Genomic DNA, 144,179 nt, shown 5'->3' with positions numbered 1-144,179 from the left:
GCTGAGCTGCAACCCCAGCCCTCCTAATTACTGTCTTACAGTTGGAGATCAGAAGACTGACACTGGGTCTCATGAGCTAAAGTCAAGGCAAAGGCAGGGCTGCCTTCCCTTTTGGGTGCTCTGGAGTTGGATTCCACTTCTCACCTTTTCCTGCTTCTAGAGTTCCTTTGCGTTAATTGACTCAGGCTTCTTTACTCTTCAAAGATAGTGATGGCTGATGAAGTTTTTCTTAAATCACATTACTCTGATAGTGACTCTTCTCCCTCCCTCTTCTTCCCAAGTGACCTTGGGATGCCACTGGGTCTACCTGAATCATTCAGGCTGATCTCCCTATTCTAAGGTCAATGAGTGAGCCATTTTAATTCTAACTGCTTCCTTAAGTCCCCTGTGCCAAGTAGCCTGACATTCAAGACTCTGGGATAAGAAAGCAGGAGACCAATGTTCTTGGCAAGGCCATTATTCTCTTTACCACAGGAGCCCTTTAGAAATTTTGACGCCCAGGCTAAACTCCATAGTTATGAAATCAGAATGTCTTGGGGTGAACTCCAGGCTTCAATCTTTGTTAAAGATCTCCCAGGGGATTACAATGTGCAGCAAAACTTGTAAACCACTGACTTAGTAGACTGTTAAAGTTAGGGGAAATAACCAGTCCTTGTATACGAAACTCTTGTAAATGGTAAAAACAAAACTCACCAAGAAGTCTGCTCCAGGAACTCGGTCCTCCCTGTTCAATTCTTTGCATTTGGTATATAAACACTTAGCCCCTATTATGTGCCAGTACTGGGCCAAGTGCTTACATCTCATTTTATTTAACACTCTTAACATGTTGTTTCTCTTCTCATCTCAATTATTCTTAGCTATTTCCTGAACACTTATACTATGGCAGAAATGAATAAAATATAATAACAGTATAATTAGAAATGAGTCTCAAAGTTTAACTTTCTAAGTCAATAGCTTCAGGCATTCCATAAGATTAAGCAGCTTCAGAATAAAGGACAGGTTTTATTTTTTTCCTAAATCGAGTTTTCACGGGATGTGGTGGCACATGCCTATAATTCCAGTGACTCAGGAGGCCAAGGTAAGAGGATCACTATTTCAAAACCAGCCTCTGCAACTTAGTGAGACCCTGTTTCAAAATAAAAAATAAAAAGGGCTGGGGATGTGGCTCAGTGATTAAGCACCAGTGGGTTCATTTACCAGTACCAATAAAATCAAAACAAAGTAGAATCTTCTGTTTTATACTCCTGATTAAGCACTTTAAAAATTATGTTAATGAATTATAAGATAATACAAAAGTTATTATTAGGAATACAAAAAGAAAGACTCATGAAATTCTGAATCTATTTCTTGAACTCTAGAAATTCTGCTTTCTTTCAACAGAGCAAAGCTATAAGCCTCGTTCAATTGGTGCACTGAAGAATCTAGGTGTGATTTACATCAGTTGTGGTGATGAGCATACTGCAGTGCTTACTCAGGTAATTTGCAATTTTTACAAATCCCAGATAAAGGTTAACAAAGTCCATGTTCTCAGTAATGCTGTAAGCAAGATGATGTAGTCCAGGCTACTATAACAGTATACCATTGACTGGGTGACTTAAAAACTACAGAAATTTATTTCCCATGGTTTGGAAGCTGGGAAGTCCAAGATCAAGATGCCAGTAGATTTATGTCTATTGAAGGCAAACTTTCTGGCTCATAAATGACCAAACTTTGGCTGTGTCCTCACATAGTGGAAGGGATGAGGGATCTCTCTTGGGTCCTCTTTTATAAGGGCACTAATCTCATTCATGATAGTTCTGCCCTCATAACTATAGACCTCCACACCATGTTGGGGGTAGGATTTTAGCATATAAATTTTGAGGCATAAATGTTCAAATTGTAGCATGAGGTGTACTTCAATATCTAGATGTATCTATTCAACATATAGATATCTCAAGAGGAGAAATGAAGCAAATATAAATCATGATATTTTGAAGATCCTATGAAAAATCTAACTTAAGCATTAGAAAATATGTTCAGATACCTATTAAGTTAGATTAACGTAGGAGCTAATCTTTTTTGCAATTATTTATTGACAGTGTAGTTCATTTTTTTTTTTTTTTTTTTTTAATTTTAGCAGGGAACGGTGGCACACACCTGTAAATCCCCCAGCAGCTTGGGAGGCTGATGCAAGAGGACCAAAAGTTCAAAGAGGCCCTAAGCAACTCAGGAAGACCCTGTCTGTAAATAAAATATAAAAAAGAGCTGGGGATATTGCTCAGTGGTTAAGGTCCCCTGAGTTCAATCCCTGGTACAAAAATACCAAGTGTGGCTTTGAACTTGAGGTCCTCCTGCCTCAGCCTCCAAAGCTACTAGGATAACAATAGTGCTTCACTGCACCCAGCAACAGTGTAGTGCTAGATTTTAAAATTATTAAGGAAGCTACCAAGTAATTTTTATAATTCTGAAGAGCTCACTTTACAAACTTTGTTCAGGTTCTTGCTTGGCACAATTATGACCCAGTTTCAGGAATTTTTTCCTTTACTTCTTGCCTAGCCATATAATGTATTCCAACAAGTGTATTCTTCTCATAACCTCATAACCATAGGAATAGACTTGAAAACCATTTATATACTTGAAATGCTTGTTTAAAAACTGTGTACTCCACAGGCTGAGGCAGGAGGATCACCTGTACACAGTCAACCTCATAGCTTATCAAGGCCTGAAGTAACTCAGTGAGAGAGACCCTGTTTCACGATAAAAGAGTAAAAAGGGATCAGGATATGGCTCAGTGGTAAATCACCCCTGGGTTCAATCCCCAGTACCAAACCAAACCAAACTAAACTGTATACTCCAAATGTTTTTTCATTTTATTTCTTGCAGTGCTGGGAATCAAACCAAAAACTTCTCACATACTAGGCAAGCACTCTACTACTGAGCTACATTCCCAGCCCCCTAAGCAATTTGTATTTTCTGTTTTAAAAGTATGTATTAGATTAGGAATCTGTTAATTGTTTGAATTATTCTTTTTTATTTGTTCTTTTTAGTTATATGTGACAGTAGAATTTACTTTGATATATTTATACAAGCAGGAACTGTATCTTATTCTAATTAGGATCCCAGTGAATTATATTATTCTTAGTTGACAGAGAAAGCTGGAGTTGCTTTCAATCATAGAATCATCTTTTGAAAGGAACTTAAAAAAAAAAAAGTCCAGATAAATAAACAACTCTGTACTTAAATGTTGGAGTTACTTTTGAGCCCGTTAATTTATTCATCCATTCATTTAACAGATATTTATTAATTGCCTTCCATTGTTGTGACAAACTACCTGAGAAAATCAACTTTAAATACAGAATGATCTAAGGCTGGTGATGTATAACTCACTGGTAGAATATTTGCCTGGCATGCTTAAAGCCCTGGGTTTGATCCCACTACTGGAAAAAAAAAAAAAAAAAAGAAGGAAGAGGAAGAGAAGGAGAAGGGAGGAGGAGGAGGGAGGGGGGGGAGAACAAGAAGGGAGGAAGAGGAGGGAGAAGGAAGGATGGGGGAGGGAGAAGGGAGAAAGGGAGAGAAGGAAGAGAAGGAGAAGAAGGAGGAAAAGAGGAAGGGTCAGAGACAAGATATAGCCTTCAACAGCACATCCCAATTAGATCCTATCTCCTAAGTTTCCACCATCTCCCAAAAGCCCATTAAATTATGAATACATCAGTGGATTTATCCACTGATGAGATTAGAGCCCTCATGACCAAATCACCTTCCAGAGGCCTCACCTTTGAACACTGCTGCACTGGGGACCAGGACTTCAGCATGTGAGATTTGGGGCAATATTTCAGAGCCAAATCATAATAAATGCCGAGTTCTTTTTTCTTTCCTAGATTTATTGGGATAGAATTGACAAAAGTTGTATAAATGTATGGTGTACAAAATGATTTTTTGATATATGTGTACCCTGCTAAATGATTTTCACAATCGAGATAATTCATATGTCACCTTAGATAATTATCCTTTTTGTGGTGAGAATATTTACAATCTACTCTCTTAACAGTTTTCAAGTATGTAACTCATTAGTGTTAACCACAGTCACCATGTTGTACAATACATCTCCACAGTGCCTTGTTTTTAAGGGCATGTCAATGATTTTGTATGTTTAATGTGGTAATTCTACACTCACTATAAGAAAGAATAAAGGACCTCTTCCATTTATGTAGAGATTATATTTCACATATTGTTCTCATGTAAATTCTTATTTTTTCATTTTTTTATTAGAGCATTATAATTATATTTACTATTTGTGTTCATTTTGACAAAGTAATACATGCCAGGAATTTTATTTCAATGGCCATTATCCCCCATTCCCTTTCCCCTCCCCACAAATTCTCTTATGAAAATTAATCTAGAGACTTTTAGTTACTTATTTTAAAACATGAAATTAAGCTGGTTCCTCCTTTTACAACAGGATGGGCGAGTGTTTACATTTGGAGACAACAGCTCTGGACAGCTAGGACACAGCACCACTGCCAAGGCAAGAGGCCCACAACTTGTGGAAAGAATTGATGGCTTGGTTTCACAGATAGATTGTGGAAGGTAATAGACTGGTTTTATTTTAAGCGTGGGTGGGGAATGTTATGTTTTATTAAAAACTACATAGAATCTTTTTTGCAGGGGAAGGGATTCTATGGATTGAAATATAGGGCCTTTAACTACTGAACCACATCCCCAGATCTTTTTAATTTTTTTCTTTATGTTGAGACAGGGTCTTGCTAAGTTGCTTAGGGCTCACTAACTTGCTGAAGCTGGCTTTGAACTTGTCATCCTCCTGTCTCAGCCTCCTGAGTTGCTGGGATTATAGGTGTGCACCACCACACCCAGTTCATATAGAATTTTATCAACTTTTAAACTCCAAAATATGGGGCTGCTTTCCCCAGACACTCCTCGCTTCCTGGTACTGGAGATTGATCTCAGGGGTGCTCTACCACTGAGCTACATCTCCAAATCTTTTTATCTCCAGAAAGTGTCTCGCTAACTTGAGACACTGGTTTGAGCTGGGCTAGAATTTATGATCCTTCTGCCTCGACTTCTCCAGTTGCTGGGGTTATAGGCATGTACCACTGGGTCCGGCTTGACTTTCTTTTTCTTTTAAATATTTTTTTTAGTTGTCAGTGGACCTTTATTTTATTTATTTATATGTGATGCTGAGGATTGAACCCAGTGCCTCTCACTGCTAGGCAAGCACTCTACCACTGAGTCACAACCCCAGCCCTGCTTTTTTTATAGAGCATTTTTTCCTAAAAATTTACCTTCTTCAAATAGTTTAATTTTTCCATTTTTTCATCTTTTTTCCTAGATATTTAATTTGTTTAATAAGACATTATTAGAAGTCTCTGCTTCCAATAGACCACCTTACTAGAAACTGGGGGGAGGTCAGGGGCACTGCTTGATAACAAAAGTGTGTTGCTGGTATGCTTGAGTTGATAAGACAAAATTAGTCTCATGCTTGTGGAATATGATGAATATTTGCATATATATTCAGAATTTTGCATAAACTAATTATGAGGGCATTTTTGAGTATTTAACTATCTAACCCAATGTATTAAGAAAATAAAAATATTTGTATTTGAAGCACAAATGATAGAAGCCATAGAAAAGAGCTGTCAGTAATAATTTATCTTTAATGTTAGTATAAATTAATACTCACCACCTGTTTAGCTACACCATCTGGTGCCCTCTACACTGATATTGTGAAAAAGAAGCTGGGTACTTAGTAAAAGTCGTTCTGTGGTTTTGTATTGAAAAGTGCCATCCTTCTCAAAAAACATGAGAACCTTGGTTTTCACTGTCTTGTGTTCTCTCCTGCAGTTATCACACCCTTGTGTATGTCTACACCACTGGTCAGGTGGTATCTTTTGGTCGTGGACCAGGTTGCACAAGCAACGTGACCCATCAAGAAGCCACCACAGAGAACTTTGACATGAGCTGCCTGATTTCTGCAGATGGTATGAATTGTCCCACTGATTCATGATTCTGTTAGTGCCACACAAGAGGAAATAGTTTTCAACCTCCTTCAAAGGAGCCCATAGAACTAAGGTTCCTCTAGTACCTTTATTTCAAATTTATGCATTTGTTCCTCAGCAGTGATTCCTGGAGTAGTTAGTGATCATTCCTGAAAATGAAGATAATACAAAAGAAGATCCCAAATAGATTACTTATCAGAACAGTATACTTTTATATATTTAATCACACCTTTTCTAAAACACATGAACCTAGATTTACTATGCAAATACCTAGAAAGGTATGTTTTTAATTAAAGTATATTTGATATTTAATGTTATGAAAATTAATCTTTTATGCTGTTTGTAGTTAAAATTTAGGACATTTTATTGCCCGTAAATGAATCAATTTGGCTTGGTTATATATCAGATTTATCTTTGCTAACAACTCAAGGCATGGGTTTCTCACTTTCTTTTAGACCTTGTGGATATTCATGTCAAACACATTTTTGCTGGAACATATGCCAACTTTGTGACAATTCATCAGGTACCTAGTGTACTTTCTGTTTCTTTTAAAATTGTTTCTCCTCTAGATTTCAGAGCAATCTTTGAAGCATTGTATTATTCATATGTATTCAGATTTCTTACTAAAATAATGTCTTCTGTTAGGATGCTTCTGAAAAAGTATTATGTCATTCTCACTTCCTCATTTACCAAACTTTCTGACAGATTTGACCCGCAAACTCATATTTATTGCCTTTGTACTTTTTTTTTTTTAATATTGGGAATCAAACACAGGGGTGCTTTACCATTGAGCTACATCCCCCGCCTTTTTTTACTTTTTATTTATTTTTTTGAGACAGGGTCTCACTATGTTGCCTAGGCTGACCTCAAACTTGCGAACCTCCTGCCTCAGCCTCCCATGTCACTGGGATGCAAGCATGCACACCATGCCCAGTCCTTTGTACTTTTTATTAGTAAAAATATTAATGACGATAATAACAGTAGATGAATATTAATAGTCGTTATGTGTCAGGCATCAACTAAGGTCCTCTAAATGGATCAACATGTTTAATGCTCAAATAATATCAACTGTCAGCAAATAATATCAACTGTTAGCTCCAGTTGATATTATTTGCTCCATTTTATAGATGAAAAAACTGAGTCAAAGAAAGAGCATTGAAGGCAGAGGGAACTACACATAGAAAGGTCCGCAGGCAAGAATAACTTTGGTATGACAGAGAGAAGACCAGTGAGGCTGAAGATAATAAGAAAGAATGAAGAGTTGTATAAGATGAAGCCAGTTATATGAGAAAGTACCATTTTGAAATGTTGTAGAGGAGATCCAAAGACTTAGTTAGATGTCCAAAGCTGGAGCTCAGGGAGGATGCTGGCAGCAAAACATAGACACGGAAGCTATTGAACTGTAGGTGGTGGGGCTACGGCTATAGCTCAGTGGTAGAGCACTTGCTGGGACACGTGAGGCACTGGCTTCGCTCCTCAGCACCACATAAAAGCAAACAAATAAAATAAGGGTATTGTGTCCATCTACAATTAAAAAAATAAAAAGTATATAAAGCCAGGGGCCCAGATGAAAGATCACAAGGACTACATCATCAGTAACAACTGCCAGAAAATATGCCTCTTCTCTGTCCAGAAGAGAAGAGGAAACTGCAAGAAGCACCTGTGCAGAGCCCCAGTTCCTATTCATGGATGTGAAATGCCCAGGATGTTATAAAACCACACCAGAGTCTTCAGCCATGCACAAATGGCAGTTTTGTGTGTTAGCTGCTCCACTGTCCACTGCCAACACCTGGGAGGAAAAGCAAGGCATACCGGATGCTCCTTCAGGAGACGGTAGCACCTTGGTTCAAGATGAGTTGGAAATCATCCCAATAAACACATCCCAATAAACACAATTCAAAAGAAAAGGAAAGACTGGACATAGTGGTAGGTGCATCACCACAGCTACTCAGAAGGCTGACAGGCAAGGATCACCTGGACCTGGGAGATGGAGACCAGGAGTGTAGTAAGACCCTGTCTCAAAAAAAAAAAAAAAAAAAAAAAAAAAAAAAAAAGCAGAAAAGGAAGAAGAAAGGAAGCAAAGGAAAAAGAAACACCACCCAGTTAGAGAGAGAGCAGGTGCAAAATCAAAGTGGTCAATACTGTAAACATGACTGAGAGGTCAAGAATGAGTGGCACAGAGTTAAAACTGTGTTCCAGAGACAGAAGGAAACCTGACTGGGGTGCAATGGTCACAGAAGAGGAGAGGGGGGGAAACGAAAACAGACTTTGACGATTCTTTGTTGTTGTTGTTGTTGTTCTTTTTAGTTAAATGTGACAGTAGAATCCATTTTGACACCGTTATAAAAGCATGGAATATATCTTGTTCTAATTCAGTTCCCAGCACCTCTCCTTCCCCTTCCCATCCCCTACAAGACTGTGACAAGTCTGAGAAGCTTTGATAGGAAGGGGAGTAAAGAACTATGTCCTAGGAGCAGAATTCAGAGCAGAAGTGAAGAATTTGAGCAGAAATAGTTACTTCTGTAATAAGGAAGGGTGCAGCTGAGGGCAGGGCGATGGTGGGCAGGGGATAGTTCTTGCCTGATCACTTCATTTTTCTCAGTGATGAACAAGGCAGTGTCTTCATCTGAATGTGAGAGAAGCAAAGTGTGTGGCAGGCTTAGGAGGAAAAGGAAGGAGTGCAATACTTGTCTCAGAGAGTGAGAAAATACAGATTCTCAGAAATGATTAGATAGTATCAAATGCCCTTTTGAAACTGGTGATTGCAGACTTCAAGTGCAATCACTCAGCACAGGCTGCCTGGACTTGATTTTGGAGTAATCCAGATTGAGGTTAACTACAAATGGAATTTTCCTAGTTAAGTGTGATAGGAAAGAAACGAAAGAGAGAAGTGACTGGAGTAAGGAAGAGAGGAAGGAAGACAGTGAACAAATCACAGGGTCGAAGGGTGGGAGACCCCAGAGTGTCAAGGAACCTGGGACCAGGTTTCCCTCAAAAAGAAATCAATCAGAAAGATGGTATTGGATGGTCACAGAAGAGAATGTTTTCAATAGAAATTTCAAAGAGGATGATTATGAAGTCCAGCTTATCACTTATATATAGGGCTTTCAACCTGGGGTGAGTTTGTATCCCAGGAATTATTTGGCAGTGTCGGAAGACATTTTAGGTTGTCATGACTCAGAGACAGGGTTGTGTTGATGTGAAGATCACTGAGGCTGGCATCTAGTGAGTATGGGCTATGAATGCTACTAAATATCCCACAGTGTATAGGACAGCCCTTCAGAACAAAATTATCTGAAACAGAGTATCAGTTGTGTCAGCTTAGAAACCCGATCCAGGACATGGGTGGCTGAGGCAGAGCAGAGGAAGAATGGAGCTGAGATTAAGAATTAAGATGCCTAAAATTCCAGCCACTCAGGAGCCTGAGGCAGGAGGATCATAAATTCAAAGCCAGTCTCAGCAACTTAGTGAGGACTTGAGCAACTCAGCAAGATCCTGTCTCTAAATAAAAAGAAAAAAGGGCTGGGGATGTTGTTCACTGTTTAAGCACCCCTGGCTTCAATCCCCAGTACGAGGAGGAGGAGGAGGAGGAGGAGAAGGAGAAGGAAGGAGACAACGATGACTTGGGTGGAAGATAGATTGTGCTCATCAGTTTCGATGTTGCCAAGCATGAGGATAAGAAGAGTGGGCACAGGAAGGTGGTGGTGAGGAAACAGCTAGCAAGGTGCTCAAGTTTTTGTAAAAGAAGGGAATCTGATGCTACATACTTCACAGGAGCTGGAGATTTCAAAGCAGAAAATAAAGTGGCATTAAATGCCTATAGGGAGCAACTCATTATCCTAAGATTCCTGGGATATGGGAGAAAATATCTTCGTCTTGATCAAATTGTAGGGGTGAACCAAGACTCAGATCGAGATGCTGAAGAGAGGGGCTGAGGATGCAGCTCAGTGGTAGGACAGGTGCTTGGCCTGCAGGAGGTGTGGGATTCTATCTTAAGAAAAGCCCAGAGATGTAGGTATTGCTATTGCATTTCTTTATTGTGGTAAAGAACATGTAATGTAAAAGTTATCATTTGAAACTTTTGTTCTTCTTGGTATTGGGGATTGATCCCAGGGGCACTTTAGCACTGAGCTACATCCCCAGCACCCCCCCCCCACTTTTTTTTTTTTTCTTTTGAGACAGGGTCTCCTTAAGTTGCTGAGGGCCTTGCTAAGTTACCAAGGCTGGCCTTGAACTTGCAATCCTCCTGCTTTGGTCTATGGAGTGGCTGGGATTACAGGCATGTGTCACCATGCCTGGCAACCATTTTTAAATTTGCAATTCATTGGCATTAATTATATTCACAATGAACAACTATCCCCACTATCCATTTTTTTCATCACCACAAACAAAACCTCCGTATTAGATAATTTCTCATTCCCCGTCTCCTCAGCCCTAGCAATTTCCACTTTCTCTCTTTATAAATTTGCCTAGACACTTCATATAAGCAGAATCATATAATATATTCAATCTCTGTTATTTAACTCAGCATGTTTTCAGTTTTTCTATGTTGTAGAATGTCATTCCTTTTTAAGGCTGAATAATAATATTCCGTTGCATATATATATATATATATATATATATATATATATATATCTCATTTTTTGTTGTTTTTTTAAATGTTAATCTGTTGGTAAACACTGAATTATTTCCATTTTTTGACTATCATGAACAGTGCTGTAGTGAATATTGATTTACAAGTGTCTGTTTTCATTTGTTTTCAATTCTTTTGTATATATATATAAAGTATATACATATATATACAAAATATACAATATGTATATATATGTATATACAATAAAAATAAAGTATATACATGTGTGTGTGTGTGTGTGTGTGTGTGTGTGTGTGTGTGTATTTTTTTTTGCAATGCTGGAGGTTGCAATGGCCCCAGGCTAGGAAGTAGAATGTTAGGAAGTAGAACAGTCAGGCCTGTCTTGCCAAAGCTCCACCCACCCTGCCTGAGAGGGTGGGGCCTGTGAACCTCATGTGCAGATGCTCTACTGTATTGTTTATGCCTCAGCATGTGTGTGTGCATTCCTGATCATCCTTGTTTTTTCCTCCTGGAAGGATGCTAGTTCCACAAGCATTTCCAAGAAAATTCTGCCAGAAATAAGCCAAATGAATGGGTCCCTGGCAGAGGAATGGCTAGCAGTGAAGAGAGGAAGTAATGAATATGAAGTGGCTAAAAGGTGACTATGTCTGATTAATTATAAACCAGCTTCATCTGTTTCTAAAGTGCTCATCATTTTGTGCTAGATACAAGAAAGAGCATTTGACTCATGAGGGAATTTAAATTTGACCATGATTCTCCTCCACCACCTCTTAGTTTGAATAGTCATTGATGTACCCTGTCACTCATCTGTTATTCAATATAAATAAAGAGATGTATGGAGAACATGCACTCTTGCAGGCACCTATGTACGTGAAGGAGATATAGGAATGAATCAAGAGAGCTCACCAAGCCTCCAGAAAGTTGAACTGTTTTTGTATCCTATGTATTCTCTGGAGAGCTGGAGTTTGGGTCTTCAGAATGGATTTTATTCAAATATAGATGACTGGAAAAAATCAGCAAAAAAGGGTTTTGTAATATTTAGCAATAATATGTACAAAATACTATACCTAGAATTTGGGAGTCTTAAGAGAATATTTTCATTAATGATTCCATTAATTATTTTTTCATTAATTATTATTCATTATTATTTTCATTAATGATTAATGGCATTTGTTATTTATTCAGTCTTGGGAAGAGAGAAGGCTTGCTTCTAAGAGTGTTTTGACTTAACCCCTGTTATTAATTTTCCAGTGAAATTGGAATAATATTTTCATCTCCTGCTTGTCTGACTGCAAGCTTTTTAAAGCAAAGGTAATACTTCTATGAGACTTACCTTCACTTAAAATACTGTGAAATATTTTAAATGAAATGTTTAGAGCAGGTTTAATGTATGACTATTACTATCAATGCAGAGTTCAATGTAGAAAACTCCAGAGATGGTTGGTTATAGAATTCTTTCATTTTAGCAAGGAACCCTCTACTACACTGTAAGTTGTAATTCTTAATTAATGTCGTTCACTTCCTCCACACTGCTTTCCTTTATTATCCAATCGGAGGGAATGGTGTTCTCTTAGAATTTGTGTCAGCCACTGATCAGCTAAATCTAATGTTGCCTTAGTACTTAGAAACCAAGAATATACTTCACAGTTCACACTGTGTGGGATCAATAAGGAAAATGGATCGTATTTATTTTGTTTTTAACTCATTGCTGTGGAGAAAAATCTGATTTCTGTCCTATTTGGTTTAACACTTGGTCTGATTCCAGTCATTTAAGCAGTTCCATTAATACTTACTATTTGAATGGAGCTCTGCTGTGTGTCACCTGCATGCATGAGGGAGGATCTGGAGGGATAGCAGTGTGAGGGGGGATCTTAGGCTGCCCTCTGCTGGCTTTGGAGGCTTATTGCCCTGCTGATTTGTAACTGGTGTAACTCATTCTGGTTTTCCTTCACCTGGTCAGGGCCTGTTCCTCCCTTAACTTTGTCTCAAGTTTGCTCGCTGATTCAGAAGATGGCTGTACACATGTTTGATCCCCTCCTGGATGCTAGGCAGTACTGTCTTAACTCCTGTTCCTTTCCCCTGCACAACCCCTGGCAGTTCCATTGGTTTTTAACCCAGCTGCATTCTAAGTAATCTTGGGGGACTAGGAAGTGTTGGTCCCAGTGAAGTCATCCGGGAACTAGAGAAGTCCAGGAAAACTAAATGTTTCGGCTTTGTCCTGGCAGTTCTGTTTCTACACTAAGAGTATTGAAGAAGTCAGATAGAGTTCCTAACTGTTTTTAGTATTGACGATTGAACCCACGGGCACCTTATCACTGAGCCACATACCCAACCCTCTTTATGTTTTTTTTTTTTTTTTTAATTGTAAACAAATGGGATACATGTTGTTTCTGTTTGTACATGGAGTAATGGCATACCATTTGCATAATCATACATTTACATATGGTAATGATGTTTGATTCATTCTGTTATTTTTTCCTCCCCCCCCCACCTCTCCCACCCCTCTTTTCCCTCTATACAGTTCCTCCTTCCTCCATTCTGGCCCCTCCACCCCCCATTATGTGTCATCATCCCCTTAATCAGTGAGATTATTCGTCCTTTGGTTTTTTGAGATTGGCTTATCTCACTTAGCATGATATTCTCCAATTTCATCCATTTGCCTGCAAATGCCATAATTTTATTATTTTTTATGGCTGAGTTATATTCCATTGTATATATATACCACAGTTTCTTTATCCATTCATAAATTGAAGGACATCTAGGTTGGTTCCACAATCTGGCAATTGTGAATTGAGCAGCTATGAACATTGATGTGGCTGTATCTCTGTAGTATGCTGATTTTAAGTCCTTTGGGTATAGGCCAAGGAGTGGGATAGCTGGGTCAAATGGTGGTTCCATTCCAAGTTTTCTAAGGAATCTCCACATTGCTTTCCAGAGTGGCTGCACTACTTTGCAGCCCCACCAGCAATGTATGAGTGTACCTTCTTTATATTTTGAGTCAGGGTCTCACTAAGTTGCTTAGGTCTTGCTAAATTGCCGAGACTGGCCTCAAACTTGTGATCCTTCTTCCTCCAGCCTCCCAAGTTGCTGGGGTTACAGGATTATAGCCAAGCAGGGTGCTTTTGTTTTGTTAATCAGTCTGATGTTCATTTAGTTCCTAGATCAGCCAAAGAGCCCACATAAGAATTGGGGTGGAGTGAGATAGAGAAGCTCTCTTCCTCCCCTGCAGTATTATCTTTCTAAAGCAGAAAAATAACTGTGCCCACCTTCTGGGGTGGTCACATACTTTTAAAATGCCAAAGGCCACAAAGGAGAAAGTATTTCAAGAGGGGGAAAGATTCACAATTCGAACTTGCATGTCTATTTTAGCCCTAATATATACGTATGTATACATATTTTTTTCAAGTACTAGAGATTGAAGCCAGGTTGCTGTACTATTGAGCTATATATCCCCAGCCCTTTTTAATAAATTATTTTGAGACAGAGTCTTACTAAGTTGCCCAGGCAGGCCTCAAACTTGTGATCCTCCTTCTTCAGCTTCCCAAGTAGCTGGGTTGTAGGAATTCACCACCATGTACCTAATATTACTATTGATCAGTTAATCCAGAAAGTATGTTTCTTGAGAATGCATTATTTTTAAAAATGTTAGACTGGTTGGATTCTGGCTCCTCAAATGTTACCAAAACAACCTGTTGATAAGACATCACACCTGGACAGTCTTTCAACGTGAGAGCAAAGGACTGTGGGCTTGACGAGAATTGGGCAGATATCCAAGGGTCCTGGATAGGTGGAAACAGCAAGGCAAGGATTTTGAGATAAAGGAGTCAAAGAATCTTACAGCCAAACTACTTGTTGATGCTTTCCTTTCAATCATTAGTGGGTCTTTCCGGATATTTCTATTAATTATTAATGAATATTTCAGGAAGTTTTCTATGATGAACAATGGAGTCATTTCCCCGGGGGAATTGTCTCCTGGAATTGTAAAGTCACTATTATTTCATTAGTCCACTGCTAAGGAAAACAGTGCAATTGCAAAGTTATATAAATAGAACTGGTACTGTCTATGGATTATAGGTAGCTCTAGTTACCAGTATGCAAACTAAGTGTGGGAGTGTAGACGTTTTCAGATCTCATACTCAACATAAAATCTTACTAGAGTTGGGGATATAATTTAGTGCTTGAGTGCTTGCCTGGCTTAAGTACCTGTGTTCAATCCCCAGCACTGGGGGAAAAATTTGATAATAGTGTAGCTCAAACTTGATGATACAACTAATATAGAGGTAATAGCCTGTTACTGTCTTTTAACAAGAAGAATATAAAGTTTGTAAAATTTATTGTGTCATGTAAGTTGATTATTTTGAAAGGAGGCAAGATAAAAGTTTATATTTTATTTGTCATAGGTTTGTCATAGATATATTTCTTGTCAGTATAACAAATAACATACGAAGTTCAGAAATATCCTTTTCTATCTGTTTACATGTTGTTTTTTTCTTTAACATTCTATTCAAAGAGGAACCGAAGAAAGGATTTCCATTGATGTGGACTTACAAATGGCAAGAGATATCTTCAAGAAGATAACAAAAAAGGAATGGATTTCTTTCATGGTAGTAGCCAATACTTACTCAAGAAATAAAATAGGATTTCTTTATAGGAATAAATATTACTACAGTTTAGTTTTGTGGGGAGCTGAGTCAGAGACTTGGGACTGGAAGAGGGGATACTGTTCATTATGAAGATCCTATATTTGGGGGCTGGGGAGATAGCTCAGTCGGTAGAGTTCTTGCCTTGTAAACACAAGGCCCTGGGTTCGATCCCCAGCACCCAAAAAAAAAAGATCCTATATTCTGGACACTGTATCAGGTGCTACCATTCATTTTCTTATTCAACCCTAAAGTGTACAATGGACACAGTATTTTTATTTTCTGTATGAGAAAAGCAAATATTTGGGAGTCTCTAGAATGATGCATGAGAAGAGCGTCAGTTTGGGAAGCAGGGTAGTTTTGCCCTGAAGTGGTGTGTTCTCTACTTTGAGACAAATCTTAATATATTTGAGATAAATCTATGCTACTGATCCATCCCTGCTTCTCTTTGATTCACATTTTCTTTACCTATAAATTCATTGCATCTTTAAAGTAAACTACTTTATGATTGTGGATTGAGTAGGGAGGACAACATTTTCTCTGCCAATTTGGATTCAGGAGTGGGTGGGACAAGGGGCTGCAAATTAACAATAGGCAGATAATGAGGATGTCCTAGTACTTTGGGACAACTGTAACAGAAGACCATAGTACCATAGTCTAGGGCTGGGGGTATGTAGCTCAGGGGCAGAGTGCTTGCCTAGCATGTGTGAGGTCCTGTGGTTCTATCCCCAACAGTGGAAAAGAAAAAAAAATTAAAACTAAAAAGAATACCATAGTCTTTTAGTCTATAAGTTTATAAACAATGAAAACTTATTCTCAAATTTTTGAAGGCTGGGAAGTTCAAGATCAAGGTGCCAGCAAATTTTGTGTTTGATGGGGGCCAACTTTCTGATTCATGGAGATTGTATTTTTGCTTTATCCTCATGTGGTAAAAAGGATTTGGGACTCAGTCTTAGATCTGATCCCATTAGTGAGGGCTCTGCCCTTAAGACCTAATCACCTACAGGAGCTTCTACTTTTTGTTTTTTGATACTCAGGATTGAACCCAGAGGCACTTTACCACTGGGCTATAATCCCAGTCCTTTTTATTTTTCATTTTGAGGCAGGGTCTCACTAATTTGCTCAGGGCCTTTCTAAATTGCTGAGGCTGCTCTCAAACCTGGGATTCTTCTGCCTCAGCTTCCTGAGTCTCTAGGATTACAGGTATGAGCTACCACTGCTTCTTAACACCGTAATATTGGGTGATAGCACTTGAACTTATGAATTTTGGGGAGACACATTCAGTCTCTATAGCACAGGAGGAAGGAGGACAAGTGGCATTCACACACATTTGAGGACATTTGGAGAAGAGGCTCCCTGAAAGCTGAGGGGTAGGGTTTATGTACTAACTCAATAATGGAAAGGAAGGGGAGAGCAAAGGCTTGTGTGGAAAGAACAAAGGGGCTTCTGTGGTCCAGATGGAAGGCATGATAGTTTGTGGTCATGCTCATTGATGCAGTTTCTCATACAGGTGCCAGTCCTGAATGGCTTACCTCCCTCCTGGCACTATAGCTCCTGGAGAAGGGACTTGTGAAAGCTTCATTCCCAAAAAATCTCCATTTCAGTCAAAAGGGAAACTCCACAAAGGACATCTTTCTATATCATTTAGAAGGGAACATATGCATTTAGAAGGGAAAGGAGGAGAGTGTTCTTTACTATAAGATACTGGTTTTTTTTTTCTGAGATGAAGAAGAGTAGATGTTATAAAGTACATTTAAAAGTAAATTTATTTAGGTGATATGGGAGATAACTTGGGGTAGTATTCCCAGTGTGAATTCTGATGAATATTGGTTTCCTGGGCTCCATGGAAAGGGGTTCTTAATAAAATCACTTTGGGAATGTTGCATACTGTTCCAGAGTCATGATGCACATTAGTAAATCCAACATTCTACAGTGTCATACACTGAAAGAAATCTTTTTTCACCCCGTTTTTCTCAGAGTTGTTGACTTCGTGATGTTATTTTTCTATGTTTACTAGTATTCCACAGAAATCGTGTTCTTATTAGACATGTGCAAAAATGAGTCATAGGGATATTAGTGTGATGAAAATAATTTGTAACATTTCATGGTTTATTTTCACACATATTATCATATTTAGTCCTTATGACATGTATAGGCAGATACTAGAGTTAAAAGAATATTGATCTGTTAGATAGAACAAATAATACTACCTGTTGTGTAACAAAAAAACTTCCACATCTTGGGGGTTTAAAACAATGAAGATTTCTTTCTCATCATTATTCAGTGAAGGGTGGGGACAGGAATCACCTCTCACAGATTCTTCCTTAACACAAGCTCCTTCAGAAGAGTCTCTAGAGCCAGGCATTGTGGCACACACCTGTAATCTCTGATTTGGGAAGCTGAGGCAGGAGGATCACAAGTTCAAGTCCAACCTGGGCAATTTAGCAAGGTCCTTGGCAACTTGGTGAGACCCTATCTCAAAAATAAAAAATAAAAAAGGATGGGGATGTATCTCAGTGGCAAAGTACCCCTGGGTCCTGGGTTCCATTCCCAGTACTAAAAGAAAGAATAAAAGGGGAAAAAATCAGGTGTAAAATCCTCCCCCACTGAATCTCTAGTATTTGGCCTATGTACACTCACAGAAGTTTTAGGGGCCATTTGTCAGCTAGGACTAAATCACATGGTCCCACCTAAATGCAGGGGAATCTGGGAGAGTTCATCCTTTTGTGATCCCAGTAGGAAAATGAGTCAGATCAGTGAAGCGAACATATATGGTCTTCTCACTGGGGTAGATTTTAGGTCAGAGAGGTCTGGGTATGCAACCTTGATTTGTCACTAATTGAATGACTTCCTTCCTCTACTTTTAACTGAGTATCTACCTCATCTGTGAAAACAAGGTTAAAAAAAATAAAGCAAAAACTACTTTACACAGTTATTAATAAGATTAAATAAAGTGATTTATATGAGATCACCTGACACATGGTGAGACCTTAATAAATGCTTGACAAATATAAATATCATACACGGGCTGGGGGAGGCTCAGGGTTTGTTTGCCTGGCATGAATGAGACTCTGAGTTTGATCCCCAGCACCGCACACAGAAAAAATTATTCCCACTAATATACGTTATTATATATGTTCTACCTTTACTGTTGTTTGTTTGGTACTAGGAATGGATCCCAGGGGTGCTACACCATTAAGCCGCATTCCCTGCCTTTTTTATATGTTGAAACAGGGTCTCCCTAAGTTGTCCAGGTGGGCCGCAAACTTGTGATCCTTCTGCCTCAGCCTCCTGAGTAACGAGGATTAGATGCATGTGCCACACCACACCTGGCTATGCTCTACCTGAAAAGTTCACCTCTGGGTTAAATAAATAATATACAAAATCAGAGCTATTTTTGCTCTGAAAATTTTCTACTGATATATGGGGAGGAAGAAGGAAGAAATGGATTGTGTGTGTGTGTGTTGTGTAACAGTTTCACATTCCAGTAATGGAAATATTAATGTGACCTATATAAATGATGTTGCTCTTTTTTTTGTTGTTTGTTTGCTGAGAGGGTCTCACTGAGTTACCTAGGTTGGTCTTGAAATGGTGGGCTCAAATGATCCTCCCACATCAGCCTCCCAGTAGCTGCAACTACAGGCATACCTCTGCACCCAGCTACAATATTGCTTTTGGGGGGCTTTGTATTAGTTTTGGAGTCACAATTCACTCAGTATGACCATGGACCTGTAATTTCACTTTATTTCCTTCATGTTCCCTGATATAAAATGGGGAGATGGCTCTCACAAGTACTACCTCAGGAGCATCTGGAATATAAGAATAATGGAGTTTCACCAACAGATTTGAAAAAGAGTAAACAGCTCTTTCAATTGAACTTGGTAGAATGAAACCCCTGGTCCCAGAGCTTATGTGTCACATCACTCTCTATCTAATATAACCGGGGCCTTTTCCCTGATCCTATGTTGACCACAGATGACTGCAAGTCTCCAGGATAATCTGCTGAGAGCTCTCCCATGCCATTCTCCACACCAGGAAGCTCTGTCAGTTTTTCTCCTTCTCCCAGAATGCCCTGTGATGCAAGATTCTCAGAACCAGAGCCTGGTGGTTTCATTTGCAAAGGCCATTTGTAAAATGAGTAACCAATCTTTACAAGTCCTGAGTAAGTTTTATGTCTGTATATACTCAATCGAGAGTCACTGTCTGAAATAGAAGTGGTAACAAATTTTGGATATAAGATTTCAAAATACACATATATATGAGTACATGGTATGGGAATTATTACAAAGACTAATCTAAAGCTATTATAACCATTACTCTTATCATTAAAAGTAAATGTAGTCCTTAGACTTGGACATGGCTTTGACAGCTATAGAGTGTCCAGTCAAGATAAATCCATGCTTTAAAACTTTTTATTCACATTGTTTTGAAACTTTAGACATTTTGACCAGAGGTGATGAAAAAATGAATGCTAATAAACTTTGATATTATTGTTTATGTTATTCAGTATCATAGAATGTATTTTTACAATTTTAAGTTAATGTTGAAGGCCTAAAGCTAAAAATATACAAAGGATATGTACAGTAAAATATAAGCCACCCAGTGCCCCTCCTAGAAGGTGATTATAGTTTCTTATGTAAACTTCAAAATATATTCTATGCATATAAACATAAAGAATCCTTTGTTCATTCTTTTATTTTTATTTTTTAAAGGAGGACTTAGACCCCTTTATAGTTTAGTTACCTTAACAACTTAACTACCTTAACACCTTACAAAGGTAGCTCCCACTCTGAACTCTCACTAGTCCCCATCTCTTAAAAATCCAACCACCTCTACACTGCCACAGTGAAACCCAAGATTCTACCACAAAGGCCATTGGGGGCAAGTCACATCCAAACAGTAAGACTAATTGAAGAGTATTCTACTGGGAGATGTACTATGTATGGTTTTTTTCTACTCTTTTGCAATTATAATAGTACTAACATGTACTTTTTTTTACACATATAAACTTACACATTTGGGAAAATCTTCTGAAGTCAACTACAGGATCAAATTGTATGTACATTTTTATTTTGAGAAATTTTCAAATGAACTTTCACAGAGGTCAGCGCTATGATGTCACTCACCTTTCAGTGGCTACAGTTCATGCAGTTGTTTATGTAAATTGTAGCCCTGGGATTGGTTAACAAGGCAGGCTTGACAAGACAATGTAACAGTGTAAACTTCATCAACAAATAACAACCACATATTTTTCAATGGTATCATCAAAGTTTGATCTTCACCATCCTGAAAGAAAAATCTCTTAATTTAAGTTTGAATTTTTATTATGAATGAGGCTGTGCTGGTTTTCTTATAGCTCAGATCCATTTGTGTCATATTTTGTGAACTAATGGTTATTCCCTCTTAGCCTTTTTTAAAAATTGTATATTAATGTTTTTTGTTTTACTGTAGAAGCTTTTTAACTATTAAGGCAATTAATCCTTTATTAACAAAATTAATTGAAAGTATTTTCCCCATTTAGGATTTTTTTGTTTGTTTGTTTTACTGTGTTGTATTTTTGCCATGTAAATTATTTTTTCTAATTTTTTATGCAGACTGCTATAATAATATTTTCTTCTATTGTTTTTGGGCTTGAGGGTTTTCTAGGTTTGTAAAAATCCTACCTCCATCTGAAATTGTTAAAAATGTTCATGCTTCTACTATAATTTTTATTATTTTTATTTTTTGGTACTGGAGATTGAACTGAGGGGCCCTTAACCACCGAGCCACATTCCCAGCCCAGTTTTTTGGGTTTTTTTGAGACAGGGTCTCCCTCCTTGACTGAGGGCCTCACTTAGTTGCTGAAGCTAAACTTGAATTTGTAATCCTCCTGCCTCAGCCTCACAAGGCATGTACCACCATGCCTGGCTTATTTCTTTAAATATATTTTTATCTTACACATCACAAAATAATTGTAGAAATTTATAGGATACAGTATGATACTTCCTTTTATTTTTATTTTTGGCAGTGGGGATTGAACCCAGAGGTGCTTTACCACTGAGCTACATCCGGCAGTCGTTTTTATTTTTTATTTTGAGACAGGGTCTCATTAAGTTGCTGAGGCTGGCCTCAAACTTGTGATCTTCCTGCCTCGGACTGTGGGGTTGCTGGGATTATAGGCCTGTGCCACTGTGCCCAACACAGTCTCTGCCTTGTCAGTGCAGTTATACGATGTGTAATGTATGATCGGATGAGAGTAACTGACATTTGATCACCTCAGACAGTTATCCTTTCTTTGCATTGGAATCATTCAATTCCTCTCTACTAGCTATTCTGAAATATTTAAAATTAATTGTTGTCAACCATTGTTGTTATCCTATTGTGCTTTACAACATTAGAAGTTGTTCCTCCTATCCAGCTGCACCCCTGCACCAGCTGTCTTCTCTCCATAGCCCCTCCCCTCACACCTCCTGGGCTCTGGTAGCCACTGTTCTATTCTTTACTTCTATGAGATCAACTTTTTAGCTTCCACATGTAAGTGGTAATGGCATTTTTGTCTTTCTGTGCCTAATTTATTACTTCACTTCACTAATGTCCTCCAACTCTATCTATGTTGCTACAAATGGCAGAATTTCATTCTTTCCCAACTATAATTTTTATTATTTAATTTTTAGGGAGTGGGTACCACGGATTGAACTCAAGGGCACTCAACCACTGAAGTACATCCCCAGTCCTATTTTGTATTTTATTTAGAGACAGGGTCTCTCTGAGTTGCCTAGTACCTCGAGGTTGCTGGCTTTGAACTTGTGATTCTCCCGCCTCAGCCTCCTAAGACTCTTGGATTTCAGGAGTGTGAGACCGTGCCTAGCTTTTATTATTTAATTTCTTATGTTTAAATGTTTGGTCCATATAGAGTTTATTTTGGCTAAATTTTTTTTTCTAGATCAGTTTTCAGTTGTCCCTACACATTTATTAAATGATCTGTTTCATTCTCATGGATCATAAAGTCTCCTGTGTATTTCAGTCCTTTTATGGAATTTCTATTCTCCTGTGTTGATCTGCTTTACATGTATCAGTGTAATATTGTTTTAATTACATTAGTTTGATCATGTAGTTTACCAAAGGTAATTTATTTTACCATTTGATGGAGTTGTTTTATAAGATTTGTCCTTTAAAGGTACCAAAATCCAGGTTTTAATCTCAGTAATATTTGGATGTAGTTATTGACTGTTTTTAAAATATCTGTATATAACAGTAGCTCATAAAATCTAAAAACAGATATAATACTCTTTCATTTTTTTACAGATTAAGAATGAGCATGAGGCTGGGGATATGGTTTGGTGGTAGAGTGTGTGCTTATTACATGCCAAGTCCTGGGTTCAATCCCCAGCACCACCACCAAAATTTAAAAAAAAAAAAAAAATTGATATAAAAGTGACCTTCAATAAACAATGTGTTTACTCACCTATGCATTTTTTTTAGATTTTAGAAACTTCACTTTGAAAATCATGAAGTCAATGTAAATATGAACCACCAACAAATTTCTCCAAATCCTGAGTTTGAACTTTTAATTTTTTTTTTTTTTTTTTTTTTTTTTTTTGTGGTGCTGGGGATTGAACCCAGGGCCTTGTGCATGCAAGGCAAGCACTCTACCAACTGAGCTATCTCCCCAGCCCTGAACTTTTAATTCTAATGATACTTAATCAGAAGATCTTTTCCCCTCACATTTGTAGATAATATCCTTAGAAAAGATATTTTATGGGTTATGCCCTCAGAAGTGGAAAATATTATCTATTTCTTACATTATAGAGCCCAGTAGAAACTGAGGGATTTGGGAGTTGAGAGGACCACATTTAGCATGGTTGATTTTTACACCCCTCAGAAAAGTGTTGGGCATCAGCAGAAGCATCTTCTCTGAACACGCTGGTCCAGATGCTTAAAACAGCTATCGTCTCTCAACTGCTTTTACCCACTACAATGGAGCAGAGTCATTTAAATTTTAAAGCACTTCTAGAAACGATGAAAGAAGTACATAAGGTAAGGTCATCTAAAGGAATGTATATACTAATTTATTAAATAACCCTAAGTTATTAAATAACTGATATACCTCTTTGGTATATCAGTAGCTTTTGGAAGTGGTTTGCAAGAAGAATTTGGAAAAGTTCGGAGATGTAGATTAGCAAAACCCTAGAATATGGTAAGGTAAGTGGAGCATAATGAGCGATTCTACTATTAGTCCAAAAGACCAGAATGCCAATAGGAATGTAGATATTAAAGACTGTGCTCATGAAACTCATAATGCAGAATGCATTTAGTCTATTTCCAAGAGTCTCCATAATCTTTACAGTTCCAATATTGCTCAAAAGTCTAAATCCAAAGACTCTTCTGAGACTCAAGGCAAATTCGTAGCTATGAGATCTTGTATAAATTAAAAAAAAAATTTACATAATCTATGCCATTCCATGTTGGTACATATTTCCTGTGTTAGATAGCTTTGGGTAACTGTGACAGAATACCTGAGGGGGAAAAAAGACTTAAAGGAGTGTAGATTTTTTGTGGCTCACAGTTTCGGAGGTTTTGGGCCATGTTTGACTGGCTTCATTGCTCTGGGCCTGTGGCAAGGCAGAGTAACAAGGTGGAAGGGCAAGGGTTTTAGCTCAGTGGTAGAGCACTTGCCCAGCATGTGTGAGGCACTGGGTTCAATTCTCAGCACCATGTATTAATAAATGAATAAAATAAGGTCTATCAACATCTAAATATTATATATATATATATATATATATATATATATATGTGCATATGTATATATTTTTTTTCTTTAAGATGGAAGGGAATGGTAGAACAAAACTGCTCACCTCATGGCTGCCAGAAAGTAGAGAGGTGAGGGAGGAAGGGCCAGGGACAAGATAAACCCTTCAATGGCATGCCTACAGTGATGCACTTCTTCCAACTAGGCCCCATGTCCTCCAGTTTCTGCCACCTCCCAATAGTTCATTCAATTATGAACCCATTGATAGGACTAATCCATTGATGAGATCACTTCCTGAAAGCCCTACCTCTAGACATTGCTGCATTGGGGACATTTCATATCCAAACTATAATGGTGTAGAAAATTAATATTCATTAGTTAGTCAATAAAATGTCAGATTTGCCAAATTAATTGTACTTTTGTTTTAGAAAGACTTTCTAGTAAACCTGAACCCTTGGGATTTTTATCAGTCTCTCTACCAACCCATTGTGTGTACTTTTTCATTTCTATTTTTTATTGGTGCATTATACATGTATATAATGGTGGGATCATTGTACATATCTGTACATGCTCACAATATAATATAATTTGACCAATATCATTCCCCAGTATTTCCCCTTTCTCTTTTTTCTTCTCTCCCCCCGTCCCTTTCTGCTGCTTTCCCTTCATTTTTCATAAGTTCCCCCACACACATTTCTTTTCCTTTTTCCTCTTTGAATTTCTACATATGAGAGAAAACATAGAACCCTTGACTTTCTGAGTTTGGCTTACTTTGCTTAACACAATGCTCTCAAGTTCCATCCATTTTCCAGCAAATGACATAATTTCATTCTTCTTTATGGCTCAATAAAACTCCAATGTGCATATACACGGTATTTTCTTTATCCACTCATCCACTGATGGGCACCTAGGCTTGTTCTATACTTTGGCTATTGTGAATTGTGCTGCCATAAACGTGGGTATGCATGTATCACTGTAGTAAGATGGCTTTAATTCTTCAGTTATAGATACAGAGGAGGGGTATACCTGGGTCCTATGGTGGTTCCACTTCTAGTCTTTTGAGGAATCTCCATACTGATCTCCATAGTGGCGGTACTCATTTACAATCCCATCAATAGAGTAAAAGTGTTCCTTTTTCTCCACCATCCCTTTATCATTTATTATTGTATTCTTGATGGCTGTCATTCTGGCTGGAGTGAGATGAACTCTCAGTGTAGTTTTGACTTTCGTTTCCCTAATTGCTAACAATACAACGTGTTATATTTTTGACAATACTTCTTCATGAAAATTGGAGAAACGATAGGTCAGAAAATGGAATTTTATAGAATTCTACTTCATTGTCAAGAAATGTATTCAGTATGTACACACTTATCTGTATATCATAGAATAAGTCATTTATTAATAGAAAATGAAATTCCAGGTCACGTTCTGTAAGAAAAATAAATCTAACTGTCAACTACCAGAAGATACTTTCCACATAAATGAGCTCTCTGACCTGCTGGACTTCCATGCAGAGAGACAAAGACTGTTTCTTCAGAATAACAACCTGGTAAGCATAACATGTTCACTTGTGAATATGTTCATACTTTAAAAGAGGACATCTTAGTAGCTATGTACATATTCTTTGGATGAGTCAAGATTTTAAAATTTCCTCAGCACAGTGCTGAATTTACTAAATTAGATGATCATTAAAATCTTAAACATCTTTCACTCATAAATGTATTTTCTTAGAAATGTGTTCTAGGGTAATTTGATTTTTTGTTGTTGTTGTTGTTTTTGTACCAGTGATTGAACTCAGGGACACTCAACCACTGAGCCACATCCCCAGACCTACTTTGTATTTTATTTAGAGACAGTGTCTCACTGCATTGCTAAGTACCTTACTAAGTTGTTGAGACTGACTTTGAACTCAAGATGCTCCCGCCTCAGCAGTCCCCCCAACAGCCACTGGGATTACAGGTGTGCACCACTATGCCCAGTGGTAATCTGGACTCTTAATAGATTCCAAAAGCATAGTGGGAAATAAGGAAATGAGGTGAAGGAATGGATTTTTTCTTTTAATTATTAAAACTATTATCTCTTTGTTTTTAGGTACCTGCAGAAACCCCCAGTCCTGTTGTTTTCAGTGATTTTCCATTTATCTTTAATTTGCCATGCAAAATTAAATTATTGAAAGCTGATTCAGAAATTAAAATGTTGGTATGTATGTTATATTAGTCTGGTTTTTGGTGCTCTAACAAAATACCAGAGACTATTTTGTAAAAACAAAAAGGTTTATTTAACTCAGAGTTAAAATCAACACAGAACACCAAGCTTTTCATGAATCTTTGGGGGACACACAAATCAGATCCAAAGTATAGCATATGGCCTACTTTTTTGTTTTGTGAAATTTCACACACATATTAAACAGAGATAATGAGGTAAGGAACCCCAACACCAAGATGCAGTTATCTACATTTTGCCAGTTTTTGTTCTTCAATCACTTTTCTTGTTTTTATAGCTGTTACTATTTTTTGCTGGAATATTTTGCAGCAAATCCCAATTTCTTCTCACCTTGCCATACTTTACTCCACTATTTCCGGTTGACTCTCTTGCTTATGCTGAGGTTCATCAGTGGATCACTTGGTTACCACATGATTCTTTCATTTTAATGTTTCCCACCAATCTTTTGAACTTTTATACAGATAGAAAATGATTAACAATTTCATCCTTTATTTTTTAATATGTCATATTTCTAATATTATTAATTCTACCAAAGTCATTAACTGGAATTCGGTAAAGAATTTTTCCTCTTCAGGAAGGACTATTCGGTTACCCTAAAATTAAAAAACAAACAAACAAACAAAAAATTCACCTGGGAAAGTACTGTTTACTGTTTAGTACTGTTAAGTGTTGGATTCTGTAGAGTCATACCAATTGATGTTCCTGCAGCAGCGTACAAAATGCATCTTTCATGTATTATCATCAGTGCTTTGTGATCTGTGATAAGTTAAATCACATTTCAGTTTTAGTGTGTATTTCTCATTTAATTTCCTAGTCCTCACTTTTTTAGATAAGATCTGTTGTTTTTCTATTGTGAGAAATACTAAAATATCTAGTAAGCTCATCTTTTCCTCTCCAGTCTCTTCTTCCTCTATCCAGTTTTAGTTAGTAATGTGTCAGTCTTTGAATTTTTATACCCCCTTTAGCTTCTTGGACTTGGATTTATAAACCCTGTCTGATATGCTTTTAAGTTTTTTGTTTGTTTGTTTTTGGGGTTTTTTTTGTGGTTCTGAGGATTGAACCCAGGGCCTTGTGCTTGCAAGGTAAGCACTTTACCAACTGAGCTATCTCCCCAGCCCTGATATGCTTTTATTCCCACATAATGAGTTTATTCTGTTTTCCACTTATTCTCACCCTCTGCTCCTTTCTTGTAGTTATATCAGTCTCGTGTAATGTTTACTTAGTATTTTGTTTCTTTATCGCCACCAGCCTTAGTTCTGTTAGGAATACATAATGCTCACCCCTCTAGACATTATGCAAAATATTTTCCTAACACTTTTTGATTGGTGAGGTTCATTTTCTAAGTCATCCCTTAAGAGAGGTTCGTATCCATTTATCTATGATGTTTAAACTTTAAGACTCACAGGAATCCCAAACCCTGCTTATTACTGACTTCTATTAATAATTCAAAGGAGCTGTGTGCAGTGGCACATGCCTTTAATCCCAGCATATCAGGAGGCTGAGACTGGAAGATCACGAGATCAGTGCCAGCTTCAACAACCTAGCAGGTCCCTAAGCAACTTAGCGAGACCCTGACTCAAAATAAAATATACAGGGGTTGGGGAGATAGCTCAGTTGGTAGAGTGATTGCCTTGCAAGCACAAGGGCTGTGGGTTCAATCCCCAGCACCGCAAAAAAATAAAATAAAAATAAAAAAATTAAATTAAATTTAAAAAAATAAAATAAAATATACAAAGGTTGGGGCATAGCTCAGTGGTTTAAGCACCTCTGGGATCAATCCCCAGGACTAAATAATAGTAATAATAATAATAACAACAACAATTCAAAGGATACTAGCCCTCTGGGTGAAACAGAAGTTTGGGATGCCACATCACAAAAGGAGTCATTTTAGTTATAAATCATATCCTATTTATAATCTATCAATTACACACTAAATTACATGACGTTTCCAATATACCACGGCATGCCCCCTTAGTCACTAAATTCCAGATTTATTTACAATAAGCAACTTAGATAAATCCTGCTAATCTTTCTGTAAATAAGGATACTCCCTCTAGTTACTGTTACTAGTGTCTGTCATCAGTATGTTTATATGTAAGTTTGACCACATCATTTCTGTTTTTATTTCCCTAACATCCATGGTAAAGGGAAAAAAATAAATTAAGTCTTTCCTTCCCAAACCCAACTTCTGTGCAAGTCCTTCCATCTGTAGTATTTTCTCTTCAGTGTTCCTCTCTGTCTAATTTGTCTACTGTGTTAGCAAGTAGTTGAGGGCACATTGCATATGATGAAGGATCTGCAAAGAAAACTGCCTGTCATAGTTCTCATGGGTGAAGTTGGAAAGCAGTCTTCACAATCCAGTTCTCCAAAGAAGAAATTATGTACAGAGTCAAATCTGTAAGCTTCAACCTGGATTGCCAATTTAAATGTGTAAACATAGAAAGGGAAAATCAATATCTAGGAAACAGAAATAGAGAAGCTGGAAAATAAGATACAAGTTCCAATCTAGTTCTTCACTAGGTAGGAGAAGGTACGGGCACCTCTCCCTGCTATAGTCAGTGGAAGATGTCACTGGCCACTGTCACTCAGAGCTGTGGAACATGCTGCTCAGCAGTCAGTATTGCTGAAGCACTCAGAGCTGCAGATGCTTGGACACAGGAGGCAACTGACCACTAGAAAGGACCAGAGATGGGCTGGGGAGAGAACTCAGCTGGTAGAGTGCTTGCCTCGCAAACACAAGGCCCTGAGTTCGATCCCCAGTACCACCAAAAAAAAAAAAAGAAAGGACCAGAGATAGGACTATTTACCATCAAACCTGGAGCTTCTTTCCATAAAACGTCTCAAGGGGAAAAAGAAAAAAACAAAAGAATTTAGTGGAGTCATGTAGGTTTCTCAGTATAAAGTGGTGACAGAGATCAAGGACAGGGATTTCTGGAGTGAGATGCCAAACTGTTGATCCACAAGTCCTTCAAGGGACAGGGGTTTCTCAAGTCCAGAGCCACATGTCCCCTTGACTGAGCTGCTTTAGAGAGGTGAGTGGGCAAACACACCCATCCTAGAGACCTGGAGTAGGATAGCTATTACCGAGTGGGTTTACTGGCATTACTGTAGGGCAGGCCCAGAGAGCTCTGTTGGTTTGAGTACTGAATATTCCTTTTTTGTCCTTGTGATATCCCAGAAGCCCTAGAAGTTTGTTGGAGGTAAAAACAAGGATAGCAAACCCATCACTAAATTTATTTTGGGCTGGGAAAGGGGTAGTATCAGGGATTGAACCCAGAGGCACATTGAGCTTCATCTCTAGACAGTTCTATATTTTATTTTGAGACAGGGTCGCGCTGAGTTGCTTAAGGCCTTTCTAAATTTCTGAGGCTGACTTTGGACTTTTGATCCTCCCACCTCAGCTTCCTCAACTGCTGGTATTGCAAGCATGTACCACCACACCAGATAGATTACTGTTATTTGCAGGAGAAGAGTGAATATTCTGTTAGCAAGTCTTTTCACTCATCTTTTTCCCCACAGCTAACATTATCCCTGAGCTCCTAAACTATCCTATGTTCCTGAGATTTATGATGCTAACACTGTTTCTTAAGACTGATGACAGATGAATGTCTTAGAATGTTGAATACCAGTATTGCCTTTAAGGGTTCTGTTTACTGCAATAAGTGATCTGAGATGCTTTTAATTACTTAGGGGTTCATCTGTGGTGACAACTTTCCTGTAAATGATTCTTAGATGCCATCATTTTTTCTGATCCTATGATCACTTTATCTTCCATAATGTAGACACATTGTCCTTTTTCTGAAGTAATTACAATGTGAGATCCTTCAGCAATGGCAGGCAAGACTAAGTGCCTACTGCACAAAGTACATTTCATGAAAAGTATTAAACAAATGCTGGGATTCCTAGAGGTCAAAAGGAAAAGCCAACTAAAATGCTTTTCCCCCACTAGGAATATTCGAGGCAAACGATTCTACCAGAAGGGAATACGCTGTCTACATTTACACTTAGAGTAAGACGGAGACACCTGGTTGAAGATGCCCTGCGTCAGTTAAGCCAAGTTGAAGTCCCTGACCTTCGGAAATTATTAGTGGTATAATAAAAAATCTCATTGAATATTTTTACTGCTGTGGGAGGGAATATTCCTATGCTGTAACAAGGGTTCTTTTAAAAGTCTGCATTTATCGTTATGGTTATCAAGTCTTACAGTTTCAGATTTCTCCTCTTACTCTTTGGAGAATAGCAGTGGAACATTTAATTGTACACTGGGTGTGAGTTAACTCTGAGTTACTAAGGTAGCTATGCAACGATCCATCCCAATGCTTAATGGCTTCAAATAACAATAATTTATTTTTACCAATGGCTGATCTAGGCTGAACTCATCTGGGTGGCTTTACAGATTTTTGTTGTTAGTGGCTTGTATGTGTGTGTTTCTATAATGGCCTCATATATGCTAGGCAAGTATGCTACACTGAGCTACATCCACAGCCCTGCAGGTTTTGTCTTTTACGTGTCTAAAATTGGCCTCACATTAGCTGGTCTATGCTAGGCCTGTTTGGGGCAGTCTGGCTCTGCTTAGAATATCCTTCATCCATATATAAAAGCTCCCAGGCAAAGAGTAAAGCCAGAATCAAAAAATCTGAAGAATGGAGCTTAAAGGTGCTTACATTAAAAAAAATAAGGGCTGGTGGCACACGCCTGTAATCTCTGACCCAGGCAGCTGAGACAGGAGGACAACAAGTTAGAGGCCAGTCTCAGTAATTTAGTGAGACCCTAAACAACTTAGCAAGACCCTGTCTCAAAATAAAAAAATAGAAGGGGCTGGGATGTGGCTCAATGGTAAAGCACCCCTGGGTTCAATCTCCAGTACCAAAAAAAAAAAAAAAAAAGAATATGAATAACAATAATTGCTGGTGAGGATATCGGGAGAAAAGTATACTTAATACATTGTAAGTGGGACTGAAAATTAGTACCAGCACTTTGGAAAGCAGGAAAGAAATTACTCAAAAGACTGTGAGGGGCTGGGGAGATAACTTAGTCGGTAGAGTGCTTGCCTTGTAAGCATAAGGCCCTGAGTTCGATCCCCAGCACCCCCCCCCCAAAAAAAAAAGACTGTGAATGGAATCACCATATGACCCAGCTGTCCCACTCTTTGGTATTTATCCAGAAAATCTAAAAGCAACATATCATAGTGATACATGCATACTAATATTTACAGTAGCATAATCCACAATAGCCAAGTTATGGTACCAGCCCAGGTATTCATCAACACACAAATGGATAAAGAAAATGTGGTATATATACTCAGTGAAGTTTTACTCAGTCATAAAGAAGAATAAAATTGGGCTGGGGATATAGCTCAGTCGGTAGAGTGCTTGCCTTGCAAGCACAAAGCCCTGGGTTCGATCCCCAGCACCGCAAAAAAAAAAAAAAAAAAAAAAAGGAAGAAGAATAAAATTCTGTCATTTGGAGGTACATAGATGAAATTGGAGAACATCATGCTAGGAAAGTCAGGAGTCCTATGTTTTCCCTCATAAATAGAAGATAGAGAAAAACAAATAATAAAAGGAGGAGAGCTCACAAAGAAAAACCAACAGTAAAGGAAGGGGATCAAGAGAGGGAGGAGGGAAGCTTTTAAGGACGTACTGGGGAATAAAAACTACCAAATTATACCATATCCATGTACGAATATACCACAATGAATCCCATCTAGATAGAGATAATTAGAACACAATAATTAAAATAGCAATAGTAATATAAGGGAGATTGGTAGAACAGATCAGGCAGATTGAGGGAAGGAGGGAAAAGGAAGGTACTGGGAATGAGGTTGGTTGAACTATGTGCATGTATGATATGATATAATTAAATCTATTATACATAATTATAATGTACCAATACAAAACATTTGGGCTGGGGGTGCAGCTCAGTGGTGGAATGCTTGCCTTGCATGTATAAACCCTCTGTTCAATCCCCAGCCACACACACGCATGCAGATAAAAGGAAATCAACCAGAAAAGTAGAAAAGGAATAGTAAGAAATGTAGGGGGGAAAACCAAGTGAGTAATCAACCACAAAACCCAAGTCCAAAAGCAAAAAAGTGCTTAAAAAAAAGGACTATTACTATTGATTTCTCACATGAGGTTCTGTGAGCCACAAGGTCTCATGGTCCCTGCAAAGATCTCGTGCCCAGACTGACTGGAAGGGCTGTTTAGTGGAAGCCCTAATGATGCTAGAGGAGAAATGGAATAGCTGCTAACCTCAACTAAGAGATTAGATGAAGACAGATAAGAAGAAGGAATAATTGGGGGTGTGAATGGCCCAAGAGTTTGAAGCACATCAAAATTTTGGTTCGAGATACTGGTCAACCTAGTTGGCAAACACTGTATCTTGCTGGAGTTGCCCTTCTCCTGGTACATGTGGCAGTCTAAAGGATCCTTGCACTCACTAGAGCAACCTGAGCATAAGTGGGCTCCTGGCAGCAAACTGAGGGAAGGTAGACTGCAAGGAAGTAAGGACTTGTGTGACTCTGGTAACTCTAATGACTGTAGCAATGGCCATGAGCATTGGACACTTTTCCATAAAGATCACAGCATCGGATTTTACATCAGAGCTGGGGAGTATGTTCTTTTTCCTTAGGTTGAGTTTATTAAAGAAATTCGTCCTGAGTCTGGAGGGGTCAGTTCAGAGTTCTTCCACTGTATATTTGAAGAGATGACCAAGCCAACCTATGGAATGTTCATGTATCCTGAAAAAGATTCCTGCATGTGGTTTCCAGTCAATGTAAGTCATTTCTTTTCTCAATAGTTTTCAGAACAGAAAAAGTATGCCATATCCTGCAACATGAAAGCATAGACAATAATGTAAAATGAGGTCATGCAGAGGTGCAACTCCTATATTAAGTAGTAATCATATGGTGCACAGAGCAGCATCCATAGCTCACCTGGGAGTGTGTAGAAAAGCAGCATCTCTGGCTCACTCCAGACCTACAGAATTGCAACATTGATTAAGACCCCCCAGGGGCTGGGGATATAGCTCAGTTGGTAGAGTGCTTGCCTTGAAAGCACAAAGCTGAGGGTTCAATCCCCAGCATGGGGAAGAAAGGGAAAAAAAACGTCATGTATACATGATTTTTTTGGGGGGGAAGGCAGATACCAGGGAGTTAACCCCAGGGGGAGTGAAGGGAGTGAACTTAACCAACTGAACCACATCCCTTGCCTTTTTTTTTTTTTTTTTTTTGCGGTGCTGGGGATCGAACCCAGGACCCTGTGCTTGCAAGGCAAGCTCTACCGACTGAGCTATCTTCCCAGCCCTGGCCTTTTTTTTTTGAGACAGGGTTTTGCTAAGTTGCTTAGGACCTCACTAAATTGCTGAGGCTGACTTTGAACTTGGATCCTCCTGCCCAAGCCTCCCAAGCCTCTGGGAGTATAGGCATGCACCACTGCACCTGGCTAAATTTTTAAGCAGTATTAATAAAGTGTAATTCAGATATAATAAACTACACATATTTAAAGTGTCAAATTTGATAAGCTTTTTTAAAAATAAATTTTTAGATGTTGATGGACCTTTGCTTTATTCATTTATTTATATGTGGTGCTAAGAATTGAACCCAGTGCCTCACACATGCTAGGCCAGAGCTCTACCACTGAACCACAACCCCAGCCCCAATTTGATAAATTTTGACATATTTAAACACCCATTGCATTTTTGCCACAGTCCAAATAATGAACATATCAATCATCACCAAAAATTTCCTCCTATCCTTTTCTATCCTCCTCTCCTACTTCTGTCCCCCAATGTCTAGGCAACCACTGATCTGCTTTCTGTCACTACAGAGTGGTTAAATTTCCTAGAATTTTATATAAATGAGACCATAATGTAGTTTTTATTGCCTCTTTTTCAGTATTATTATTTATTTATTTATTTTTGGTACAGGGGATTGAGCCCAGGGGCACTTACCCACTGAGCCACATCCTCAGCTCCTTTGTTTTTTATTTTGAGACAGGGTCTTGCTAAGTTACTTAGGACCTCACTAAATTGCTAAGGCTAGCTCTGAACGCATGATCCTCCTGCCTCAGCCTCCAGAACCTCTGGGATTATAGGCGTGCCCACCACACCCAGCTTCATTATTATGATTGCTGATATTCATCCATATTTTGGCATGCATCCATTGTGTATTCCTTTTGTTGTTGTTGTTATGGGGGATTAAACTCAGGGCATTCGACCACTGAGTCACATCTTCAGCCTTATTTTGTATTTTATTTAGACAGAGGGTCTCACTGAGCTGCTTCTTAGCACCTCACTTTTGCGGAGGCTGGCTTTGAACTTGCAGTCCTCCTGCCTCAGCCTCCTAAGCCACTGGGATCACAGGCGTGCACCACTGCACCTGCCATCATTCTTTTTCATTACAGAGTAATACTACATTCTGTGGGTATGCGATGGTTTGTGTATAGCTAGTATCTGATGCACAGATGTTTGGTATGTATCCTGAATCCAGAGAAGTAGTAATCTTATGTTTTAAATTAGGAGAGAAGTCCCTGATAGAATCCTAGAAATAACTCTTAATTCTGAAAAATGATTGATTCTTTTGGGGGTGAGTACTGTGGGTTGAACCCAGGGGCTCTGAGTCACATCCTCATCCCTTTCTATTTTTATTTGAGATAGGGTCTTGCTGAGTTACTTAGGGCCTCACTAAATTTTAGAAGCTGGATTTGAACTCACGATCCTCCTGCCCTAGCTCCCCAGGTCTCTGGGATTACAGGTGTGCGCCACCATGCCTGGCTAAAAGTGATTGATTTCTGTAGTGGTTATATTTTATAAAAGATCTTTGAAGTGTAAACATTTTATTTTTAAAAAATAATAATAAAAAAAAAGAGTCTTGTGCTGGGATGTAGTTCAGTGGTAGAGTGCTTACCTAATATACACAAAGCCCTGGGTTCAATTGCCAGCACCACACACATACACACACACACACACACACACACATTTCTTTGTTAGTAACACAGTCCAAATAGTTCTGAAAAGAATCATATATTGACTCTCTATTTATTGGTCCCCTTTCTTATATACTTTCAAATTGTTCCTCCAAATGACATAATGGAAGTTCAGAACTTAGAAAGGACAGGGAAGGGGCTGAGTCTGTAGCTCAGTGGTAGAGTGCTTGCTTAGCACCTGTGAGGCCCTGGGTTTGATTCTCAGCACTGCATATAAATAAACAAATAAAGGTTCATCAACAACTAAAAAGTATTTTTTAAAAAAAGGCAGGACAGGAAAGATGAGGAGAAGGATGAAGGCATGTGAGAAACTACTGAAAGGGGTTTCACACTTTTTGGAGTATTAATAACCTCTAAAAGATAGGAACAGCTAAGGTGTGGCCATGGTAGGACTTTTTATCAGTCTATCAGCAAACACTTATTGAATGTCTCTTGATGTTCCCAGACTGTATTAAAAATTGTGGATCTGAATTAGTATACAACAATCTCCTGAAACGTTTTATATATAAGATGCAGTGATGAGACACCAGAAATATTACCAGCTGGTTCTAAATTATAGCTGGCTGAATTGAAGTGTTTTAGTTACTCAACTGTAGTGCCAAAGAGGACTTCAGTCATGGGACGCTCATCTGACAACCTGATGCTGACCAGAAATGGAGATGAAGTCCATCCTTCCTTCTTCAGTGTGGTTTTTCTACAGGAATAGGAAAGCAATAACTATAAAATTAAATCACAAAACCAGGTGCAGTGGCAATGCCTGTAGTCCCAGGAATTCAAAAGACTGAGGCAGGAGTTTGCAAGTTTGAGGCCAGCCTCAGCAACTTAGCAAGATCCCATCTCAAAATAAAAACATAAAAAGGCCAGGGGAGTGAGGGCTGGGGTTGTGGCTCAGTGGCAGAGCGCTTGCCTGGCACAAGTGAGGCACTGGGTTCCATCCCCACCACCACACATAAATAAGTAAAATAAAGGTATTGTGTCCACCTACAACTAAAGAAAAAAAATACTTAAAAAACAAACAAAAATAAAAAGGGAAAAATTCAATCACGAAACATCTTTTATAACTTTTATATTTCAGATGTGCTGTTGGTAATAAAAAATTCATTTATTTAATGTTCTGTACTGTTAATTTGTACTGAAAAATACAGAGGGAATTATGTGGGGGGGGTGTACTGGGTGTTAAACACAGAGTTGCTTAACCACTGAGCCACATCCCTAGTCCTTTTTGGTTTTAACTTTGAGACAGGGTGGTGCTGAGTTGCTGAAGGACCCACTAAGTGGCTGGGGCTGGTCTTATACTTTAGATCCTCCTGCCTCAGCCTCCTAGCCACTAGGATTACAGGCATGCACTATGGCACCTGGCAAGAAATTTTAAATCACATCATAGACTGTGAAAGAACCTCAAGTGTTAATTTTCCTGAAGCTTGTTTTCAATTTGTAATTTAAAAAGATGGAACTAGGAAAATCTCTTTACTAATATAATTATGCCTTTGTGTAATTGATCATTTATAATAACTTGGGTTTCATTTCATTTGTTTGTTGTACCTCCTTTTCCAGCCCACAATTGAGAAGAAGAGATATTTCCTCTTTGGGATGCTGTGTGGACTCTCCCTATACAATTTAAATGTTGCCAACCTTTCTTTCCCACTGGCTCTGTATAAGAAACTTCTGGACAAAAAGCCATCATTGGAAGATTTAAAAGAACTCAATCCTCTTTTGGGGAAGTAAGTAAATATGTTTGCTTTTTTAAGACAATATCTAGTAAGTCTCGGTGGTTTAGGCACAAATAATATTATACTGAGAAACACATAGAAAAGATCTTTCATTTCAATATTGTATACCCTTCAGAGGAATTCAAATTCTAGCATGACTTAAAATTGAATAAACCTAGTGTGGTGATGCACGTCTGTAATCCTAGTGACTGTGGAGGCTGAGGCAGTAGCATTGCAAATTCAAAGCCAGCCTCTGCAATTAAGCAAGGCTCTATGCAACTTAGTGAGAGCTTGTCTCAAAATAAAAAATAAAATGGACTGGGAATGTGGCTCAGTGGTTAAGCCCTCCTAGGTTCAATTCTCAAGGTCATTGAATAAATAAATACATAAATATGAATAAATAAAATGCTGAGGATGAGGTTCAATGGTTCCAGGCTGGATTACAGGCATGCACCACCACGACCAGCTCATGTACTGTTAGTGGGAAAATAATTTGGCTAGATTTACACTAGATTTATACAAGTTTGGTAATATTGACATTTTAGGCTGTTTAACTTTTTTTTCTTTCAATGCTGCAGATCAAACATCAGGGCCTCCTACATGCTAGACAAGCAGTCTACCCCTGAGCTATACCCCTGGCCCCCTGGATGTTTAATTCTTTGTTGTGCAAGGCTGCCTAGGCACTGTGGGATGCTTAGAAGCATCTGGGATTGCTATCCACTAGAAGGCAGTAGCAACCCTCCCATTCACTGTGACAACCAGAGATGTCTCCAGACTTTGCCAGATGCCTCCTGAGAGGCAGATCATCCCTGGTTGAGAATGACTGGTCTAGAGGAAGGGGGATCCTTTTGTATTTTTCACAGAACACAGTGAATGTCTATGGGATAGCCATGGTCCAATGAACTGAACTAGAAGTAGAGGTTCCCCTAGAAAGAGGAGTGGGAAGGTGGAGAAGAAGAAATTTACTCTGCATTTGATGTATTCCTAGATTTTTCACAGATTTTTCCCATTGAACATGTATTATTTTTGAAATTTCATACAGTCAACAAATATAAATTTTTAAACCTCATTTTTTACTAGGAATTTGCAAAAAGTTCTAAATGATGAAGCTGATGACCTGGAAGAACTTTCCATATATTTTTCTGTGAGTATTAATGATAGCCAGATTATAGTTTAGCTTTAATCTGTTGGGGTTTTGTTTTGATATTGTTCTTTTGGTGGTGGTGCTGGGGATGAAACCTAGGACCTTGTGCTTGCTAGGAAAGTTCACTATTCTGAGCTACACCAACAGCCCTAATCTGTGATTTTTAAAAATAATTTTTGTAGTGTCTTAAATACAGTATCATTTATTTATTTTATTTTATTTTATTTTTTTATTTTTTTATTTTTTTTGCGGTACTGGGGATCGAACTCAGGGCCTTGTGCTTTCGAGGCAAGCACTCTACCAGCTGAGCTATCTCCCCAACCCTATTTATTTATTTTTGAGATGGGGTCTAACTATGTTGTCCAAGCTGGTGTCCAACCAGTGGGCTCAAGTGAACCTCCCACCTCAGCCTCCTGAATTGCTGGCATTACAGGAACATACCCCTGTGCTTGGGATCCACACTGTTTAAAAATAATTTATTTATTTATTTATTTATTTATTTATTTATTAACTAATTTATTTATTTATACATACCAAGATTGAATTCAGGGTGTGCTTAACCACTGAACCACATCCCCAATGCTTTCTATTTTTTAAGACAGGATCTGACTAAGTTGCTTAGGGCCTCACTAAATTGCAGAGGCTGTTCTTGACCTTGGCAACTCTCCTGCCTCAGCCTCCCCCGTCACTGGGATTACAGGTGTGCACCACCATGCCTGGCAGACCCATACATTTTTTTTAAAGTTATAGATAGACACAATACCTTTATTTTATTTGTTTTTTTTTTTTTTTTTTAATGTGGTGCTGACGATCAAACCCAGTGCCTCATGTATGCTAGGCAAGTGTTCTACCACTGATCCAAAACCACAGCTTGGATTGATACTTATTTTAAAATTTTTTTTTATTTGTTCTAATTGGTTATACATGACAGTAGAATGCATTTTGGCACATTGTACACAAATGGAGCATAACTCCTCATTCCTCTGGTTGTACCTGCTGCTGACTCACACCAGCAATGTAATCACACATGTATATAGGATAATAATGTCTGTCTCATTCCACCATCCTTCCATCGCCACTGACCCATGCCTCAGTCACTCTCCTCTGGATCCATACTTTTTGAAAGATACTGCAACACTTTTGCCCACTCACTCCTCGTTTGATACCTTATATCTATAGTTCACCAAAGATTCCGCAGTTACTCAACTAATTTAAACAATGTTAACAGATAAATAATAATTCAAGCTTCAACTCTACATACAACATGTATGAGGGTAGGTTTTAAAAATTGTTTATGTGTATTTAAAAGACTGAACTACATAAAAAAAATCATTAACCCCAGTTATTTAAAATTCTATAGGGAAAAATGTCTGGCAGTAGTTGTATTATGGGTGGTTGATTATTCAGACTTTACAGTCATGTTTGTTACTGAAAACATTTTGGTTACAGATACACTGGGATCAAACTGATGTTGATTTAATTCCAAATGGAATCTCTATAGCTGTGGACCAAGGCAATAAGTAAGTTTGAAGAACTAGACTCTCCATTTTTAATATTAATAAAATTTTTTTATCCCTATACTTCAAAATACTTTTAGCTTCTCAGACGATAATTTTACCACCTCATCTTTTAGAAAGATAAAATGGTTATAAAATAACAGAAGTGGAGAGAGGATTCAGTATTAAATATTTCTCACTTAACAATTATTTCTGAGCCCCTATTCTGTACCAGACCCTATTCTAGGTACTGAAATTATAGCAGTGAAAAAGATTATGTCTGGAACTAAAATTCTAGTGTTGCAGAAAGACAATGCATAAAGAAATTATTATGTAATGTGATGTCACATAATAATGGGTGCTCTGAAGAAAATTAAAACCAATTAAAGAACCAAGAGGCTATAGATGATGGTATGCTGGAGTTAGATGGTACCAACATGTGAGAGCTGATAAACTTTCAAAAATGTTGGCAGTTTATTATGAAATCAGTAGTAGCTTGAAATCAGTTGTTATGGGTATTTTTATACCACAGAAATCAGAGTGCTAGGAAGAGAGGTTTTTCTTGTTCTTTCTCTCTGTTTATTCTGAAGCTGGTTGTTAAGTATTTACCAGCATACCTGGTAAATACTGGTTGCATGGAGGAAAGAGAGGAGTTCATTTAGGTATGCTAGTTCCCAAAGGTTCTGCTTAAATAGGGTGGGAGATAATCATGTCTCGGGTGCAAATGCCTTCTGTAGTGACTCTGCTGTATTAGTCCATTGTTCATTACTGCAATGAAACACCCGAAGCTGGGTACCTTTATAAAGAAAAGAGGTGGGCTAGGGATACCATACAGTGGTAGAGTGATTAGTGTAAGCTCGATGGCAAGGGTGGCCAAACAAGTCAGACAAAAGCAGGGGAAGAAAGCTTTATTGAAATTTTGGCTTTCAGGCAAAATTCCCAGCCCTCCAGGGTACAGATCAGGGTGGAGAACAAGAGAAAATCGCTTGTGACTGGGGCTTCCCAGGGTCTTTATAGGACAGAATATGTGGGGGTCCTGCTGAGTGATAGGTGGACGTAAGGGTCAGTGGTCGCCTGCTGCCTTAGTTTTGCTGCTCCCTCTCATGTAGCTGCTTACATCCTGACCTAAAGATTAGCATGCACAAAGACCTGGGTTCAATTCCCAATACCACGAAAATAAAGGAATACAAAATAAAGAGGTTGATTTAGTTCACGGGTCTGGAGAGTCAGGGTCCTGCATCTGGTGATGGCCTTCTGGAAAGCAGAGTTCTCAGGCTGCACACGGCATCCCACGACACAAGCCGAGGAGTATGCCTGTGTTGCTCCTCTCGTCTCACTTCTAAAGAGGCAACCAGTATTCTGTCATAAGGGCGTCACTGGGATGACCTTTAGTAATCCTGACTGCCTCCCAAAGGCCCTGGCTGTAAGTGCCAGTCAGATTAAGTTTCCACCCCCTTTATACCTCACAATGGAGACTGAATTTTAATATACAGAATCCTGGGGGACACTCAAACCATATCCAAACCATACTGCTTACTGTCAGAAAATTCATCACGTAGTGGAATTGCATCTGGTAGTGAAAGACAAATTCTAGAAAGGGACAGGTGGGAAGAGGGGAGAGGGAGAGGAACCCAAGAACCAACCCTGAGAACATCATGTTCATATTGAAATCTGATGACTGATAGAAGCTATTAGGTCACAAAACATGGCATGTTGGAGAGGAGATTTACATTGTAGGGCTACCTACTATGAGACAGCAAGGCGGGTCAGCTGAAGGTCAGGAAACTGACGGGGAAGAGGCTGCTCAGTCAGGCAAGGGTCAAGCCACGGAGGGAATTTTGACCTTAGCTAGAGAGGTTTGTAATCTACCCCTAAGTGTAATGTGAATTGAAGCCTTTGAAAGATTTTTAGCAGAAGAATGACTTATGATGATTTAGCTTACATTTTTTTTTAACTTTACAATGGTCTAAAAGTGATATGCATTCATAGAATCTGTACTTCAAATCTTGAATTTGGACGAGGTATGGTGGTATGTGACTGTATTCCCAGTGGCTGGGGAGGCTGAAGCAGGAGGATCATGAGTTCAAAGCCAGCCTTAGCAACTTAGAGAGGCCCTAAGCAACTCAGTGAGACCCTGTCTCTAAATAAAATACCAAATGGGCTGGGGATGTGGCTCAGTGGTTAAGCAGCCCTGTGTTCAATCCATAGTACCAAAAAAGAAAAAAAGATTTTTTTGAATTTGTATCTTTCCCTGGGCTAGCAATGTGTTGTACAGTACTCCTTCATGATGCTGGGCAGAGGCAGCATATTGCAGCTGCTGATCAGACATGTGATCACAAGGGGAAACAACTAGTACTCTACAGTGAACCATGTGGCTCAGCTATGATGTTCACTACCCTAGGGGAGTTAAATGCATGTTTGATTTACATGTTTTCAATTTACATACAATGGGCTTTTTGGGATGCACCCCTATTGTAAGTCAAGACCCAAAGCATCTGTATTCAGATTCCTGTTTCTAAAGAAGCCTCCTGACTACCATGCTTAAAATGAAAGCTAAATAAAGTCTTAATCTGTCTTATTTTCTCTAAGTTTCCTTTTTCTTCGAGATGCCCAGGTTTTTATATGCCTATGTTGCACAGGCTTGTGTGCTGTGTAGAAAAACTATGTAGAAGAAATGTTATGTTTCTTTCTCAATAGAAATGGTTAAAAAAAAACAAACCAGCAAGTATTCTAGTTATTAGTAAAAGGTGTCATTGGTCTTTTTTTTTTCCCCCCTTTTCTCTCAAGGAAGCACTATGTTTCTAGGTGTGTTGATTACATTTTCAACATCTCTGTAAAGGCAGTTTATGAGGAATTTCACAGAGGATTTTATAAAGTTTGTGACTGGGAGATAATTAGACGTTTCCAACCTGAGGAACTCATGATGGCGATAATTGGAGATACTAATTATGACTGGAAACGATTTGAAAAGGTAGGTGATACCTAAAGTGTCCCCAGTTTTCTCAAACAACTTCTATATATTCTGCTCCCCAAAAAACATTTTTCTCCTCCTTTCTCTCAAGAATTCCAAGTATGAACAAGAGTACCACAGATCACATCCAACTATACAGATGTTTTGGAAGGCTTTCCACAAGTTAACTTTGGACGAAAAGAAAAAATTCCTCCGTAAGTATCGGAATATCATAGGTCTACAGTTCGGTATCTTTTAAGAAGATAAATAACTTGTTTGCAGTGAAGTCATTCTTAACACGGTAGGTCACATGTGTTAATAGCAGAGTAAGGGGTAGGACCCAGGCTCCCTACCTTCTGGAATAGCATTCTTTTTCTTACAGGAGCCTATTTCCCATTTTAAAAAATAAGAGAAGCTGGGTGCAGTGGCATATGCCTGTAATCCCATCAGCTTGGGAAACTGAGGTGTAGGATCACAAGTTCAAAGCCAGCCTCAGCAATTCAGTGAGACTCTAAGCAACTTAGCAAGATCCTGTCTCAAACTAAAATATAAAAAGTACTGGAGATGTGGTTCAGGGGTTAAGTACCCCTGAGCTCAATCCCTGGTACAAAAAAATAAATAAGAAAGAGTAACAGACATAATGCTATTTTATAAACTCTTTCACACTGACTAATCCCATTTTTAGACTGTTACCTCTTGCCTTATTCCAGATGGGTTTTTCTTTTTGTTGTTTTGTTTTTTACTTTCTTTTTTTATACAGGGGCTCACTACATTGTTTAGGACCTTGCTAAATTGCTGAGGCTGGCTCTGAACTTGTGATTCTCCTGTGTCATCCTCCCAAGCTGCTAGGATAATAGGTGTATGCCACCAGGCCTGTCTCAATTCTTGATACATACTCTTTCCTATTTTTGTTGCTACTACTGAGTATGTTCTTGAGAACAACTATGACTTCTTCACAAGCCCAATCTAATTCTCTAACAAGCCCAAACTACCTTTCTAGTCTTCTCTTAAAGGGAAACTTTTGCTACTTCCCAGTGCTTCAACTGTTTGTATTGTCAATGAAACTGCAAGTGGTTTGGAAATTAGGTCCCTGTTATTCAAGAATTATGATTAGTGCAAGCCAAAGTTAAGTCTTTTTTTGGGGGGGAGGTGCTGGGGATCGAACCCACGGCCTTGTGCTTACAAGGCAAACACTCTACCAACTGAGCTAAATGGATTGGGTGTGATTTCAGTCTATGGATAGTTTGGGGGGAGGGGTCCACTGTACTGAAAGTCAACAAAGGTTAACAATGTTTCAAAGGCCAGCTCCAAGGGTAGGTGTGTCTGCAGCCCAGTTCAAAGGTTCAGCTATGGGCTTGTCTGAGATCTGGTTAATCATGGCCTCTGATTTCATTTTAGGTGCCCTGAACCAATGCTACTCTATTTTGTTTTTCCCTCACACTTGAAAGCTTACCCGACTCCTGCTAGAGAACTAGCCAGAGTGACCTCTCTGAGGTCTCCCTGACCAGAGCAACATGCCATCTCTCTGCCAACCCTAAGTCCCAGCCCCTCCACTTGACTCTTAACCACCTATTTCCTCGTTGATCTAAACTAAACTTCCTCTTATCTTTCTATTATCTTTTGTGTATGTAATTTCCTTGCAATTAGATCACAAACTCATGAAGGGCAAAAACCAAATGTCCATGATTTTTCTATTTCTTTCTGCATGCCGAACACTCAACATTTAGTAAATGCAATCATTAATTTCTTTTCATAACTTTTGCTCTTTCTACGAAATATCTTAACCAAATTGTCTTCCTTTCTAGTGTTTCTTACAGGACGTGATCGGATGCATGTAAGAGGCATACAGGATATTGGAATAATATTTCGCTGTCCTGAAAGTTTCAGTGAAAACGACCTTCCAAGATCAGTGACATGTTATAGTATTCTAGACCTGCCTAAATATTCTACAATGGAAAGAATGGAAGACGCACTTCAAGTAGCTATCAACAATAGCAGAGGCTTTGTGTCACCCATGGCCACATTGTAATGATCTCCTTACAGAGTCTCATACAGGCCTCAGGTTCTCAGACCTCTCAATATCATCAATAACAGTATTTTTTGCCGTGCATGGTGGCAAATCCCCAGTGGCTCCAGAGGCTGAGGTAGGAGGATGACAAGTTCAAAGCCAGCCTCAAGCAACTGGGCAAGGCCAGAGAAACTTAGTAAGATCTGTCTCTAAACAAAACATAAAAACAGCAGACTGGAGATGTGGCTCAGTGGTTACCCCTGGGTTCAATCCCCAGTACAAAAAAATAAATAAATAAATAGTATTTCAGTGAAACAAAATTATATAAAACAACATCTCCTGTATCCCTAACTTTGGTATTAGAATGTTTCCCTTTACTGAATTATTTCCTAAACAATTTAAAAATAAACTGAATTTTGAGAATATTGATATTTTTAAAAGTATTATTGTACCTGTAATAAACTGCCTGCAAGTCTGAAAACCCTATTGAGTTTGAATAAAAACTAAACTAATTGTTATATTTTTAAGGTATGTAGATGTATATTTTATAATAAGGAATATCTCTAGAGGTTTTGATTTTATCAAACTGCTAGTTTATTTGAAATATCTAAACATTAAATGTTTCATTAATTCATTCAATAATTACTTATACTCAATACAGTGTTCTAAGAACCATTCTAAAAGCAGTTATAATTGTTTTGGTTAAACACTGAACCCAATCAGGAACTCCTACTTATAGCTGGCGAAATGTGAAGTTGAAATGTGTCATTATCCTGGTTGTGCAGTAAATTAATAAAGAGTTTGAACTATTAGCAAACAGTTAATGAATTTTGTGGACCAGTTCTACCTAATGTTATATTTTAAGCTGTTATATAGCTTTGAAATGATTCCAAATACAAATTTGCTATATTAGTGACATACATTTTGCTGTGATGACAACTTGAAGGGTAAGCCCCTTGCCCTGAGAATATTTTATCACACTTCATCAGACCCCATGTGTGAGTTTCTGTCTTCAGTCAGTGGACTCCAAAATACCTATTAAACCCAAGAGTTCGGCAGACACTTTGAGAGCCGAGGTTGTGGCAGACCACACTGTGTTGGTCACTTCTCCAAAGATGGAGAACACATGCCAGGGCAGGGCTGCCCAGATAGCCTTTGAGCCAAGTCCTAAAGCCTGGTCAGGCAGAACAACACTGCCCACGTGTCCAGTCTCTGCTGAGAATTACTCTCACTCAGGGACACCTGAAACATGATCAGACTTTTCCTTTCCATCCTAATTGGACCACTGTAGACTTAATAATTAGACTCCAATAAAATTGGAACTGACACACTATGTGGTTAATGTACCTCCCCTATTGAATGTACTCCCTGTGAAGTTTGTTTCCATTATTATTCTCCAACATAAAAAAGAAAAATCTTTGTATGGCAATAAAATGTGTGATTCTTGAAATCATACTTTGATCATCTCCTTATTTTAAGCATACAAAACAAAGTGTGGCTAGGCATGGTGGCACATATCTGTGGTCCCAGCAAATCAGGAGGATTGCAAGTTCCAGGGCAGTCTCAGCAACTTAACTAGGGCCTAAGCAACTTAGTGAGAGTCTGTCTCAAAATAAAAAATAAAAGGGCTGGGGATGTGACTCAGTGGTTGAGCACCTCTGGGTTCAATCCCTAGTACTAGAAAAAAAAGAAGTGTTAAGTTGTTCTACAAATACCTGCTGCTATTCTAAGCATTCCAGAAGCCTTGTGTTAGTGGTATTAGTGGTACTTTGGAAAATGGAAGACTGTGGGGTCAAGTCCATGCTGGGTTCTGATAGAAGAAAAGGACAGAAATCACCTAAGGATGTGCAAAACAGAGTGAATTTGCCAGGGACACTGGAATGTTACAGGATCAGTAAAACTATAAGCCCTTAAGGGAATCCTGAGTTACTTTGGATGTGTTCTCCACTTTAATAAGTAGAATGGAAGCCCAGATTTATTCTATTTGAATTTTAAAGGAAAAGGTAATCAGGCTAAGGATGTGGCTCAGTGGTAGAATGCTTGCCTAACATGTGAGGCCCTGGGTTCAATCCCTAGTACAGGAAAAAAATAAAAGTTTAGGTTATCCCTAAACTTTAGGGATCCCCAGGCCCCTGACATTTGGATTGTTTTCTTCTGACCTTTCACCACCATTTTATTTTTTCATGCAGATGGGTTGAATTGTACTAAATAGTTAAGGAAGAAATAGGAACAATTCTATAAACAGTAATCATTCTGAAAGCTAGGGAAGAGGGAACACTCCCATTTAGTTTTTTTTTTTTTTTTTTACTTCGGTCATTCCAAATTATCAAAGAGGCAAGTCAGCTGTGGTGGCACAGGCCTAGAGTCCCAGCTACTCTGGAGGTTGAGGCAGGAAGATCTCAGGTTGCTTAGGCAACTTAGTGAGACCCTGTCTCAAAATAAAATAAAAAAGGCCTGGGGATGCAAGTCAGTGCTTGCTTAGCATGTCTGAGGCCCTGGATTCAATTCCCAATGCTGAAAGAAAAGAAAGAAAAGAAAAGAAAAAAAGAAAGAAAGATAGGAAGGAAGGAAGGAAAGAAAGAAAAAGAAAGAAAGAGACAAAGAAAAAACAGAATAGATACAAAAAATCATTTGCCAAATTTTAGAAATTGACCATATCCAGCAAAATATAAAATGGATAATGCCTATGAGCCAATGGGGTCTAGCCTGGAAATGATTTACAAAGTCAATTGTATTTCACCATATTAACAAAACAAAACAATAAAATTAGTACAGACAGAAAAGAAACTTGACAAAATCCAACACCTACCCATGCATAGTAAATACTCTCAGCATACAAAGACTAAAAGGGAACTTTGCCAATGTTGTAAAGCCTGTGTGAAGTTAAACTCATGCTTAATGGTGAAAGACCACGCTTTTCCTGCTAACACCACCTCTCATCGCTTGTATACAACATTGTATAATGTTGTACTAGAGGTAGGAGACTGTACAAGAGGACAAAGAAAATAAAAGGCATACACATTGGAAAGAACAAAATTGTCTTATTTGAAGAATCTACAAAAACTAGATTAAGTAAATATAAAGAGGTCTCAGAATTCAATGTCACTATAAAATTGTGTTTCTAAAAGTCACCAGAATCATAAATTGAAATCTGAAAAGAGTACCATTTATAATGTCAAAAAATAAGTACCGGGGCTGGGGAGATAGCTCAGGCGGTAGAGTGCTTGCCTTGTAAGCATAAGGCCCTGGGTTCAATCCCCAGCACCCCCCAAAAATATAAAATAAATAAAATAAAATACCTAAGGATATTTTTAATAAATATGTATGACTATGCATGTAAAACTACAAAATATTGTTGAAAGTTTGAATTAATATAGAGGGATAGATCATGTTCACTGAAAAAAACAGTATCAATTCATCCCAAATTCATATATATTTTTTTAAAAAGTGTGTGTGTGTATGTGTATATATATATATATTTTTTTTTTTTGAGATGATCTTGTTATATTTCTAGGCTGTCCTTTAACTGAAGGGCTGAAGCTTTTCTCTAGCCTCAGACTTCCAGATAGCTGGGACTACTAGCTACTGCACCCAGCTAAATTGATAATCTAATGCAATCTCAAGCAAAATCGGAGAAGCCTATTTTATGGAAATTGATGATCATCAATTGATCCAAATGTATATATGAAAATATAGATATAGCCAATATGACATTGAAAAAGGACAGTGAACTGATTTTGAGACTTGGGATTTATAGTAAATAAGAGTGTGTGGGTTGAGTAAAGTAGATATATAGTTCAGATCATATGAACAAATACAAATCCAGAAACAAATCCAATCATATATGGCCAAATGAGTTTTGACAAAGGCAAATTAATGGAGATAGGCAAGTTGGAACAACTACAAGTCTACATGGAAAAAATAAATACTCGTCTACCCTTCCCCTACACTATAAAAAATAATGAAATATAATAAAGACCTAAATCTATAAAACTTCTTGAACATGTTTGAGAATATCTTGCAATCTTGTGTTCAGCAAAGATTTAAAGGGGATAAAAAGATCATGAACTACGTACAAGGAAAAAAAAAAAAAAACATGTGAACTGCATGAAAATACACCTAGCTCTTCAAAAGACAATCTTAATAAAATGAGAAGGTAAGCTGCTGACTGGTAGAAAACATTATAAAATATATATTTAATAAAGGGCATGGCAGGGTTGGGGAGGTAGCTCAGCTGGTAGAGCGCTTGCCTCGAAAGCACAAGGCCCTGAGTTCGATCCCCAGTACCGCAAAAAAATAAAAAAATAAAATAAAATAGAAAGAATCCTTCGATCAGAGAAGCCACTGATTTACTAAGTGGGCAAAAGATTTGAATAGCCACTTCACCAAAGAGAGAACTAAAGATAGCAAATAAGCACACTCAAGATCATTAGTCATTAGGGAAATGAAAATTAAAACCAAAACAGAGTAATACTACAACTGTTGAAGTGTGGAGTGATTGGAACTCTCATAAATTGCTGGAGGGAACACCAAATGGTACCGCACTTCAGAAGTTTAGCTGTTTCTTAAAAGAAATCCAAACATTTATCAAAAGATACAGCAATTCCACTTTGTAGGAATTTACCCAGAGGAAATGAAAGCATTTGTTTCCTCAAAGACTTGTGTACAAATATTCATAGCAGCTCTATTCATTGTAACCAAAACCTGGAAAGGACTAACTTGCCCATCAATTGGTGAATGGATAAATAAATTGTGATATACCCATGTCACAGAAGGCCACACAGCAGTAACAAGGGGGATACTTATGCAACACAACAGGCTGAATCTCAAAGCATTCTGCGATGTAAAAAGGTCAGACACAAAAGACTACTTTCCTATGATTCCATCGTATAAAATTCTAGAAAAGGCAAAACTGTATTAACATAGGGCGGATCCCTGTTTGTAAGAGGTGAAGATGCGGCCGTGAGACGGGGGTGGACTGACTGCCCAGCTTTCTCCAGTTTCACTGCCGTCCTCAGGCTTGAGCCTGGAACAGAGGCTGAACACACTTTGGCTTGTTTTCACACCCCAGCATCGTCTAGAATTCTCTGAGTTGGCAAGTGTCAGGTGCCTCCTAGCGGAATTGCAGTTTCCTCGAAAGCCATTCCGTCGGGAATTCAGGTGGCTGCTGCCCTCGGACAGCTCCTCAGTCCTGCGGCGGTTGATCACCTACCAAGGACCTGTTTCTTTGGCCGCCTGCCAAGCCTCTGGCAACGCTTGAGTTTCCCTTTTCGTTTCCTTTTCGCCTCGACTCCTCACAAAACCCATCCGTTTCGTTTTCTCCGCGGACCGCCGGCCCCGCCCCCAAACAGCACGTGGGGCGAGTCTGGGCGGGGCGGGGCAGAGGCGGTCGCGGTTCCTGGACGCCGCCGCGCTCGCTCCAGCTCCGCAGTGCGACGCGGGCGAGGAATTGGCGGTCCTGGGCGCTCTCTCGTTCCCTCGCGGCCGCGGAGCCGAAGACGACAGCGATGGAGCCCAGGCTGCCGAGGAGGTCGCGGGGGCGCGGGCTCTCGACTCCCAGCAGGGCCGCCGCGTCCCGCTCCGCGGAGCCGCACAGCGCGCAGCTCTGGCTCTTCCCCAGCGCCTCGGGTCTCCGCAGCGCGTTGCTCCGAAGGTCTGAGACGACGCGCCAGGTTTGCTGCACGCGGAGGCGTCTGGCGGTGCTGGAGCGCGGCGGGGCCGGCGTCGAGGTCCACCAGCTGCCGCCGAGGAGCGACGATGCCAGGAAGCCGAGTAAGTGGAGCTTGCGGGCAGGTCCCCTGGGTCTCGGGCTGGGGCGCGCAGGGCGGGGGCCGCGACGGCACCGTCGCTGTCCCTCAGAGGCTGGAGTGCGGAGTGCTGTCCTCTGCCTTACACCGCTGCAGCGGTCGGAAGGGCATTGGGCCGCTGCTGTCTCCGGCTGCAGACGCCCGCCGGGCCCAGGTGGTTTAGCGGGGCAGCGACCTGAGCTGTCCTTATCCCGGTCCCCGCTGGCCCCGCGTCCGCAGGGTGTGGACGTGGATTGGACCGTACTTGGCAGACTGACCCGCGCGTGAGTGGACGGGAGCATCCTCACCGTCTGAGCTACAGTCGCCCTGTAGCTTGCTTTCTGTTCAAAGTTCATTTCCCCTATTCCCCACACACACCACCACCTACCTACCCCGATTTTGTGGACCTTTTAGAGACTGCAGTCATCTTTATCCGCGATAGGATCTTACACTGGCCTTGAGTTGCCCTTGGCCCAGGTCCTTCCTACCTGTTAGGTATGGTGGTTCTGATTTTACAGGTGGGGACAAGCGTCCCACCCTTATTAATCTTTAGAAATTTTCCCATCTCTGGAGTGAGGAAAATGGTGTCTTGCTGTTGTGTTGTTTCGCATTGAACTGGCGTGAAATTGTACATTTTTTGCTTTCTCTGTTGGCCATTTGCGTTTCTTTTTCCGTGAACTGCCAGCTCATATCCTTACCTGGCTTTTTGAAAATTGAGGTGTGAATCTTTTTCTTATTTATTTTAAGAGGTATTTGGATATTAAACCATAACTCTGCCTGTCGTGGTATTTTCCTTCCTTGCCTTTGTTGACCTCATTTCTCCCTGTGCACAATTTAAACTTTCTAAATGATCAAGTTTTTCTTTTATGGAGGTGTATGGATTTTAAAATTGGAAGTTAATATGCACTTAGAAATTTGAATACTATTCTCATCCTTGTAGTAATTTTAAAGCGGTATTTTTATTTTGTTGGGGGGTCCTGGGGATTCAACCTCGAATGCTCTATCACTGAGCTGCATCCCCTACCCTTTTTATTTTGAGAGAGGATCTCTCTAAATTGCCCAGGCTGCCCTGGACTTTGCGGTCCTCCTGCCTCAGCTTCCCAGGGTTTGCCACAGCCCCCAGCTTCAAGTTTCATTTTTAAAGTTAAAATTTTGGGTATATTTGGAATTGAGTTTGATTAAGGTGTATGAGAAATGGTCTGAATTTATTTGTTTTTTCAAGGGACTAAATAAGTATCTCAGTATCATTTCTTAAGTATCCCTCTGTTTCAACTGATTTGAAATGCTTAGTCTCAAAAAATATAGACGAATAAGTAAAAGAAGGGGGGAAAAGTTAATGTGTTGGGTCTTTTCTTCTACCAAACTGTTTTTGTTCCTCTAGCATTTGTAATATGGTTTGTGCTTTGAGATTTTCACATGGTAGATTCTTTATCATTAGAACTAAAGAGTGAAACAAAGTCTTCAAACTATCCTCTTTTCAGTTTTTGTGAACAAATTAAGTGGGATTTATTAGTAACTGTTGAACAATTTAAAATCTAACTGTTGGAAAGGTCTAAGTGTGCCCTGGTGCCAATAAAAGTTCTTTCCGGGCTGGGGAGATAGCTCAGCTGGTAGAGTGCTTGCCTCTCAAGCATAAGGCCCTGAGTTCGATCCCCAGTACCGCAAAAAAAGAAAAAAGAGGAAAAAAAAAAAAAGTTCTTTCCACATTATCTCCTTTAAAAATAGTCCCCCAAATACAATTCTTGCTTTAAATATAGGTGTTAGCTTTGGGGGCCAGCATTCTGGGCAGTGTTTATTATTGTTTTTGGCTTTGTTTCTGGATAGGGTGTCTCAGAATACACAGTATATTTCTTCTTGAAATGAATTATGTTTCTCTAGAATTGTTTTCTTACCAACATTTTCATTTGTCATTTAAAATTTAATTTTTCCTAATTTATTAAAAAAGGATTTAAACGGGGTGAGGAAGTGCATGTCTTTAATCCCAGGAGCTGGGAGAGTTCAAAGCTAGCCTCAGTAATTTATGGAGGCCCTAAGCAATTTAGTGAGACCCTGTCTCAAAGTGAAAATATAAAAAGGACTAGGGGTGTGGCTCAGGGATTAAGCACCCCTGGGTCCTATCCTGGTGCCAAAAAAAGCATATATTTAATGGGATATGGTAACGTTCCATTTCATGGAAAGACTAAATCAGTGCTTTCTAAAATCTAAAAAAAAGTTCATTGGCTAGATGATTGTCATTTCTTATTTGCTTTGCACACTTGGGAATTCTTAAAGAGAAAATCATGTTAAGTTGAAGATTATCGAGTTTAACTTTTTTCCAGGTATTTTAAGTGTATTATAATGAAATCAATAATAATAGTAGATAATGATTGATGATAGTTGCTGTTGGATTTGCTCTTCAGAGTATATTAAGTTAGGGAAAAAAATGAAGATACATTCCATGGACCAAGGAGCAGAGCATATGCAGATTCTGTCTTCAGATGGAAAGCTGTTTGAATACAATTACAGCATAGAACACCCAAAGTAGGTCACTTTTTTTTTCCTCTCACTAAATGATCTTTCTTTTATCTAAAGGGCAACAGTAATTTTATAGTAAAATTTTACATTATATGAGTCTTGTCTTCTTCTCTATATAATAGCATCTTAAAGTAGTAAGTCCCAAGTTTTCAATTCTACTAATATTTCAATGGAATTGCACTGGCATTAAAAGAAGTTGGAAATTGTAGTCTTAACCTTATTTGTTATTATGTTAATATTAATTAATAATTATACACATTATATAATTATATTACACATTATATACTAAAATTTTTATAGGTGTTCCGCATCTGGAATAATGGGACAAAATGGGTTAAGTAGTGATGAATTCTGAACTGACCAGTGAATTTCATGTATACAATACAAAGCAGTATTCTGCTGTAGCTATCATGTTGTTTTGGCATTTGAAATGTTTGATTAGTCTGTCAAGCCCCATATTGAACTTTCACATTCATTAAATTATTTGATACTCATAAGAATCCTGTATATTTCCAGAAATAAGTTTTTAAACCTAGAACAAATTGCATTATTATGGAATGATTTATGAGACTTTTCCACATGAATTAGAACTTATTTTCAACTTGCATTTATTCCTGCATCTTAAAATTGTTTACATAAGTATTTTAGATTTATCATATTATAAATATGTCATGCTCAATATTTTCTTGAAACTAATTTTAGAGTTCAGTGTACTGAATGTGAAGTGGTAAATTTAAAGTTGTTTTTCTTGAACTTCCTTCCTAATTAAATATATTATTAGTTCTAACCTTCATATTGTGACTTTTGTTATGATGACTGACATAAAATATGTTTTCTTTTCATCAGGTTTCAAAGCATTTTACAAGAAAAATATATAATTCAGATTACCTGTGGAGATTATCATTCTCTTGCACTGTCAAAAGGTAATTTTTGGGATATTGTTTTTTAAAACTAGTAAATACATGTGTATGTAGAGTCAGTCAAATAGCTATACCTCATTTTGTGACAAGCTATAAATGTAGTTTTGAATTTGATATGATTCAGAGTTGTGGTTTGTTTGTTTGTTTGCTTGTTTGTCCTGGGGATTGAACCCAGGGGTGCTTCACCACTGAGCAGTGTCTCCAGCCCTTTTTATTTTTTTATTTTGAGCCAGGATCTTGTTAAGTTGCTCAGGGCCTCACTAAGTTGCTGAGGCTGACCTGAAACTTGTGATCATGGTGCCTCAAACTCTTGAGCCATTGGGATTACAGGCATGTGCCACTGCACCTGACCACAGTACTATTCTTTTTTTTTTTTTTTTTTGTACCTGGGGTTGAACCCAGGGCACTTACTAAACACTGAGCCATATCCCTGGCCCTTTTTATATTTTATTTTGAGACAGGGTCTCACTTAGTTTCTTAGGGCCTTGTTCAGTTGCTGAGTCTGTCTTTGAATTCCTGATCCTCCTGCCTCAGCCTCCTGAGCTACTGAGATTACAGGTGTTTGCTACCGGGTCCAGCTAAAGTACTGCTCTTGAAGGATGCAAAGTGAGAGAGAATTCTTGGGTCTATTAAATCTTCAGTTTTCTGTAATTAACTGTTTCTACATTTTGTTCCAGGCTTTTATTTTGCAAATATGAAAGAGTAAAGATTTTCTGAATAATCAAAAACATTCCTTCTGGAATCTGGTCAGGCCTGGGCCCTTTTCCAGAACCTTCTTTCCTTTTCCTAACACTCTTCCATCTTCCATGGTAGTAGTTGAGAATTTTCTCCTTCTATTTGGCGACCAAGTTGCAGGCCTGTGTTATATTTTAACATCACCTTTTGAATTTCAGGATTCTCCATCCTTTCGGTATTCTCTGTCAAACACTGATAGTATGAAATGGAAGCAGCAAATCTGGGTTCCTTCTTAAAGAAAGTTGAGTATGAAAGGAATGGTTAAAGGAGGATGGTAGAAGGAATTCAGGACCCAGGAAAATTTTAAAACTATATAGGACAACTGGGCATGGTGGCATATACCTGTAATCCCAGCTACTGAGGAGGCTGAGGCAGGAGGATCACAAGTTCAAGACCAACCTGGGCAACTTAACAGAACTCTGTCTCAAAAAATAAAAAGCTAGGAATGTAACTAAGAGGTAGAGCGTTTCCCTAGTATGCATGAGGCCCTGGGTTTAATCCCCAGTACCACCAAAACGCAGGTGTGGGATAAATATATTCGTTTGTGTGTGTGTGCGCGTATGTGTGTGTTTACGTGTACGTGTTCATATGTATCTATGTATAGACATACACACTTCCACATAAATATATATGTACAAATATTTGACCTGAGCTGAAGGCACTGTTGAGGTTTGAGAGTATGAACGTGTTGTAGAAAAAATTGGTCATTGGATCTCATCCATTAATGAGCAAATATTTCATATCGAGTATCTTTTGTGTTCAGGTTGTGAAAATTACATACCTGTTTTCATAGCAGTCTAGAATATAGTGACTCCAGAGGCTAAGGCAGAAAGATCACAACAAGCTGCACAACATAGTGAGATTCTGTCTCAAAGGGAAAATAAAAAGTTACTGGTAATTCACAATAAGAAAAAAATAAAGTAGAGAAGCAAGGAAGGGAACTGGTCATGCTCATCATTATATTCCTAGTGGCTAGTAGCCACTTAAAAATTCTGTTTGGAAAAGAGAGTCTGGGCCGGTCGTAGTAGCACATGCCGTTCACTCCAGTGGCTCTGGATGCTGAGACAGGAGGATCTGTAGTTCAAAGTCAGCCTCAGAAATAAACAAAATGCTAAACAACTCAGACCCTGTCTCTAAATAAAATGTAAAATAGGGCTGGAAATGTGGGGTCAGTGGTTGCGTGGCCCTGAGTTCAATCTCTGGTACTCCCCCCACCAAAAAACAAAAAAGAGAGAGAGAGAGAATAGAGTCTGCCCCACCGCACAGTATTCTGCAAAGAGGTGCTCAGTGAACACTAATTCTCTGATGTACTTTTTCAGACTCCACTGAATACTGCCAATTCCGTTAGATAACATCTAAAAATTTTGCTTGAAAAAATGTTTCATGTATTCAACTAGTTAAATAGCTGTCTCTTTTAATATACTGTGCTGCAATGATTTATTTTTAAAATTTTTGAGTTGGCATCCTGCTACATTCATTGCCCAGGCTATGTTTTAAACTCCTGCCTCAACCTCCTAAGTAGTTGCAAGTGTGCACCATCATGACCAGTTTCAAGTGAATTTCTCAGTTGTTTATTTGGGATGTTTAGGCTCATGAAAACGAGGGAAGTGGGGAAAAAAACCCTAGTTCTGGATTTCATTTTCTCAGAGTAGAATATTTCTCTTTTTCATGGCCTGACATGTGACTTTCTTAAAGTATTCTTGAATCTGATCAAATATTTATATTCAGAGAGCCTCATTGTATCCCTTCAGATGAGGGTAAGGAAGTTAACTCTTACTGCTAAACAGAAGATTCTTCTGTGCTTTTTGGAGTCAGGCATGGGTTCTTAGAGATTTGTGAGTATGAACATAGAAGTGATTTATGGCATGTGTAGTATACATCGTGCACATAAATTTAATATTTAATATAACAGCATTTTCTTTGTTTTTATCAAGGTGGTGAGCTTTTTGCCTGGGGACAGAACCTAGATGGCCAGCTTGGCATTGGAAGGATCTTTCCCTCAACCCTCATACCACAGGTGGTGGAGCAGCTCGCTGGAGTCCCCTTGGTTCAGATTTCTGCAGGAGAAGCCCACAGCATGGCCTTATCCATGTCCGGAAATGTTTACTCATGGGGAAAAAATAATTTTGGACAACTAGGCCTGGGCCACACTAAGAGTATGAAACATTTTCAAATTCGTATTTTTAACAAACATTTGTTAAATGAGAAATAATTGAACATAGACCATCCTGTCACAAATAGTTCAGATCCTTGTGTTCATTTGTACTGGTCTTTCTGATTTATCTGTCTTGAAGGCAGAATCTGTCCAGGAGACTTGCACAGTGTGGAGCTCTTGATTTAATCAAGTTCTGTGTGGGATGGCCACAGCATTGGATTAGGGATCAAAACACTGAGATTCCTCCTCCTGTGCAGTTTACTTAGTAAAGGACCTTGCCATGCCCTTACTTGCCTCTAAGTCTTATTATTTCCTTTTTGTGGAAAGTGACAGGTTTTGATAAAATGACTTCTAAGGTGTCTGAACTTAAAATCTATTAATATATTATCACAAAAGAACGTGCAAATTCTGTGTGGAAACTCATATATCCTGACTTTATTCTATAAAGCATGATTTATGTCTATATACACATTCACACACACACACACACACAAAGCATGCAGTTGCTATTATTGAACTACCTGTACAAAGCATGGCAAAATTTCTCATGGTCCCAGATGACTTATTAGAGTTTTCAAGTGTAGTGAACTCTGCTGCTTTACCTGGAAGTGGTGTGTATATATTATTCTGGATCAGTAGTCAGACTTTGCATGTTTCCCTGACATGGCCCAGTGTTAACTACACAGGATAGTTCATAAGTCAGTGTTAGAGAAATATTCAGAAGTGATAAGAGTAAAGAAATCATTATGCTGGGTATAGTGGCACATGTGTGTAATCCTAGCAACTCGAGAGACTGAAGTAGCAGGATCACAATTTCAAGGCCAGCCTCAGCAACTTAGCAAGACCCTATCTCAAAATACAAAATACTGGGGATGTAGCTCAGGGATAGTCCTTGGGTTCATTCTCCAGTACCAAAAAAGTTAAATGTGAAAAAAAAAACAACCCTTTATTTTGCTGAATCTTGAGTGCTTTGATGGGAAAATAATCATGAAGGAAATGGTAGCATGAGGTAAGAATGCCATAGTAGAGATATTCCCCCTCCTTTCAGATTGAACTTGGGGCCCTCTACTACTGAGCCACATCCCCATTTAGTTTTCATTTTGAGACAGAGTTTCACTAAGTTGCCAAAGCTGGCCTCAAATTTGTGATCATTCTGCCTCAGCTTCCCATGATGCTAGAATTAGAGGTGTGAGACACTGTTTCTGAAGGAGAAAAGAATCTTTGTGCTCATAAATGGTAGAGTGCTTTTGTAGCATGTGTAAGACCCTGGGTCCTGGATTCACTCCCCAGCACCAGAAAAAGATGTAATTCTAGGCAGGAATTGGAAATATTCGACGTGTCGCTGTTAAAGTTAATCAAGTTGAATGTGGTGGTGCACATCTGTAATCCTGTCTACTCAGAAGGCTGAGGCAGAAGGATCACAAGTTTGAGACCAACTTGGACAACTTAGCCAGACCCTATCTCAGAATAAAAAGCTCAATGGTAGAGTACCCCTGGGCTCATTCCCTATAACCTCAAGAAAAAAAAAAAAGAAAAAAGAAAAAAGAAAAAAAAAAGTGAGGTTGAAAGGAGAAGAATGGGTCTGGGAAGTGGCTTGACCCTTTCACACATGTAGGCTGCTAAGGGTGACCCTTTTGGCTGCTGCCCTACCCTCAACTTTAGGGCTAGAACTTGGGCCTCAGTATGCCAGTATAGAGCTGAGCTTGTCAGAATGGGCTGAGCGCTGCTCTTGCTAGGTTGAGAGGAAGCACGCCAGGCAACCAGTGTGAATACTCACTGCTTCTTTCTGGTCACTTCAACTGTTCTTTCCCTGCGCAGATAAAGCCGCTCCTTGCCTTATTGAAACACCAGACAATAGAAAAGTTGAATTTCTCGCTTGTGGTGGCTCTCATGCTGCCCTGCTCACACAGGTAGGTGTATGTGGTCTCCTTTGACTACTTTTAGAAGAACACTGTGTATGAGGAGTTAATGTTATCCAGAAAAAAGGCGATGCATTCCTGCATGTAGGACTGTTTTCCTGATTATTGGGGGTTTTACTAGGAGTCAGCGAATGTGCTTTCTGTAGAGTATTTTTTCTAGCATCTGATATGAAGTTCCCTTTCCATAGGATGGACTGCTGTTTACTTTTGGTGCTGGAAAATATGGGCAACTTGGTCATAATTCAACCCAAAATGAGCTGAGACCCTGTTTGGTGACCAAGCTTGCTGGAAGTAGAGTGACCCAGGTAGCATGTGGAAGGTAAGTTGTAAAGTGTCAAGGAAAATATCAATGATATTGATAAACTTAGGTAATTTAATAAAATGTTCATCTGTTTCCTTGAGATATAAATATCAAACATTTTCAAATAGGTGAAGAATTTATATTATTAATTATCATAAGTCTTTAAGTCTCCATATTTGTTTTCTTTGACTTTGTGTGTGGAGGGGTAGGTACTAGGGATTGAACCAGGGCCTCACTCATGCTAGGCATAATGCTCTACCACTGAACTACATGTGTATCCCGGCCTTTTACTTGTTTTTTATTTTTTAAATGAACAACTAAAATTAACTTTCCCTTGTCTCCTTTCTGAAATACCTCTGTTAACTTCAGGTGAACTTTCATCTTTAAGGAAAATAAGTCGTGAATATTTGGGGAAAGTAAATCAGTGTAAGTCACAAAGGGTTATCCATTAATGTATTCACCCTCTGTCAAAACCTGTTGGGGCCAACGTGCTTTTTGTTTTCTTTTTGTTTTTTTTGGGGGTGCTGGGGATTGAACCCAGGGCCTTGTGTTTGCAAGGCAAGCACTCTACCAACTGAGCTATCTCCCCAGTCCCGCAACGTGCTTTTTATTAGTTGGTTTCCTAAGTCTTCGGATTACAGATTTTAGTTACAAGAGCTGAATTTTAGGCAATAATTAATTTTTCAGAGTGACGATTTTGATTTCTACAGTTTTTTTTTTTTTTTTTTTTTTTAAATAAGTCCAAAAATCTTGCTCAGACTCCTGTGTTTATTCAGTTATTTTATTTGGTCATTACACTAATCGGTCCACTTCTTGCTGGTAAGATGCTGGGACTTGCTGGGATTAAGAAACATTTTTACCTAGATACATTTCTTTTGTTTAATTCTTTTCCTCGCTAAACATAAGCAGATTCGGACTCATTTGAGAAATCCTTACTTTAAAAAATACAGTCTATAGACATACTGTTATGACAATGGTGATAATATTAAGGTAGACCAAATTATCACAGTTAGATTCTCTTAGCCAAAGTGATATCTTCTTAATGTCTGTCACATTCAATCTCTCTCCCCTTTTGTCTCCCATACTGGGAATTGAACCCAGAGCCTCCTGCACACTAGGCAAGCACTCTCACTGAGCTACATCCCAAGCTTCCATTCAGTATCTCTCTTTTTTGCTACTAGGAATCGAACCCAGGGGACTTCACCACTGAGCTGTATCCTGGTTCTTCTTATTTTGAGACAGGGTCTCACCCAGTTACTTAGGGCCTCTTTAAGTGACTGAGGATGGCTTTGAATTTGGAATCGTCCTGCTGAGCCTCCTGAGCTGCTTGATTACAGGTGTACACCACTGCACCCAGCTCCATTATCTCTTAATCCAAGAAATGTTGCTACCACTTGGGATTCTTCCTAATACATGTTGCTTTGAAAAGCACGTATTTCAAGAGAAGGAACCACACTAGAGATTCCTTAGTACAAACCAGGTTAATCCCGCTAGTAAGACAGGGGAATTCACTTGAAAGACATAGAACGTACTGCAGGTTGATTTACTCACAGTCATATTTATACAGGAAAAGGGTTCCATTAGTAATAGTTGAAGGCAGAGAGGTGGAAGGCTGGGTCTAGGAAGCATCTAAATGCCGAGTTTCTGGTTGTTTCCACTTGGAACAGCTGGATGGTGTTATTTCCTCTGGAGTCCCTGGAGTATTGTTAACCAAGGAAGCACCCAAGTCCAGAGTTTTTGTTGGGGGTTCATTGCCTAGGTGTGGTTAATTGTACCCTTGCCAAGTAATTTAACTCGGTCTCCAGCTCCTTCCTCCCATGGGTCTGGCTTACATCCCAGACCAGGGGAGTTCTCCATGAGCCTCTAACAGGATGGTCTCAGGGCCCCTCTCTCAGTGCCAGAGATGCTCCTCTTTGACCTGAAAAGTACTGAGGGTTTGGCAGTTACCTCCCATGAGTTGGCGGATAAGGGCAGACCCCTCTGAGCACGGTTAAATTGTTTACTACACACCAGTATGTTGGAAGAGACCAGTGAACACATCAGTAAGAAAACCAGTGTGATAGATGTCTTTGGGAAATAGAGTGGGAGCTCAGAGAAGTCAGCTAATTTAGTCTTTTAGAATGGGGAGATGAGGAGTTCAGAGATGGCTTCAAGGAGCCGGTGACTCTCAAGCTGAGGCTTGAAAAAGGAATAGCAGGCTCGGTGATGCACGCCTGTAATCCCAGCAGCTCAGGAGGGTAAGGCAGGAGGATTGCAAGTTCAAAGCCAGCGTCAGCAAAAGTGAGGTGCTAAACAACTCAGTGAGACCCCGTCACTAAATAAAATACAAAAATAGGGCTGGGGATGTGGCTCAGTGGTTGAGTGCAGCTGAGTTCAATCCCCCTGTATCCACCCCCCCACTCTACTACAAAAGGAAAGAAAAAAGAACAGCAGGCAAGGGAAAGTGTTTGTTCCTAAGAAAAGGAACACCATTTGCCACTGTGTGACTCATGGCCTTGAGTAGGTGCAGGCTTTCCAGAGTCTTCTCAGCCTTGCAGTAGGTTTCTTGATTTTCAGAGAGTTTTTATCCTCTGAATGTTAGTTTCACTCTGATTGGGTAAACTGATTTTGGCAATTTAATGTATTGCTAAATACTCTCTTAAGTACTTTCCTCATTGGGGAAAATGAAGAATTGACAGTATGTGCTTTTATTTAATAGGTGGCACACACTTGCCTATGTTTCCGATTTGGGAAAGGTCTTTTCCTTTGGTTTTGGAAAAGAAGGACAATTAGGGAATGGTGGAAAACACAATCAACTGATACCGCTTCCCATGAAATTGTCATCAAATGAAGAACTCAAATTTGGTAAATTCTATAGGAGTATAGGATTCAACATAATACCTTGTTAGAGAAAGTGATTTTTCTAAGTGCATAAAATGACAAGTAAAGCAGAGTATGAATATGAAGAATATTGTCTGAAGATTGGTTTCACTTTTTTATGTGTAAATAATTTTGAGGATCCCTTCTAATTTATCAAATCGGAGTAACCCTTCTTTTTCTGCTTCCCCTTTAGATTAGGATTAATGTAAACATGAATAATGACATAGTAAAGCAGATTGTGGATTCAGAGATGTTTGGTGATTTCAGTTTGTAAGAGACTTATTAAATTCCAAAATGATTTATTTCCCTACCTGGTTTAATTGACCCATAATTGGAATTATGCTCCAAATCGAGGTGCTGGATGTGTGCTCACCACATACCTGACTGTCTTACCAGTCCTTTTACTGATTCTTGAAGATGTATTTTGTCATCCCTGTTTTGTAGGAGGATACAGAATCTTGGAGAACAAAGGGCTAGCTAACCTCCTACTGAACGGCAGGAAGAGGTTTAACTGGAATTAAACCTTGCTCCATGTAACCTCAGAACCCTAAGCTCTGAAACACCACAGTAGAAGCACCTCAGAGCACCTGGGTTGTTTCTGAAAGCTTAAAATTCTATCATTTCTTCTGGGGAAACGAACAGTGATTTCCTCGAGCAATTCATATATTATCTTTGATTCCTTATAACATTCCATGGCTCAAAGTAGTTATTCATATTCTTCAATGCCAGCCGTCATTTGTTAAATGTTAAGATTAGGGTTTTTTGGAATGGGAGCGGAATTAAACTAGGCAAAGGTTAATGAGATACTTCATGCTCTCTATAGAAGCATTTATGTTAATTACCTATATTAAACAGATGGCACATGTCAACCTTATGTGACAGCTATGTTTGAAAGCTAATCTTTACCCTAGAGTATATATATATATCCCTACTTCTTAATTGGTGGGAAATGCACTGAGTTTTTGTGTGTTCCAAAGATAAAATGACAACATTTAAGAATCGTGAGATTATTTATTTACACTGAGTATACAAGTTTGTGCTAAGTGACGTTCTATACACTTTGTGCATCCCTTTCAGAAAGCCAAAGCTCAGGAAAGGAGCTGATTGTGATTGCTGGAGGGAATCAAAGCATTTTGCTGTGGATGGAAAAAGAGGTAAAAATAGATTGCTGCATGTTCTATAGCTTGGTGTTTTAAACAAAATAAAGGGTTCTAGGATCCAGGTTTATCCACCTTTGACGTCATCGGGTTACTAGGGTGACTTTGGAAATAGATGGACATTGTTGATCCTTTACCTAAGCCATTTCATTTTACCTACAAAAATCAATAGATTTGTCCCTAATGAATGTCAAGTCAGTGTAATTTCCTCAGACTCAACCTATCTTTTGGTGGGCTTCTTGCCAGTAGCATTGGTCAGGTGTTCGTGAGCACAGATAGGTTAACAGATTCTAAAAAGGACTTTGCTAGCCAGTACAGTACTGAAAACACCTGAGGTCTATAGGCTTACGAATACTGAATTCCTAACGTCCCTACCCTCCTTGCCCCTGGAAATCAGGCACCTCCTTCCATACCCAGCCCTTTTAGGAACATCCTCTTGAATGTGTCTGATGTTCACCTTAATAGGGTTGTTCTTGTATCCATTGATGAGTGTTGTGACACTCAGAGAAATTGCTTTGACTCCAAGTCCCCTTGGACAGCAAATTGGTAATTCCTTGGTAGAGTCTTTTTTCGTGATTGTCCCAGAGCTAGTTATTCATATTTTAAAATTAGTATTCTCTTCTTAGAATATGCCTAAAAGGTGGGTAACTTTCTGACATGTCTAAATTATTCTGCTTATTTGTCTGTCTATAGAATTCCTATGTTAATCTGAGGAGGAAAATTCTTTTATTAAATGAAGGTACTATAAAGAGATGGATCACTGATGTGGGCACTAAGCAGTGGCAAAATACAAAAAGGTATGCACGCTCCATATGTCTGACTCTTTAAAATAGCATTCCCAAATTGGTTCTGTACAACGGAGGGATGTAAGACTCTGTGGTCCTCTAGTATATTAGCCAAGATTTCTTGGGAACAGAGGTAATAGAATATGTCTTCATCTACCTATTGAAAGAGAGATTATCTTAAATAATTAGCTTATGTAATTGTGGGGACACAGGTCTGAAATTTGTGATCCAGCCACCAGGGAGGAATTGATGTTGCAACTCGAGTCTGAAGGCAGAATTCCCTTTTTGAGGGTGGCTTGTTCTTCTAAGACCTTCCAACTGTGATTGGATGAGTCTACCCACATAATGGAGAGTTATCTGTTTACTCAAATTCTTCTGCTCTATATGTTAATCTGAATTTGAAGAATACCTTCACAGAAACTTCTAGAATAATATTTGACCAAATATATAGGTAGCATGGACTAGCCAGGTGGACACCTAAAACTAATCAACACAATTAGCATGTACACTCCATGAAGAGACCATTCTTCACTGTAAGATTTTCCTGGTCCTTTAGTATATTTAGATATATTGTGACTCTGTGCAGGATATATTTTCTGTGGCATTTCCCAACCCTGTCTGACCCTGGAACCAGTTGTTCCTGAACCTCTAATTCACATGTGAATAGTTGAACCAACCCTGTCCTCAGCTACAGAACTCCTTCCACCTATAAGGATTGTACTCATTCTTACAAACGTCTAGAGACCTTTTTAGATGTGGCTTCTTATTCTGAAAGCTAGTTGTACAAAATATTGTGTTAAGATTTGCAGAGCACAAATAATCAAGAAGCATTGTGTACTTCTAAGATAAAGGAACCCCCCCAGCCTTCACCACATTTAATTTCTGGTAATTTATTTTGTTCCCACTTTGGTGGAATAGAAATAAATAGAGCTTGTGACATCGAGTGGAATGTGAGAGTTTTATTTTTTTCAAGAAAGTTTGACTTCATCAGGCCTTTTTCTCTTTCCCTGAGACTTCCTTCAGAATACACCTTTCTATCCCATGTTTACCACTGACATTTTGAGAATTAGCAAATGGGGCAGATGTTTAGATGTCATAATATTATGTAAACAAGTAGAAGACAGGGGGAAGTTTGAAGGACAATTACAAGCTGTTTAATTTATCACATCTCCTGCTATAAGGAGGCATTCTGTTCGATTTGGTGTAACCACTGTCTCATTCCTGATGTAGGGAAATCCGAGAGATATTTTCATCTCCTGCTTGTCTGACTGGAAGTTTCTTAAAGGAAAGGTAATTTACATAATAAGTTAAAATTGTATTTAAAAATTACTTCAAAAGCATATTCAAAATGATTCCAGGACAAAAAGTTAGCTATGTGTTTTTATCTCTTTTTCAGAATTACTTTCTCCAATAATAGCAAATATCTGCTTGCTATATAAGATGTCAGAAATATAGAGGACCAAGGAAATGACTCAGTGGTAGAGCACTTGCCTACCATGCGTGAGGCCCTGCACACAACACACACACACACATACACAAAATATTAAAATCACAATCTATGACTTATGAGTAATATCTTGGGGAATGCAGCTCAGTGGTAGAGTGCTTGCTTAGCATGCGCAATGTCCCATGTTTGATCCTCTGCACAAAAAAAAAAGGAAAAAAAAGTTATATATTGGACAGGGGGAGAGCTCAGTGGTAGAGGTAGGTTTATTTGCACACGCCCATGGGTTTGATCCCTAATGTAGACAGACATGCAGAAAAAAAGGGTATTGTTTTATATATTGCTTTTTACTTAATGTGCCTATTCTCCATTTTATTCAGTTCCATATTATTCACTGGTTTTCTATAACATCATTTTAATGACTATACAATAGTCCCTGGGAAGGATATACTTTATTACCTTATTGGTAGATAATAAGGATTTTAAAATTTTATTTTTTGTAGTGCTCAGGATCAGACCAGAGCTTCACACATGCTAATCTAACATGTTCCAGCACTGAGTTAACACCTCTAGCCCCTTTTGAAATTTTAAATATTAGGGAAGAACAAACTTGTACTCCTTTTCCTAAATATGTCTTTAAAAGCATTAATTTCTACTTTTATACATGAAATATATGTATTAACAAAGAACACCCTTAATTTCAGACAGTGAATCTATACTGTTCAACATTGAACATAATTCATGGGTTAAGATACGTATACATTCCATTGATAATTTTCTCTTGACATACTAAGAATTTACTGTTCTGAAGTCACTTCTCTGTGGGGTGGGTACGCGGTACTTGAAATTGAACCCACAGGCGCTCTACCACTGAACTACATCTCTAGCCCTTTTTATTTTCTGTTTTAGACAGGGTCTGATTAAGTCACTGATGCTGGCTTTAAACTTGTGACCATCTGAGTCAGGCTCCCGAGATGCTGAAATTACAGGCATGCTGAAGCCCCTTTTGTGGGCCCCATTTTCAGTTCATATAATTGAAAGAAATGGTCACATTTGTCTGGAAACAGGGAAAAAAGTACCTTTTTTCTGTGGCTTTTTGTTTTTAGAAATAATTTTTTGATTATCTATTTTTACTTAAACATTCTTTTTCTTTTCTTCTGTGTTGCTGGAGATGGAACACAGGGCCTTGGTCATACTAAGCATGTGCTCTGTCACTGAGCTGTATACCCCCATGCCTGATAATTCATTTTAGATGAGATGATATCTGAATTAAAGTCTTAAGGAATACATGGTTAATGCAACCTTGATATTTTTGGCATTTTAGAAATAACCATGTTGTATACTACATTTTCATTTGTGTTGGTGTTAAGACAAACTATAAAGTTGAGAAAAATGCAGTTTTATTGTAATGGGGCAATCTCTAGAAGAAATTTTGTGTCTAGATAGATAATCTAATAAAATACTTTTCAAAGTGTCCTTTCTCATTTGCTTATCCATTTATTTATTTTTCTACAGAATAGCTGCTGAAACCATGTTTATTCATTGTGATTTAAATAAAGCAAGAAACACCTTTAAGGAATTAACCCAAAAGGACTGGATTGCTAACACGGTGGTATTCTTCATAGTGTTATTTGGAGAAGGAAAATGCACTGGAACTTTTCTTATAAGAACCCAAAGTTTAACAGATTCTCTGAGACCCTATAATTCAGCCAGGTTAAGTTAAACTGAGATAGTATTCAGGTGTTTCCCCATTTAGGGTGAAATAATTGGTACTGTAATCACATGGTTTACAAAAAGTCTGAATAGTGCTCTTGTACACAAACACACACACAAATACATGCATACACATTATGGAGGGAATTTTTTCAGGGCTTTAGAAGGCTGTTTTAAGGATTTGTTGAGTTTGGCACACTAGAATAAGAACACAATTCTGTATGCAATTCTTTTAAGCATAAATACAGAAATGAGAATGCTTTTTTCTAATATAAACATCTCCCTCATCTAGGACTTCCTAGATTCGTCTCTGTTTTGTTTGTACTTCTTCCTTTTCTGAAGGTTCTAGAATATTCTTGTTCTTTCTGGGACTATTGCTTCCTACTCCAACACTCTTCACTGTCTATAGGTTTTCCTCTTGCAGATGCTGCAAACATTCTTCCTTTATTAACAGCCTTTTGTGATGCAGGCTGCATTATTTCCCTATTCTGTTGTACTGGTTTATCCTGGGATAATACTTCCTGTAGTCTCAATCTTTTTTTTTTTTTTTTTTTAACATCTGGTTCCTTTTTTTCCCCCTCTATCTCCCTTTCTCTCCTCCTTGCCCCCACCCCCTTTTCTGTTTTTCTCTCATTTCTTTCATTCTCTGCCCCTCTCAGTCTTGCTCCCATTCACTCCTATCTCTCTGCTCCTTTCCAGTACTGTTGCTCTGTCTGCCACAGTACATGCTGTGTCCGAGCTGCATGTTTACCTTCTGTCATACTTTCCTCTCGAGAGGATAAGGAAAGGTTTTTTTGTTTTTTTTTTTTTAATTTTTTAAAATTTTTTGTGGGGTTTTGTTTTGTTTTGTTGTATTTTGTTGTACCAGGGAGAGACAAGGTCTCACTTAGTTGCTTTGGGTCTCACTAAGTGGCTGAACCTGGCTTTGAACTCATGATCCTCCTACCTCAATCTCCCAAATGCTGGGATTACAAGCATATGCCACTGCACCCAGCTAGGAAAGTTTCATTCTGTTAACTTTGGGAGAAACATGATCCAGTTAGGGGTTGGAAGTGAAATGAATCCCTGTGGCCAATTTAATCAGCATTTATTCTTGCTCATTTACTTTGATTCATTGAAATCCTGTTGAGGTCAGTTTAACTTTTCCAATAAGATTCTGAGTCATAGTTGCTGAATACATGCATGGAAAAGTCACCAAAAGCAGGCCATTTCTGCATCTGTGCTGGGGAGAGGTTGGATCAGCTCATTACTCAGGTCCTCCTTTCATACTAATTATACTTTGATTGTGCCAGGAGAATACCATGTTAACAGATGACATGATCGTAGGACATTCTTTTATTTATTTTTTTGTAGTACTGGGGATTGAACTCAGTGCCTTGTGCTTGTGAGGCAAGCACTCTACCAGCTGAGCTATCTCCCCAGCAGACATTCTTTACCTCCACTGTTTCAGAAGGGGAGAGAGATCGGATTAGAAGACCTGTGATGTTCCTTTTATCTTGAGATTTGGTGAAATGGATTCATAAACTTTTGGCAATTTTCATTTATTCAGCAAACATTTAATTATGTGCTAGTTGTACTGCTGATTATATATATATATATATAATTATATTTTGTTATATTTACATATATTGTATGTATATATATGTATGTATATATGTATGTACATATGTATATATGTATGTATATATTTTTTTTTTATACCAAGAATTGAACCCAAGAGTGCTAACTACTGGACCACTTTCTCTGCCCTTTTTAGTTTTTATTTTGAAACAATCTTGCTAATTTGCCAATGGCCTTGCTAATGAACTTGCAATCCTCCTGCCTCAGCCTCCCAAATCACTGGGATTACAGGTGTGCACCACTGTGCCCAGCTAAATTCTTGATGAAAAATGATAAAAGGCATGCTACTATCCTTCGGAATCTTGTGGTTTTTGAGGGAGACAACACGTGCAGATATAGGTGCTAAAACTGGGTGTGTTACACTCCACTGCCTCCCCTAGTGCCTAGCTTAGAATTTTGGTGTATGATAAATATTTTCAGGGGAGTTCAGTTGTTACTAAGGAAGTGAATGGTCACTTCTGCTTAGGGTACTGAAATGAAGCTGCCTAAAGAAGTTCTCCAGGAACTTCAAGGCAGTGGGGAAAGTGTACCCCAAGGAGTAGTGTGTGAAGCAGTGACACTGGCTTGATACCTGGCTGTCGTTCTGGAGGTTGGAGTGGACTGGGGGGTTTGAGGCTGTGGCTAGTGAGAGGTAGGAGGAGTGTGTGCCATTGAGGTGTTAAGTAGAGTTGTTGGGTCTGTGCAACTCCAAGGACTAAACCTCGTAATGGGAACCTCAATATAATGTGTAATATAAAAATAGATAATTATAAGAATTTGCATACTTAGAGTGGTCATTTAGTATATCATAATTTAGTAGCCAAGTGTTTGGACATTGAGGGGACTAGGGATGTGGCTCAGTGCTAAGAGTGCTTGCCTACCTTGCATGAGGCCCTGGGTTCGATCCTCGCACCACCACCACAACAAAAGAGTATGAACATCAGAGTCAAACAGACCCAGGAGAGAATCTCACATAGCTGTGTGAGCTTGAGCAACTTACTTAATTTCTCTGAAGCACAGATTTCTCATCTGTAAAATGAGGTTAATAATGACCCCTGTGTTGTAAGAGAAGCTAAATGACATATAATATCTAACAAGTAGTACTCCCTAAATACTAGTTTAAAGAGGTTTTTAAAATGAGTACTGCTGCCTTCACACACATAGCAAATAGAAATTCAGAATTCAAATTGGGTTATTCCTGAAAGGTTAAATCCTAAATTGGGGAAACTATAATGGAAAGTTCTGGAAACTAGCAGTTAGGTTGGAGACAAGTGGTCCTATGAGAAGATAACAGGAACCACATTGTGTTTGGGGTTTTATTTTGTTTTGATTAGTTGGATTCTGACACATTCCTCTTTAAAAAAAAATGAGGTGTCACAGTGTGAATGAGAGGGCGGAGTGTAGTATTAAGTATTGGGAAGGCTGCCTCTTAGTGCTGCATCCCTTGTTCATTCAATGTCATCCTCACACCTGTAGTTTCTTCCTGATCTCCTTTGTATACTCAGCATTGAACAGCGGGAATACTTGTCCCATTTCTGTACCTCTGTATTTGGGAAGCTTGGCAAGGTGGGTGGTCAACATGAGTTTCAGGGAAATAAACGAGTCTTCAGATACCCTTCTGGTTCTACATGTGTTTGAACTGATGGTGTGCCACCCAGTTCCTGTGTTTTGAATGCTTTTTCTCTCCTTCTTGCTGACCACAGATAACCACCTGCCTCAGAGAGAATCTGCTCAAAAACCTACCATTTTGTTCCCCACACCAAGAAGCTTTAGAAATTTTCTTCATTCTCCCAGAGTGTCCTGTGATGCATGATTTTAACAACTGGGAGAGCCTGGTGATTCCATTTGCAGAGACTATTTGTAAAATGAGTAACCAGTCACTAGGGATTCTGGGTAAGAGTGATGAATTATGGTTGAATATATTTTACCCATTTTCTCAATGGAATACATGCCTAGTTACATACTAAATTTAACAAAATTTAGATATAATTATAAATGTATTCGTGTGTTTCAATTGTATTCTTAGCATCCTCTTAAAGATGCTGTAATAATTACTGTGATCATCTTAAATGATCATTCTAGTACTTTTTTTTTAATATATTCTAATTATACATGACAGTAGAATGCATTTTGACACATTGCTCATAAATGAAGCACAACCTCTCATTTCTACTACCTTTTTAGGGTTTTTGAAATATATATGCATGGCTTGGTCCTGAGGTCCTTGATGCCCAACGTTTTCATTATAAAATTTTTCACAAATACAGGGGAGATGATAGAACAGAACAGCAATTACCCATGGATCTTCTGCCTTAGAACCATCAACAATGACTGTGTAGTCATTTGTGCTTTCTCTTTTATAAAGATTACATTTTGATTTTGCTTAACTATTTGAAAGTAAGTTGAGGACATGAGATTTCACTCCTTTCAACATTGATCTAAAAATATTGGATGTCATCCATTAACTTCATATGATCATCAAACTTAAGAAAATTAGCCATAATTCCATGATACCACTTAATATCTAGGCCATATTCGAATTTTCCCAAGAAATATTTTACAGCTTTTTTGTCTTTTAAGGATTCAGGTCAGCCAGACATGGTGGTGCACACCTGTAATTACACAGCTCAGGAGGCTGAGGCCGTAGGATCAGGAGTTCAAAGCCAGCTTCAGCAACTTAGCAAGGCCCTAAGCAACTCAGTGAGACCCTGTCTCTAAATAAAATACAAAATAGGTCTGGGGACATGACTGTGGTTGAGTGCCCCTGAGTTCAATTCCCAATACCAAAAAAAAAAAAAAAAAAGAATTCAGGTCAATTGTCTTGTCTGTGTCACATCCTGATTGTCTAGGCATAAATAGATTTTAACAAAGATTTTTTGACATACCTAGTATATTCAACCCACCACAGGCGTGGTGTTGCAAGCCTGTAATCCCAGAGACTTGGGAGGTTGAAACAGGAGGGTCACAGGTTTGAAGCCTCAGCAACTTAGTGAGACCCCAGCTCAACAGTTTTAAAAGGACTAGGAGTTTAGCTCAGTAGTAAATTGCCCCTGGGTTAAATCCTTAGTACCCAAAATAAAATAAACCATATTGTAGGTGATAAAAAGATATTTTAGGGTGTTTTTTGTTTTTGTTTTTTAAAATGAAATATGTTTTTTAAGAATTAAAAGCTCAAGTCGGAAGCACAAAAAGGACTATGCAGTCATGAACCATTCCTAATTTAATTTTTAATACAGTGTGCTATTTCATTTAGTCAAAGAATGTGATGAATCTTGTCTATATTTTTTTTCACAAATTGGTTAGAATAAATTTTTGCTTCTATTAACCATGAAAGAGTTTTTTCAGGATGTAAAAATCTAGTATTTATAATACTTTTGAAATGCCTGTGAATTAATTACAATTGTATTTATTCACTGGTTTATTATAAACGTGTTTTTATAATTGTAATTTATAAACATTTTTCAGTATGAATTTGAGGCCCGCTTTTTACCTTTAAGAGTTCAAGAGAAATTACCTTCCAGCAATTACATTTGCCTTCTTTTAATTCTTCAGAAAAGTATTGGACAACTTTGCAAGAATCTAGTTTCAGCAACCTGGTGCAGATGTTTATGAAAGCCATCAACTCTCAGCTGCATTACTGGACCGAAAACAATGAGAATAACTGTCACCTTAAAGCTCTTCTGGAAATTCTGAAAAAGCTACATGGGGTAAGGGTGCATGTAGAAACCTCCATGTCTGTAATTTTCAACTATAGTTGCCTTGCTTTCAACTGGCCTGAATCTTAAGCAGACTCATGAAACATAGGAAGTATATATTGCCTGCCCCCCCCCCCTTTTAAAGAAAAAGGAAAAAAGTTTTTTTGTTTTCCTAACAAAGGAGAAACACTAGACTTCTATCCCTGAGTCTGTTTATTCTGCCTGGTGGGGGGTGGGGGGGATGGTGGTGGTTAAAGAGGTAATTCAAAAGCTGCATACCAGTGTTCTCTGTCTGCAGTTGTAATTCACTTGTTAATTTGGGAGAGTAGTTTCTGGTGTGTGCGCTCAGGGGCAGGTAACTTTGCATAGGATGGTGAAGAAAGGTTATCCTGTTTCCAGGGGGATTGGGAGACATGAGGGAGGGGGAGGGGAAGGAGAGAGAAAGAGAAAGAACATATTGATTTTAAAAATAAGTCACGGTGACAGAGCAGCAAGAGCTCTATATTCAAAGTATAAAGTGGACCACTGTTACATTTCCCATTGCTACTTCCCATTGCTGTGCAAAAATGGACAATGACACCTCCAAGCTGCTTCCCTCTGAGAGAGGGCGATATGGAGGGGAAGTGACCTGAGGTCCTTGTTCTCCATCAGGTGTATATTGCTATTTTATACTGTTGTGTTTTATTACATCTTTGACATAAATGATTATTCCATTTGGCCCTTCATGTTCCTGAGTTCCATATCCAGGGATTCAACCAACTGAGAATTTAAAAGCATTTGAAAACAAAAATTGCATCTGTTCTGGGCATGTGCAGACTATTTTTCCCCCCTTTTCATTATTTCCTAATTAATACAGTATAACAGCTATTCACATAACCTTTATGTTACATTAGATACCATAAGTAATCTAGAAATTTAAAGTACACAGAGGTTATATTTAGTATGCATGCAAATACTCTGCCATTTGGTTTTCTTGAGCCAAGAGTTGATTTTTTTGTTTTCATATCTAATTCTGGAATTGATAGGTTGTGGAAATATACATGTTCTTTATTAATGGTGACAAACTGTCTTCTGAAGTGGCTAGATAATTTAATTCTTATTTGGGAGATTATGAGAATTCCTATTGCTCCACATCTGGCTTTAAAGTTTAGGTTGCTTTTTTTTAATGAAATGGTACCCAATTATGATTTTAATTGAATTTCCCTGGTTCTAATCCAACAGAACATATTTTGCATGTTTATAATTGCAGTATTTGTTTCCTCTTCTATGAAATGTCTGTCCTTGAATTCTATTCATTTTACATGGATAGTTGCCCTTGTCTTATTGGCTGTAGGAGTGTTTTTTATTTTGAATACTAGTCCTTTGTCAGCTATTTGTATTATAAATACTGTGTGCCAGTTTCTAGCTTGTCTTTACTCTGTAGTCTTTTTCGACACTTATTCTTTTTTTTGTTAGTTAATCAATTAATTAATGATACTGGAGATTGAACCCAAAGGTGCTTAAACACTAACCTACATCCCCAACTCTTTACTTTCTTTCTTTTCTTTTTGGTACCAGAGATTTAACCCCTAGGCACTTTACCACTGAGATACATCCCCAATCCTATCTTTCTATCTATTTTATTATTTTGAGATAGGATCTTACTAAATTGCTGAGGCCTTCCCTGATTTGCTGAGTCTGACCTTGAATTTGCAATCCTCCTGTCTCAACCTCCCAAATTGTTGGGATTAGAGGCATGCACCACTGCACCTAATCCCAACACTTTTTATTATTATTTTTCAGTTTGAGGCAAGATCTCACTGAGTTGCCCAGGCTGGCCTCCAACTTGAGATTCTCCTGCTTAGGCCTCCTGAGTGACTAGGGTTACAGATAAGCACCATTGCACCTGGCACTAGATAGTCTTCTAAGAGGGTGAGAGTCAAGACCAGAGGAAGATGATAAATGGAGAGGGTTAGAAACCTGACAGACTGTTAAATGTACTCTGTCTTCCTTCCTTGACCAATAAAACTTAATAATGACAAGGGAAGCTAGGATGGAACTTAGAAATCTCAGGTTCCTTATAGCATTATGCACTGCAAAAAGTGGCAGCTCAATCGGGGCCCCGGCTGAGCACTTTGTACTTCTTTTTCTACCTGAGTCTTGTTCCCCATGGTGAGAGGTGTCATGTGTCCATATGTGGCTACTTTAACCCCCGTGCCCAGGCTTCATCCCACCTCTTCCCAAGTACTTCTTGGCCAGCCCTGAGACTTAGAGCGTGACACAGTCCACCCTCCAAAGACCAAGCAAGTCATAGAGGCTGCCTTGGAACCAAGATGTGTGGGCTATAAGTAGACAGTTCACCTTGACCCTGTACACCCTCTTTTACATGCTTTTAGTTTATCCCTTCAGAATTTAGTGTTTAATCTAATTGAAAATTGGTATCAAATTTATATTGACTATTTTTCATATGAAAAATAATTACTCTAGCAACCACTTATTGAAAATATTGCCCTTTCCCCACTGGTCGGAAATTCAAGTGTGGGCACTCTGTCCTAATTCAGATTTCTATGTGTGGCATTCATTTCTGGGCTCTTTTCTGTATTACTGGCCATGTCTGGCTCTCTTCTGAGTAATTGTTTATATCTGATAAGAGAAGTACCCCTTCTTTGTTCTTGAAGTATAGCTGGTAATTTTTTGCACTTGCCTCTTCTGTATGTATTTTAAAGTTGGTTTCTCAAATGACACATAGACAAAAAAAAATTTTATTGGGAATTTGGAGTTACATTGAATCCATATTTCACTTTAAGGAGAACTACATCTTTTCTATGACTGTGAAAGTCTTGGATATATTTAACTGATTCCAAGATATGTACATTTTTTGGCTATTGTAAATCATATTTTAAAATTATGTTATGAACGGCATGGTGGCACACATCTGTAATCCCAGCAGCATAGGAGGCTAAAGCAGGAGAATCTCAAGTTCAAAGTCAGCATCAGCAACTTAGGAGACCATGTCTCAGAATAAAAAAATTTAAAAAGGGCTGGGGATGTGGACTAGTGATAAAGTGCCTCTGGTTTCAACTCTGTTATGTAGCTAAATGAAATAAATAAATAGATCAATAAAGTTACTAACTTGTGGGGAACACATTAATTTTTTTTTTTTATTATTGCTGGTATCAAACTCAAAACGTGCATGCTAGGCTAATACTCTACCACTGAAATATACCTCTAGCCCCAGAATTCATTGATTCTTTTTTAATCTTTTATTTTATTTATTTTTTCTTTTTTTAAAATATTTTTTATTTAAAATTTTTTTTTCATACTTGTATATAGGATAATAATGTCTCTCTCAATCTACCTTTCTTTCCATCCTCACCCACCTCACCCTTGCCTCACTCCCCTGTGTACAATTCAAAGTTCCTTCATTCCTCCCTACCCATTGTTCACTATGGATCAGTGTCGGCTTATGAGAGAAAACAACCAACCTTTGGTTTTTTCATAAAAAAAAAACAAAAACTAAAACGTTCCATCCATTTACCCGCAAATGCCATAATTTCATTCTTTAAGACAGAGTAATATTCCATTGTGTATATATACCACATTTTCTTTATTCATTCATCTCTCGAAAGGGTATCTAGATTGGTTGCACAGTTTGGCTGTTATGAATTGAGCTGCTATAAACGTTGATGTGGCTGTGTCACTGCAGTATATTGATTTTAAGTCCTTTGGGTAGAAACTTAGGAGTGGGATAACTGTGTCAAATGGTGGTTCCATTCCAAGTTTTCTGAGGAATCTCCATACTGCTTTCCAGAGTGGTTGTGCCAATCTGCAGTCCCACCAACAATGTATGAGAGTACCTTTTCCCCATATCCTTGCCAACATTTATTATTGCTTGTATTTTTAATAATTGCCAGTCTGACTGGAGTGAGTTGAAATCTTACAGCAGTTTTTTTTTTTTTTTTTTTTTTTGTGGTGCTGGGGATTGAACCCAGGGCCTTCTGCTTTCAAGGCAAGCACTCTACTGACTGAGCTATCTCCCCAGTCCATCAACATTTTTTCATATGTTTGTTAATCATTCATATTCCTCCTTCTGTGAAGTGTCTGTTCAGTTCTGTTGCCCATTTATTGACTGGGTTATTTGTCTTTTTTGGTGTTAAGTTTTATAAGTTCTTTTTATATCTTGGAGATTAATGCTCTGAGGTGCATGTGGTAAAGACTTTTTCCCATTGTGTGGTCTCTCTCTTCAAATTATTGATTGTTTCTTTGGCTGAGAAGAAGCTTTTTAGTTTTAATCCATCCCATTTATTGATTCTTTTTTTTTAACTTATTTTTATTGTAAACAAATGGGATACATGTTGATTCTGTTTGTACATGGAGTAACAGCATACCATTTGCATAATCATACATTTACATAGGGTAATGATGTTTGAATCATTCTGTTATTTTTTCCTCCCCCCCACCCCTCCCACCCCTCTTTTCCCACTATACAGTCCCTCCTTCCTCCATTCTTGCACCCCTCCCACCCCCCATTATGTGTCATCATCTGCTTATCAGTGAGATCATTCATCCTTTGGATTTTTGAGATTGGCTTGTCTCACTTAGCATGATGTTCTCCAATTTCATCCATTTACCTGCAAATGCCATAATTTTATTATTCTTTATAGCTGAGTAATATTCCATTGTATATATATATATATACCACAGTTTCTTTATCCATTCATCAATTGAAGGACCATCTAGGTTGGTTCCACAGTCTGGCTATTGTGAATTGAGCAGCTATGAACATTGATGTGGCTGTATCTCTAAAGTATGCTGATTTAAATCCTTTGGGTATAGGCCGAGGAATAGGATAGCTGGGTCAAATGGTGGGTCCATTTCAAGTTCTCTAAGGAATCTCCACACTGCTTTCCAGAGTGGCTGCACTAATTTGCAGCCCCACCAGCAATGTATGAGTGTACCTTTTTCCCCACATCCTCTCCAACACCTATTGTTGCTTGTGTTCTTGATAATCGCCATTCTAATTGGGGTGAGATGGAATCTTAGTGTAGTTTTGATTAGCATTTCTCTTATTACTAAAGATGGTGAACATTTTTTCGTATGTTTGTTGATTGCTTGTAGATCTTCTTCTGTGAAGTATCTGTTCATATCCTTAGCCCATTTGTTGACTGGGTTATTTGTATTCTTTGTGTAGAGTTTTTTAAGTTCTTTATATATTCTGGAAATTAGTGCTCTACCTGAAGTATGAATGGCAAAGATTTTCTCCCACTCTCTGTAGGCTCTCTCTTCGCATTGCTGATAGTTTCCTTTGCTGAGAGAAAGCTATTTAGTTTGAATCTGTCCCAGTTGTTGATTCTTGCTTTTATTTCTTGTGCTATGGGAGTTCTGTTAAGGACGTCTGATCCTAAGCCAACAAGTTGAAGATTTGGACCTCCTTTTTCTTCTATAAGATGCAGGGTCTCTGGTCTGATTTCAAGATCCTTGATCCATTGTGAGTTGATTTTTGTGCAGGGTGAGAGACAGGGGTTTAGTTTCATTCTGTTGCATATGGATTTCCAGTTTTCCCAGCACCATTTGTTGAGCAGGCTATCTTTTCTCCATTGCATAATTTTGGCCCCTTTGTCTAGTATGAGAAAATTGTATTTATTTGGGTTTGTGTCCGTGTCCTCTATTCTGTACCATTGATCTACCTGTCTATTTTGGTGCCAATACCATGCCGTTTTTGTTACTATTGCTTTGTAATATAGTTGAAGTTCTGGTATTGCAATACCCCCTGTTTCATTCTTCCTGCTAAGGATTGCTTTAGCTATTCTGGGTTTCTTATTCTTCCAGACGAATTTCATTATTGCTTGCTCTATTTCTGTAAGTTACGTCATTGGGATTTTAATTGGAATTGCATTGAATCTGTATAGCACTTTTGGTAGTATGGCCATTTTGACAATATTAATTCTGCCTATCCAAGAACATGGGAGATCTTTCCATCTTCTAAGGTCTTCCTCAATTTCTTTCTTCAGTGTTTTGTAGTTTTCATTGTAGAGATCTTTTACCTCTTTGGTTAGATTGATTCCCAAGTATTTTATTTATTTATTTTTTTTGAGGCTATTGCAAATGGAGTTGTTTTCCTCATTTCCCTTTCAGCTGTTTCGTCGCTTGCGTATTAAAATGCTTTAGATTTATGCATGTTGATTTTATAGCCTGCTATTTTGCTGAATTCATTGATGAGGTCTAGAAGTTTTCTGGAGGAGTTATTTGGATCCTCTAAATATAGAATCATGTCATCAGCAAATAGTGACAGCTTAAGTTCCTCTTTTCCTATTCGTATCCCTTTAATTTCTTTGGTCTGTCTAATTGCTCTGACTAGAGTTTCGAGGACAATGTTGAATAGAAGTGGTGAAAGAGGACATCCCTGTCTTGTTCCTGTTTTTAAAGAGAATGCTTTCAGTTTTTCTCCATTAAGAATGATGTTGGGGAGATGAAGAGCTTGAGGAAGCAGGCAGGGAAATGTCCACTGCCGCCGGTTCTCAGGAGCACGACTCTGCAGCCACCACAAGATGCGATTGAAGCGCCTGATGGTGCTGATAGTTTGCATCTTTCTTGGGCTTATCTCAAAGTTCACTTGAAGAACCGGTCTTGAGACAGCTATTGCTTCAGTTTCCATGACATTCTGGGCTGTGGTATGGGACGGGTGAGAGTTTAAGAGTAAGAGCACATCCTCTTCTTGCCCTTCACAAGAGGCTGCCAGAATCCAGATAATCGGTGGACAACAGGCCCAATGGCAGCACAAAGAGGTGGTTCAAACTTCAACAGTTCAGGGCTGAATGAGAAAGGTCTACTTGTGGACCAGAGCTCCGGGGTTCAGGATAAACCAGAAAGCTTGCTCCCGAGACAGAATGAATCCAAGTCTGAAATCACTGACATGGTTCCCTCCTCCACTATCATAGTATCAGACAAGGCTCATATTTTATCAATGCAGAAGTTTGGACTGCGAGATACGATTGTGAAATCACATCTAATACAGAAAGAAGAGGATTATACCTATATCCAGAACTTCAGGTTTTTTGTGGGCACCTACAATGTGAATGGACAGTCCCCTAAAGAATGCCTCCACCCCTGGCTGAGCCACGGTATCCAGGCCCCAGATGTGTACTGTGTAGGGTTCCAGGAGCTTGACTTGATTAAGGAAGCTTTTTTCTTTCATGATACCCCAAAGGAAGAAGAATGGTTTAAAGCTGTGTCAGAGGGTCTTCATCCAGATGCCAAATATGCAAAGGTGAACTGGTTGGGATTATGCTGCTATTGTATGTCAAACAAGAACATGCAGCATATATCTCAGAAGTGGAAGCTGAGACTGTTGGAACAGGAATCATGGGAAGGATGGGTAACAAAGGAGGCATGGCGATCCAGGTTCCAGCTGCACAACACCAGCATCTGTGTTGTGAATTCTCACTTGGCAGCCCACACAGAAGAGTACGAAAGGAGGAACCAAGACTATAAAGACATTTGTTCTCGAATGCAGTTTTGTCAGGTGGACCCAAGCCTCCCCCCTCTCACCATCAGCAAGCACAATGTGATCTTGTGGCTGGGGGACCTCAACTACAGGATAGAAGAGCTGGATGTGGAAAAAGTGAAAAAACTCATCGAAGAGAAGGCCTTTCAAACCCCGTATGCATATGATCAGCCGAAAATTCAAGTGGCTGCAAAGACTGTCCTCGAAGGCTTCACAGAGGGTGAGCTCACATTCCAGCCTACCTGTAAGTATGACACTGGCTCCGATGACTGGGACACCAGTGAGAAGTGTCATGCTCCTGCCTGGTGTGACCGGGTCCTCTGGAAAGGGAAGAACATCCTTCAGCTGAGTTACCAGAGCCACATGGCCCTGAAAACCAGTGACCATAAGCCTGTCAGCTCCATGTTTGACTTTGGGGTGAGGGTCATAAATGAAGAACTGTACCGGAAGACTCTGGAGGAAATTGTTCGCTCCCTGGATAAGATGGGGAATGCCAACATTCCATCTGTATCTCTGTCCAAGCGAGAGTTCTGTTTTCAGAATGTGAAGTACATGCAATTGCAAATAGAATCCTTTATGATTCATAATGGACAAGTACCCTGTCAGTTTGAATTCATCAACAAACCTGGTGAGGAATCTTTCTGTAAGCAGTGGCTGAATGCCAACCCCAGCAGAGGATTCCTCCTGCCAGATTCTGACATTGAGATTGAGTTGGAGCTCTTTGTAAATAAGATAACAGCTACAAAACTCAACTTGGGTGAAGATAAAATTAAGGACATTCTGGTTTTGCACTTAGACAGGAGAAAAGATTACTTTTTGTCTGTGTCTGGGAACTGCCTGCCCAGCTGTTTCGGGTCCCCCATTCATACACTATGCTACATGAGGGAGCCAATCTTGGACCTACCATTTGAAACTATTAGTGAACTGACTCTGATGCCATTGCAGACTGAAGATGATGGGAGCCGGTTAGACCCATGGGAATCCCCAAAGAGCTCTGGATGGTGGTGGATTACCTGTACCGAAATGCTATCCAGTAGATCTGTTTCAGCAGCCAGGACTGAGATCAGAATTTGAACATATCAGGGACTGTCTGGATACTGGAATGATTGATAACCTCTCTGCTAGCAATCATTCCGTAGCTGAAGCCTTGCTGCTTTTCCTGGAGAGTTTGCCAGAGCCTGTTGTCTGTTACAGTGCCTACCATAACTGCTTGGAGTGTTCTGGCAATTACACAGCAAGCAAACAGGTCATTTCTACTCTTCCCACATTCCACAAAAATGTCTTCAACTACTTGATGGCATTTTTGCAAGAATTACTGAAAAATTCAGCAAAAAATCATTTGGATGAGAATATTCTAGCTAGCATATTTGACAGCTTACTGCTTTGAAACCCGGCTCGTCACCAAAAGCCTGAAATGGCAGAGAAGTAGAAGGCTCAAGAGTTTATTCACCAGTTCCTCTGCAACCCACTCTGAGCCTTTCTATCTCCTTCCTTGTTTCAATCAGGGCAGCCAATTTACAGCTCCACCTGTTGCAGCTCAGGAGCTCCCTTCAAAGCACATGAGGTCATCTGGAAGCAAGAATGGCAGTTCCTGAGCCTAGACCTCCCCTCACCTGTGTCATCATTGATCAGCACACCCAGTTGTGAAGACATGAGAGAAATCCACAATAATAAAATGACGTTCGATGTTCAGTTTAAGTTATTTAACACAGATAGATCTCTATTTTTTTTTTTTAATTTAAAAAAATTTTGTACTTGTGCTTACTCAGCCTGCCTCCAGGGCATAGTCAATTCCTTCCCTGTAGCTAGACGAGCTCCTCACGATCAGATATTTGAACAAACTTTGAAGTCCAGAAAGAACAATGAAATGGACATTAAGTATGTAGGTGGATGCTTCTGGATAAACAAGTTTAGCCTCCTCAGATCATTCTATTACCCAGTCTGAGGACATGTGTATATACATATGGAACTTCTATTCCCTTCCTACTCAGATCTGGCTCAGTAATTCTGAGGCTGGCCACTCAGCTTGAGGGCAATACAGGGGCTCAAAAGTTCAAACACTGAAGAACTGGGTGTTCTGGTGAAACAAGTGGAATGTCCTAGGCCAGCAAGCCCTCCAAACTGTATATGATGCATCATCCCTCTCATATTTGTGATATATTTTAACGATAAACGTTTTTAACAGTGAAAAAAAAAAAAAAAAGAACGATGTTGGCCATGGGCTTAGCATAAATAACCTTTCCAATGTTCAGTATGTTCCCACTATCCCTGTTTTTTCTAGTGTTTTGAGCATAAAGGGGTGTTGTATTTTGTCGAACGCTTTTTCTGCGTCAATTGAAATAACCATATGTTTCTGATCCTTAAGTCTATTGACATGATGGATTACGTTTATTGATTTACAGATGTTAAACCATCCTTGCATTCCAGGGATGAACCCCACTTGATCGTGGTGCACAATTTTCTTAATATGTTTTTCGATACCGTTTGCCAATATTTTGTCAAGGATCTTTGCATCTATATTCATCAAGGATATTGGTCTAAAATTTTCTTGCCTTGATATGTCTTTTCCTGGTTTGGGTATGAGAGTGATATTAGCTTCATAGAATGAGTTTGGTAGGGTACCCTCCTTTTCTGTTTCCTGGAATACTTTGAGAAGTATTGGAATGAGTTCTTCTTTGAAGGTCTTGAAGAACTTGGCTGAGAATCCGTCTGGTCCTGGGCTTTTCTTGGATGGTAGATTTTTAATGGCTTCTTCTATTTCATTGCTTGATATTGATCTGTTTAAATTGTGTATGTCTTCTTGGTTCAGTTTGGGAGGAGCATATGTCTCTAAAAATTTGTCAATGTCTTCGGTAGTTTCTATTTTGTTGGAATACAGATTTTCAAAGTAGCTTCTCATTATGTTACATATCTCAGTGGTGTCTGTCGTGATATTTCCTTTTTCATCACGAATTTTAGTAATTTGAGTTTTCTCTCTCCTTCTCTTTGTTATGTGGCTAAGGGTTTGTCTATTTTGTTTACTTTTTCAAAGAAAAAACTTTTTGTTTTGTCAATTTTTTGTATTGTTTCTTTTGTTTCAATTTCATTGATTTCAGCTCTGATTTTAATTATTTCCTGTCTTCTATTACTTTTGCTGTTATTCTGTTCTTCTTTTTCTAGGGCTTTGAGCTGTAATGTTAGGTCATTTAGTTGTTGACTTTTCATTCTTTTCTGGAATGTGCTCCATGCAATGAATTTTCCTCTTAGTACTGCTTTCATGGTGTCCCAGAGATTTTGATATGTTGTATCGTCATTCTCATTGACCTCTAAGGATTTTTTTTTATCTCCTCCCTGATGTTTTCTGTTATCCATGTTTCATTCAATAGCATATTATTTAGTCTCCAGGTGTTGGAGTAATTTCTGTTTTTTATTTTGTCATTGATTTCTATTCTCAGTCCATTATGATCTGAGAACACAAGGCAGTATCTCTATTTTTTTTGCATTTCCTAAGGGCTTCTTTGTGGCATAACATATGGTCTATTTTTGAGAAGGTTCCATGTGCTGCTGAGAAGAAAGTGAATCCGCTCGTTGATGGATGGAATATTCTATATATATATCTATTAAGTCTAGGTTATTGATTGTGTTATTGCGTTCTATGGTTTCTTTGGTTGGTTTTTGTTTGGAAGATCTATCTAGTGGTGACAGCGGTGCGTTAAAGTCACCCAGAATTATTGTGTTGTGGTCTATGTGATTCCTGAAATTGAGAAGGATTTGTTTGATGTACAGTGTTGCACCATTGTTTGGGGCATAAATATTTACTATCATTGTGTCTTCCTGATATATGGTTCCCTTAAGCAGTATGAAATGTCCTTCTTTATCCCTTCTGACTAACTTTGGATTGAAGTCCACTTTATCTGATACAAGGATGGAAACCCCCACTTTTTTACTGAGTCCATGTGCATGGTAGGTTTTTTCCCCATCCTTTCACCTTTAGTCTGTGTATGTCTTTTTCTATGAGATGAGTCTCTTACAGGCAGCATATTGTTGGGTCTTTCTTTTTAATCCATTCTGCCAGTCTATGTCTTTTGATTGATGAGTTTAGGCCATTAACGTTCAGGATATTATTGAGATATGATTTGTATTCCCAGTCATTTGGCTTATTTTTGGTTTTTAAGTTGGCTTGGTTTCTCCTTTGAGTAGTTTTCCTCTAAGGTAGTTCCTCCCTTTGCTGACCTACATTGTTGTTTTTCATTTCCTCCTCATGGAATATTTTGTTGAGAACATTCTGTAGCGCAGCCTTTCTATTTGTAAATTCTTTTAACTTTTGTTTATCATGGAAGGATTTTATTTCATCTTCAAATCTGAAGGTAAGTTTTGCTGGGTATAGGATTCTTGGTTGGCAACCATGTTCTTTCAGAGCTTGAAATACGTTGTTCCAGGCCCTTCTAGATTTTAGAGTCTGGGTTGAGAAGTCTGCTGCTATCCGTATTGGCCTCCCCCTATATGTATCTGATGCTTTTCTCTCGCGGCCTTCAAAATCCTATCTTTATTTTGAATGTTAGGCATTTTCATTATAATGTGCCTTGGTGTCGATCTGTTGTGATTTTGTGCATTTGGTGTTCTGTAAGCCTCTTGTATTTGATTTTCCATTTCATTCTTCAGGTTTGGGATATTTTCTCATATTATTTCATTGAATAGGTTGTTCATTCCTTTGGTTTGTATCTGTGTGCCTTCCTCAATCCCAATAATTCTTAAATTTGGTCTTTTCATGATGTCCCATAGTTCTTGGAGATTCTGTTCATGATTTCTTACCATGTTCTCTGTTTGGGCAACTTTATTTTCAAGACCAAAACCCTTTCTTTAAGGGGAGATCAATATTAGCAGTGCCCAATTCAGACACTATGCAATCCTAGACCAAATAACCCCTATGAGGACAATAACATAATTGTCATAATAAGCAGAATGAGTTCAAATATTATCTTCAGTAAAACAAACAGATTTGCAATAAGGTCTGCAGTTTCAAATGGAGGACAAAGAGGATGCAGAGGGATGTAGAATGTGGCTGTTAATGGGATAAGAAAGGAATATACAGAAGTTCTAGATAATAGAAAGGTTGAGAGTGTATTCAAAAGAAATTGGATGTTAGCATGCAAAAAAGGGGAAAGAGACTCTGAGGGAACAGGTAAACAAAAGGAAAAGAGAGCAAGAAAAGTAAAGAAATAAAAACTTAAACTTTTTCAATAAGGAGAAAAAAGAAAAACTACAGTATAACAGTCATATAGTAATGAAACCGCCCAGAGTTCAGTGGCCTGATGCATGAGAGGTACCTGACAATGAGCTTCAAGTCTCCAGCAGGTGTCTCAGGATGGGTTTTGCCCCACCTAAAGATTGGAGCTACTGCTTCCAGGATTATACAAGATGGCCACTCTGGCTTCCAAATGTGTTGGCAAATGGGGAGCTGCAGCTCAGGGTGTGGACGTGGTCAGCAGGAGGTCCTGGAGGCGGGATGCGGTTGGTCAGGCAGGGGTCCTGGATGTTGGGTGTGTTTGGTGTGGTTGTGGGATCCTGGTGGCTGGTTGCAATCTGGGGTCCTGGTGATAGGGCGCAGTCAGTTGGTCTGGGGGTCCTGGCAGCAGGGAGCAGTCAGTAGATGTGAGGGCCCCGGAGGCAGGGAGTGATCGGTCGGGCTGAGGGATCCTGGAGACGGGGCTCAGTCAGTCTGTCCAGGGGTCCTATGGGGCCTGGCTATTGTCTCAAAATGGCAGTAGCCACGTGTAATCAAACCTGCAGGTACTGTAACAGTGAGCTTCCAGGCAACAGCAGGCAACTGGTGCTCCACTGGCGGTCGGCGATCAGTTTGCTGACTCTTGTTGGAGGATCGGGAAGTGAACCTGGTGCGTTGGGTGATGGATAGGTGTAAGGCAGGTGATGGACAGACAGAGGCAGGCAAATGGCAGATGATAGGCACCTGACAGTGAGCAATCTGCACTCAAAAAAGGCCCCATTTATTGATTCTTAATTTTACTTTTTGTGCTTTAGGAGTCTTTTTAAGGAAGGCAGGTTTTAAACTGACATGATGAAGATTTGGGTCTACTTTTTCTTCTAATAGGCACAGGGTCTCTGTTTTAGAGCCTAAGTCTTGGATCCACTTTGAGTTGAGTTTCGTACAGGGTGAGAGAGAGAGGTTTAATTTCATTTTGTTACATATGGATTTACAGTTTTCCCAGATTTGTTGAATAGGGTATCTTTTCTCCAGTGTATATTTTTAGCACCTTTGTCTAGTATGAGATAACTGTATTTATGTGGGTTTGCCTCTGTTTCTTCTGTTTTGTACCATTGGTCTACATGTCTTATTTTAGTGCCAATACCATGCCATTATTGTTACTGTTGGTCTGTAATATGGCTTAAGGTCTGATAGTGTGATGCCTCCTGCTTCACTCTTCTTGCTAAGGATTGCCTTGGCTATTTTCATTATCTTATTCTTCCACATGAATTTCATGATTGATTTTTCTAGTTTCATGAAGAATGTCATTGGGATTTTAATAGGAATTGCATTAAATCTGTATTACACTTGTGGTAGTATGGCCATTTTGACAATGTTAATTCTGCCTGTCCAAGAGCATGAGAGATTTTTCCATCTTCTAAGGTCTTCAATTTCTCTCTTAAGTGTTCTACAGTTTTCATAGCAGTCTTTCACCTTTTTTGGTAGATTGATTCCCAAGTATTTTATTTTTGTTGAGGTTATTGTGAATGGGGTAGTTTTCCTAATTTCTCCTGTGGTGGATTCATCACTTATGCATATGCATTTGATTTCTGTGTATTGATTTTATATCCTGCTACTTTGCTGAATTCATTTATGAGTTCTAGAAGTTTTCTGGTGCAATTTTTTCGATCTTCTAAATATAGAATGATGTCATCAGCAAATAGTGATAGTTTGAGTTCTTCTTTTCCTGTTTGTATCTCTGTAATTTCTTTCCTCTGATTGCTCTGACTAGGGTTTCAAGGATGATATTGAATAGAAGTGGTGAAAGAGGGCATCCCTGTCCTATTCCAGTTTTTAGGGGGAATGCTTTCAACTTTTTTCCATTTATGATAATGTTGGCCATGGGCTTAGCATAGATAGCTTTTACAATGTTGAGGTTTGTTCCTAGTACCCCTATTTTTTCTGTTGCTTTGAACCTGAAGAGGTGCTATATTTTGTCAAATGCTTTCTTCGCATCTATGCAGATAATCATATGATTCTTGGCTTTTTGTCTGATGTAATATACTACATTTATTGATTTCCAGGTGTTGAACCAACTTGCATCCTGGGATGAACCCCCACTTAATCGTGGTGCACTATCTTTTAAATATATTTTGTATACTATTTGCCAGAATTTTATTGAGAATTTTTGTGTCTGTGTTCATGAAGGATATTGGTTTGAAGTTTTCTTTCTGTCATGTGTCTTTGTCTGGTTTTGGTATCAGGGTGATATTAACTTCATAGAATGAGTTTGGAAGGGTTATCTCCTTTTGTATTTCATGGAACAATTTGAGGAGTATTGGTGTTAACACTTCTTGGAATGTTTTGTAGAACTCTGCTGAGAATCCGTCTAGTCCTAGGCTTTTCTTGGTTGGAAGGCTTTTAATGGCATCTTCTATTTAATTGCTTGAAATTGATCTGTTTAAATTGTGTATGTCCTCCTGATTCAGATTGATTAGATCATATGTCTCTAGAAATTTGTTATTGTCTTCAAGTTTTTCTATTTTATTTGAGTATAAATTTCAAAATACTTTCTAATTATCTTCTGTATTTCAGTAGTATCTGTCATGATAGTTCCTTTTTCATCACGAGCTTTAGTAATTTGAGTTTTCTCTTTGTTAGTGTAGCTAAGGGTTTGTCAATTTTACTGATTTTTTTCAGAGAACCAACTTTTTGTTTTGTCAATTTTTTCAATTATTTCTTTTGTTTCAATTTCATTGATTTCAGCTCTGATTTTAATTATTTCCTGTCTTCTGCTACTTTTGATGTTGATTCATTCTTCATTTTCTAGGGCTTTGAGATATAATGTTAGGTCATTTATTTGTTGACTTTTTGTTCTTTTAATGTATGAGCTCAATGCAATGAACTTTCCTCTTAGCACTGCCTTCATAGTGTCCCAGAGATTTTGATATGTTGTATCAGTGTTCTCATTTACTTCTAAGTGTTTTTTTTTTATTTCCTCCTTGATTTTTTTCTCATATCTGTTCATCATTCAATAGGGTATTATTTAGTCTCCAGGTGTTGGAGTAGCTTCTGTTTTTTATCATTGATTTCTAGTTTCATTCCATTATGATCTGATAGAATGCAGGGTTGTATTTCTATTCTTTGTATTTGCTGAGAGTTGCTTTGTGGCATAATATATGGTCTGTTTTACAGAAGGATCCATGTGCTGCTGAGAGGAAATTGTATTCGCCCAATGATGGATTAAAATACTCTATTATCTGAAGATTCTTTTGATTTTTTTCACTCCTTATTTTAGTGTTTTCTTTTGTCTTATTACACTGATTAGGCAGTAAATGTGAATACAAGTGGTAGTAAAGTGAGTACCTTGTCTTGTGATCTTAAAGGAAATGTGCTGAATGCCACTATTAAAGATTTATTACATGGTTTTTGAAAATATACCTTTATGGTCTAAGGAGTGCCCTCCTTTTCTAAGTTGTTACACATTTTAACCTTAAGCAGATATTGATTCTATCCTACTGAGATTCCAGTTATTTATGTTAGACCATCTCACTGAATTTTGGCCTCTGAAACTTTCTTTTTTTTCTATATTTTTGTCTCTCCGTACTCCATTCTGGATCAGTTTTTCAGCCTTGTCTTCCACCTCATGAATTTTCCTTTCAGTTATTTTTTCTGCTATTAAAACTACCTTTTACTTTTTTTCTTTCAAGTTCATTTCCAGGCATTGTGATTTATTCTTTACATTTATTTCCTTGGTCATTATTTACAATTTGTTTTCTTTTCAAGTGTTCCCTTTATTTAAATGCATATATGTTATAACTCTAATATCTGAAGTCTTCACAGATCAATTTCTCTCATTTTTTATGTCACTGTAAGCTCCTCCTCTTGTGTTTTGAGATTTGTGTGTTGAGGGAGCTTCATTTTCCTTGGAGATTTATCTTTTGGAATTAGTTGGTAGCTAGGTTTTTTTCAGGAAGAATTTGTTTCTGCCATGCTTCTGCAGATAATTAAATTTTTGGCTTGAAGCTTTTTAGATCCCAGGTGGTAGGAGTTTAGTGTGCATCTTTGTAGGAGAGCCCCTTTGTAATAACAGGTCCTCTGGGGAATATTTTTTCCCCGACTCAGCACCATTTCAGCTTGCTAAAGTTTGCCTTATGACCCTGGGTTTGAGGTAGAGGCAGACTGGTAGTGATGAAGGAAAGAATTTACATCTAGGTCACCGTCTCTCTGATGGCTTAGCCCTTTGGTCTCAGGTCTGTGGGGATAGGATCTATTGACTCCCTAACTTGAACCGTGTGGACTTTGTGTGCTTTCCCTAAAGCACACAAAAAATTGAAAAATTGAAGTTCACGTTCACTGGATTTGGCAAATACCATCCTCACCTCAGTTTTGACATGACTTTTCCTTATCTGCTTACAAAATCAGCAGTGCCTTTTAAATGTTTTTCATAATTTCTCTTGCATTTCTGGTTTTCATTGGATCATGATTGCTAAAGAAAAAAGCCTTCCATACTGTTGAAAATAGTGGCTGTCCCAGACTACATTCATTCATTTTTTTATTTATGATACTGGGGATTTAACCCAGGGGCCCTTTGTATCCCTAGCCCTTTTGTTTTTTATTTTGAGACAGGGTCTTGTTAATTTGCTGAAGGCAACCTTGAACTTGTAGTCCACCTGACTCTGTCCTGGATTATTTCTGAAGGTTTTGTATAAAGGGGAAAGGTAATAAAAAAAGAAATGGGGGTTTTGAAAAAAGTGAGAAATTTATTGGAGAGCTCAAAGAAGCATCCTTTAAAGAGTTTTTACCACTTACAAAGAGAATCATGAGAATACTCCAGCAGTGATAGAAGAAATCCTCCAGGGATTTGTGAATAGTGTATTGTTAAGCTCCAGAAGAATAAGAAATGAAGAACTGGCTTTTGCCTTTGGATTTAAAAGACCTTAAACACTTCCTTCTGAATTTAAAGTAGTTAAGTTCATCATATCAGTTTCTCCTATTAATTTTTAGGTAATCTTTATGTCCATGAAAATATGGGGTTTGGCAATTGGGTAGAGTTTTACTGTGGTCATTAAAAGTGTTTAATTTACTATTTAATTCAATAATGTAACTAACAACCATTAAGTAAAATTGTCTTTAAATGTAAAACATTCTCATACCATATTCTATTTAAGGTAAACCAGATTAAATTTCAACTGCCTGAAAATATTTTCAAACTGGATGTACTCTCAGATTGGCTCAATTTTTATGGAGAAGCATATAGAAGATCCTCTTGGAAAATGAACCTGGTAAGTATGGCATGTTTGACGGGAAGGGCTGAACACCAGTCAGTTAATGTAGGTATTCTGCCACAACTTTTTCCATGAGTTTCTGAGAAACCTTGCACTCTACACAAGTGCACAATTGAAATATAACAGGGCTGATATGAAAAATAAGACTCATTAAATCCTCTGCAGGGGCTGGGGAGATAGCTCAGTCAGTAGAGTGCTTGCCTTGTAAGCACAAGGCCCTGGGTTCGATCCCCAGCACCCAAAAAAAAAAAAAAACCTCTGCAGTTTTGTATCAGAAGCAGTGACAGAAAAGCGATTGAAACCTGGGATCAACCAGGCGAGCAGGCCTTAGCTAAGAGAAGGAAAATGCTGAAAAGGCAACGGTAGAAATCTCTTCACACTCTGAGTAGGGAAGGTCTGGTGGTACTGAGACAGCACAGACCGAAGCTCCAGTGCCTTGGGGGGGCCCCCTGACTCACCAGGCACCAAGAGCCAGCAGTCCAGAACTGCATCCTTGGGGAGGGAGTCCTGATGTAGGTATTCATTGCAAGGCTCCTGATGCCAGTGCTGGGCCTGATGGAGGTGTTTTTCCTTTCTCTGAGGGTTATTCTTTTCCTTCTGGCATATGAACCCTTGCTTGACAAAACACAACTGAATTAGCCACCTCTCCATACTCTTATCATTCCCCTGTTCACCAGGTGCATCTGAGCTGAGTCACATTGCAGACACTCAGGTTGCTATGGGACAGGCTCTTTTGGATTGTGTCCAATGTTTATAATTAATTGCTAAATGAAATGGCACTGAAATTATCAGGTTTATATATCTTTCATCCATAACACGTTAAGTAATTTTCTACAACTTGCACTGCTGGCCAGCAATTTCGATTGCTTTGGCTCAAAGTACTGACACTTTAAACCAAAAGGGGTTTAAGGCTGTTAGGTAACGTGTAAGAGGTCTCTGTTCTTTTAATTGATCAAAATTCTTATCATTTTCATTTTTAGGATACTTCAAAAGATACACAGTATTGTGTCATATTCAGTCACTTTCCATTTGTTTTTGATATTCTGTCAAAAATTAAACTACTCTATGCAGACTCACTTCTGAAAATACAGGTATGAGTGCCTAGTTTTCCATCTTCATTAACATAAACCACATGGTAAATGCCACCTTAAGTGTACCCTGTTTTGGGGGGTGGTAGGGGAACCCCTGCTGGCAAGAGCACAGTTGTGGCATTTAGGAGTTTGTTCTCTGATGAAAGCCAAGGAAACTCAGAAATTAGGTTGTTTAGCTTTTACTCATGTTAGGGCTTCTGTCACAAAGGACAGACCTTGGGCACCTGGCCTGGTTGTACTGTTTTTACCTGAAGTTATCAAGGGATCCTGAAGTCTTCTGAATAGTACTCAAAAGCAGTATAACCAATCTAGGTGTGATTAGGATTAATTCTAATACTTAAAGAGGTATAATCTAATGAAAAGATATACAGCAGGAATAAAAGGTAACAAAGGATCTTTGAAATTAGGACTCCTATAAATGGCTGGTACTATGAGTGTTCCATAATAAAGGTTTGTAAAAAAGGTAGCCCTTTTCAGTGTACCATTAGCATGTAAGTGGTTTTGTGTGTCAGGACATCCAGCAAAGTGGTTGTGGGCCTAAAATTGGACAATTGAAAGTGTTTAGGGGCCTGGGATGTATCTAGGTTTATATGGTATAGCACTTGGCCCTGAGATCAATCTCTAACATCATCCCCCAGAAAATTCACTAGGTAAATATACCAGATAATCCCTACCTCACTGTTGTTTTGAAAGTATTAAACTTGTTAATACAGGTAAAGCATTTAAAAAATACCTTCCACAATATACATACCTCAAAGTATTAGCAATTGGTATCACTTTTACTCTTATATACATACATATATGTGAATGTATAATATTCAAATATATGTCCTTAAAATACTTTCACATAATACATTTAGAAAATAGGATATTATTTATGACTTTAAGACCATTCCTGAAATAGTAACAAAGGAAAATAAATTTTAAAAAGACACAGAAACTTCGTTTTGCTTCAACTCTCATACCCTATTTTCCCCTGATTTTAAGCAAACTTCCAGTGACAATTTGATAGAACTGGCATTTGATTGCTCTTTGTTATTCTAGAGCCATAGGCTTCAGTGACCCCCAGATTGTCATTTAGTTTGAGAATGGGCATTCTACCTGCCTTATTTCCTTCCGTCTCCTCTCTCTCTCTCCTCCCCTGATCCTTCCTGTCTCTCTTCTTTTAACTTCTACCTGGGTTTTTCCTGCAGCCTGCTTCCTTTCTAAACATCTGGCCTTCTCTTCTAAATGAGAATTTTATGCTGCAGTGCACTGTCCGAAGTGGATGCTGGTAAATCTCTCAGCCTTTAATAACCTAAACATTAATAGTTGCGTTAAGATAACGTGGTCCAGTGAAACCTGCATTTGGTCACTTCCCTGTGTGTCTAGTTTGGCTGTGCCAAGTATTTTGTTCCTTAGGTCCCACATTTCTTCTGCTTGCTGCAAGCAAATATTGAATGTATTATTTACCATTAGGGGTTTATATAAGGCTCATTTCATAAATACAGGGTGGTTTATTCCACCAGGAAAACTGGTTTATTCCATTTTATAAATTCCTGCTTAAAGAGGAAATGTGACAAAATGAAGTGAAACATTTTTGTTTTCCTAGGAGAGAAAATTTCTAGCTTACATGAGTTTGGCAGGAATTATTGAACAAGAAGACTCTCAATTAGCTTTGCTGCCCACCTTTAATCTAAGAGTCAGAAGGAACCACTTGATTGAAGATGCTTTGAGTCAGCTTAGTCAATTTGAGAATGAAGACTTGAGAAGAGAGTTGTGGGTAAAGTATAATTATCATTTATTATTCTTGGTGTTGGGAGAAGAAAAACAAAGGAACAAAGAGTGTTAGAGGAAGTCATCTCCCTTTGCTGCAGAGGTGGTCTGTCTGGGGATTTTTCTGGTCCCAGTGACCTCTGTGTTTCCGTTGGAAGCTGTGGCATCTCCTCAGTGCCATTGGGACTAAGCAGCAAGTGTACTTGCTCTGGTTTTTCAGTTTTTTGAAAATCCTAATATTAATGATTTCTTTGTTTATTTTAATTATATTTAATGGACCTGATTGCTAAAATAGAGATGCCAGTCAAGGTCCATTTTATGGTAAAGACTTAGAGCTCTGGGGCATAACAGATTTAGTATGAAATATAGACTGTGCCCTGGAGCTATTGAATAAGCTTGAGAGTTATTTAAATTTTCAAAGCCTTGCTAGCCTCGTAGAATTAATTGGGAGATTAGATGTGATTAAAGCGAGTTAGATGCTGACCACAATGCCTCCTGGAACTTGGGTTCAGAATTGTTAGTGACTACTGTTATTAAGAGAAACTTCATACAGAGCCCCGGAAGTGATGCCATACTTGCTATTTCCTCAGGTTTCATTTACTGGAGAAATTGGATATGACTTTGGAGGAGTCAAGACAGAATTTTTCTATTGTCTATTTGAAGAGATGACCCGGCCAGAATATGGGATGTTCACCTATCCTGAAGAGGCCTCCTATATGTGGTTTCCTGCCAGGGTAAGTCCTCTTTTATTTGCTTGTGGTATTCCATGACAGTAAAAATGTCATATGCCACAGAAAACTATTTTATAGTAGGAGTTATTGATGTAATTTTGAGATAATCTTACAAGGATTACTGAGTCTAATATGTTTTTGTTCCTATTATGGTTTTAATATACCAAAACTGTGGTAGGGGCTTAATAACCAAATATATTGATTTAATAGCCAAATATAAACCCTAAATATACTTATTTTTCCCCCCGGTACCGGGTATTGAAACCATTAGCTGAGCCACATCTCCAGGCCTTTTATTATATTTTATTTAGAGACAGGGTCTTACTGAGTTGCTTAGGGTCTTGCTAAGTGTTTGAGGCTGGCTTTGATCTCAACCCTCCTGCCTCAGCCTCCCATACCACTGGGATTACAGGTGTGCACCACCACGCCTGGCTAAACCCTAAATGTTCTAACCTCAGAATTTTTGGTGTGAATTTGCAGTTTGATTTTGAAAAAGTGATTTACCTGACATGAATATTCCATAGTAATGAAAAAAATTGTAATACTTCAAAATTATGTTTCTCTTTTCAGCCTAAGTTTGAGGAGAAGAGATACTTCTTCTTTGGGGTTCTCTGTGGACTTTCCCTTTTCAATTGCAATGTGGCCAACATCCCTTTCCCACTTGCTCTGTTCAAGAAGCTTTTGAACCAGGTGCCATCATTGGAAGACTTAAAAGAACTCAGTCCTGTTCTGGGAAAGTAAGGAAACCGTCCCCTTTTAAGACCTTATCTAACTTATATTTAGACAAATATTTAAACACACTGCAATGTTATTTTCATGTTTGACATTAGCCTTTTAGGTACTTTGAACCAATTTTAGCTTTGGTAAGAATTGTTGGATAATAGTTTCATTTTCTAAAGTTAAGAAGAGTTGATTGTTGCTGTGATTGTTGATTGTTACACCTTAGTGCTCAGCATAATCTTTGAACATTTTCTCTGTGGAAACTTTCATGGACAGACATGCTACCTTGGTGGTGCAAAATTGGCTAATGATGTTTGTATTATATGTTTCATGCTCGTCACCTTTATTTACTTCCTTATTTATTTTTTATATTTTTATTTTTTGGTACTGGGGATTGAACCCAGGGGTGCTTTACCACTGAGCCACTTTTTTTTTTTTTTTTTTTTAACATTTCGTTTTAGTTGTAGGCAGACACAACACTTTATTTTCTTTTTATGTGTTCCTAAGGATCGAACCCAGGGCCTCACGCATGCTAGGCAAGTGCTCTACCTCTGAGCCACAACCCTAGCCCACCACTGAGCCACTTTTTATGTTTATTTGAGAAAGGGTCTTGCTAAGTTGCTTAGGACCTTGATAAGTTGCTGAGGCTGGTCTTGAACTTGCAATCCTCCTATTTCAGCCTCTGGAGTTTCTGGAATTATAGGCATGCACCATCACACCAGGCTAGTAGTCACCTTTCAAGTAGAAATTTATTTTTTAGTTGAAAGATGAAGTACTACCTGGGAAACATTGGTAACATACAGAGCAGGAAGAATTACTATCCCTGCTGTATAAAGCTTTCCCTATACATCCTTAATAAAAGTTGACAAAGTATCTGAGAAGAAAACAACAAAAGAAACAATAGAAATGGCTCATAATTTAAAAGATGCTCAATCTCACTAGTGCTTATGGAGTATATATTAAAATGAGAGGTTATCTTGTGCTTCAACCAAGAGAGGTTTGAGATTTTGATATCAAATTGTTAGTTAACAAGGGTTTGGGGAAAGGTTCACTCTACTTTCAGGTATTTAATGGAAATGTGAATTGGTACTTCTTTTTCTGAACAGTGTGGAATGGTACTTGTCGAAATCAAAACTATATATGCCCTTTTGATTCGACAAGCCTACTTCTAGACATTTCACTTTTAGAAATATATAGCCAGGGACTGAGGGTATAGCTCAGTGGTAGAGTGCTTCCCTAGCATGCATGAGGCCCTAGGTTCAGTCCCCAACACTGCAAAAAAAAAAAAACAGAAAAGCACAACCCTGCAAGAGTTTATGATACTAATGCACATTGTATTATAATTTATAAAATATAAAACTACCTAAAATGTCCTTTAATAAGCTCACTATATCTATTTATATATAATTTATATATAATTTACAATTTATATATAATTTATTTATATATAATTTACATATATATATAATTTAGGGGGAAGGGTACTGGGAATTAAACCCAGGTTACTTTACTACAGAGCTACAACCCTCATCATTTTTATTTTGAGAATCTCACTAAGTTGCTGAGACTGGCCTCAAACCAACGATCCTCCTGCCTCAGCCTCTGTACTCATTAGAATTACAGGCGTGTCCTACTAAGCCTATCATATGTGGTATATTTATGCAGTCAAACGCTAGAGATTTTTAAAACAATGAAAACAATAGTATGGTCCTATTATTCCCTCCATTTTCTAGTTAAGGAAACAGAAACAGAGAGGTTAGGTAACTTACACAGGACCCCTCAGTATAAACCTGTGATTTGAACATAGTCTGTCTGCAGAGACCAGCTATTTCTTACTATACTAAATATATTAATATGATAAGGAAAGTGTGTAGAAGCACCCAATTTGGAAAGATTAAACTTGTCATTGTTCTTACTGGAAATACTGAAGATGACCTAAGTTATGCTTATGCCTAAAAAGATTTAATAAACTTATTCACTTAGTATACATAAACAATAAATATGTATTAGCATTTCTCAGATTTTCAGGTTTGAAGATTGTCCCAAAAAGAATTGAAGACCACAAAGAGTTTTTTCTTTTGTTGGTTACATCTATTGGTATTTACAGTATTAAAAATTAAAAGTGAGAAATCAGACACAGGAACACACAGTCGTTCTGTTAGCTGTCACAGCATTCCAGTGTCACATAGACTCTGGAAAACTCCTCTCTCCACTCATGACACAATGCAAAAGGCAAATGGCATCTTAGTAATATGAAAGTAGTTTTGACCTTGTGAACTCTCTGAAATCCCCAAGAATTCCCAGCAGTTGTTGGCCTGGGCCACATTCTTCATAAAGATGGGGAACTTGGCCTACCAGATATTAAGAATTGTCGGAGGGGCTGGGGAGATAGCTCAGTCGGTAGAGTGCTTGCCTTATAAGCACAAGGCCCTGGGTTCGATCCCCAGTACCCAAAAAAAAAAAAAAAAAAAAAAAAGAATTGTCGGAAAGCTGTACTAATTAGAACAGCATGTTAATGGTGTAGGTTTTCTAGTAGAGCTAAAGAGAAAGTTCAGAAAATAACTTGGGTATACATGCAACTTTGTTAAAGGTATCATGTTAGACTAATGGAAATAGAACTATTTAATAAAGGGATCTGTAAAAAATTATTACCCCTCTAGGGGAAAAGTGACAATGGATCATTGCCTTGTGCCTTACACAAAAGTCCTCCATGTGGATAAAGGACTTAAGTGTTAAATGCAAAAATGACTAAAATATGGAACATAGATATAGATATTGAAGATCTTAGAAGAAATTATAGATTCCTCAAGAAATAGAAGTACCTATATTAAAGAAAAGATTGATAAATTTAACTACAGTAAGATTAAAGAGGGCTGGGGTTGTGACTCAGTGGTAGAGCGCTTGCCTAGCATGTGAGAGACACTGGGCTCGATTCTCAGCACCACATATAAATAAATAAATGACCATTGACAACTAAAAAAAAAAAAATGTACAGAACTTCTCTGTTCACCAAGAGATAGATACCTTAATGAAAGAGAAAGACACTCTTCAAACTGGTAGATATTTGAACTCAAATTTGAGGAAGGTAGAAAATGGGAGGGGGAGCTGTTGCACTCTACATACCCTGTGCTATAATATTTGGGGGAAAGTCTTCAGGAAGTGGTTAGGTCCCAAGGCAGAGCCCTTATGAATGGGAATAGTGCCCTCATTCCCCTCTTCTGCCTTGTGAAGGCACATTAAAGGCACCGTCTGAAGTGCCCTGTTCCTCACTAGGCATGAAATCTGCTGTTGTCTTGATCGTAGACTTCCCAGCCTCTAGTGCTGTGAGCATTAATTTCTATTATTTATAAATCATCCGTTCCAAGGTATTTAGAAGCCAAATTTTTGGAAGCCAAAATGGATGAAGGCAGAGATGAGAACCAAGAAGTGGGGTGTTGTTATAACAAATATGTGAAACTGTGGAAACAGTTTGCAAGCAGCTAGGTAATAGGCAGGAGCTGGAGGAGTTTGAGATGCAGTCTAGAAAAAATCTGTAAGACTGCAAACAGACCATGAGGGACTATTCTGATGAGGACTCAGAAGAGGAAAGGGTTAAAGAAGGCCTGTCTTCTTGAAGATTACCTAAGTAGTCATGATCAGAATGTTGGCAGAATATGGACAGTACAGTCTATTCTGAGTAAGTCTCAAAACAAGTGAGGGCTGGGTGCGGTGGCACATGCCTGTAATCCCAGTGGCTCTGGAGGCCGAGGCAGGAGGATCTCGTTCAAAGCCAGCCTCAGCAAAAAGAAAAACGCTAAGCAACTCAGTGAGACCCTTTTTTAAATAAAATATGAAAAGGGCTGGGGATGTAGCTCAGTGGTTAAGCACCCCTGGGTTTAATCCCTGGTACCAAAAATAAAAAAAGGGACTGAGATGTATCTAAGGTAGAGCATCCCTGACATCAGTCTCCAATACCTAAAAAAAAAAAAAAAGTGAAACTTGTAATCATAAAGGAAGTAGAACGTAAGGTATTGGGAAATTTGCAGCTTTACCTTACTGTAAAAAGATGAAAAAGCATGTTTGGGGGAGAACACCAAGGGCATGTAGCCAAGCAGACTTTGGTAGAGTTTAGTGTGGATTAGCTGAGGCCTGGCACTGTTCACCAAGGCAATGGGAAAACCACTGACAGCATTTGTCGAAATCATCAGGACTGTTACCCCCAAAGCGTAGGGTACAGAACTGTGTCAAAGGAGAGACCTTAGGCACCATCTCACCTCACAGTCAGTGCTCAGCAGTGCTTCAAATCTCTGCTCCCTGCGTTCTAGCACGTGCTCTGAAGATCCTGCTGAGGCTCTAGTGACCACTCCTCTGGAGGGTACAGGTGGTAAACATAGGTGCTAATGTTCAGGTGCTGCCATATCTGCAGGCACATAGAGCACACATGCTGTGGAGCTGTGGCTTCCTCCAGCTAGATTTCAGAGGGTGCCTCACAGAACCTCGAGGCTCAGGCAGAGAAATGCCAAAAGGTGCGACTTCCCTATAGACTCCAGAACAGTAGCACCACCAGCAAGCCACTCCAGCCCAAGAGAGCCACAGGTATATGTCTGCCACCATGGAGAGCTGCTAGCAGGGCTGTGCCCAGCAAAGCTGTGGGGGCAGGTTTCCAATCCCAGCCCTAGTGAAAGTGGGCCAGCCAAAGATCATTCTCAGACCTACAGATTCCCTGTTGTTCACCCTTTGGGTGTTTTTTGTTTGTTTTTTGTTTTTGGATTTAACTTGGGAACTGTTATCTCTTCTTTCTGTGTCTCTTTTCTAGAATAAGAATATCTCTTCTGTCATTGGAAGCACATAACTTGTTTGATTTCACAGGGTCACATTTAGAGAGTAATTTGCCTCCCTGTTATATCACAATATGGTAATAAAAATCTGGTGGGGGAGGGGAGGCTGCTCTGAAGACCTTTCCCAATGATAGGTATCGGTTTGGAAATTTCTTTGAAGCTACACCTGTGTCTTTTACATACTACTTGCACAGATCTCACCATGCTCTAGGTGGGACTTCCTCAGCCTACCTCACCTGCTCCCCTCAGGATTTGTTGTTAGTGGTGGTTTGGTCTCACCTTTATATTCCCTATGCCTGCCATGTTAAGGTCTGCTTGGATGCTAAATGAATAAATGAGTGTGCAAGTGAAAATCAAGTTGAGACCTGTGACTTTGAAAGTACGTATGAAGTACCACAGCATGACAGACTGGAAATCTGAAAAGATTGGGTCCCGTCCACTTGATGTAAACTGTTGTGAGAGGTGCCTTGAAATTAATAAGACAGCTGAATTTCAGTAGAATTTTTTTTAAGTTTTAGGTGGACACAATACTTTTATTTTATTTATTTATTTATTTATTTAATGTGGTGCTGAAGTTCGAACCCAGCCTCACACATGCTAGGCAAGCACTTTACCACTGAGCTACAATCCCAGCCCAAATTTCAGGTCCTTCTTAAATTTGATGATATTAGAAAAAGAGTTAGAGAAGGTCCTTTAACGCACTTGCTCTTCAGCTATCATATCTGATATCCGATGTTAAATAGGAGACTTAGTAATCTGTAAGTGAAATTCAGAAGCATAAAGAGAACTAACACCAATTTGAATGAATTAGTGTCAGTAAGCCTATTTTCCTTTTCTGGGTAGAAACCTGCATCATTGGGTTAAGGAAATAAGGCTTGAGGGAAAAGATTTTCAAATTAGAGGGGATCCTGCAAATAATCTTCCTGCATCTCACATTTTAGCTGAGCACAGGCCCAGTTGAGACTGTCAGTCCACAGAAAATGGGTACCATGAGCCTTAACATTTGCCTTTAGATTGGCCATGCTCTTGACTTTATTTTAGATGGTGATTTAAAATATCTGGTGATTAGGGATTACTGAACTTTTAAAAACAAAATTCTTTCTTAGGGGTTTGCAAACACTTCTGGATGATGAAGGCAATGACTTTGGAGAAGTATTTTACATCCATTTTAATGTGAGTAACAATAAAAACCTGATAACAATCAGTTTTAGCTTTGATTAACCCTTTACATACTTAACTAAATATCACCTTTTACTTTAAAAAAAAAATTCTGAATCATGTTAGTGAAAAGGGTTTTATTCCTTACTTACCATTAGTTGGGTTTATCAAATTTTATTTGTAACAACCAACCCTTAAGCTTAGTAGCTAAAACATGATTTTGGGTGTCGGGGCTGGGTCGTCTGCAGTGGCCTTCACCATACACCTGGTGATTGGCATGTGGGTTGGTTTATGAAGTGTCAACTGAAACAGCTGGTCTTTGTTCCATGTGGGCTTTTACTTACTAATAGGCTAGCTGAGGCTTCTTCATAAGGGTGGTCCTGAGGTAACAAAAGAGTAGAAAGAGATGGAAAACACTAACACACAATTTGCTTCTCGAGCTTCTGCTCTTGTCAGATCCCATTGGCCAAAGCACTTCATATAGCCACTCCAGATTCAAAGGCTGAAGATACACTTCCCTCTTCATGGGAGGTGTTGCCAAATCACATTGCCCCTTTTGGGGGAAGGGAGGAATTGGTGACCATTTTGCACATCTGCCACACTGTGTCTGTACTACATGTAAAGCAAATATTGAGTTGTGACAATTTTCTGATTAGTTTCTTTAATCCGATCAGTTAAGATGATTCAAGTTTTGAAGAAAAATCTACTTTTTCCATTCTGCATGATGAATGGTAGTTTTTTGTTTATACTTTATTACTAGTTTTTAATGACAAAGATGTACATACTTACACATTCTGTTGGAAGAGAGATTCACTCCAAAGTGTTTTTGTTAGTGATAAACCTGTTCAGAATTATTTTTGGAAATGTTATCTGAGTTCATTTGTGTTTACAGGTGCATTGGGACAGAAATGATGTAGACTTAATTCCTAATGGAAGCTGTATAGTGGTCAACCAGACGAACAAGTATGTACAAAGAAATGAAGTGTTTGGTTTCTATATATATAATATGTATTTCACTGAGCTCTAAGAATTCTTTTTATTTTTTTATAATTTTTTATTCCCATTAATCATTTTTCAGTAGGGCAGAGAAGTTGTGTGGTATATACATATACACATCATGGCATTCACACGGTAATGAATGGAAATGGCTTTCTCAGAGAGACCGCCCCTTTTCCTCCTGTCTAAAATTATACCAGCCTCTGTCCCTTTTTTTTTTTATCCCTTACTCTGCTTTACTTTTCTTTTAACTTCATACTTCACCTGCCTTTACGATTTGTTTGCTTGTTTGCTTGTCACTGTCCGCCCATAGTGAAAGCTGCATGGTGGCAGGGACTTGATCTGTAGGCTTCACCACTGCGTGCCCTGATGTCCAGTCTTAGAGTGGTCTACAGTGGTCCCCAGTATGTAGCAGGCACATCGTATTGAGGTTACTGTGGTATCTTGACTTCCCTGCACCTGTCCTCAAACAGGGCTTCTCCTGCTTGAACTTCGAATTGCTGGCATTACAGGAATGTGCCACTATGCCCAGCTTAAATTTTCATATTTATTACATAGAATTATAGTATCCTTTTATCAGCTTCTTAAAGTCTATGCCATCTATATCTGTGGTTCTCAACCAGGGAGGGGCAGTTTCGCCCCACAGAATGTCAGCAGTATCTGGAGACATTTTACTTTTACATAAATGTGGGATGTGTACCACTACCCTTGGCAGTTAGTACTTAGAGAAGAGAGATGCTGCACAGGTCAGCCTTGTACAACCAAGAATCATCTGCCCTAGAATGTCAGTAACACTAAGGTTGGGAAACCCTGGTTAGCTGATATCTCCTTTTGCATTCCTGGTAGGCAGTCTGTGCCTCATTTCTTTCCTTGATCAGTAGTGTTTTTTCAGTTTTGTTTTGTTGGTTTTTTTTTTTTTTTTTTTTTTTTTTGCGGTGCTGGGGATTGAACCCAGGGACTTATGCTTATGAGGCAAGCGCGCTACCTACTGAGCTATATCCCCAGCCCCATGTTTTTTCAGTTCTTTAACCTTTTGACTTTGTTGATTTTCCCTTTTGTTCATTGATTACTGTCCTCGACAGTAATGATTTCCTTTCTTTGACTTTCTTTTGGGTTTAATGTATGTTCTTTCTCTAATTTAACTGGTATGTATATAATTAGATTATTGATTTTTCAGTCTCTCCTATTTTCTGATTTATTCATTCAGTGCTGTAAATTCTGCTTGTGAGAATTAGTTGCCTCGGTGCTGAGAGTGTAGCTCAGTGGTAGAGTGTTTGCCTGTGTCAGATCCACAGCCCTGTTGTACCCTGGCAGACAGGTAGGTTGTGGAGAGGCCAAAGAAAGTACCTGAAGATGGCATGTGAGACGTGACTTTCTGTAAAAACTTACAAGAGAAAGTGACTGCTCCAACAAGAGTTCACTGGTGACTAAGGACAGGCTGAACAGGTAGCACCTCTGTTCCTCATGACACTGCTCTAAGAAAGGAGCATTTCCTTCCCTCACAGCACTTTGTCCAGTGGTAGATGGCTAGATAAGTGACACATATCCTCCACACAGTGTCTTCATCTCCCATTCCAGTTGCCAGATGGAAAAGCGTTTTATAGGTTAATTGGTAGACTTGATAGCATCATTAAGTTGTTTGGTTTACTTCGTTCCTTGCATGGCCAGTATTCCAGAGTACATGTAAATAAACAATTTTACAGAACAGGTGACATTAACTTGGCCTAGTTCTCAGTATTTGTAAGAAAAACAGTGTCCTGCAAGATAATATGTATCTAAAGCATCCTGTCCAGAGCCCACTCTCATTGTTCCCTGAACCTGGCTTGGGTCCTAAGAACCAAGGGGCATCTCAGGAACACTGACATTCTTACACTGTCAGTCATGTTATTTGAGTCTTGTATATCTTTAATTTTCTGTCTGCTTTTCCTGTTGGTATTGTGAGAGATATATCAGAATCTTCTGTTACATGTATGTGGATTTTATTATTTGTTCCTTAGTTCTTTTAAATTGTTAATTCATATATTTTAAAAGTATATTACCGTGGACATAAAAATTTTAGAATTGTTATATCTTCCTAGTATATGACCCTTTTTGTCATTTGGAACTGTATTATTTTGTCCTAGTCATGTGTCTAACTTAAGTGTAGCTGTGCTCAATTCATGTTGATTGATATTTGCATAGTATACATTTTCCATGCTTTGACTTTAAATCTTTCTGTGTCTTCACATTTAAGGTCCCCCCTCCCTTTTTTTTAAAGACTGTAACAAGAGGGAGGAGGGGGGTATGAAAAATGGTGGAATGAGACAGACATCATTACCCTGTGTTTATGTATGATTACACGAATGGTATCAACCTATATTATGCACAACCATAGAAATGAAAAAATGTACCCATTTGTGCACAATGAATCAAAATGCAGTCTGTAAAAATAAAAAAAATCTTAAATAAATAAAAATGAAAAAAGATTATAACAACTCTTGTCTTTCAGTTGAAGTAATCCATTTACATTTATTTTATATTTGTCTGATCAGAATTTTTGTTTCTTTTTTCTTTCCTATTCTGCTTAATCAATAATTATTTATTATTCCTTATTTTACCTTCTGTTTTATTAGTTACTTTTTTTTTTTGCTGTTCTAGAGGCTATCTTAGCAATTACAGCATGTTTCCTTGACATGTTAGAATCTCATCTAAGATAATACTTTTGCCATTTCCCAGACCATACTGGAATCTTAGAAGGTGGTGGTGGGGGTGCTCTACCACTGAGCTGAGCCTCCAGCCCTTTTTATTTTATATTTTGAGACAGGGCCTCACAAAGTTGCTGAGGCTGGCCTCAAACTTGGTTTCCTTCTGCTTTAGCCTCCCAAGTCACTGAGATTGTAGGCTTGCACCACCAGTACCCAGCTGTGGGCCTTAGTACTTTTGAACTCCTGTAATTTATGTTGTTCTTGAGTAATCTAACTCTGCATCTATTTCAATACTACAAATCGTAATCATTCTCTGGTGGAGTCAGTTTTCATTTGGAAGCTCCGTGGATTTCCTTTATATTGACCATCATTCCTTCAGCACTTCTCTTTTCACCTGGGATCACTTCCTTTCTGGAGGAAGAAATACTTTTAGGATTTCCTGTAGTTGGCTAGTTATTTATGAACTCCCTTAATTTTTGTTTTAAAATTCAACAGTGTCTTTATGAAGTCTTCACTTTGAAGAGGAGTTCAAACAGGTACAGAATGCTAGGAGGACTGGTCTCTTGCCATCTTAAAAAACACCATTCCATTTCTTCTGGCTTTCGTTACTCGGCTGAAAATCATGACTTGTCTTATTGTTCCTCTTTTAAAGTCATATGGGTTTCTTCTTGCGCTGCTTTGAAGGTTTCTCATTTTGTGTTTTGATCTTTTATTATAATATGCTTTCTTTTATTTTTTCCATTTTTTTTTTTAATCTATGGCTTGATGTCTTTAGGTTTGAAAAAATTCTTGACTTTTTCTAGTTTTCAAATCTAAATGAATACTGATTACCTGCTTCTCTTGCTCTGTGCTTCCATTCTAGGACTCCAGTTACATGTGTCCTCTTTATCCTTTAGTTTCATATCCTCCTGTATCCCCACCCCCCGTGCAGGGAATTGAACCCAGGGCCTCGCTCATCCTAGGCAAGCACTCTCCCACTGCTGCCCTTCTGTATTTTCTCATTTTTTTGGTTATTTGTGTTTCACTGTAGAAATTTTCTGGCATATCTCCCCATTCTCTAACGTCTTCAATTATATGAAGTCTGTTAACCTATTTTTTTTAATTTTTAATTTTAGTGGTTGTATCTTTTTTTAAGATTTCAGATTTTAAAGATGTCCGTTTTCTCATGAAATTTTCCATATTGCTGTTTTTTCCCTACACATTCATCATGCTTACTTATAGCCCATGTTGGTCAGCTTTAGGCTTATCTCTATTGTCTGTTTTCCTTCTCAACGTATAGTCAGTCATTTTCTCTAAAAACACCATAAAGTGTCTGAAGGACGCTGTCTTCCTCCAGAGAACACTCACTCTGTCCTCTGGTAGGCCCTAGAGTAACAGGAGTCAATCAGCTCAGCCCACTGATAGGCAAAGCTGAATTGAGGCAGGCTTGCAACCTTTTAAGGCTTAGTATACCTCTCATTCACCTCCACTAAAGGGCAACTCTTCAGGGGTCCCCTAAGAACCCACAGCACTTTTTCCCCTTTTACCTTGTAGTACGGAGCATTTAACATAGGTTCACATGTGGTAGGCAGTCACCCTTCCGCTGAGCTGTATCCCCATCTCTAAATCCACAGTACTTTTTAGGACCCCTTTTCGTTTCTTTTTTTAAGAGTTCCAGTGTAGTTTGCTGGTACACTGCCTGTCAATTTTTCCTCTTTTTTTTTTCCTACCTCTTTTTATTGGTGCATTATAGTTCTATAGTGTGATGAGATTTGTTGTTATATATTCATACGTGCACACAGTACAACAATATAATTTGATCAGTATCACTCCCCAGCACCTGCCCCACCCTCCTCTGTCCTTTTCTTTACCCTTTTCTTTTGTAGCTTCTGCATGTGAGAGAAAACATAGAACCCTTGACCTTCTGAGTTGACTTATTTTACTTAACATAATGGTCTCTACTTCTATCCATTTTCCCTCAAATGACATAATTTCATTTACCTTTATGACTGATAAAACTCCATTGTAATTACACCACATTTTCTTCATCCATCCATTGATGGACAGCTAGACTGGTTCCATAGTTTGTCTATTGTGAATTGTGCTACTATAAACATGAGTGTGCATATATCACTATAGTATGCTGACTTTAATTCTTTGGGGTAAATACCAAGGAGTGGTATAACTGGTTCATATGGTGGTTCCATTAGTAGTCTTTTGAGAAACTGCCATACTGATTTCCATGGTGGTTGTACTAATTTAAGATGCTACCAACAGTGTAAGTTTTCCCTTTTTTTTTTTGGGTGCTGGGGATCGAACCCAGGGCCTTGTGCTTACAAGGCAAGCACTCTACCGACTGAGCTATCTCCCCAGCCCCAAGTTTTCCCTTTTATCTCCACGTACTCGCCAGCATTTGTTGTTATTTGTATTTATTTATTTACTTTTGGTACCAAGGATTGAACCCAAGGGTGCCTAACCACTAAACATTCTCAGCCTCTTTTATTTTTTTGAGACTGGGTCTCATTAAGTTGCTAGGATGCTGGCTTTGAACTTGTAGTCCTCCTTCCTTAGCCTCCCAAGCCACTGGGATTACAGGCATGTGCCACGGTGCCTGGCCCTTATTTGTATTCTTGATGACTGCCTTTCTGACTGGTGTGAGATAAAATGTCAGGGTAGTTTTTGGTTTTGTTTGTTTTGGTACCAGGGATTGAACGCAGGGGCACTTAACCACTGAACCACATCCCCACCCCCAGTTTTTTTTTTTTTTTTTTTTTTTTTTTTTTGTATTTTATTTAGAGACAGGATCTCACTGAGTTGCTTAGGACCTCCCTAGTTTGCTGACGTGCTTTGAAGTTGTGATCCTCCTGCCTCAGCCTTGTAAGCTGCTGGGATTATAGTGTGCATCACCATGCCTGGCCTCAGGGTAGTTTTTTCTTTAAAAAAAATTTTTTTTTTGGTTGTAGGTAGGCATGGTATCTTCCTTTATTATTTATTTATTATTTATTATATTCCTTTATTATTTATATTTATTTTTATGTGGTGCCAAGGATTGAACCCAGTGCCTCATTTGTGCTAGGCAAGTATTCTATCACTGAGCTACAACCCCAATCCCCTTAGTGTAGTTTTGATTGGCATTTCCCTAATTGCTAATGATGTTGAACATTTTTTCATATATTTGTTGGCCATTTGTATTTCTTCTTTTGAGAAGTGTCTGTTTAATTTGTTTGCCCCTTTTTTAAATGGGTTATTTGATTTTTTGGTGTATTTTCGAGTTCTTTGTGCATTCTAGATATTAATCCTCTGTCAGAAGAGTAAGTGGCAAAGATTTTCTCCCATTCTGTGGGTCCTCTCTTTACCTTACTAATTGTTTCCTTTGATGTGCAGAAGCTTTTTAATTTTATGCCATCCCATTGTATTATTAACCCTTGGCATTATTTTCTGAGCTTTAGGGGTCCTACAGAGAAAATTGTTTCCTGTGCCTGTGTGTTGGAGTGTTGGTAGTATAGCCATTTCCTCTAGGAGTTGGTGTAATCTAGGCCTTTGATCCATTCTGAGTTGATTTTTGTGTAGGATGGGAAATAGGAGTCTAAGTTTCATTCTTCATGTGGATAACTAGTTTTCCCAGCACCATTTGTTTAAAAAGCTGTCTTTCTTCCAGCATATATTTTTGGCACCTTTGTCAAGGATCAGATGATTGTACACATGTGGGTTTGTCTCTGTATCTTCTGTTCTGTACCATTGGTCTATGTGTCTGTTTTTATGCTAGTACCGTGCAGGTCTTGTTACTGTAGTTCTGTAGTATAATTTGGAGTTAGGTATTATGGTGCTTCTAGTATTGCTTTTTGGCTTAAAATTGCTTTAACTGTTCTGGGTCTTTTATGCTTCCAAATGATTTTTCTTTTTTTCTGGCTCTGTGAAGAATGTCATTGGTATTTTCGTGGGTATTGCACTGACTCTGCATATTGCTTTTGGTAGTATGGCCATTTTAACAATAGAAATTCTGCCTATCCATGAACATGAGAGATCTTTCCATCTTCTTGTGTCTTCTTCAATTTCTTTCTTCAGTTTTCTACAATTTTCAGTGTAGTAGTCTTTACCTTTACCTCCTTGGTTCGGTTTATTCCTAGTTGTTTTTGTTTGTTGGTCGATTGGTTTGGTTTTTTTGTTGTGTTTTGTTTTTGGTTTTGTTTTTTGAGGCTATTGTGAATGTATTATTTTCTTGATTTCTTAGCAGATTCATTGTTCGTATATAGGAAAGTTACTGATTTTATGTCGGTTTTTAAACCTGCTAATTTGCCCAATTTTTTCATTATTTCTAGCAGTCTTTTGGTGGAGTATTCTTCTTGGATCTTTTAGATATAGGATCATATCATTTGCAAACAATGCAATTTGACTACTTCTTCCTCTCCTATTTTTATCTCTTCTATTTCCTTTTCTTGCCTGGCTAGTATTTCTAGTATTCTATTAAGTAGAAGTGGTAAGAGTGGACATCCTTGTCTTGTCCCAGATTTTACTATGAGGTTGAGTTTGAGTTTTTCATATACAACCTTAATGATGTTGAGGTAAGTTCTTTCTGTCCCTAATTTCTTCAGTGTTTTTGTCATGAATGGGTGCTGAATTCTGTAGGACCTGTTTTCTTTGGTGTACTTAGAACTTCAATTTTTGTTTCCTCAGCTTCATGAGATTATTAAATTTTGCTGTTTTTTGTCTGCTTTCTTGGCATCTTTGCCTTTTAGGAATTTGGTAGATGCAGAGTACTGTCCTCCTTCCAGAGCCCTTGGCCTCTTACATTCTTATTTTGGTAGCCCAAAACAATTATTCTGTACAGCCCCATTAAATTACCAAATCTTGTACTGACTTTTCTGACTCTTCGCTTTCTGCCTTCTTTGCCTTCATCAAAAATTGGCAAATATCCAAAAGGGAAAAAAGAAAATGCTGGGCCCTCCTCAGGGAGCCTTCCTTCCCTGTAGAGTTGGCCTCTGGAGTCTTTTTTTTTTTTTTTTTTTTTTTTTTTTTGGGTGCTGGGGATCGAACCCAGGGCCTTGTGCTTGCAAGGCAAGCACTCTACCGACTGAGCTATCTCTCCAGCCCCGGCCTCTGGAGTCTTGACCCAGACTTGGAAGCTTTGTGCCAGATGTTTTTGTATTTTAGCTGGTGGCTTTGCTGGTTCTTCCCAGTGGCAGCATTTGTCTGCTGTAAGCTACTTCATCCCTGGTAGAAGGGAAAACTACCTCTTTGTGTTAACTACCAGTTGCTCACTGATACAAATTCAGGTAATTTGTAAGGGCACATAATAATAAAACATGAAATTTATTCCACTTCCCAAGCCCATTTGCTAGAGACTAATCACTGTAGCAGTTCAGACTGTATTAGTCCAAACTTTTGTTCTAAGTATTGATTCTCTTAACTTTGTGATCTTGAACAGTCATTTAACTTCACCATGTCTGTTTCTTCCTCACTAAAGTGTTCACAGTATGAGAATTTGTCTCAGAGAGTTGTTCTAAAGATTAAATTAGGATAACAGTGCACACAGTAAGCACTTCATAACTGTTAGGTGTTTGAACTTTTAGATTTATGCTCCAATTTGTTTTCAGGTTATTGCAGTCAAAGGAAATGTTTTTTCTTTTTTTTTTTTTTTTTTATTAAAGGAGAGACTATATTTCTAAGTGTGTTGATTACATCTTCAACATCTCTGTGAAGGCGGTTTATGAAGAATTTCAGAGAGGATTTTATAAAGTATGTGACAAAGAAATTATAGAAATTTTTCATCCAGAAGAACTAAAGGATGTGATTGTTGGAAACACAGATTATGACTGGGAAACATTTGAAAAGGTACATCGTGGAGGCCAAATTGATTAACTTCTGTTTTCTTTCCTGTTTCCTTAATGGTTTTTCTTTTTTCGTTTGCTCTAGAATGCAAGTTATGAACAAGGATACAATAATTCACATCCCACTATAGTGATGTTTTGGGAGGCATTACATAAATTGACTCTGGAGGAAAAGAAAAAGTTCCTTGGTAAGTATTATATCAAGGAATAGATCTGTAATCTTACATCCTTATAAAGGCATTAAAAATCTCAATTGTGATGGGCACCATCTGCTCAAATCATGGTTAGTGTCATAGCTACTCCTAGTCCAACCAAATGTTCCCTCTGTGCTAGCATCAAAAAATCAAGTGCTAAAGACAGCAGACGGAATCAGACGTCTCTCTCTTATCCGTATATATGAACACATTACCAATGTAACTCCACATCATATACAACCATAGTAAGGGGATCCTAATTGGAACAAATTATAATTTTTTTTTTTTTTTTTTTTTTTTTTTTTGCGGTGCTGGGGATTAAACCCAGGGTGTGGTGCTTACAAGACAAGCACTCTACCCAACTGAGCTATATCCGCAGCCCAGGGAACAAGTTATACTTATTCTCTGTATATATAATATGTCAAGATACACTCTACTATCATGTATATTATCTAGAAAGAACAAATAAAAATTTTTTTGAATAAGTGTTAAGGGCTGAGGAGGTAGCTCAGTGGCCAACACTGCTAAGGGGGGAAGAAAGTCTAGCGTTGATATAGGTGATCTTTTCCCCTGTTACTTCATCCCTGCTTTCTGCTTTTAAATTTTTTCTTATTTTTTTCCTCCAGGCTAAATTTTGAGTATTCTTTCTGCAATCCTGTAACCCTTGAATTATCTAACCTTTGTAGGATTTACCAAAATAATTCGTTAGGGTAATTTTTACTGTTGCTATATCATTATCATTGTTGCTGTACACAAGCTATTTTGCCTGTGTTTCCAAGTCTGTTCTAACTCACCTCCTAAGTTTTGATCTCCATTTTATACTCACCTGGTGATTTTCAGTTGCTTACTGTTTCCTTACTTTCAAGAAACTGATCCTCGTGTTCTTGTTTTTGTGGATGACATGTTTGTTGGACAGCACTCAGTTACCCTGCTGCCAGCTGCCAACCTCTGTAGACTTTAACTCCCAGAGGAGTCGTTTCCTGAGCTCACCTTGCACTCCTGCGTCTGGGCTCTCTCTGATGTTTCTTCTCCTGCCTTGAGCCTCACCTACCTCCTTGTTTCCCCTCTAAACCTTCCCTGCCCCCTTAATGGTTGAACATTACTCTAAACTCTTCTCCAGTCTCTCTGATCTCAAACACAGCATGTACACAGAAGGCTTTTAATTCTTTGACTGTCTTATTTACTCTTGTTTTTGTGTGTCTTGTTTTATACATAAATCTATATAGGATCCCTCCCTTATCTGTGGTTTCAGTTTCTCAACCACTGTGTGAGAATATTAAATGGAAAATTCCAGAAATAAACAATCCACGAGTTTAAGTTACATGCCATTCTGAGAAATGTGACAAAATCTTGTGCCATCCCAGACTGTCCTACCTTTTGTCCAGCATATGCTCACTGTGTTCACTCCCGGGTCACTTGCTAGCTCTCTCATTTTTAGATCGACTATCGATGTATCACAGTGCTTGTGTTCGTTCAAGTAACCCTTATTTTACTTAATGGTGGCCACAAAGTACATGAATAGTTCATGCTGGCAATTCATGTATGTTAAAGAGAATCTGTAAAGGGCTTCCTTAAGTGAAAAGTTTTGTTCATCATAACTATGTATCAATAGGAGAAAACAGTATATACAGGGTTCAATAAGTGTCCATAGTTTGAGGCATCTACTGGGGTCTTGGAGCCTGTGGATAGCAAGTGACTACTGTATTCCCAACCAGACTTGGGAATTGTTTGAGGGCAGTGACTGTGTGTCAGATTTTGCCTAATATGGTCCCCAATGTACTGTTTAATGTAGGACTCTGCTCATGGGCCCTTAGTAAAGTTCGTTTTTAATAAATAGATTTTGGTCTTAAGATGTAATAGGTCATCCTATTTTATTCTTCTTTTCAGTGTTTCTTACAGGAACTGATAGACTACAAATGAAAAATTTAAAGAATATGAAAATAACATTTTGCTGTCCTGAAAATTTGAACGAAAAAGATCCCATGAGAGCACAGACATGTTTTAGCGTTCTCTACCTCCCTAAGTATTCTACTATGGAAAGAGTGGAAGAAGCACTTCAAGTAGCCATCAACAATAACAGGGGATTTGGCTGACCCTACATTATAATCTCTACCTCTTTGGGGGAATATTTTCAAAAATAAACTTAATAACTCAAAAACTGACATAAAAGTCTTGTTCAATATTCAGTGTAGTTACCTGCTCTTTGAATATTGCTATCATTTCAGCCTGTCCCAATGAATGGTGCATACCTATAATCCCAGTGACTCAGGAGGCTAAGGGAAGAGGATCACAAGTTCCAGGCCAGCTCAGAAACTTAGCAAGACCCTGTCTCAAAACAAATAATAATTTAAAAAATAGTTGCTGCCATTGCCTGTAATAAGATGTATTAGTTATGAAATAGGTTAGACTGCGTCTCTGACACAAATATTTGCCTAATTTGGCCTGAGAGAGACTCTTCAGCTTAGGAGTATTTTTTCAAAAACTATTTGTCTACATCATTATCTATCCTTTTCTTTCGGTATAGATTCCCTGTAAGGTGGGAATGGTCATGTGCCCAGTTAAAAGACCATACATTTCCCAGCCTCCCTGGATGGTAGAGACTGATGGCAGTAGTCTGTGGAAGTTGTTAGTAGAAGCTTCTGAGGGACCTTTCTAAAGGAAACCTTTTAACTAACTGACAGGAACCTTTTTGCTACTGCTGTATTCTTCTTGGTAGGACACAGCATGACAGCTAGAGCCGCGGCATCTGTCTTCAGACCAGGGAGAAGAGCAGAAACCTTGTCCCTAAAGTTCTTAGGTTTCATGATTAGAAACTGATTAGTTCTGAACATCTTAGGAGAATAATTGATTTTTGTGTGTGTTTTTAAGGTACCGTGGTAGAGTCTATCATGGGCAAACAACACCCCTTACTGATAAAAAAGAAAATGAATTAAAAATGGTAGTATAATGGGTGAGAGGGGATTAGAAGACTGAAGTTAAAGATGGACTGAGGACTAGGATTGAAAGCTGTCAAACCAGAAAAAGGGGCTCAAAGTCTTCTCAGTAGGCAAATGAAGTTTTGTGACCTGTGGAGTCAGGAGATAGGAGCTACTGGTGTTCCATGTGAAAAGTAACTGCATCTTAGGCATCTTTGATGTGCCCTTGTCCCAGCACATTCAGTTCAAATATGCTTCAGTGTGTTCACAAAGTAGATCATTTTATCTATTTAGATCAAGATAGAATAATGTTTCCAAAGAGTTGTGTTTTAGATGAAGGGGGGACAGTGAAAATTGTTCAGAATCATATTTCTGTGTGTACCAGATATTTGGATTAGTGGGTCTCGACCTCCATTTCACCCTCCTATTGAGAGGTTGGAAAGGAAAAAGGTACATTTCTCAGGTTCCCTTAATAGCTAGGGCTCTGTATGCCAACCTGATGCATTGCACTTGCAAAGGATTTGCACCGTGACCAGAAAGGTGCAGACCATCGTGGTGGGGTGGGCAGTGAAGGCCGCGGGAGCATCAGCAGAGGGAAGTGCTGCAGACAGTGACACTACTCGTCCCACTGGACTCACCAGCGTGGTCCATGTGGTGACTGCAGTGCTGGTAGCAATAACATCAGTGGAAACAGCAGCTTCTGACCCCTGAGGTAGTACAATCCTAAAGCCAAATTCTGAGGTTGCCTACTGACTTCCATTTTAATAACTCTTCCAAAGATTATAAGCACCTATTTCCTCTTTTTTTAAAAAAATTTTTGTAGTTGTAGATGAACAGAATGCCTTTATTTTATTTGTTTATTTTTATGCAGTGCCAAGGATTAGAACCCAATGCCTCACAGGTGTTCGGCAAGTGCTCTGCCACTGAGCTACAGCCTCAGCCCCAGCACCTGGTTCCTTGAATCCTATCTTTCTGCTGAAATGCCTGGGGTTCTGTTCTTACACTGACCTCTGATAGGTGTAGGGAATCACTCAATAGTAAACCCTTAAAAAAAAAAAAATCCTACAGTAAACAAATACATACACACACATGAACAAGTACTTGACATTCTTCCAGACACTGCATGGCTTTTCCTTAGTTAATGATCAAATAACTGATGGTTTAAGACATGCATGTCCTATGTATGTACATTTGACATTGCACTGTATTGATACCTCCTTTTTTTTTTTTTTTTAAGTATATAAAGATGCTTACCCAGTTTTGCCTTCTGTAGAAATTCCCTTAGCAAATTCTGGTAGATCAAACCATTCTAAAATGTTCATAAATCCTACTTCATGAAGATGATCATTAGCTTGAGATTTTCTGAAGACATCCAATTTGTCGAAAATGACTTCATCCTTTTCAGAATGAGATTCAGGTACTATTTGTGATGGTTAGTGAGTTCCCTAGTTTGAACAGCATTTTCTGCCAGGCTTACTGTGATGATATTCGTCCTTTGATATCAAACATCTACAACAGGACTTAACACAAAATATTTGTTACAAAATATTCCTTTTAAATAGACTTATGGGAGGGGAATTCAGATGGTCTTTAGCAGAAATGCAGAAACCATGATCTTTATTGTAACACCTCAAAATGCCATCTTGAGCTGGGAGCATTGGTGCATGCCTGTAATCACAGTGGCTCAAAGCCAACTTCAGCAACTTGGCAAGACTCCGTCTCTAAATAAAATGTAAAAACAGGCTAGGGATGAGGCTCAGTGGTTAAGCACCTCTGGGTTCAATCCCTGGTACCAAAAAGAGAAAGAAATACCATCTTGGAGTTGGCTGCAATTGAAGGCTTTTGTTACTTGTTTTTGTTTTGTTTGTTTTGGTTTTCCACTACTGGAGATTGAACCCAGGGATCCTTAACCCCTTTTATTTTTTACTTTTGAGACAGGATCTTACTTGAACTTTGAATCCTGTTGGCCTCCCAAATTGCTTGAATTACAGGTAGGAGCCATTGTGTCCAGCAATGAGGGGTTTTAATGTTTGAACATCAGATGTACAATATCTTTTAGCATATACTTTAATTAAGGAAGATTTTCCCCCTTATTTTTACTGTTTTATTTTTTGAGAATGTGGTACTCTGTCCATTTTTGGTGTTTATTTTAGTGGATAGTCATTTTCAGATAATTCTATTAGACTTTTAAGGTGTTTTTGTCCTCAGTCAGCAACCAATAGAAAATGGCAGTGCAAAGCTTGGCTCTCATTCCCAAAAGAGGTTAAATTGCAACAAGAAGAGAACAAAAAAAAAAAAAAGCTGTTTGTAATGACACCTGTAATCCCAGCTACTTGACACCTATCATCCCAATTAATTGGGAGGCTGAGACAAGAAGATAGAAAGTTCAAGGCCAGCCTCAGCAATTGAGTGAGACCCTGTCTCAAAAGAAAAAAGGGCTGGGATATTGCTCAATGGTAGAGTGCACCAATAGAGCAAAGTTTTAACACCTTGCCGTGTGTGTGTGTGTGTGTGTTTAGATGTTGGTAAACCTTTATTTTTTTCATTTATTTATATGCAGTACTAAAGTTTAACCCAGTGCCTCACACATGCTAGGCAAGCACTCTACCACTGAGCCACAACCCCAGCCCATCCTGTGTGTTTTTGCTTGCTATTTTATAATCATTTTATTGAGAAGGCTCTTTCTCAGCTTGGAATCTGAAGCCAACCTAGGAAAGGACTAAAACCAGTATGGTCACTTTTAAAAATACAATATATTTAGGGATAAATCCAACAAAAGTATAAAAGACCTGTACACCAAAAAAGCTAAGTTTTTATGCCAAGCATGGTGGCACATACACGTAATCCCAGCAACTCAGGAGGCTAAGGCAGGAGGATTGCAAGTTCAAGACCAGTCTAAGCAATTTAGTGAGACCCTACCCCAGGATTTAAAAGTACTGGGGATGTGATGTGAGTTAGTGGTTAAGCACCCCTACTTTCAATTCCCAGTACCAAAAAGTAATATTAGAAATTTTTTTAATTGTTGAACTTAATACCTAGATAGACATACTGTTTTGATTGGTCAGAAAACCAAGTATTGTTGGGGTATCTCCCCTATATTGATCTTTTATAGGCAATTTCCATTAGAATTCCAAGGAAACTTTTTTAATAAAACATTGACAAAATACTATAATTATATGGTAATGCAAAAGACCAAGAATAGCCAAAACAACTACTACTGGAATTTATAATGTTTAGCTACAGAAATCAAGAGATCAGGTATGGCATTAGTGTCAAGTTGGCAGTTAGATGAAGCAGAATAGAGTTCAGAAATAGCCTCATATTCATAGATGACTGATTTTTTTTTTTTTTTTACTAAGGAGCAAAAATAATTCAACAAAGAATAGTGTTTTCAACAAACAGTTCTGGAACTGTTGGATATCCATCATACAGAAAGGAAAAAAATGTATATATTATTTGTACTGTATACAGAAATGAAAGAATGCAGACGTAAATGTAAAATGAAACTTTCAGAAACATAGGAGGAGAAAAAAAATCATGTGACCTTGGGTTAAGCAAAGATTATTATATACAATAATAATATCCATTTAAGAAAAAATTGATAAATCATTATAATTAAAAAGTTTACTCTTGGAAAGCCACTGTTAAAGAGAATGAAAAGCCAAAGATGGGAGAAAATATTTGCCAATTATATATCTGATGAAGGACTTGTAGCCTATCCATGATATGTAAAGAAATTTCAAGAAAACTCAGATTATAACATGGCAAACATTTGAACAGATACTACTATTTTTTACCAAAGAAGATACATGAATGAAAAAAAGAAGCTCACTATCATTTGTCACCAAGAAACTGCAAATGAAAACTAAAGTAAGATACAACATCACACCACTAATTAATTACATTGGCTAAAATTTTAAAACTGACTGTACTAAGTATTGATGAGCACGTGGAAGAACTAGAACTTCCATATACTGTTGAGGGGAATTTAAATGATTGAACCACTCTGGAAAACTGGCAGTTTTCTAAAAAGTTAAACATATGCCTACCATATGATCCAGTTATTCCATTCTTGAGAATCTACCTGAAAATAAAAGCATATGTCCATACACATTTGTATGTAAATGTTCATAGCAGTTTATTAATAGCCCCAAACTGAAAAGAATGCAAATGTTCATCAACAGAAGGCATAAAAAATACTGTGGCCTATCCAGACAAAATACTCAACAGTAAAAAAGAACAAGATACTTACAACAGCATGGAGGAATCTCAAAATAATTATGCAGGGTAAAAGCAAATAAAGGAAACTTACATACTGTGACTTCATTTATATAAAATTTTTGAAAATGCAAGCTAAAGCGACAGCAGACCAATGGTTACCTGGTGACAGAGGTGGGGGTAGGGTGGGGTGGCAGGGAAGAATTACAAAAGGGCACTGGAAATTTTAAGGGACAATGGGTATGTGGTTTTGCAGGAATCTATATGTCCCCAAACTTGTCAAAACCTGTACTTTAGGTTTGTGCAATTTAATACGGTCTCACTTAAAAAAAAAAAAAAAAAAAAAAAAAAAAAAATTCCAAACGGGGATGGAATTTGCCCATCTTATTTGCCCATCTTGAGTCTTCTACTCATCCCATAGTCAGAAAAGAAAGATGATTGTCAATTCTGTTAAAATTGTTTCTGATGGGGAAGAAGTTTCTTACAGAAAAATTGAGTCACTGTCCCAACCAAAGAAACAAGCAACAAAAACAATTTAATATGCTTTGGAAAGTCTGTCACTATACCTTTTTAAAGTGTTTGATTACATAAATAAACATTTGATTTTTCCTCAGTAAAAATGGTGAGCAGGACTGGGGATATAGCTCAGTCAGTAGAGTGCTTGAGGTCTTGGGTTCAATCCCCAGCACTGCAAAAAAAAAAAAAAAAAAAAAAAAAAGGTGAGCATTTTGCCTGGGGACAAGAGTCTACTTGGCAACTTTGAGTTGAACATTAATTTGCCTCAATAACCAAAGGCGATTTTTTTTCATGAGTTACTTTGGCTCATGGTTTTGCAGGAGATGCTCAGGGTATTAGAAGATAAGCACATATTTTTGTTGGTTTTTTTTTGTGTTTGTTTTTTTCTGGGAGTGGTATACCAGGGATTAAACGCAGGGGCATTTGACTACTGAGCCACATCCCCTACCCTATTTTATATTTTATTTAGCAACAGGGTCTCACTGAGTTGCTTAGTGCCTCAGCATTGCTGAGACTGGCTTTGAACTCCCAATCCTGCCTCAGGCTCCCAAGCGGCTGGGATTAAGGGCAAGCACTACCAAGACCTGGCTAAACACACAAAAATTTTTGAAAGTGGTAAAAGACAGTAATTTGCTAAGAGGGTACAAGATACAAAGTCACTTAACAACACTATTGTTTTCCTGTTTTCATAAAATGGTTCTACAAAGTGGTACTTTCTCAAGCAAAGAAAAAAAATGGGTTTAAAAATAAATCTACTTTATTTCATATTTACAATGTGTTCTGAATTCTGTTTGTTAGAGAAGAAAGAACAACATACTACTTGCACCTGGCGCATGATGTTCACTCAGGAGAGTGGAATCTGAGAGTGGAATCACCTCAGGAATTGCCTGCCCCTTCACCACGTACAAACCCACTTCCTTCACCCTTGGTTTCTTCCTCCCTCCCTGCCTCTGACCAAACATTTCTTGCTCTGCACTTGTGCTCTGATTTCCAACTCCTTCAAAATCTTGGCATCGTTTCTCTGCTTTCCTCTATCTTCTAATCTTCAAATGCTTCACCACAGGCTCTGACGTATATATTCACATTTCTGCCACTAAGGTAATAAGTTTTCAGCCAGGTGTGGTGGCACACGCCTATAATCCCAGCAGTTCTAGAGGCTAAGGTCAGAGGATTGCAGGTTCAAAGCCAGCCTCGGAAATTTAGCAAGGCACCAGGCAACTAGTGAGTGAGACATTTTCTCAAAATAAAGAGCTTGGGGATGTGGCTCAGTGGTTAAGCGCCCTTGGTTCAATCTCTGGTGCCAAAAAAATAAAAAATAAATAAGCTTAAATTCCCCTTTTGCTGTGTATTTCCTTTCTCTTCTTTGTTTTCAAAAAAATCTACTGTCGCTGTCTCTACTTCCTACCTTATCCTCCCTCCAGTGCCCTATTTCTTCCACTCAAATTGCCCTACTGGAAGTCTCAGGTGAGTTTCTTATTGCAAATTTCTTATTACAATACTTCTGTTACCAAAAGCTCGGTCCTTGGACCTGATGCCAATCTAATAATGAGGACACAGTTTTGAGAGAAAGAAAAGAGAAGTTTTATTCTTTACAAGCAAAGGAGAAACACAGGGGATTTCTGTCCTAGAGACTGTGATTCTGCCCATCAGAGGGAACAGAAGTTTTTTAAAGAGATAGTTCAAAAGCTATATTATATATATATATATATATATACATATATATATATATATATATATATATATATATATATATATATATATGCGCCTTGATGGGGGTCCCAGGTGTGCCTCCAGGGGACAGGGCATTAAAATTCACTTGCTAATTTGGGAAAGGGAGAAGAGGAAATAACATGTCCTTTTAAACGTATGCCTCAGTGCAGAGCAGCAAGGACTGTATTCAAAAGCGTGAAGAGGAACAGTGTTACACTCCTGCCTCAGCCTCCTGAGTCACTGATATTACAGGGGTGCGCCACCATGCCCAGCTTAAAGTCCAATTTTGTTGGACTTTAAGTCCTTCCTGATGTGCCCATGTATGGCTACAGTCTCACACCCCACCATTACCCTGCATTCTAGTAATTTGTAACCATTTCAGTTTCCTGAATGGGTCAGTCTCTTTCCTGTGTTTTCATATGTGCTTTCTTCTTGTGCCAGGGACCCTCTTCCCATCCCACGTCCTTTGCTTCCTCTTCCTCACTTCATTTCTTTGTCTGCCTTCCCTCTGTCTGGGTTATTCCTGCACATTTTTCAGGAGTCATGTCAGCTGTTGTGGTCTTCTAGTAGATGCTAAATAAATACAAGGTATGGCTACCTAGCTTCGTATTGCATGAGCACAGACCTCTTTTCTGATGCCTCTGAGTCTGGTTGATTTGTGTCCCATGAGTTAGCCAAAAGTTCCACCTAGTGGCATATGCAGAACATAACACCTACTTCTAAAGGCAGGATTTCACCAAGAGGGACAAAATGTGGAAAAGAGTGCCTTTATCCCCACCATTACACGTGGTGGTGAGACTCTACTATGGCGCCAGGCTAGTGAATAAGAAGAGATAGCCAACGGTCAGGCAATTGGTAGTTGGCCCCCATTAGGGTTTCCTTCATACATAAGGACCACGCTGGGAGGCTAACCTGTGGAAACGTTAAGGGACCCCCTCAAGTCCATTTTCAAATGTAAGGACCATGAGGCTAATTCGTGGGAACATTCCAGGCAATTGCTTTGTCCTGGAGCTGCAGGAGGATGGAAGGTGGAGATAAACCTGAATGGGAGTTATAGGAAGGATTAAAATTCAAAGGCTAAAGAACACAGCCAACAGCCTTGATACTTATTTAACATAGATATCTGTTTAAACATAGATTTTGGCCAATCCTCATATCCCAAAACTTTATAAGCCTCTAGGCTAGCCCACCAAAACCATATCCAACTATTAGGATATGCCCCTGAGTTCAATGCCCAATACCAAAAACAAACAAACAAAAAAACGCATATCACTTTGAACATGTCTCTTAATTAGCAGATAACTTGAAACCACCAAGACTTAGATTATTGCACTTTTTAAATAATAGGTCTATTGAGATAAAATCCTAATATATATACAGAGTTATAAATATTAGTCTCCCTGTATCCCTGGTTTTACTTGCCATGGTTTTGGTTACCTGTGGTTGACCCCAGTCCAAAAATATTGTTTCGACTCTTTCAAGAGAGACCAAATTCACACAACTTTTATTATAGTATATTGTTACAAATGTTTTATTATTGTTAATCTCTTACTAAGCTTAACTTATGAACAACTTTTTCATAGATATGTATATATAGGAAAAAACCGTTAAGTATATACTATCCCTATACTAGGGATCAGTACTCTTCATGGTTTCAGGAATCCACAGGGGGTCTTGGCAAATGTACCTACAAGGGGAACTATTGTGATTCAGACATGTAAAGTGTACAACTAAATGATTTTTAGTATATCCACAGAATTATGCAACATTAGCTGGGTGTGGTGTCACATGCCTATAATCCCTGTGGATCAGGAGGCTGAGGCAGGAGAATCCAGCCTCAGCAACTCAGTGAGAACTTGAGCAACCTAGTGAGACCCTATTTCAGAATAAAAATAAATAGGGCTGGGTATGTGGCTAAGTGGTTAAATGCTCAATCCCTGGTACAAATGAAAAAAAAAATGTAACGTCACCAATATCAATTTTTAAACATTTTCATCACACCAAAAAGAAGCCCTACACCTCTGGTGTAACTCCATATCCTCTCCTTGCCCTAGACAGCCACTAATCTACTGTTTCTATAGATTTGCCTTTTTAGTCAGCTTTTTCACTCTTGTGACCGAAAGACCTGACAAACACAACATAGAGGAGGAAAAGTTTATTTGGGAGCTCATGATTTCATAGGTCTCAATTCATAAATGGCCAACTCCACTCCTCAGAGCCAGAAGTGAGGAAGGATATCATGGAGGAAGGATGTGTTAGAGGAAAGCAGCTCAGGACATTACCAGAAAGCAGAGAAAGAGAGCTCCTCACGAGGGACAAAATACATAACCCAAAGTACACCCCCAAAGACCCATCTCCTCCAGCCACACCCTACCTTCTCATAGTCCAGTTTATCCCTGTGAGGGGATTAATAATACTGATTAGGGTAAGGCTCTCAACCCAATCATTTCACCTCTAAGCTTTCTTGCATTGTCTCACACATGACCTAATATTTAGAGTATAATACCTGCTATGGACATTTCTTATAAATGATCAAATAATATGTGATCTTTTATAACTGACTTCACTTAGCATGTTTTCAAATTTCACAAGTACTTCAGTTCTTTGTTGCCAACATTTTATTGTATTCATACTAAATTTCATCTATCCATTCATCAGTTGATGGACATTGGGGTTATTTCTATTTTGAGGCTGTTATGAATGATTGTTGTGAACATTTGCATAGAAGTTTTTGTGTGAACACAGGTTTCATTTCTCTTGAGTAAACACCTAGGAGTAGAATTGTAGACCCACTCTATATTTAACCTGCACAGACTGCTAACCATTTTTCTGATAAGTTGCAGTATTTTATATTCTAATCAGCAGCCTATGAGGGACTGTTTGAGATCTATTAAAACTGCAGATCCATTCATAAGAGTGCAAGTGGGATATAAAAACATGCTGTATTCCTTTTCCCCTCATTCTGTACTATTGTATCCATACTATATTCAAACCCAACAATACTTTGTTATAATTACTATACATAATTTGATGTCTCTTAGAGAAAAGGAAATCAAGTATATATTTATAGCATTGGTTATATTAACTTTCTTATTTGTTTTCTGGTTTTCTTCATGTATTCCTATGAATTCAAGTTACCATCTGGTATCATTTCCTTACTCCAAATATGCTTTGCTCACATTTATTACATGTTATAGGCCATAAGGAAAACTGTATATGTACTGTTTTCTAGTTTCTCTGCAAATCAACTAATAAATATGACCAGACATGGTGACACTCACCTGTGATCCAAGTGACTCAGAAGGCTGAGGTAGGAAGACACCAAACTTGAGGCTAGCCTCAGCAATTTAGTGAGATCCTGTCTCAAAATCAACAAAAAGGTCTGGGTATGTAACTCAATGGTAAAACACCCCTGGGTTCAATTCCTACTATGGAAAGAAAAAAGTGTACCATACAGATAGTAGACAAAATATAGGTAGTCACAGTACAAAGAAAAGCAATAGAATAAACATGTAGTTTTTTAATTGACACATACATATTTGGGGTACAGTATAGTTGTTAGGGAGCTCAGATTCCTATCCTAGTTTTGTTTTTTTTTTTTTTACAAAATACAACTTATGAACTGTGGTGGTTTTCTCTGCCATGTCCTACATAGAGAAAAGGGTTAACTCCTAGAGGAGGATGTTGGCAGTTTTTCTGTTATCCAAAAAGCTTATCTACTCAGGTCTGGCCATTCCAGCTCTGGCCTCTTACAACATCTCACCTAACTCTCCTTTATTTATAACAGAGGTAAAGGGGGTAAGGACTGGGAGAAGCTTCTTCTGTGATAATAGGATAGAGGAGTTAGGCAAGCCATTCTCTTAGGGGAAAATTTCAGGAGATGGAACCACTCCCACAAAGTGACACATACTTCCCAGCAGTTCCTAGAAGCCAGGCCGCTGCATTGCATGGTTCAACCTAGCCTGATTCTGCTAAATAAGGACAGTCTCCCACAATGAAGTATAGTCGCCCTTTTGTGCTGTAGAACATTAGAACTTACTTCTCCTAACCGAAGCATATGCTATTTAGATAATAAGGGTCCAGTCTTGAGTAAGAATTAGAATGTAAACATTTTGGTTCCTTATTCTATTTTTCTCAATAGAAAGTCTATTCAAAATGAAGATGCATATTACATAGTAGTTAAGACTGAGGCCACATTCCCACATGATTGCAAGTGGTTATCTTGGTAAGTCATCTATACTCAATTCCTCCTCTGTGAAGTGGTGCTAATATTACCTACTCTATAAAGCATACAGTATAATATGCCTAGAACTGTACCCAGTATTGCTTGAATGTTAACTAGATTCTATTAGAATCTATTAGATTCTATTAGTGAGACAATGGATAAATACTGAACTCCCTCAGGAGCATCATATCAGCTTCCTCTGTTAAAATGCTTAACTTCCCAAAGTAGAAATTAACTTCTCAGGATACAATGTTTATTAGCAAAACTGTAAAACTGTTTTACCCGGACTATAGTTCTAAGGTTGTTAAATGTGAAAAACAACTTGTTAGAAAATGACCAGGAACTTCTTGTCTTCCAGGTTAAATACTTTCAGCATGATTTTAAAATGTGACTTGTACTATTCATATATATTGAATTGATACAATAGAAAACGTATCTTTCTTTCTTTTTTTTTTTTGGTTCCAGGGATTGAACCTCAGGTGCTCTCGACCACTAAGCCACATCCCCAGTCCTTTTTTAAAAAATTTGAGGCAAGGTCTCACTAAATTGCTGAGGCTGGCTTTGAACTTGTGATCCTCCTGCTTCAGCCTCCTGAGTCAGGAGAATTATAGGTGTGCACCACTGTACCTGACAATTTAACATGTTTTTATGTTTTCTTGATGTGGGGGAGGGAATCACTGTCTAAATATTCTGTTCAATTACTTTGATGCTAATAAAGAATCAATTAATCTTTGGACTAGGAATGTAGCTTAGTGGTAAAGTGTTTGCCTAGCATGCAAGAGGCCCTAGGTTCAATTCTCAGCACAGGAAAAAAAAAAAATCAATTAAATTATACTTCAATTAAGTTTCTTAAGGTAACTACTGGAACATTTATGCTATGCTTCAGTTCTCAATCAATCCTGTTCAAAGTTCTAGAAAACTCAAGGTTCAAGCCCTTAGTGCCAAATAGATTTACCAAAGCAGGAAAAAACTAAAGTATGCCTCAAAACACAATCTTAAATTCAATAGGACACAATCAACTATATGCAAGTCTTCCCTCCCATTCCTAGCCTTATCTGCCAAAGGTACCCACTGTCCTGGGAAAATGATTCTATGTTAGATTTTAGTGCCTCTCTAAGCATAACATATATATATATATATATTTTTTTTTTTTTTTTTTTTTTAAAACCAGGGATTGAACCCAGGGGCGCTTTACCACTTAAGCCACATTACCAGCTTTTCTTTATATTTTATTATTTAGCATACACTTAAAAATCTATAATATTTTCAGTTTCCCTACTTTAGTACCATACTCATTACCAAAAACAAAACAAAAAAGAAACCAAACTAAAACCCCCTTGTTATGGGAAAATGTTAATTTCTTATTTTATTAATGTAAACATTTGATACCAAAGAGATTAAGGTAATTTTATGAATTCAGAGTTGTTTTAAGTACATGAAATTTCCATTTTACTATATAGTTTTATAACACTAGTTCAAATACATTTCTCTACAACTATTCTTCCAAAGCTTCTTTGGGATTAACTGAGTCATCCCTAACGTGGACGTGGCTTTACCACTAATCCTGAAGTTAAAACAAATAAAATTCCAAATATTAAGCTAATAAACGGTCCTCAGATAAATAGGGGTGTTAATCTCCAAGACATACTGTTGAAATGTTTTTTCTGATTCAGCAGTTCTAAGTCAGAATCTTCAAAAAACAGGGGCCGAACAAAAGCACAAAGACACTTATGCAGCTTAAACCTCCCATAGTCCTAAGCCCAAGAGAAGCAAGGCAAAGCAATATTCTTGCAAACTAAAAGGGTCTCCAGTATTTGCATCTAAATGACCTTTCAGAGATAGATACCTGAGACCTAACAGTAATATATTTACCATCTTGGCTGTGGCTGCATTAATTATGTCTAAATAGTTTAATACCCATCCAAGTCCAAAGGTGAAAGAACACATAGACTGGTATGGTTATTGGCAAGAGCAGACTATAAAAGCAAAGGCTAGCAGTACTGGTGCAGCCCTGTGGGAAGTTTTCTTCCACAGAGGCAGAGTAGAACAATCCTGCTAAAGAGATCAGTGGGATCAGAACAGTCAACGTAGGCAGAGACAGAAACATTCTTCTTCCCCACTTATTACACGCCACCTTGTTTTTAAAAGGTATATAGTAGTAAGAAAATTGAATTGCTGATTTTTTAAAATTATGAACTAGTGCTGCTCCGTTTCTTCTTGTTTCTTATTTTGATGTGTTGTCCTAGCTGCTTGTGGTATCATATTAGGAATTCCATCAATGATTGGATAGGCTATTCCCAACTCTTCATTAATCAATTCGTTTGTTGAGGCTTCATATCTGAGGGGGGAAGAAAAGAACAAAATGAATTGTGGAAACAAAATGTTTCCGGGCTTGATGTTCAGTTACAGTCACCATTTATCCAATTTTTGATATTGTTAATCCTAAACAGTCTTAATTATAAAAGCAGCAGTAGCCAACTCAAGCATTTCTCTTAAGAATCTGTAATTATTTCCATTAGAGTTGGTTAATGCTCATTATCTTTTTCAGTTGATTCCCAAGTTATGCCATAATTCTTTCCCAAACCAGTTAGAAAAGATCACCCCCTTTTATCCAAATATTCCTTCTTTATTATAGTCAATCCCCAAATCATCCCAGTTAATTTACTACTGGAACAAAAACTGAAGAAAGATTTAACTTCTTCCTTTTAGAGTAAATGCTGAATAGAGAAAGTTAAAATCAAAATATGCAAAATAAAAGCTTGAGAAAATGTGGACAGAAATGAGGAAACGTGGGCTGGGGAGATAGCTCAGCTGGTAGAGTGCTTGCCTTGCAAGCACCAGGCCCTGAGTTCGATCCCCAGTACCGCAAAAAAAAAAAAAAAGAAATGAGGAAACGTTGAGAACTGAGTATGCAGTGAGCCAGCTATACAATTAGCTAAAAGGTAAATCAAATGGTAATTTTGAAGTTTAAGAAAATTGGATAATATGTTGGAAAAAGCTAGAAAACTATGAAAATAAAAATTGCTAACAATCTACCATCCAAAGATAACCACGGGTAACATTTTGATGTTTTCATGCAGTGTTAGCCTGGAACTGTAGAGCTGTAACTGAAAGCTTGGTCCTTGTCCCCAATGCCAAATAATACCAATTTAATAATCAGGAAACGGTTTTGAGAAAAAGAAGTTTTATTGCTTTGCTAGCAAAGGAGAAACAGAGGGGACTCCTCTCCCCAAGGCTGTTGATTCTGCCCATCAGGAAAAACAGGGCTTTTAGAGAAGCTATTCAAAGGCTACCTTCATTCAATGTGCCCTCAGAGGGTGTCCCAGGAAACTCTGAGAGTGTTTTAGGATTCACTTGTTAATTTGGGAGTTAGTCACTTCCTAGATCCTCCAGCAGGCAGACATCTCCTTTCTGTGGAGCACAGACAACTCAAGGTAATCTTGTTTCCCCACTCAGCCAACCGTTAACCCCGAAATGCCAGGATCCATTTCCGCGGACCGGCGATTAGACCCGGATGTCTGAGGCTCCCCTCCGGTACTTCTCTGCCCTTGCCGCCCCGGCGAAGGTGCCAGGGAGTCCTGCGAGGCCCGCATCGGGAAATGGCAGCGGAGAATACCCGGACCGACCGGATCGCCCCCACCCCCACGGACCCCTTGCGCCAAGGGAAACCCGACGCCGGCGAGGCGCACCTGAGCGGCTTCTTGGAGAGCGGACACACTAGGAACTCCAGCAGCGCCTGGTCGAAAGTGCGGGACGGCTTTTTCGCCCTCTCGCTCTGATCTGCCAAGGACAGCGACCCCGTCGTGCGGAGGCACCTACGAACGATCGCTGACGGCGGCGCGCGTGTCCTCCACAGCGTCGAGGCGAGCCTGCAGCGTGCTCCGTTCAGCATGATCCGCAGCCGGCAAACGCTGGGCCTGCGCCTTCCGCTAGCGGGGTAGCGCTCCCTTCCCTCAGCACCCCTTTCCTCACACACAGTCGGCTACGCCCCGCCCCTGGTGCTGCGAGAAATGCTGCCCCGGAGCAGGCGGACACTGGCACTTTGGTTCCCCGGGAGCACTTGACTCCTTTTCCCAAGTTCCTGCTGCGTGGTTATGATCGGCTGCCTAGGGCTGAGGAGTCTGGTGCTGCGCTCTCACGTGTACAAAACTAAAACAAAACCAATGCTCAGTCCAGGTGCCCGAGGTTTCTCCAGGGCCTATGGCATGGGCGCCAGGGAGCCAGTGGCCGAACCTTACAGTCACACAGTGTTGGCTTCGACTTACATGGTTATCTCCAAGAGGTTTCACTGTCATTAGGCGTGTAAAAAGCGTCATTCTGTTTAACGTAGCTCTTGCCATACCACAGTTTCTGTAACCTTGTTTGACTTTTTTTGTTAATTTTGTTTTGTTTAAAAAAAAGAAACCTGAAGTGAATGGCTTAGGCCTCTTATTCACCAATTATGTCCACAGATTCTTACAACTTGGGACATACTAATTGTAATTCAGTTGAATAAAGCACACCTCCACCCCGCTGGGAACTGAATTCAGGTCCTTGCTCCTGCTAGGCAAGTACTTCCCACTACATCCACAGCTCCATTCAGTAAATTTGCAATCCCAAATTTGCGTCTGACTTTTCCAAGTAACCGAATTTGCCTCTGAGTCTCCAAGGAGTTGGGGCCTGATTGATCTTTTCTTATACAGTAACATAGTAGACAAGAACGTGGGCTGTGAAGCCCGGCAGCGTGGTTCTATGTCCACAGTTTATTAACTAGATGACTGAGTTTCCTTATCTGTATAAAAGATTAATAATTGTACCTATCTTATGAATCCCTTGGCATTTATGGGGTTAAATGTAATCGTGCATGCAATCAACATTTAGAAAAGTTCCTGGCACAAATTAATGCTTAATTAATGTTATCTATTGTATGTTCAAATGATGTTACCTATTGTTATTTTTATATCATCTATTCTTTCCACTTCAATATACTAGAAGATTCCTTGTTGGTTATATTTTCCTTTTTTTGTGCTGAATATTAGATTGAATCTTTTTTGGATTATTAGGTTTAATCATTTCAGCATTGAGTTCCTGGGAGTTAAGGGTAAGAGTATAGAATTTACAGATACAAATACAAGTTTATATATTTAAACTTCTTTTGCGCTCAGCAATATAAACATAAATTGAGAAATGTTATATTATTTGTTCATCTTATGTTTAAAACCCACCACATTATTTGATCTCTTTGTCACTAAAGCTTAAAAGCTTAAATACTAAGATATCTTATAGGATACGGAAAAGAAACTTCTCTGTGTGAATAGATATTTAAGAGAGATAATGAATCTTTGTCATTGCCAAAGACAAAGAAATCTTTCACAGTCAGAACCTTCTGTTATTAGAGATGCTAACAGAGTAGAGAGTGGGGACAATTGTTAGGGAAAATATCCTCAAGAGGCACTATTGTAAAGTTCCTAGTTTACCTTCAAATTATTTCCTTTGAGGACAGTAGCAGGAATTAATTTTTCAGTTGTAGTTAGTTGATACTTTGGGCTCAGGGGAGGGAGGAAACTACAGGAAAGATATATTTCAGCAGGGTGTGGTGAAGCAAAACTTGATTTGTACCAGCACTGTGCCGGCCCAGCCTTTGGTCCTTTGTCCCTGGGACAAGCGCTCAGGCTTAAAGGCCATCTTGTTTAGCTTTCCTGGCCTGACCAATAGATCCCTATCAACTGGGTTTTCTAACCAGTTATAAATAAATTAGTTTCACTTTACCTCCACATAGGTTTGAGGCAGATCATTTTACTTTAATTTGTTTTAGTTTGAGGGAAGAATGGAGAGTACCAACAAAATATTGAAAACATCCTTAAATCTACAATATTAAAAAGCAACAGGGGCTGGGGTTGTGGCTCAGTGGTAAAGCGCTTGCCTAGCATGTGTGAGGTACTGGATTCAATTCTCAGCACCACATATAAATACACAAATTAAAATAAAGATTCAAACACAACTAAAACAAAAAAAATTAACAAAAACAGCAACAACCAATATTTAAGGAGTGTCTGAGTATATGACTGTATTTGTCCAAATTGTGTGCATATTAAGTTGTAAAATATCAAAGCAAAATGTCCCTAAACAACCCTTTATAATAAAGGAAGGTGACTAATTTCTGCATGTAGTAAACTAAGCTGAATGTAGGTGATAGTACAAAACCATGGGCCTGGAACAGTGTCCTTTTTACTATTTGCATGACTGTATCCTTTCCTTCACAGAGCCCTGGGCATGTGTAATCACTGGATGAGTCTGAGCTCAGTTACAGTATGAGCTATGTAATCTTGGGGAAGTTATGTAAACTCTCTGTCTCTGTCTTTTCACCTATGAAATAGAATAAGAGTATCTATCTTACAATTTTTTGATAGTTTGTTGTTGGTTTTGTTTTTGGTTTGGGGGGTTTTTGTTTTGGGTGGGGTGGGCTGGTACCAGGGATTGAACCCAGGGGCCCTTAACCACTAAGTTACATCCACAGCCCTTTTTATTTTTTGAGACAGGGTCTTGCTAAGTTGTTTAGGGCCTTGCTAAGTTGTTTAGGGCCTCAAACTTGAAATCCTTCTGCCTCAGCTTCCTGAGCTCTGGTTACAGGTGTAGACCACCCCACCCAGCTGCCTCACAATTTTTGAGTGGATTAAATAGGACAGTACAAGTAAAGTAGTTAGCACAGGGACTGGCCCAGTCTACCCATTTAAAGAATGTCATCAGTAACAAAATTACTTCTTATGCTGAAGTTGTGAAAATTATGTACCTTCCTTTGAACTGAAATGGAATTTTTATAGTTTCCAGTATGGATATTATCAGAAGCACAATTTCTGGAACTTGTTACACACATAAAATTAGTTAGAAACCTCAAAGCAAAGGAGGAACCAGACTTTGTATTTTAACAAAGTTCCATAGGTACCAAATTTGGGAGCACTGAAATTTGGGAAACTAATCCAGAAAGATGTCAGAATAAATTTTCCTCTAGATGGCATCATTCAATATTTGAACTAATATTTATCTCCACTTGCTCTTTTCACTCTGTGAATACAAAGATTTACTCTCATTTTCCTAGTTGTCACCCCAATTTAGTGACATTTACTTTGGGAATAAAAATCCCCAAAATCTTATTAATAAATTGAAATTATAAAGAGTTCACTGAAATTAACATTCAGTGGATAAAAGGACAAAATGTTTGAAAAGAAAAATGTACAAAAAGAGAAATGCATTCAATCAATAAACATATAAAATATTCATCCTCAATAGCAAAGTATGCAAATTTGAAACAGAACCTTCTGTTTCTCACCAATGGGAATATTAAATATTTTTTTAAAGTAATTCTTAGAATTGGTCATTCACCTATCAGTCTAATGAATGCCCACTGTGTAGCAGGTAGGCACTATTTGCATGATATTTATAATTATTATTATCAATTTTTTTTATTGGTTACAGTTATTTTAAACCAAGAAACTAAGCATGGAAAAAGAAAAATGGAAAAAAAAAACTAAAATATTGGTTGTTTTTAGCTCATTGGAATATTGCTGAATTGTTCTTTCAATGTTTCTCTATTAAATTTTTTTTTCCCACTACTGGGGATTGAATGCAGAGTTACATTACCACTGAGACACATCTCCAGCCCTTTTTTTTTTTTTTTTAATTTTGATACAATGTCTCACTAAGTTGTTGAGGCTGGCAGTATGATCCCAGGCATACTGAATCAGAACATTTTAACAAGATTTCCAGGTGATTCATATGCACATTCAAGTTTGAAAATCATTGTCAGATTATTTGGATCATATTTATCTATTAGGAGAAGGAAGTGGGGAGAAAGGGAGTAAAAGATTTAAAAAACGTTAAAATTGAAGACATACAGAACTTTAAAGTCAAGCATAAGTTATTATTCTTTTTTTAAACTTTTTTTTTTTTTTTTAGTGGTTAATGGACCTTATTTTATTTATTATTTATATGTGGTGCTAAGAATTGAACCCAGTGCCAGGCAAGCAGTCAACCACTGAGCCACAACCCCAGGCCCAAGTTATTATTCTTTTAGTGAAATTTGTGACAAATTTGCTAATAATGAGAAAGATAAAGAAACTTTTATTATTGGGATTTTATTCATTTAAAAAAAGCTGTTTTGGGTAGTAGGAATTGAACCCAAGGGCATCTACCACTGAGCTAGATCCCCAACCCTTTGTATTCTTTATTTTTACTTTTTCCTTTATTTTGCAGTGCTGGGGATTGAGCCTAGGGCCTTGTGCTTGTGAGGCGAGCACTCTACCAACTGAGCTATCTCCCCAGCCCTGTATTTTTTATTTTGAGACAGGGTCTCATTGAGTTGCTTAGGGCCTTGCTAAATTGCTCAGGCTGGCCTTGAACTTGCGATCCTCCTGCCTCAGGCTCCCAAGTCACTTGGAATACAGGCCTACACCACTGCACTTGGCTTATTATTGGGATTTTAAAGGAGAAAAAAATAAAGATAAATTTGGACTATATTAGATTAGACATAATTTTTAATCACCAAGGCCTAGGCTAGAACAACAATTTTTAAGATGAAGGTGGGTAAAAGAAGACTTAGGAAGCAAACTGTAAGGAATGGCAATCAGGTGGAGGGAAGAAAGGGATTATATAGACCTTCAGCATGTGTCTCTCACCTTCCAAACTAGGCTGTTATTCCAAGGAAAACTTCAGAAAATGGAAGGGGAGGACTGGCGGTGAGTGATAGAGCACATGTAAGCCTAAGGCCTTGGGTTCTATTCCCAGCATCTCACACACACACACACACACACACACACAAAAATAATAATAATAATAAAGGAAAATGGCAGGGCACAGAACAATGAATACCATCAATTACTCATTTAGATTTAAGGTGACATCACTTTGTCTTCTTGTGTCTGTTTACTTTTGTTGATAAAACCAGAATTTTGCATGGTATACCAACTTATGTTTCCCTTTCTTCAAGATCTACTTGGAACCCTTGCAGAAAGAAAATTTCCCAAACTGTTTTTCCTAAATATTACAATTCTAGATTAAGAGGTTGTTTTGTTGTTGTTGTTTTGTTTTTTTGTGGTGCTGAGGATTGAACCCAGGGCCTCACATGTTGCTAACCATGCTCTCTACCCCTAAACTAAATCCCCAGCCCAAGAATGGTTGTTCTCATGAGTACTTCCTGGGACTAGTACTCTCCACTGCTTTTCATAGTTCTGATCAGGGGTCATTTTTTTCTGTCAAGGGTCAACACAATGGTTAATTTTATGTGTCACCTTGAATGGACTAAGGGACACCCAGATAACTGGTAAAACATTATATCTGGGTATGTCTGTGAGAGTATCTCTGGAAAAAGTTAGCATTTGAACCTATAGACTGAGTAAAGAAGGCCCACCATCCCTGTAAGGGCCTGACTAAAGCAAAAAGGCAAAGGAAGGGTGAATTTGCTTCCTGTTTGAGCTGGAACATCTGACTTTTGCCCTTAGACATCAGCCGTCCTGGTTCTTAGGGCTTTGGACCAGCTTTCTTCAGCTGATTCTCTAGTTAGCTGATGGCAGATGGAGGGACACACCCACCCACCTGCCCGCCCCGCACCTACCATAGTCATGTGAGCCAATTCCTATAACAAATCAATCTCTTTCTTTTTCTCCCACCCCTCCCCTCAAGTTATCTCCCTTGGTCCTGTTTCTCCAGATAACCCTAATAGAACTAGATTATAAATATTTCAGGGTTTATGTTCCAGACAACCTTTGGTTCAACAATGTCCTTGTAGTGTAAAGGCAGCCTGTGACAACATGTAAACAAATGAGTGTTGCCGAGTTCCAATAAACCTTTATTTACAAAAACTTAATGGATTTGACCTACAAGTCATAGTTTTAAACCCCTGTTCTAGACTGTTTTCCCAGTTGAACCATCGCCATAATAAAAATTTAAATAGTAACATATATTAAGTAGAAAGTGCCAGGCATTATTCTGAGTTATTTATATATATATATATATATATAAATATATATATATTATTTTATTTAATTCTCACAGCAGCACTCAGTTTATCACTCAGGGTTCAGTGTAGGAAGAAGAAATTATGCTAGGTATTCCTAGCATAAAGGAATTTAAGCTAAGGAAGGGGGACTTACAAATACATTTAAAGACTAGAAAAGCAGAATTGGGGAACTTCTTCTGAAGTTTGGTGTTAGGGTTATTCCCTCCTAGAGGACAGGAAACTACTGCTTCTACTAATACTGTGGATGCCATCACAAATTCTTTTTTTTTTTTTTTTTTTACGGTTTGCCAATATTTTGTTAAGGATCTTTGTATCTATATTCATCAAGGATATTGGTCTAAAATTTTCTTTCCTTCATGTGTCTTTTCCTGGTTTGGGTATGAGGGTGATATTAGCTTCATAGAATGAGTTTGGTAGAGTCCCCTCCTTTTCTATTTCCTGGAATACTTTGAGAAGTATTGGAATGAGTTCTTCTTTGAAGGTCTTGTAGAACTTGACTGAGAATCCGTCTGGTCCTGGGCTTTTCTTGGTTGGTAGGCTTTTGATGGCTTCTTCTATTTCATTGCTTGATATTCATCTGTTTAAATTGCGTATGTCCTCCTGGTTCAGTTTGGGAGGAGCATATGTCTGTAGAAATTTGTCAAGGTCTTCGGTATTTTCTATTTTGTTGGAATACAGATTTTCAAAGTAGTTTCTCATTATGTTATGTATTTCAGTGGTGTCTGTCATGGTATTTCCTTTTTCATTACGAATTTTAGTAATTTGAGTTTTCTCTCTCCTTCTCTTTGTTAGTGTAGCTAGGGGTTCATCTATTTTGTTTACTTTTTCAAAGAAAAAACTTTTTGTTTTGTCAATTTTTTGAATTGTTTCTTTTGTTTCAATTACATTGATTTCAGCTCTGATTTTAATTATTTCCTGTCTTCTACTACTTTTGCTGTTGTTCTGTTCTTTTTCTAGGGCTTTGAGCTGTAATGTTAGGTCATTTAGTTGTTGACTTTTTATTCTTATCTTGAATGTGCTCCCCGCAATGAATTTTCCTCTTAGTACTGCTTTCATAGTGTCCCAGGGATTTTGATATGTTGTATTGTCATTCTCATTGACCTCTAAGAATTTTTTTTATCTCCTCCCTGATGTTTTCTGTTATCCATGCTTCATTTGCTAGCATATTATTTAGTCTCCAGGTGTTGCAGTAATTTCTATTTTTTATTTTGTCATTGATTTCTAAGTTCATTCCATTATGATCTGATAGAACGCAAGACAGTATCTCTTTTTTTTTTTGCATTTACTAAGGGCTGATTTGTGGGTATAATATAGTCTATTTTCAAGAAGGTTCACGTGCTGCTGAGAAGAAAGTGAATTTGCTCATTGATGGATGGAATATTCTATATATGTCTGTTAAGTCTAAGTTATTGATTGTGTTATTGAGTTCTATGGTTTCTTTGTTTAGTTTTTCTTTGGAAGATCTATCCAGTGGTGACAGCGGTGTGTTAAAGTCACCCAGAATTATTGTGTTGTGGTCTATTTGATTCCTGAAATTGAGAAGGATTTGTTTGATGTACAGGGATGCACCATTGTTTGGGGCATAAATATATACTATCGTTATGTCTTCCTGATTTATGGTTCCCTTAAGCAGTATGAAATGTCCTTCTTTATCCCTTCTGACTAACTTTGGCTTGAAGTCCACTTTATCTGAAATAAGGATGGAAACCCCTGCTTTTTTACTTAGTCCGTATGTGTGGTGGTTTTTTCCCATCCTTTCACCTTTATTCTGCGGATATCTTTTTCTATGAGATGAGTCTCTTGCAGGCAGCATATTGTTGAGTCTTTCTTTTTAATCCATTCTGCCAGTCTATGTCTTTTGATTGATGAGTTTAGGCCATTAATGTTCAGGGTTATTATTTTTTTTAATTAAAAAAATTGTATTTACTTAGAAGCATTCAGAATGTCAACGAAACAGCTACAACTTTTTTTTTTTTTTTTTTTGCAATTACAGAGTGGTATTCAGTTAACAGAACAACAATTATTTCGTATAAGCTGCATCAGAGACAAATGAAGATGAAAAACTACCGTCCCCATATATAACTAATTTGTGCTGTGCACCAACAAGAACCTGCTTTAAATTTCCATGCCAATTTACATCCCCCATACTGTACCAGGCAAGGTTAGTGGCTATTGAAAAACCACCAGGACAGGGCTATCTAAAGACACATTCGGTAGTGTGTTAACTGTACAAAAAAAGACACTATACAGTTTACAAACAAATCTTACACAGCCTTTAAAAGGAGTGAGTTGTGTACAGGGGGTTTAAATGCTTTATAGACAAGAAAAAAAAAACTGCACTAGAACCAACTTATTCATCATCATCATCTTCTTCTTCATCTTCATCTCTTCATCTTCCTCTTCCTCTTCATCCTCTTCATCTTCCTCATCTTCCTTTTCTTCCTTCTTTTGCTTGCTTTTTTCAGCCTTGACAGCTCCCTTTTTTGCTGCATCAGGTTTTCCTTTAGCTCAGTAGGCAGCAAAAATTTTCGTATTTTTCCTTCAGCTTAGCAGCTTTCTTTTCATAAGGCTGCTTATCATCTACAGCAGTGTTATTCCACATCTCTCCCAGTTTCTTTGCAACATCACCAATAGATAGACCAGGATGTTCTCCTTTGATTTTTGGGCGATATTCAGAACAGAACAAGAAGAAGGCCGACAGGGTCCTCTTGGGTGCATTGGGATCCTTGAACTTCTTTTTTGTTTCCCCCTTAGGAGGGATATAGGTTTTCATTTCTCTTTCATAACAGGCCCTGTTCGCCTTTGCCATGTCTTCAGATGTTCCTTTCTCTTTAGCAGACATGGTCTTCCACCTCTCTGAGCACTTCTTAGAAAACTCTGAAAAGTTGACTGAAGCAGCTGGGTGCATCTTGTGCTCCTCCCGGCAAGTTTGCACAAAGAATGCATATGATGACATTTTGCCTCTCAGCTTCTTAGGATCTCCTTTGCCCATGTTTAATTGTTTTTCCTCAGCGAGGCACAGAGTTGCCCAGTGCCCATCTGTGTAATACAAAGCCAATCTCCCCACAAATTCTTAAGAAGATGTGACAACAGAGTGCAATGTTCACCCAGCTTACACAGACTCATATAAATCTATGAATCAGAACCAGCTGGTCAGCTCCCCCTGCTGTAGAAATCTCATCTTTGCCTACCTTTCAAATTTCACATTTGCATGTAACTGGCTGAAACTACTCCATATGCAGAATGCTAGCAGCAAGAGAGTCTGGAAATGTGCCTTTTAGCTTTCCAACTTCTCTAAATAGAAGGAGCAGGGGATGGAGGTTGAGAGAGACAGTAGCTGCCACAGAAGAGGATTAGCATTATCTCTATTTAAAGGTGAGTTGGAAAGATTTTCCTGTGTTTCTTTTATTCTAAACAGATAAATTATTATCATGGGGAATTGTTAATCTGGGTATTTCTTTGATTTAGTTTTATTGAACACTTTTCTAATATTTGAAGTATTCCAAAACATGTATGAACAGAACATTTAAAGAACAAGATAGAAGTCAGGAGTCCTTTATGAAACATTATTCTTCTTTCCATATATTCACATTAGTTCTATTTAGCTTTTAAGCTTAATTTAAGCCTAGTAATTTTTGTGATCAGTTTTGAAATCTGATAGTGTGACATTATGATCTATATATTTTGGTTTTCACCAGCAGTTCCTGGCTTGTAACTCGCTCCCCCAAGGCAAGCCAGAGAAACTGGATTATCTCTTTCCCAAGGCTGGTCATAGTAATTCTAATCTTCCCTCCATTTTTCTGTTTTGAAGATGGCCATAAAGAAATTCCCAGAACAGCCTGGAACCTGCCCTGTGTGGATTCAGCACCATGACCCTGTGCAGGACTCACTCCAGCTCCTCATCTACCAGTGTGTTGGGACACCTTTGTCGCCATCTTGGATTATCCCCGCTGCCACCACCACCATCTTTAATTGGGGCAGCTCCCATCTTGGAACACATGCCAGAGGCTAGAAGTTCATTATCAAGATACTTACAGGTTAGCTGCTGCTGCTGCTACCAGCTTGGGACGTGACTGCTTTATATCCAGGGATAAGAGCCAGGACCTGAAAGATCATCACTAAGGGCCCTGTAGGCCTTACAGGTTACATCTGAGGTATCCCTACTATGCGTGCTAATAGCCACCATCTTGCTGCAGAGGCAGGAGAGAGCTTTGCAAGGGATCAGTAGGTGGGAAAAGGGTGTGAGAGCATCTTAATCCTGCTCATCCAGTCAACCTGCCAGGCACCCACCCAGATCCCAGAGCACTTGCTGGGACCCAACATCAGCCTGGTCCATGACACCACCAATTACCTGTCCTGCCAGTTTGGCAATCAACAGGGACCTCTAGATCCTCAATTCCCAGTCTCTCAACAATCCCCTAGCCATCAACCTGGCCAACCTGCAGCTACATGTCTGGCCCACAGTTTTCAATGCCCAGTCCTGATTGTGCAGACAGGCACACAGTTCCCAGTGCTCAGCCCTCAGGACCTCTGGGGAGAGAGCTTCCTGACTGGAAGTCAAAAGGGCAGGAGTAGGAGAGGTACAGTTTAGAGACAAAATTATAGACCAGGAATTGCAGGGTCCACAAGTGAGGGAAGGGACTAAGACCAGGCTCCTGTGTCACACAAGTGCACCCCAAAGGAGAGTTCTGGGGTACAGACTTCCAGAGGAACTGGCAATTGCTATACCCTGCCTCCAGGAGTCCTGGCTCCCAAGTCTAATCCTCCCACCTTAGTAATTGTCTTCATCCTGAGGGTGGAGTTATCAGCAAACTCTAGACAACCCCACCTATCAGAAGAGAAGGGAAGCAGAGAAGATAACAAACTCCAACAGAAACAATTGTTAAATTCTTCTTCAAGATTCTTTTTTCTTTTCTTTTTTTTTTGTTTCCTGCTCTCACATCCCCATCATCTTTGAAATCAAGTACCTTTCATGCACCAGGCTACTGAAGACTGGGAGGTTTGAGTAGTATATTACAGTTTTGTTGTAGATTCTTGTTCTTCTTCTTCTTGTTCTTCTTCTTTTACTTGTTCTATTTTCCTCTTTCTCCCTTTTCTCCTTCTAACAACCAGCTCATTTTGATTCCTCTTTCACTCTTCCTATCATCTAGTGCCTCTATAGTTTCACTTCTCACCTCATTAACATCACATCCTACACTCCTCCCCCATCCTCTCTTTGTCCACCGGTAGCAATTGTAGAACTTATTGCAAATCTCTGCTTATTATGACAATATTGTTAATGTCCTAATAGGAGCTATTAGATCTTAGGCTGCATATTGTTTGCATTGGATACTGTTAATATTGATTTTCCCCTTAAAGGTGAGGTATTGGGAAGACACTGCAGGGACACTATAAATCTATAGGGTAGAAACTGTAAGACCTCAGATCCTCACTGCTAGAGAGGAAGATACAAGAACAACATGAAAAACAAGGGAAGAAAGTGCCCCAAATAAACCAGGATGTTATATTAATAGAATTCATTGACAGCACTGTAGAAGAAATGTCAGAAAAGGAGTTCAGAAAGTACATAATTAAAATGATCTGCAAAGTAAAGGATGATATAAGAGAGCAAATGCAGGCAACAAAAGATCACTTCAATAAAGAGCAAATGAAAGAAGAGCAAATGCAGGAAGCCAAAGATTATTTCAGTAAAGATACAGAGATCTGAAAAAAAATCCAAACAGAAATCCTTGAAATAAAGGAAACAATAAACCAAATTAAAAACTCAATAGACTTACCAACAGACTAGATCACTTAGAAAGTAGAACCTCAGACAATGAAGACAAAATATTTAATCTTGAAAATAAAGTTGACCACACAGAGAAGATGGTAAGAAAACATGAACAGAACCTTCAAGAATTATAGGATATCATGAAAAGACCAAATTTAAGAATTATTGGGACTGAGAAAGGCATAGAGATACAAACCAAAGGAATTAACAATCTATTCAATGAAATAATATCTGAAAATTTCCCAAACCTGGGAAACTTAATAATACAATCAATAATTTAGACTTAGCAGACATATATAGAATATTCCATCCATCAATAAGCAAATACACTTTTTTCTTAGTAGCATGTGGATCCTTCTCTAAAATAGACCATATGTTTTGCCACAACACGACTCTTAGCACATACAAAAAAAATATAGATTTACTTTACACTCTATCGATCTTAATGGAATGAAATTAGAAATTAATGATAAAACAAAAACTAGAAGTTACTCCAACATCTGGAGACTAAATAATACACTATTGGATGATGCATGGATAGCAGAAGACATCAGGGAGGAGAAAAAAAAAAAGTCTTAGAGGTAAATGAGAAAACTGATACAACATATCAAAATCTCTGGGACACTATGAAAACAGTAATAAGAGGAAAATTCATTGCATTGAGTTCATTCAATAAAAAAATTCAACAAAAAGATGACCTAACATTATATCTCAAAGCCCTAGAAAAGAAGAACAGAACAACACCAAAAGTAGAAAAGCATAGGAAATAATTAAAATCAGAACTGAAACCAATAAGATTGAAACAGAAGAAACAATTGAAAAAATTGACAAACAAAAAGTTGGTTCTTTGGAAAAATAAACAAAATTGATAACCCCCTAGTCCTACTAACGAAGAGGAGACAGAAAACTCAAATTACTAAAATGTTTGATGAAAAAGGGAATATCACAACAGACACTATCAAAATAGAAAACAAAATTAGAAGCTATTTTGAAAATCTATACTCCAACAAAATAGAAAATCTTGAAGACATTGACAAATTTCTAGAGACATATTATCCACCCAAACTGAATCAGGAGGACAAACACAATTTAAACAGATCAATTTCAAGAAATGAAATAGAAGATGCCATCAAAAGCCTACCAACCAAGAGAAGCCTGGGACCAGATGGATTCTCAGCCAAGTTCAGTAAGACACTCATAGAACTAATACCAATACTCCTCAAAGTATTCCATGAAATAGAAAAGGAGGGGAAACTTCCAAACTCATCCTATGAAGCTAGTATCACCCTGATACCCAAACCAGACAAAGACACATCAAGGAAAGTAATCTTCAGATTAATATCCCTGATAAAAACAGATACAAAAATTCTTAACAATATTCTGGCAAATTGCATTAAAAAGCATATTAAAAAGATAGTGCACCATGATCAAGTGGGGTTCATCCCAGGGATGCATGGCTGGTTCAACATCTAGAAATCAATAGATGTAATTTATCACATCAATAGACTTAAAGTTAAGAATCATATAATCATTTCAAAAGACGCAGAAAAGGCATTTGATAAAATACAGCATACCTTCCTGTTTAAAACATTAGAAAAATTTGGGATAGTAGGAACATACCTCAACATTGTAAAGACAATCTATGCTAAGCCCAAGGCCAACATCATTCTAAATGGAGAAAAATTGAAAGCATTCCCTCTAAAACCTGGAACAAGACAGGGATGCCCTCTTTCACCACTTCTACTCAGCATCATCTTTGAAACTGTAGCCAGAGCAATCAGACAGATGAAAGAAACTAAAGGGATACAAATAGGAAAAGAAGAACTCAAACTATCACTATTTGCTGAAGACATGATTCTATGTTTAGAGGATCCAAAAAATTCCTCCAGAAAACTTCTCATAAGTGAAATCAGCAAAGTAGAAGGATATAAAATCAACACTCATAAATCTAATGAATTTCTATTCTTAAGTGATGAATCCTCTGAAAGAGAAATTAGGAAAATTATCCAATTCACAACAGCCTCAATGAAAATAAAATACTTGGGAATCAATTTAATAAAAGAGGTGAAAGACCTCTACAATGAACACTAAAGACAGAAATTGAAGAAGACCTTAGAAGATGGAAAAATCTCCCATGTTCTTGGAAAGGCAGAACTAATATTGTCAAAATGGCCGTACTACCAAAAGTGTTATAGAGATTCAATGCAATTCCAATTAAAATCCCAATGACATACCTCATAGAAATAGAGAAAGCAATCATGAAATTCATTTGGAAAAATAAAGAGACCCAGAATAGCCAAAGCAATCCTTAGTAGGAAGAATGAAGCAGGCAGTATCACAATACAAGAACTTAAACTATACTACAGAAAAATAGTAATAAAAACAGCATGGTATTGGCACCAAAATAGGCAGGTAGACCTGTGGTACAGAATAGAAGACACAGAGACAAACCCACATAAAAACAGTTGTCTCATACTAGACAAAGGTGCCAAAAACATACAATGGAGAAAAGATAGCCTCTTCAACAAATGGAGCTGGGAAAACTGGAAATCCACATGCAACAAAATAAAATTAACTCCATCTCTCACCAAGCACAAAATGCAGCTCAAAATGTATCAAGGATCTAGGAATTAGACCAGAGACCCTGCACCAAATAGAAGAAAAAGTAGGCCCAAATCTTCATCATGTAGGCCTAACATCTGACTTCCTTAACCAGACTCTTAAGCGCAAGAAACAAAACCAAGAATCAATAAATGGGATGGATTCAGACTAAAAAGCTTCTTCTCAGAAAATGAAATAATCAATATCATGAATAGAGAGCCTCCAGAATAGTGAAAATCGTTACCACACACATTCGGATAGAGCAGTAATCTTCAGAATTTATAAAGAACTCAATAAACTTAACACCAAAAATACTATTTCAATAAATGAGTTCAGGAACTGAGCAGACACTCCACAGAAGAAGATATACAATTGATCAACAGATACATGAAAAAATGTTCAACATCTCTAGTAATTAAAGAAATGCAAATCTAAACTACCCTAAAATTTCATCTCACTCCAATTAGAATGGCAATTATTAAAAATACAAGTAACAGTAGGTGTTGGCGAGAATGTGGGGGAAAAGGCATACTCATACATTGCTGGTGGGATTCCAAATTGTTGCGGCCACTCTGGAAAGCAGTATGGAGATTCCTTAGAAAACTTGGAATGGATCCATCATTTGACTCAGCTATCCCACTCCATGGCCTATACCCAAAGGACTTAAAATCAGCATACTACAGTGACACAGCCACATCAATGTTTATAGAAGCTCAATTCACAATGGATAGATTGTGAAACCAACCTAGATACCCTTCAATAGATGAATGGATAAAGAAACTGTGGTATATATACACAACAGAATATTACTTAGCCATAAATAAGAATAAAATTATGGCAATTTATAAATGGGTGGAGTTGGAGAATATCATGCTAAGTGAGATAAACCAATCCCCCAAAAATAAAGGTCAAATGTTTTCTCAGATAAGTGGATGCTGATACATAATGGAGGGGGGTGTGGGAGTGGGTAAGGGAATAATGGAGGATCTGTGGATTGTGTAGAGGGAAATGAGGGGAGGAGAGGTGGTAGGGGGTAGGAAAGATGGTGAAATCAGACAGATATCATTACCCTACGTACATGATTACATGAATGGTGTGATTCTATATCACGTACAACCAGAGAAATGAAAATTTGTACTCTATTTGTGTACAATGAATCAAAATGCATTCTACTGTCAAGTGTAACTAAAGATAACAAACAATAAAATAAAAAAAAGAAATTCCCAAACCTACCCATTTCCAGTACTTGGTCATAAAACCCTTCTCATTCTAGGGAGGTCCTGCTGCATGACCTGAAGGAAGAAATGATGTGCAGGGAGTCCATGAAGAATCTGAATAGACAAGCCTTGCTGGGTTTCCCCAACCAATCTAGGAGCAATTATGCCTAAGCAACGAAGTCTCCATAAAACCCTCAAAGCCGAGGATTCAGGAATTGCAGTACAAGTGGAAGTCTCTGGAGGGTGTGTTCAGAGAAGGCATGGAATTTCATGCCTTTCTCCCATTCCTCACCCTCTGCATCTTTTCTGTATCCTTTGAAATATCCTTTATAATAAACTGGTAAGTGTGTTTCCCTGAGTTTGGTGAGCAACTAAAGCAAATTAATTGAAGAATGGACTGGGAATCCCAATGTATAGCCTGTGAATCAAAAACACAGGTAAAGCAACATAGGGTTTGAAATTGTCAACTGAAGTTGGTGTTGGGAGGAGTCTTGAAGACTGAGCCTCCCACCTGTGGGCCCTGACACTATCTCCAGGTAGACAGCATCAGAACCGAATTGAATCAGAAGATACCCATTTTCTGTCCACTGCTGCAGAATTGCTTCCTTGTTTGCTAATGGGAAGAAATCTCCAGACTTCTGAGGTCACAGAAGACTTCTGTATTGATTGTTGTGGAAAAGAGTTGAGGGAAGTGGGCTGGGGTTGTGGCTCAGTGGTAGAGTACTTGCCTGGCATGTGTGAGGCACTGGGTTTGATTCTCTGCATCACATATAAATAAATGAATAAAGTAAAGGTCTATCAACATCTAAAATTAAAAAAAAAAAAAAAAGAGTTGAGGGAAAACATACTTTTTTTTTTTTTTTTTTTTGCGGTGCTGGGGATTGAACTCAGGACCTTGTACTTGCAAGGCAAGCACTCTACCAACTGAGCTATCTCCCCAGCCCAACATACATTTTTTTTACATCACTGACAGTTATGCAGAAGCCATTCGAAATGTACATTTAAAATATTTATATTGTTAATATACAATAAGATGTATATTAAGTTACAGACATA

The 144,179-nt window shown here is 38.4% G+C and overlaps 4 protein-coding genes, 1 non-coding gene and 3 pseudogenes across 6 annotated transcripts in view; 5 read left to right on the top strand and 3 right to left on the bottom strand.

Annotated features, from left to right (window-relative positions):
- The window catches only part of Herc6 (HECT and RLD domain containing E3 ubiquitin protein ligase family member 6), a 54,045-nt gene extending 8,170 nt beyond the window's left edge, over window positions 1–45,875 (top strand). Inside the window, exons 5-23 of the mRNA XM_047567000.1 lie at window positions 1,381–1,475; window positions 4,439–4,566; window positions 5,839–5,975; window positions 6,449–6,516; window positions 11,103–11,224; window positions 11,839–11,898; window positions 15,098–15,191; window positions 19,203–19,389; window positions 23,089–23,243; window positions 25,376–25,504; window positions 26,047–26,154; window positions 30,128–30,268; window positions 32,812–32,955; window positions 36,720–36,886; window positions 37,955–38,018; window positions 39,468–39,538; window positions 42,302–42,485; window positions 42,577–42,679; window positions 44,270–45,875. Of these exons, the coding sequence (XP_047422956.1) occupies window positions 1,381–1,475; window positions 4,439–4,566; window positions 5,839–5,975; window positions 6,449–6,516; window positions 11,103–11,224; window positions 11,839–11,898; window positions 15,098–15,191; window positions 19,203–19,389; window positions 23,089–23,243; window positions 25,376–25,504; window positions 26,047–26,154; window positions 30,128–30,268; window positions 32,812–32,955; window positions 36,720–36,886; window positions 37,955–38,018; window positions 39,468–39,538; window positions 42,302–42,485; window positions 42,577–42,679; window positions 44,270–44,493 (2,381 nt within the window). The 3' untranslated portion in view covers window positions 44,494–45,875. The remainder of the gene's footprint in view (window positions 1–1,380; window positions 1,476–4,438; window positions 4,567–5,838; window positions 5,976–6,448; window positions 6,517–11,102; window positions 11,225–11,838; window positions 11,899–15,097; window positions 15,192–19,202; window positions 19,390–23,088; window positions 23,244–25,375; window positions 25,505–26,046; window positions 26,155–30,127; window positions 30,269–32,811; window positions 32,956–36,719; window positions 36,887–37,954; window positions 38,019–39,467; window positions 39,539–42,301; window positions 42,486–42,576; window positions 42,680–44,269) is intronic.
- On the top strand, window positions 7,679–7,830 carry LOC124994740 (40S ribosomal protein S27-like; annotated as a pseudogene).
- Window positions 45,876–49,868: 3,993 nt separating the features above from the next.
- Herc5 (HECT and RLD domain containing E3 ubiquitin protein ligase 5) lies at window positions 49,869–112,109 on the top strand. 2 transcript variants are annotated; one of them, XM_047566996.1, is made up of 23 exons: window positions 49,869–50,244; window positions 52,658–52,778; window positions 53,619–53,695; window positions 56,362–56,583; window positions 58,401–58,492; window positions 58,690–58,820; window positions 61,501–61,646; window positions 62,739–62,815; window positions 63,512–63,615; window positions 64,834–64,893; window positions 66,563–66,656; window positions 70,063–70,252; window positions 71,912–72,066; window positions 89,891–90,004; window positions 90,988–91,098; window positions 92,690–92,860; window positions 93,444–93,587; window positions 94,155–94,321; window positions 100,228–100,294; window positions 101,172–101,242; window positions 109,587–109,770; window positions 109,852–109,954; window positions 111,848–112,109. In XM_047566996.1, exons 1-23 carry the CDS (start codon window positions 49,980–49,982, stop codon window positions 112,051–112,053), a joined length of 3,072 nt encoding a protein of 1,023 aa, XP_047422952.1. In that variant the 5' UTR covers window positions 49,869–49,979; the 3' UTR covers window positions 112,054–112,109. The 2 variants fall into 2 exon arrangements, with proteins under 2 accessions (XP_047422952.1, XP_047422955.1); XM_047566999.1 differs by lacking the exon at window positions 90,988–91,098.
- LOC124994739 (type II inositol 1,4,5-trisphosphate 5-phosphatase-like) lies at window positions 78,567–81,011 on the top strand (annotated as a pseudogene).
- On the top strand, window positions 96,687–96,757 carry Trnai-uau (transfer RNA isoleucine (anticodon UAU)). The gene has a single exon. It is a non-coding gene; the product is annotated as a tRNA-Ile (tRNA).
- Window positions 112,110–122,873: 10,764 nt separating the features above from the next.
- On the bottom strand, window positions 122,874–125,651 carry Pigy (phosphatidylinositol glycan anchor biosynthesis class Y). The gene has a single exon (XM_047567278.1). It carries the CDS (start codon window positions 125,649–125,651, stop codon window positions 125,436–125,438), a length of 216 nt encoding a protein of 71 aa, XP_047423234.1. The 3' UTR covers window positions 122,874–125,435.
- An 89-nt stretch (window positions 125,652–125,740) lies between these two features.
- Window positions 125,741–127,546, bottom strand: Pyurf (PIGY upstream open reading frame). The gene is made up of 2 exons (XM_047567277.1): window positions 127,234–127,546; window positions 125,741–125,882 (listed from the first exon to the last, which is right to left on the bottom strand). The coding sequence occupies exons 1-2, from the start codon at window positions 127,434–127,436 to the stop codon at window positions 125,741–125,743; spliced, it is 345 nt and encodes a 114-aa protein (XP_047423233.1). The 5' UTR covers window positions 127,437–127,546.
- An 8,262-nt stretch (window positions 127,547–135,808) lies between these two features.
- On the bottom strand, window positions 135,809–136,527 carry LOC124994973 (high mobility group protein B1-like; annotated as a pseudogene).
- Window positions 136,528–144,179: the final 7,652 nt, after the last annotated feature.

The sequence above is a fragment of the Sciurus carolinensis genome, chromosome 10 (genome assembly GCF_902686445.1).
Source record: "Sciurus carolinensis chromosome 10, mSciCar1.2, whole genome shotgun sequence".
Lineage (NCBI taxonomy): Eukaryota > Metazoa > Chordata > Mammalia > Rodentia > Sciuridae > Sciurus > Sciurus carolinensis.
The sequence above is the reverse complement of the archived record's forward strand: the minus strand, read 5'-3'. Positions and strand labels throughout refer to the sequence as shown.

Excerpts from the sequence above, each read along its gene's own strand:
- Herc5 (XM_047566996.1), top strand. The coding sequence starts at position 49,980 with ATGGAGCCCAGGCTGCCGAGGAGGTCGCGGGGGCGCGGGCTCTCGACT. Across the intron at positions 91,099-92,689 it reads ACTCACTTCTGAAAATACAG|GAGAGAAAATTTCTAGCTTA; the intron begins GTATGAGTGCCT and ends TTGTTTTCCTAG. Across the intron at positions 101,243-109,586 it reads GTGGTCAACCAGACGAACAA|GAGAGACTATATTTCTAAGT; the intron begins GTATGTACAAAG and ends TTTTTATTAAAG.
- Pigy (XM_047567278.1), bottom strand. The coding sequence starts at position 125,651 with ATGTTTCTGTCTCTGCCTACGTTGACTGTTCTGATCCCACTGATCTCT.
- Pyurf (XM_047567277.1), bottom strand. The coding sequence starts at position 127,436 with ATGCTGAACGGAGCACGCTGCAGGCTCGCCTCGACGCTGTGGAGGACA. Across the intron at positions 125,883-127,233 it reads CTCTCCAAGAAGCCGCTCAG|ATATGAAGCCTCAACAAACG; the intron begins GTGCGCCTCGCC and ends TTCCCCCCTCAG.